Below are 144,179 nucleotides of genomic sequence, written 5' to 3'. Positions count from 1 at the left end.
ATTAGTCATCTCTTTATTTTTTTCATCTCATTATAACAGCCACAAATCTTGTTTTATACTCCATATATGCAAGTTATGTCAACTCCCTTTTGTACAGAAGTTCACTGGCCCTCAGCTCATTCAACCACCCATCTTCACACAAGTATTCTCGCACTTGACAAAAAAGACCGGCCAAGATTCTGCCATCGATTTGTCTGCACCTAATTGCTGGAGTTTTGCCACACATTTGCTGCTTCACAGATTCACCAAGATTCACCTGTCAAGAAGGACTTCATTTTTGCAGGTTCCTAAGCAAAGATCTGCAGAGCATGAATGTATAATATGCTGGGTGCCAATAGCAGACGGATCACTAAATACTAACCTGTATTAAATACTCACAAAGCAAATAGTGAGTGCACGGCACATATTCTGTTCATAATGAACTCATTCCCATTACATTTCCTCATAGGTGCTTATCGCTAATTGATTGTAATAGCTCTCTCTATCTCTCTGAGTCCAGGGATGTATTAGTATAACTAAGTTATTATAATCAGTGATCCCCACACGCTAAGGCCCAGACTCCTCTCATCTAGTCCCACACAATTTGTATTTCATTAATGTTCTTCTAAAGAGAGGAAGGTATCGTAGCTCTTGAGCGTGATCTCTTTCATCTCTTCCACTGGGCAAGCTAAGTTTCCCAAAATGATGAATGCATGCAGAGGGATGGGACAATTGTACAGCTTAGTAAATGCAGCGTTAGGTTTCAGTTGCATTGTTCTTATAATTAAGACAAAACATACTGCTGGAGTATGGTAGTCAGCACGACTCTGGTAAAATCTTATCTAATGTTGTGCACGTTCTCCAACGGCCACTTCCCATCGGCCTTTCCAGGACAAGATATTTAGAACAGCACCATAATTTTTTTCTCTTTTGATTCAGCAATTAGGGCATTACATCAACGTTTCAGGCCATACGGCCCTTTATCAAGGTACACTGCTGGGTCATATATTTTGCATCTTTTAGTCTACATTTTTTATGCTCCCCTGACACCCCCTGGAAATAGAAGCTTAGCTCAATTTTTATCTGCTCCCCAGCTTGCGTTAGCCTCAACTTATAATATTGTGGCTCGCCTCCCTCATAAGCCTGGAAGGGGAAGCCTGCAATAACTGAGTTTTGGAGCAGTTTCCCTTTAGGAATCTTGCCTATTGTTTCGTTTTATTCAGTGTTTTGAGTAAACTGAATTGAAAGTAAAGAAAGCTATTTCCAGATCTGATAAACGTGTACAATAACAGAGGATGGTTATAAAACCACATTTCACATAAGGCTAAATTGTATTTTAGCATGTAAGTTGCTTTTATATCTTGTTCAGGCAGATGCCATCTGGCAGAAGCTGGGTAACAGGACTAACTGAATGAGAGTATTTCTTGCTTTCTTTTATGGCACATAGGAATGATTTTATTATGAAAAATATACCCTACCAATAATCCGGGTCAAACATTTGCTTTATATTTCATCTCTGATCTACAAATACTCTCCTTCACGCAACCTTCGCTCTGCTTCTGATCTTCGCCTCGCTTCTCCTCTCATCACTTCTGTTCATTCTAATCTAATCTACAAGACTTCTCTCGGGCTTCTGCTTTTCTCTGGAACTTTCTGCCTCAAGCTGTCAGACTTCTCCTTCTTTCCAAACTTTTCAAACGCTCCTTAAAGACCCACCTGTTTAAAGAAGCTTATTCAATGTACCTTTATTAATCAATCATTGCTGTATCAAAAATCACAAAATTTTTCTAAAATCCTAATGTCTCAATTGTACCCTAACCTTTAGTTTGTAAACTCTTAATTTGTAGGGCCCTCTAATCCTATTGTACTCTGTAAACTATTGTTTGTTATCCACCATGTAGTCCTTGTTGTTATAACCAATAAATGATTATGATGATGATTTTCCAAATAGGGGAGGGACTCAATGGCTACTTTCCTACATCTCTACCAGAGAGATATAAAAATAGCAGATTAATCAGACCATCTCAAATACAAAATGCCTTTACGTTTTTTGCGAATGCTTCCTTACAGGGAAGAAAAGGAAACGTTCAGCACATATTTAAAGTCAAGCCTATACTTAAAAGTACTCTCTGTTCTTTAGCAAAAGCATGTGGGGTTCTTTTAAATGATTTGCCCAATAAAGCTACAATTATAGTACAAATGTATTCAGTTTCTCAGGCAAGCTAATATGTATAATGAAGCCTGCTTAAATAGTTCCTCAGAAATAGTTTACTTAAAATAGCTTCTGTTCTAAGCAGTATTTTGGCATCTGTTAAAGTCACTGCTGCGAAATTTTATGAATCATACAACTTAGATTCTCAGAAACAACACAAGTGAAATGGCCTTGAATGGGATGACCTGAACACTATTATTGCTAAACTTTGCAACATGTTAGAAATCTTTACAGGGCAGAGCACAGCTGAAACCACACATTGAGCCAGTGGCACCTTCACAGAACCTGGATAGGTTAAGCTAATGGCTTTTATAAAGGACTTTTATTAAATACCATATCCCTGTCTGCTTTAAACCCAGCAACACACTGAGGCAGTAACTGGTTCATCCAAAAAATATGCCTATGACTAAGAGATTTAATCCTGAGATGCGTAAGGCATAAGATCCCTGCAGGAGTATGCAATAAACCTGCTTTCCATTTGATCGGAGTGACATTCAATTCTTTGGTATTTGATGTGGATTCGAGCAGTGGGGACGCTGCGGAAAGAGCACCCGACAGGGAACAGCCTTAGGGAAGGTGAGCTTTGAGCGATCCTTTGGTTTTGAATGAGGCAACTGGTTCATCCAAAGGATCGAACCCCAAAGCACAATAAGAGTAACATTGTGTATGCAGTGAGGAATGCTCTGATTTGTATGTGGGGGAAACCAAACAACAGTTACACCAGCGTATGGCGCAGCACAGAAGAGCCAGCTCCTCTGGTCAGGACTCAACCATGTACCTACATCTAAAAGAAAAAGGACACACGTTTGAAGATAGCCAAGTCCAGATTCTAGACCAGGAGAACGACTGGTTCAAAATGTGTGTTAAAGAAGCTAACAAAGTTTGAATAGAGGCGAGGGGTGCAACATCTATTGTCTTCCACATACAATGCTGTTTATAGCACCTCTCCCTGGAAGCTTTAATAACACCTCAAAGCACAAATCATGTTAATACAATCAACACCTAACTTTATGACATTAATTATGATAAACAGATTATGCTGATTGGAGCAACATCCCAGGGTATTTATTTCAGAAAGATCTTATTTACAAGTCATTCTGAATTGAGAAAGCCATGATGACTGGTGAAATGCCTTCAAGGAAAAAACATAGCAAGTCCAGTTGATTTGACTTATTTCTACAGATATATACCATGACCTGGATGAATGAGAATCTTGACAGACATACTATACAGAGTCAGCAATGTGTCCCAGTTTAAATGGAAGGTAGCAGAGAGTCTATGTTTAATGGAAAGCAAACCTTCAATAAACTTTAGATAGTAAGAGGCAGTGGAGATGTGTGATAAACTGAAGGAGCCTGACGAGCAACCTCAGATACAATAAATGATGCAAAAAAAAAAAAAAACTTGGCTCCTGCAAATGCTTTCCCCCTTCAACTAAGGTCATTGTCACATTATAATGTTTGCTGGTATGAGAAGGTTGCTGATGTGTCCGTTCCAACATTAATATAACTCTGTATATCTCCCTTCTCAATTAAAGAACCATGACTTGCTGTAGGCTAATTTGCAGGCCAGTCAGACACTAGGGGGCAGATTTACTAAGGGTCGAATATCGAGGGTTAATTAACCCTCGATATTCGACTAGGAACTAAAATCGTTCGACTTTGAATATCGAAGTCGAACGATTTAGCGCAAATCCTGCGATCGAATCGAACGATTAAATCCTTCGAATCGAACGATTCGAAGGATTTTAATACAACGATCGAAGGAATATCCTTCGATCAAAAAATCACAGGCAAGCCTATGGGGACCTTCCCCATAGGCTAACATTGACTTCGGTAGCTTTTAGCTGCCGAAGTAGGGGGTCGAAGTTTTTCTTAAAGAGACAGTACTTCGACTATCGAATGGTCGAATAGTCGAACGATTTTTAGTTCGAATCGTTCGATTCGAAGTCGAAGTAGTAGTCGAAGGTCGAAGTAGCCCATTCGATGGTCGAAGTAGCCCAAAAAACACTTCGAAATTCGAAGTTTTTTTAATTCGAATCCTTCACTCGAGCTTTGTAAATGTGCCCCTAGATGTCTATTCTGGAGTTTACTCTTGACATGACCTTGATGGACCAATATCTGGTCATGTTAGGAAATTACCCAGTGTTCCACTGTAGTCCTCTGTATTGTTCACTTGTGTAGTTGAGGGTGCACAATGTTTTATCATGGGTACAAACCTCATTAGATGATTACATTTTGTTGGCATGTATGGCAGCACAATTCAGTTGTAATATTTGTAATACAGCCTTTAATGTATTGCATTGTGTCATTTAGTACATGAGTGACAAGTTAAAGTGCCCAATTCAGTCTTAAGTGATATGGTGCATAAACACTGTATGCATGCCACAATTGGGTATAGGTAATATATAATCCAGCACTTTAAAGAGATGCTTCATATCAGCCCTGCTTTGTTGGAATTTACAATCTGAATCCTCTATCACTATCACTATGACCATCTTAATCAGGAAGCAATGAACAAGCCTGTGTGTAGGGGAAACCTAACAGATATTTGGTGAACATATGTGACCAGATATGTCCAGGTCACAATCAAATTCAGGAACTTATTGCTGCAAAGAAAAGGTGGTAATTGGGATGAGTGAATCTGTCCCGTTTTGCTTCAGGCAAAAACTTGCAAAATACCTTGAAGTCAATGGGTAGGGGTTTTTTTGGCGTGCATTTTTTGTTTTTGTTTTTTTTCTGCACAAAAACGAAGTGAATGGACATTTGTTGATGCATTTTTTTCAAGCAAAGTCAATGGTATACATGCACATATACTGCACCTCTATTGAGTTTAGCATGTGGAAACATTAAGGGGCAGATTTACTAAAGTTGGAATGGTAAATTCAAATTTTAGTTTTTTTATTTTGGGTTAAAACTCACAAATTCTAATTTAAAACCACCAACTCTACTCTGAGAAACAGTTCTAATTCTACTATTCTCCACCTAAAACTGCCGAGTTCATGTAGAAGTCAATGGCAGAGGACCCTTTAAATATTTGAAGATGTTAATAGTAGCGATGAGCCAAAGTTTCGGTTCGAAAATGATGCCCCATAGACTCCAATGGGAGAAAAAAAATGTTGTGCGTCAAAAGAAATTTTACACGCAAAAGTCAAGTCTTTTTTTTCAGAGGAAAACTTAGTTTGAATTTGGATCGAGTTTTGGTTCGGGACTATTCAATTGAATTTTGGACAGTTTAATTTTTTCTTAAATAACATACCATTTGAACTGTGCATAAAATCAAATCTATTAAAGTTTAAAAACATTACTGTAAAATTCGACCTTTGATAAATAACCCCCTAAATGTGATGATATTTTAAAATGTTATCTATTGAGACAATGACTGGGAAAACATTGAAGGTGGAGGTTGAAGAGGGGTGGGATGCCCTCCAGTTTCTTTTCTTTTTTAGGCAAATACCATCCCAACAGATGAGGTTGCCCTGTTTCATATGTGAGCTTTAACAATTATTTTCAAGGCAGCACAGAGCCACTGTCATTCTTGTAACAACATCACTTGTATCCTGTTTAGTGCACTGTGTTATTTCTTGCATGTTGTTATGAAACACTGGATCTGTATCTGTGAATACTGGGGTTACCTGTATGATAAATTGATGGGCCAGTCAAATATCGGTGAAGTAACTGTGTCACAAATTGCTTGGCCTAGTGTCTCCCAAAATGCTGGGTCTCTATGTCTGAGATTGCAGGGCTATCATATATTGGTGGGACAACTGTGTCTTCAAATTCTGGGGTCACTGTGCCTTAGAATGCTTTGTCATGAAAATGGGACCACTGTTCCTCTCTCTCAGGTTGGATTTGTAATAAAGTCTCAGAGATAGAGAGAGTAAGAATTTTGATTGGAAGGACGTAATTCTGGAAATAGTCCAATTATGCATAATAAAAAAAGCAACATTTTTTTGCTTTTAAGTTAGGTGTGATAATGGGCATGTTTGAAGGCATATCAGTGGGAAGGGTTTTATGGCAACGTGGGCAGGGATTGCAAGTTGCTATCCAGTTTTCTAGTTTTCAGTTTACTCATCCTTGATATTGATACAGCAAAGAGTATTGGTTTCTAATTTTGAATTATTTACAAATCTTTTCAGGCTACAAGTATGTTAAATTAACACAAAGCACTTCCAAGATTGTGGCTCTGTTATGCCCATGCAAAGTACTTCTGTACACACAGAAACATACTCCAAATGGCCTATTACTCATGCTGTTTTTAAGTCAGAAAATTGTGTAAAATAAATGTAATATTTATTAAGGTGCATATTTTCTTTTAGGGTGCCTGATCACCATATTCAAAACCATTATTTATAATATTCAGATAGTAATTAAATTCTGGAGGTAAGAAAGGCATAAAAAGGATCACTGATCCAGTAATCATTGTATAAGTGGCTATGAAAGCACCACTCTCAATTGCAATACCAATGGAGCAGAGTTTATTCAGTCTTCTAGCAATCTCAGAAATTATCTGTACGATAATGGAAGGCCTTAGGGGAAAATTGGAGGAATAATTCTTTTTTTTTTTAAATTAAATGTAAATTGTTTTATTCAACATCAGTTGAAGTTTGTAATCAAAACAACTGAAGAATACGAAGCTGCCCATTTAATGGCTGCCTCCAGGTGGTCAATTAACCAATAAAATCTATAACATTGTCACTTTCCTAAATGTCCACAGGTCCACCAGTTCACAGAAACTGACTATATGAACACCACTATATTTTATATATATATATTTCAATTTCATTATTCTAATTTTTATTTAAGTTTGTAATTAGTGGTGCTTGCGAAGCAAAGCATCACTACTGTTATCTTGCAAACTTATTTTTATTCTTCTTCCGTATGAAAGTTTGGCGCGTAACTAGTCCCGCACCGTTTGTCCTAGACCCATGAATGAGGTGTCAAATCGTGCGGCTTAATCGGGAATGGGGTGGTATGACTTTTCTAAGGGGTGGGTGGTTAATTGCCCCTTGCGGGGGCAATTAACCACCCCGAAAAGTCCCATAGATTAACATTGAGGCCAACTTTTGACGGATTCTAGCGCAGAGAGGGAATCTTGTAGAAACGTTAAATTTACCACATTTGAAGAGGTTTGCGACCTGTGTCAGATGATACCCCACACGAGGGTATAAGTTTTACCCCCGGGGCAGGAGAGGTCCCCAAATTTGCCCCATTGACTTATAATGGGGAATTTATCGAATAATTAGTTTGTCGCAGACCCATGAATGAGGTGTCAAACCGTTCAGCTTATTCGGGAATGGGGTGTTGTGACTTTTCTGTCCTATTTTGGGGACCCAAAAAAGTGAGCGGAGCCGCAAACAACCAATCAGATTTTCCCTATTGACTTCAATGAGAAAATGTAAACAGCTGTAATTCTCACAGTAATAAAGCCAGAGCTCCCAAACTTGGCACCGTGGGTCACTGGGTGACTGCAGCCAAAATTTACAAAAAGTGGGCGGAGTCTACAACAGCCAATCAAATTTCAGCCATTCAATTAAATAGGAAAATTTTAAACTGCTGCCGCTCTTAGACGGTTAATGGCAGGGTCCTCAAACTTGGCACAGTTGGTCACTGGGGGACTGGGATTAAAATTAAGAAAAGTGGGTGGAGCCAAAACCAACCAATCAGATTTCTTTGATTGGTTTTAATGGGAAAAATTAAGAAGGCTGCCATTCTCTCAGTATTGATGTCAGGGACCTTGAATATCACAAATGTGGTCGCTGGGGGTTTCCACTTCAAGTTTAGAAAAAGTGGGCGGAGCCACCAACAACCAATCAAATTTCATTCATTGATTTTCAATAGAAAAAAATAGAAATGCTGCCATTTTTACACATTAAATGACAGCATTCCCAAACTTTGGTATGTTAGTCACTGAGTGACTGTGGTTCACAATTAGGAAAAAAAGGGGCGGGGCAACAACAGCCAATCAGATTTGGGCCTGAGTTTTGCCACGGCAAGCACCACTCACATTTTCTTCAGGAAATGTACCTCTCTAGTTATCTCTACAATCAAACAAAAGCACAGAAAAGTTACAGGATACAATCCCATGTAAATCATTTTCTTTTTAGTGAATGGTCCATATGAAAAATAAAATGTTCTTAAACCAGCATTGTGAGGCTACAAAGAAGTTATTTTTGAAGTACAGGTATGGCATCCCTTATCCAGAAAACCGTTACCCTAGAAATCTTTTGATTATAGGAAGGCATCTCCCATAGATTCCATTATGATCAAATAAGGTTCATTTTTTAAAAACAATTTTCTTTTTCTTTGTAATAATTAATCAGTACCTTGAACTTGATACCTACCTAACTTGATAACTAGTATATAAGTAATCCTTACCGGAGATGTGGGTTTGTTCACTGTTTAATGATTTTTAGCAGAATTTAGGTATGCTGATCCAAATTACAGAAAGATACTTTATCCAGCTTTCAAGCATTACCGATAATAGATCCTATACCTGTATAATAATAATTAAAATGAATGTTGTTTAGTATAGAGTATGTATGCAATAAAATTCATTGATTTGAATGAATTAGAGGATCTAGTGATTTAAGCTTTATATGAATAAAGATATTTCTCTTTTACTCATTCTCAAGTTGTAGTGTAGCTATTATGCTTAGCATATGATAGCCTGATCCCTGCCCCTTTAAAATGAAATATTCTCTGCTTACCAGGTGTCTATGGACCAATTCTTAAACTCTGGCTATAAAGCTATTAAACTTTAGTTGTCTTATCCATCCATGGCACAAATTAAGTACTGTTGATATGATGGGAGTCATGGATCTACAAGTGTAGGAGAGCAAAGGGACAAATCTATTCATGTGGCCCACAGCCTTTTTGTTCCTATAGAATAGCATGCACAGCCACAGGTCAGTATTCAGAGTCTTCCCATATGAGCTGCAAGATAAAATCAGAAGTAATGTAAGAAAAATTATTGGGAGAATTTGTCTGTAAAGATCAGAAGTCAGAAGCAAGTCTTGTGTTTTAGCAAGGTCAGTTTGATCGTTAAATGTATGACATAAATCCTTAATAATAGCCTAAAATCCGTTACAATATGTTCTTTTGTGATTTTATGCAAATGTGATCGTCAGGTTCACAGTCAAAGTTATACTCAAGGGAAATATTGTATAATTAAAGAAATGTGGGACATAGAAGCTTGTGGGTGGCAAGGTCAAAAGATTGTATTATGTTATGCGCAGGAGTTCTGCCACAAACGATAAAATGAGACAATTTCAGCTTCAGGAACTTCAGCCAAGAGCACAAACTAATTTGTATTTGAGTTTTAGGACAAAACAGTACACACGGAAAGTTTGATGATGATGAGAAATGTATTGGATTATTACATTATGCGGCAAGCAAGCATATGAATAATAATTGGATCTTTGGTTAAAAGGTTCCCAGGATAAAGATAAATCTAACAGACTGTATACAACTTTATCTGTAATGCTGATTTTAAGTCCCTTTTATGGATGTGAAGAACATTCCAAAGAGACACAAAAATTGCCTCCTACAATCCACTGCAGTATGCAAAGTGCCATATTTATGCAAAAATGTTTTCAGATTTTTTGTTTGTTTAGGAAATAAGCTTATTTCCAGGTCTTCTCAAGAATTTTTGCTATACGTAAACATTATCAGCTTGCTGTAATTAAAAAGCAGGGGTCAGAAAGGAAAAGAGTGTATCCTATGGTTACAGCCATACATACAGACACTGCTTTAGCTTACTCTTTAATAAGGCAAGCTACATCACACTCAGTTAAAGGGATACTGTCATGGGGGAAAAAAAAATTCAAAATGAATCAGTTAATAGTGCTGCTCCAGCAGAATTCTGCACTGAAATCCATTTCTCAAAAGAGCAAACAGGTTTTTTATATTCAATTTTAAGATCTGACATGGAGCTAGACATTTTGTTAATTTCCCAGCTGCCCCCAGTCATGTGACTTGTGCCTGCACTTTAGGAGAGAAATGCTTTCTGGCAGGCTGCTGTTTTTCCTTCTCAATGTAACTGAATGTGTCTCAGTGGGACATGGGTTTTTACTATTGAGTGTTGTTCTTAGATCTACCAGGCAGCTGTTATCTTGTGTTAGGGAGCTGTTATCTGGTTACCTTCCCATTGTTCTTTTGTTTGGCTGCTGGGGGGGAAAAGGGAGGGGGTGATATCACTCTAACTTGCAGTACAGCATTAAAGAGTGATTGAAGTTTATCAGAGCACAAGTCACATGACTTGGGGCAGCTGGGAAATTGACAATATGTCTAGCCCCATGTCAGATTTCAATTTTGAATATAAGAGCTGTTTGCTCTTTTGAGAAATGGATTTCAGTGCAGATTTCTGCTGGAGCAGCACTATTAACTGATTCATTTTGAAAAAAAAATTTCTCCCATGACAGTATCCCTTTAAAGTAGTGTAACTAATGGGGTGCAGGTACACCCAGGTCCCCCTCTTGGGCCCACCAGAGACACAATGGAACAAGGTCTAATAGGGATCTTAACCCAGCTCTTGTTACGCCACTGCTCAGTTGCCCATCTGGTCATTCATGGCTGGTTTTTAAAAGAAAGTTTATGACTTCTTAAAAGGAAACTAAAATGATCCCTTTGCTTAGAATGTATTTATTAGAGGAAGAACATATTTATCATTGTGTTAAAGTAAAAGATGTGCTATTAATTAGTAGTAAGTGGGAGTAAGAACATACTTTCTTTGCAGATCTGTAGTAATGAATGTTTACTGCTTGTTTTAGCTAAGGCATTCTGTATAGACTATAGAACAGTGTTCTGTATAAATATAAATAAATATTATATAGAGAGATAATGAGAGAGACAAACAGAGTCCAGCGCTCACAAGTGTTAATGTAAAAAAACAAAAAACATTTATTCAATATTCATCAGAACTCCCCTGGACCATCAATCTGCAGATTCTGACTGCGGCTCCTTGGGTCTATCTTGAATCTCAGTCTGGATCTGCCGCTAGGGAAATAGTTTAATTGAAGTTTATGTAGAAACAAGCCATATGGTAGACTTCATTCATTGTATAAATACCTAAGGAATGTTCAGTGAACACACTAGATACATCCTTAAACCATCTAATCAACACGATAAACATTACTCAAACATCTCCATTTAATAGAATAATTTCCCTTTAATTAAACTGCAGTTGGTTATTTCCCACATTCAAGGCTGTCACCTAAAGACATGAGCCAGGGGCATAACAATTGAAGAAGCAGACCCTATGACTCCTACACGGGGCCCAGTGGAGACAGATTGCTGGGCATTATCAATATATGTTTACACAAAGGGGCAGCTTTAAATATGGTCAAATATCGAGGGTGAATTAACCCTCGATATTCGACTGCTAAATGTAAATCCTTCTACCTCGAATATTGAAGTTGAAGGATTTACCTCATTAGATTCAAAGGATTTTAATCCATCGATCGAACGATTTTTCTTCGACCATAAAAATTGCTAGAAAGCCTAGGGGGACCTTCCCCATAGGCTAACATTGTACCTCGGTAGGTTTTAGTAGGGGGTCAAAGTTTTTTTTAAAGAGACAGTACTTCGACTATACAATGGTGGAATATTCGAACGATTTTTAGTTCAAATCGTTCGATTCGAAGTCGAAGTCGTAGTCGAAGGTCGAAGTATCCAATTCGATGGTCGAAGTAGATAAAAAAATCATTTGAAATTCAACGTTTTTTTTATTCTATTCCTTCACTCGAGCAAAGTAAATGGGCCCCAAAATGTTTTTTTTTTGTAATTGGCAAAGTTCATTATAGGAGGGGCCGCAGCAAATTTACTTACACCAATGAGCATGCCTAGTGTTTTTTGTTTCAGGTAAATGTGTGCAGTATTTCATGGCACTATTAATCATCCATAATACGAGCCAATTCCACATGCTTGTGTTGCCACTTCTATAGGCAGGTACAATTGAGGAGATTAAACATAAAGCTTCTAAGGGAGTCTGCTAGTACAAATATTCATCTCAAAACTCAGCTGCTGCAGTGCGCTTTTATTTCTCAGCATCGGGATTATGGCATTTTTCCCCAAAAAAAAACATTATGACAATGGCAGTAAAGTGCATGGCTTGAATAGCAAACTCAGAAGGACACTTAATAATTCCCAGCTGAAACAGCCCTGTATTGATTTCTCTAAAGTCTTTCAATCAAGCCTTTTGTGTGTGTATAAAATGTAGCTCTGAAATGAAACAAGAGCTGAGTTTTATTATAGCAAATAAACACTATACTGTGTGCTCATTTCCCACTGAATGATATGATCACTGCCGTGTGAGTAATCACAGACACATTTGCAGACTAATCATAAGGGGCTTTTTATTTTTTATTTTAATTACCATTCTGTTCCACATAGAAGATTTTATCTAGAAATTTTCGAAATTTCTATTTCTGAACACATCTAGAAGAAACAAACAAAAACCCTTCCCTACAGCCTTATTATACTGTTATAATGCTATTATAATTGTTTGCATGCCAGTAGTCTCCCTATTGGAGGAGAAGAACAGTGTAAAGTGTGAAGACAGTTCCAACGCTCAGGTGTCCAGCGTCGTTCTTGGCGCTCACGCAGCATCATGACAAGTGCAATGCACTTAAATAGACACCGAGGTCTCACTTCTTTGCAATATAATTGTTGCCCACCAGTGTGATACTGAGCCCTTGTCCTTGGCTTAAAGTGGTGCAAACTTTGTGCCGGGGTTATAGCAACTTCCATCTAATCAACATAAAACTTTCATCCGATTATTAAAATATGGTTAATAAAAGCAAATATTAAGTTGGCTGCTTTGGTTTACTGCATTGCTGCAAACTGGACCTATATTTATGAATTTTTCCATATTGTCGATGTCAGACCTACAGTAATTGCTCGTGTGAATGTGAAAACAAACCGTAAAATGCTTAATAAATAACTGACCTGCTTTCCTGAGGAAAGTAACGTGTCCTGTCCTACACATTTTGTTGTCCTTTTAAATCATGTAATTGAATTACCCGACAAAAAGCTTGCAGTTCCATTCAAAAGAAAAACAGTCATTTGAAAAGGTTCAGGAGAATATAAAGAATGTCTCAAGCTGCTATGTGTAGGCGGGTGCTCTATATTCCATTCATAGCTATTATCTGGCCATTATGCTTGTCATACACAATAAGAGCCTACCCCTTGATGCCATTCTATTGGCAATATCCTGCCGCATGAAATATAGGTCAAGCATCATTTTCCAGTTGGTACACTAACCTCCTGAAGGCGGAAGGCAGATTAAAACCTCTACTGACATGTTCCTGTAGTAATTGGTTGCCATGTTATGTAAGTGGAGGTGACTGAGAACATGCAAAATCCAATTTTCTATTTCTTGGCTTAAAGCTACAGTCTGACCTGGATAATATAATATTGTCTGATGATTAGAATGCAGACAGGAACCTCAGTGTAGGTGTTATTGATTCCAAGACAATAAAAAAATCAAACTTTAAACTTGATTAAAGTTCTGGAGTTGTCTCCAAAAATTAATATTCTTGACACTTGGGGGGTTATTTACTAAACTCCGAATGCAAAAATTACAAAATTCGTGATTTTTTTTTAAAAAAAAATTGGACTTTTAAAAAATCTTGAATTTTTCAGAATTTAATAAACCCAGAGGATGGAAAAGCCAGAATCCGAAAAATCGGCATTTCAGACCTGTTGAGGTTGCATATAAATCAATGGGAGAAGTGCCAATGATTTTTTTGATGTGCGCTGGCTTTCATGCAATACAATGACGTTTTTGGAGTTTTCAGGCAAAAAAACTGAGTTTTCGGATGAAAAGTCAGAAAAAATCAGGAAAATCAAATGAAAAATCCGAAAAAAGCGTGAAAATCTGATTTTTTTTTTTCCCGCAAAACAAATTTCGGGAAAATGTAATAATAAATAAGCATAAAAAAAGCCGAGCGGATTTGATTGGAGTTTGTAGCAGAAAATATTGAGATCAGTTCGTACTTTGATAAATAACCCTCATGGTGTAGTGCAATAAAAATATGATTTTCTGGAATGAAATGAATACTGCAAAAGTAGGCTTTAACACATGTTAAGGCCCAAAAATGACTTCAGTCACATAACAGCTACCAGGCATTAATTTACAAATCAAGAGACTCTGGGTTAGGTCTGTTTTCTGTAGATAATAAACATCAAACTCTGGACTTGCTGTCTTTTCACACTATAAGAGTAAGGCCACATGAGGAGATTCGGGGAGATTTTGTCGCCTGGCGACTAATCGCCTCGTCTTTTGAGCGACTATCTCCCCGAACTGCCTCAGCGTTTTTCCCCATAGGCTACAATGAAAAGTCATCTGCGCTAATGCACACGCGGCGATTCGTTTTCTATAGTCGCCCGAAGTTGCCTCACTGACGGAAATTTGGCTCTTCTAGTGCAGAAAGCGCAATTGCGTTCTCTGCACTAGCGACGTGGACCGGAAGGCAGGCTGTCTCAGGCGGCAAAATGCCCAGGATCGCCCCCGGCCAAAATGGAATCCAATATAATTGTTGGATTGTATAATTATGTCCATCAATAACCACCCCGTCACCAAATGAGGGAATAATGAAATTATTAGCTGCAAAATACTAAATACAAAAAGTAATTTGTGGCCTAACCTAACAAGATCTTTATTTTCCAGTTATGTTTACATTTGTCAACTTAAACAAAAATTCATCAAGTATAAAATAAATGAATACAGAATAAAAATAAATAAAATCTTCCTCTCTACTAACCAAGCAAATAAAACATTTGCTATATTAAAGGACAAAATTAACAAATCATCTATTTATCTTTGAACATCAATGGATGAGTGAAAAGAGTCTTCATTAGAATTGTACATAAACTTTTCAATAATAACTTTATCATCAGACTCCAGAATGTCAAAGTAGGGCTAACCTAACAAGATCAATGCACCAGTCAGCCGTCACATGGGATTATGTGGTTATAAAGACCAACATATACCAACAGTACTAGTCATGTGACTACCGCTAGTCTTCTCATGCTTGGTTATTTAGGGCCTAAATCCATTTCTGTTATCCAGAAAACTCAATTACAGGAAGGTCATCTCCATTTTAAGTAAATAATTAACATTTTTAAAAATTCTCATTTATTTCTGTAGTAATTAAACAGTACCTGGTACTTGATCCTAATATATAATTAATCCTCATAGGAGGCCAACCAATTCAATTTGTTTAATATTTAAATTATTTTTTTTGTAGACTTAATGTATGTGGATCCACATTACAGAAATACCCCTTATCCAGAAACGCCATATTACAAGCATTTTGGATAACAGGTCCCATATCTGTACTATGAATTTGCAGAGCATGCATAGGAGAGATGAGCAAACCTATCACTACATCATTTGGATGTTTTATCCCGATTCACAATCACAAATTCACACTGATTCACAATCACAAATTCACTTTGAATTTATGCAATTTCAGTACAATTGTTGCTACTTGAGTGTCAAAGTGAATCATGGCCAGTTCACCTGTCTGTAATTGGGTGACGTACTCTATTCATTACAACAGATTTTTCCACCCATTATAAGTGCTTAGGGATGCGTGAAAAAGGTGTTAAAGACACATGAAGATAATGAAACCTCTCACTATGATGATTAAAATATCTGCTGAAATGCAAAAGTGTTTTTATGATAAAGGCTCCAGCATTCGTCTTAGTTATGTGAAACTTAACGTTACAAATGCTCCCCGCGCCTGATTATCATGCAGTTCTTTCCTTCCTTTAGAGACATTAAGTAAATGGAACGCTGAGGAATTGAATATATTTAATAAAGCAATCCCCATATGTGCAGAGAAATGCAGAACTGGAATAATGAGTTTCTATGAATTTAATTCAAATGGAGAGTTAAACTGTTACCAGATGTGCACTAAGCTATACAGAACCGAAATTAATTAGCCTTAATATATAAGCGTAATGGGAAATTTCAGAGAATCCTTTGGTCCTATGATGTTCCTTGCCATCTGTAAAAAAAAGGTACAAAAGATTAATTGTCAGTCAGGGCAATGTATGTCTTTCCCAACTAATTAGCTTTTTTTTTTATTTGTACTGACAGTGGTGTCATACATCATCCCCACAAGGCCACATGATGGAAATGACCCTTAACCCCCTCCTTATTTTATAGTGGATAATGAGTTGCTGGAGATCTCCCAGGAGAGAAGTGTATACCTGCACACACCAAGAAGGTATAGGAAACGTGCCATTTAGAATTCTACCAACAGCAGTTGTATTAAAGAGCCTTCCATAGAATACAGAGCAACATCTGGAAGAGGAAGCAACAGGGAAGATTGCACAAGAGAGACACTGAGTGATTGGGAATTTGAAACCGCATAGAATAACGTAGAATGTAGGAAGGGTCAAGAAAAGTGCTCCCTATGATAGAGGTAGGGTATGTGCGGACTAAAAGCTTGTTGAGGATTGTGCTTGTGATGTAGTGCTTAGACCCAACCATCTGACAAATAGCCAGTTTATAGACTTACAAATACCTTCCTTCTGTTAAATCAGAGACTCTGGGAGTCTATGGTTGTATTGCCCATGTTTTTTCCTGAATGCTAAAAAATTGCATTGCTGTGCCCGTCTTTCTGGTTTTTTTTGCGAATTCACATTGAGAATACATTTACGTAAATGGCACGCAAATGAGATGGGAGTTTGCATGAGCGCACCCAATGTGCGAGGTTGTTGTGTGCGAAAATAGCGTTGACAGTAACTTAAATTCACACTTTGCGAAACTGTTTTGCGAATATTTTCTCAGCCACCAATGTTGTGTCGTAATTTAGTTGCAGACTAAATATTCGCAATTTGCAATTTTTTACATGTTTAAAAAGCTCTTATTGACATTCACCTTGTGAAAAAAAATTCGCAACTGTGTTTGCACCACACTTATTCAGCTTTATAAATATAACCATGCGCAGGGCAAATATATTCAATTTGCGAAACCAATCTGCCTTGCGTGAAGTTTATAAATGACTCCTTCTGTGTCTTCGTCCGACCCTTTCCCAGAGCTGTACCCTTCCTCTACTTTTTTTTTATATTTTAAGAAAGATGAGTATAAATGTTGTTTCAATAAAGTAATCCTTATTGTAGGTTACAGAACCCTCTGAACTGACAGCACCTATCTACTATAGATATCAATTCCATGATTTCAATAAATGTGGAAGTGATACAGAAATATAGCTGTCCCTGCTGAACGCGCTTCTCCATATTGCTATACTTGCAGACTAGAAGGAACCAGCAGGGGGTTTTATTTCTGCCATAAAATGTTACAATTCTTTGTGCTGTGTCAGCTAATTTGGTGGAAATTGCTCTATCTGCCCTGTTATTTTTTCCTACTGTCAGAAAATGCACTTGGAATTTGTATTTTACTTTTAACAAGTAGCAAACAGTGACAGGTCTCTGCTTGTTGAAGGATACAATCTTCTAAGGTTCTCCTTGTAACATTCATGCACTGTGACTGATCTCTGTGGGTGACAGGTTTACAATAAAAGCTGCTTCTTCTGTCTACTGGAAATATTCATTATGGCATATCATTTAATTTCTCTCAAATGATTTCTTTACATGTTTACAAGTAGATGACCAGGCTCCAGATCAGGGCGTGCCATCTTCTGCACCCTCCTATCCTGCTTTATTTACCCAAACCATCACGGTGCTGAGCAGTGTCCTGTTCGACATAATGACAAAATAAGCTGCTTAATGCATAGAAAATATGTTCCACACAAGGTTAAGGGACCAGTAACACAATAAAGTGAAAATATTGTTTCTACTTTTAAAGCTTTTCTCCAGCATCTGATAATAAACTAAAGTATTTATTGGCTACAAATGTATTTTATAGGAGAAGACTTCTCTTTATAATTAGAAAGAGCCATGAATGGCATTTGATTCCTGTGAAACAACTAAAACAATTGTATTCTACGCAGCTTGTTGCTTGTGTAATAAATGATCCCTGCTTCCCATTCTCTTATATAGTTCATTTATACAAACTGCTACATAATTATATTTAATTCCATATAATAACATAAACTAGCCCATCATGTTCTATGCCTTCACCATGTTTCTTTTGCAGACTAAAGTGCCTTTATTATTGCTTCTATAAGGTATATGACAATATTGTTTCCGTATATTGCTGAATATTTCATCAAGCAGGCGTTGTAACAGCTGGTGGCAATGATGGAACATTGTTTTTTTTTTATTTCTATTTTTTTATTGAGTTCTCTTCAAATTGACAGGGACTGACTAGGTTTAGCTGGCAACTAATGTCTGAAATCAGCCAGACTTGCAACAAGTATTTATATGGAATAATTCTGTTCATGAAATAAAAGGTAACTGCAGCCTATCTCTCCTCCTAACTTTATGTTTGCTGTCAGCAGGGTTGCCAGGTTGGTGGATTTCCAGCCAAATTGGGCTACTAATTTAAAGCCCAGGCAGGTTTTGGAAGTATAAACTAGCCAAGGGACTGATTTGGGTTAGTTGTTGGGCCTTTAGCTGGTTTGTATTTTGGAAACCAGCTAAAGTTTTTTCTAGCCCTAATGTGCCAAGCCTGTATCTCCCAATGCATGTTGGGTAATGTAGATTTTGTTTAAAAATTTGCAGACTGCCAAGTTTAATGTAAGACTAAAATACCCAGCATGCAATGGGACTGACTTGTGTAAAAGTCGTGAGTTACCAGAGTTTGGGCTCAGTACCCCAGTCTCCTATCCCTCTTACACATTCTTGCGTTTTCCGGTGACTTTCCTCAATTTCAGACAATTTTAGGGTAAAAATCAGCTGGCCACCAAAATATCAAGAGGTTGACCTGTTTGACCAATATTTATTGAAATTGTATATGTATTAGGGCCTTACGGGGGCCCCTATACCTCCTGCGTCCCTCTGTATTTATGCCCCTGGTAACGGGTGAATCTGTCCCATTTTGCTTCATGGAAAAATATGCGAAACAGTGAAAATTTGAAAAAGGCGTAGTTTCACATATATTCATTTATTTTTTAGACTTTTTTTCACTGCACATATTGTGCTATTTTTGGGCTACTTTTGAGGTGCCTCTTGGCTAGTTTTGGGCTGGTTTTGTAGCTGACTTTGGCTGGTTTTGAAAATTAGACCTGGCAACCCTGGCTGTCAGCTATTCTAAAGAAATTGTTCGTAGACATACCAGCTGGGTTACATGGGCCTATGCTCATCACATCTTTCCTCAGGCAACAGAAAGGAATACTGGAATATGTGGAACAAACAGGGGACCTACCTTATTTCATACAATATGATCCATAGAGAAGGAATGTTCAAGCCTATGGCTTGCTGCAGGTGATGATATATAAAATGAATTTCCTCCTTTAGGTATAGTTTCCCATTATAAGGAGAATGACCATAAAATACACATAAGTTATATATAAAAAGGCCTGTAAAAAAAATGAACAGATGTTTCCATATATTATCATTGTTTATAGTGCATCGACATTCTCAGCAGAAAGAGGAAAGAGGACAAACAGTGCAACAACAAACAGTAACAAAACGTAATAAGAGGCCAGAAGACCCTGCGCATAAAGCTCACAATGATGAGACACAGATATATAAAACCACATGCATCACTCTATTGTTCTATAGGGAATATTGCATTACACAGCCTCATGCCCCAGTAAAGCACAGACAAGTAGTAACTTTATTATTTGTTTTGCTGTTTTACTGCAGCATAAGCTCTGTACACTGACTCAGCATCCAACACACAAATCATACTATATGGAAACAAATCTCACGTACCCCAAACCACATGCAAACCTGCAGTAGACTGACCAGTAGCATCTCTCAGAAACCATCCAACCAGCCAGTTTCTTGCCATATCTAAATTTGACTGGTTTGGTGATCTGCCAAACTCTGTGCTTGATAGCAACATACTGTATACAGTCTGCCTTCTTGATTACAATCCAAATTCTGCATTAAAATGGGTAAATCTGAGTTTTTTTCATGGTCCTTTATATACAACCCATTCTAATAGTAGGATTGAATCTTATTATCCTTGAAAGAGAAGAACGCCCCCCACAATGCCGTTCAAAGTGTAAACTGCCTTGTACTTTTCACCCTTGTATTTGCACTCATCACTGTCTGGGGCAAACCTGTGTGCCCTGTTCTGGAGAGCCCTAAACATACAGGGCATATAAGCCAGTGAAACTTGCACCCATCATGTGGTCTTTCTATGGATATCGGACGCCTTGGCCTAATTTCCTTGTAAATCCTGGAGCAAAATAAATAAATCTCACTTCCAGTCTAGGACACCCTACAATCAGAGAATATCCCAGATATGCATAATAATATTCTAGATTTACCCCCAAATGTAATAAAAGGCCCAGTAGCAGTAACCCATTGCAGAAATGGCCAGTAAAAGTTACCAGTTAATGACGTAAATTGGAAGCTGTTTGAGTGTCCTCGTTCATTTACCTTGTCTACCCTGTGCGTTCCTCAGCAAGCAACAAATATGTTGAAACTAAATTACTCTCACCCTGAGGAGTAATGTAAAGTCAGCTTGGTTCTGCCTTGTGCAAGTATTTTATTGAAAATCAATGGCTGTCTGCTGTGTGTGAGAATAGGATGCGTCGTAGAATAGATGTGTAATAATACCTCGCATTTGTTTTGTATGGTGTGATGTTACTTTGTAAATGGATATTGCACATACCAATGTGTATGGGCATTTAATATATATAAATTACACACTGATGTTCTAGTATCAGAATATAGGTTTGTTCAGCCATTGTCCTTATAACAAAATCAGTCTGCTTTGCAGTATTTCACTTTACAGTTGCACAGATGCAGATGAATGGTAATTGCTGTAATTGCTGGTAAATGCTGTATTTAATGATTGTTTGTATATGACTCACTCATTCATAAGGCAGCTCTTACCATATCTAGATGTGCAGTCAACTGTCTACAGGAAACCAGACAGACGGGAGATGGATAGATACATAGATATAGTTAAATGCAAATGTTTTGGCCTTCAAAAACTACATATTTGGTTAATTTTGTAAAAAGAAGAAAACAACTACTGTAGGAATCAGTTTCGATAGTGATAAATATATGTTTTTGGAAGGCTCGGGATCCTAATTGCTCTTCAAGGCAACTGGTTGAGGATCTGACAATGATGCAAATGCCTACAAAACAGGGGAAGGCTATAAAAATATTGCAAAACTCTTCCAGCTCAGAATATTCACTGTGCATAGTGCCATCAAGAAATGGCAGGCAAGGCAACCTGTGGATGTTAATATAAGATCTGGAAGAGCAAAAAACATCCAGGGAGACCTGCTCATATACTGGCCAGAAAAGCAAAGGGAAGCCCTCATATGACCTGCAGGAAGGTGTGTCTGACACAGGAGTGGTGTTGTTACAGTGAAGTGTTGCTTGCACAAATATGATCTGCATGGCAAAGTTATCAGAAGGAAGCCTGATCTGCAACCTCATCACAAACGTCAATGATTAAAATATGAAAAACAGCATCTAAACAAGCAAAAGGCCTTTTACAAACAAGTGTGGAGGGACTGATGAAGTAAAAATGTAGCTCTTTCCCCACAATCATCAAATCTTTGGAGAGAAAAAGATACAGCATTTGAGAAAAATGCCTTGCCAACTGTTACACATGGTGTTGGAGTCATTATGATTTGGAGTTGTGTGGCAGCCAGTGGCAAAGGTAGGGGCGTTTTGGCCATGAGGCAAGGTGAGAACCCACAAGTTACCAGGGTCGAAGAAACTTTAAGAGCTCAATTTCTTGTAATTACACTGGAAACTCGGCTTTTAAACTTGCTAAACCCTGCTGGTTATAATTAGGTAAGTACACAAAGAGAAAGAAAGCCAGCGCTCGGGTTTGCCTTTATAAAATAATTACAAAAAAATTAGGTGTTAGTACCACACTTTGGCCATGTCAAGGCCCCTCATTGTACGTGAGTCCCACACTTTGTGAGCATTCTACGTTTTTGTAGTGCATTTAAAATCAAGTAGTAAGACCAATGTGCACTTACTCTTAGCTCAGGAGCTCTAGTAGGAAAGTGGGGAGCTTTTAAGCCACAGCCAACAAACATACACATGGCTAAATGGCAGCCATAGGCAATATTTGGCTATGGCGTCAGCGCTCAGTCTAACTCACGCTGTGGTGTTGAATAGCTGCCGTAGACACCATTATCCCAGTTGCCATTTAGCCTTTAAGACAGGGAATCACTTATAAATGTATATTAATTGGCTGGGGCTAAAAAGCTCCTTGCTTCTTCACTATAGCCCCTGAGTTAAGGGGAAGTGCACCATGGCCTTATTTCTCAGTCACATGTTTACTGGGGGACTTGATTTTAAATGCACTACAAAGTCCAAATGCGAATAGTGGAGGAAGGAAATTATTCACAGGTTTGTTGGCTGGCGCTTGAAAGCTCCCAGCTTTCCCACTAGAGCTCCTGAGCTAAGGTTAAGTGCACAATGGTCTTACTACTCTGTAACACTGGTTGCTAGGGGACTTGATTTTAAGTGCACTACAAATTTATAATACTGACAAATAGTGTAGGATAGTGTAGTTAGTGTGGCACTAACACCTAATTTTTTGTAATTATTTTTTAAAGGCAAACCAAGCGCTGGCAAATTTTCTCTCTCTCTTTGTGTACAAATATTGGCTTTTTATCGTTTACGGCAGCTGTTCAACTCCAGAATGTGTGTTAGACCGAGCGCTGGGACAATGGTGTCTATGGCAGCTGGTCAACACCACAGCGTGAGTTAGACCGAGTGCTGACGATTTTTTTCTATGATTAGGTAAGTGCGGGTGGCGAGGTGGGGGGCCACATCATGAATGCTGCCTCAGGAGACTTTACATATAGGGGAACGAATGGGCTCCAATAAATATCAGCCAATTCTGTCCGCCAATGTGAAATAGTCAGTGAAGAAGCTAAAAAGGGGGAGGCTACCATGAGCTACTTGAAGAAAAGCAACCTGAAGATTTTGGAATGGCTCTCACAGTCTCCTGACTTCATTGAAAATCTTTGGATAGAGCTTAAACATGTAAGTTAGCCCAAGAAGATCTTGGAATGTTAAGTGATTGCCAAGGTAGAGTGGGCAAAAAAGGATAGAAACAAAAGGTATATACAAGAAGTGATTTGTGCCAATGGAACTACATATTGACTTACTAGAATGCCAAATCTTTGCACATGCCACTATTACTTTTATCTTTGTTCTTAAATTTGAGGTGAAATAAAACGAAATTGTGCATTAACATTTGTAAACATGTTGTCTTTAACCATCCAATTTCTGCACTACACCCAATGGACACCAGTAAACCAGTGACATTGCTACACTTTGAGGACCCCCAGGTGCACTTTGGATGCATCAATATTTTCTACTGACTTTCAGAGATAGTTTCATCCTTTCTGCGCTTTTTTCAAGCTTTACCTTTTCTAAATGTTTATTCTTCACTGTTTTCTTTTAGCCACTTCTCTTTACTACAGGATAAAAATAAGGCTATAGTGCCTAATAAAAAAAAAGTAAAAAAATATTTTTTTGGTTATTGGCTTTATTTATGGGTTATTCATGTGTTTCTCTTTTTCTGCAGAAGTTGCATGAACTGAACTCATGTACAACACCACCCAAGGGTTATTCTATTTGACTTGGTTAACTGTTGACAGGATGATGTGTTTCTCAAACTATTGGATAAATGATCATCATCATCACCTTCTATTTTTTTCTCTTTGGTGGTTAGTATAGGTATACTAACTTGATAGGTCATCTAAAGTAGAAAAAAAGCCAAAACCCAGATATTAATAAACATTCTAATAAGACTGATGAGTGGTCTTAGATAACAGGATGTTCCCCGAATTATGTTCAAGCAGTATCCCAGATATTGAATAGACATTGACCCAATCTCTTACCTTATTTGGCCTTCATGCTGTCACCCTCCAATATCCTTGACATCGTAAGGAAATCTGGTCACAATTTGGAACCATAAAAGTTGATAAACCATTATTCACGAAAACACCCAGAACTCAGAGGAATGTTTGCATGCCATATTTTGTGCAACCGTGTCCCATCACAATCTGATTATATGTAACCCATAAAGTACAACATGCCACAAGTGTTCATCTATTAGACTATATGCTAAAAAAGTATTTCTGGATTCTGAATAAGAGGTCCCATACCTGTAAAGGGCATTTATGTCACAAGATGCTTGCTTTTAATTAGGCAAATGCTACCTGCTGACTGGTTGCTATAGTTGACTAGACCTGCACTTGACCCTGGAGTCATTTTTGACCCTGTACTGATTGTTGGGTTTTTCCCCCTGAAGAGTTTGGCTCTCAGTACAGAAAGTGGCATCTGGACTTACAGCCCTGTCCAGCATCAGACTGAGAAGGGTCTGGGCTGCATCAGGGGCCCTACGCCCCCCCAGGGCCCCCCACCTCAAGACAAAGGGAGCAGGTCTGGGCCAGTAGGGCGCACAAGGCCGTGCCCAGTCCAACACTGGCCATGTCCTTATCCCCTTACTGTCCTGATGTGGGCTGTGTATCCTGCCACTCCCTGAATGTAAAAGCCTGTAGCCATTTGCAGACAACTGAACGCAGATTGAAAAGTACAAAACATGGCAGATTGTCAAATGAGAATGCAACACAACCACTCATTTTGGGAATATTCACATCTATATATGCATGAAGAATGCAGATATGGATTGAATGATGTCCTCTAGTTTATTTAATGCTCCAGCAGGCCAGTTGTGTGACTAGATATTGTACTGTGGTCCAATCAACCAGATAGAAGTTGTATAATGACAATTTCCCAGGAAGTGCTACAAGTGAACTGGAAGGTAGAAGAAAATAAACGCTACCAACCTGCAGTAAATTGTATTGCGTTGTGCACTGAGAACAAAACTTTGCAAGAAAATTCCCATAAATATACTACTGACCCTCAGACATATATTGTGACTTTATTTCCTACATATTACACCAGCGGAACTGTGACTGATGCACTGTGTTTGAATAATCCAGAGAGCAGATTGTTCTCATCTCCATTGTCTATATAACAGGTCAGGCAGCTGTACCTAAAATTCACTGCTGCTTGGCGAAAACATCATATTACAGCAGTGACGCCAATTTACTGGTGAAGCGGTGAGTAAGAGCTACACGCCAGCAGACATAGTGCTACTATTGACGTAGAACACTGTAATGTTCCCAGAGAAAGGCTGTAAATCCTCAGGTCCGCCGTTGCCTAAGATGTTTTTATGGCATTGTGCTATGTCCTCTTTATCTGATTGTTTTACAGTACTTGCCTAATGCTGCCGTTCCAATGGCATCCTAATTGTCTTCCTCTATTTTATGTGCTAATGGCACAGACTGTCACTTGATATAACTGAAGTAAAGGGGACATTGTGGCACTGATTATTATTGCACTGCAAGAATTCATCTGAATAACCCTTTGGACTGATATATGGAAATGCATTGTTTTTCGAAAAGCATATGTGGCCCACTTAGGGTGGTGACCACCAGGATATCTGTAATTTCACTGTAGATACTTCCTATGCATTAGTTGCTTGCAATGAAAATAAACTTGATCCTGCCACCCGCACATCTCATAATATTCACCAGGAATAGACCAAGTGCCTCATATCTATTGAAGGTTTTGTAGAGTGGGCCATTGACACCTGAGATTCAGGAGTTTTACATCCCCTGTTTTTAAGTTTTCCCCCAGTTTACATCAATTTTGTGATCCCACCTATATATTATATATAAAACATTTTCCTCATTTGTAATTTACCCAGATTTTACACCATTAAAACCCTCGAAACGTTGCTGTTTCTGCTAATAAATACGCAAGGGCTTGTCCCTGCTTGCATCTGCCTTTCGAGCGCCAGTGATTCCAGTATCCACTTCCAGTAGGAGGATGCCGATCCATTCATCACCCTGCACCAGGCAATCAACACATAGGCCAGGGTTTTGCGAGCAGAGCTTCTTTTTGAATTGCTTACTATAGCCAAGTTTATCATCTACAAGGACCTTTTCTATAATGGATTTGCCTAGTGCCGTCCCATTAAGGATATAAGTTGCTTGGATATTTTTACATCCCAGGTGCATGACTTTACATTTATCAACATTGAATCGCAGTAGCATTAGATGAGACCTAATAAATCTTACACGTAGACAAATCTTCAAATTCTCTCCATTCATCTCCATCCATTTACTAAATGGATGACTTACCCTCCCCACCAGTGGTCAATCAGTCTGTGGAAACAATTAAGTTAATGGATGCTTCATCATGTTTGAAACAAAGTGCATTGACTAGTAGGTAAAATCATTTCACCAGTTTTGTTGATTGACAGCAGTACAAAGATGTTTCGCCTCTAGTCCCCAGTCTAAAACTGCCCACTTAGAATAAGTGGGGTCATCCCCTGCATGGGTGTTAAATAGTGAAATTTAAAAAACAAGTCCAAAAATAGTAATTATTTCAAAAGTGTCAACACATTGTAAAAAGCTGTAAAAATAGATTTAGTTACAGGTCACAAAACAAGGCAAAAATATCACTGCCTATAGGAATAGAAAGGGGGATTCTCTGCAAAGTGCTCAGATTACAGTGCTACGCAATATGTTGGCACTATATAAATACATGTTAATAATCATATCACAGATCAGCATTAGTGTAAGCAGACCTAGCAGATGTCCTGGGGCTGCAATCTAAAATTTAATCCTAAAAAAATGATGTGGTGAATAGAAAATGTTGATAAAAGCTGGACAGTGTAATAAGAATTCAATTTAGTTACACCAACGGTAATAAGAACATGATTAGACAAGAGAAAGGAGAAGAGAAAATAGAATCACTGTAGTGGCATTGCATCTGAATTCATGATGAAACTCCAACTTTCAACTTGATACGCATTGCTTAAAAATACATGTATAAATATACATTATATATTAATGACAGAGACTCAGAGGAAATTTAATTTGCGCACATTCAAGAATATAATGGGTTTAAGGGGTTGTTCACTTTTAATATACTGTAGAGAGGGATATTCTGAGAACTTTTTTTATTTTTGTTTTTTTATTTATTGAGTTATTTGACTATATAATTCAGCAGCTACGACCCAAATTACTGGTTGCTACGACCCAAATTACTCTAGCAACCATGAATTGATTTGAATAATTGATTGAGACTGAATATGAATAGCAAAGGGTCTGAATAGCCTTCAGCCTTACAGAGCATTTTTTTTAGACGGGGTCAGTGACCCCCATTTGAAGGATGGAAAGAGGCAGAAGAAGGAGGCAAATCATTTAAAAATTGTAAAAATAAATAATGACAAACAATTGAAAAGTTATATGTATGTACCGTGTGTACTGTATATATTGCATTGAGGAGCCCATTACTTAGGGGGGTCATGTGACTAAGATTTTAAGCTTTTTAGAAATAAATCCTCTGTTCTACCACCGTAGAAAAAGAGGAAAGCAGTAGAACATGTTCTCTGTTTTAGTAACCCATGCCTTCACATATGTGATATCACAGGCTGCCATACTGTATGTATTGCTTATCATGATTTCTATGAACATTATTCTAGAGGGAACACTGGGATGCAATGCTTTATCCTAAAAACAAAAAGGAAAATCTTTTGTGTGCTTATGGGAAGCAAGAAGTACAGTTCTCAGCAAAGTCACAAGGGGTGGGGCACAAATGAGGGTAGAACCACAGATACGTGACTGTAATGTCTCTACATTAAAGTGCTATTCTGAAAGTCTTGCAACAGACTCTGGAAAATCCATCATTCCTTCTCTCTAAGAATCCAGTTTTACTTTTTCGCTTTTGTTTGTTTTCGGCATACACAGTTACCCAATTACTACGTATTCATTTCTGTTTCCAGCCTCTTAGTTGTCCAAGTGCCAAGCTCAGAGAATGAGGAATGATTTGTTTCAACTTGGTGTTGCTTGATTGTAATGTCTGCAGAGCTAAAAAAAACGATTTTCCTAGAACTGGGTAGTTATGTGGAAATGAGTAGCGCACCACATGAAAATGTTTAATCAAGCAGATATCCCTGTGGTATTAATGCTGCTGTGGCAGGTTTTGTAATGGCGGTCTTATGTTTGTACTTTTGTTGAAATCATAAATCTGGATGTTACCCTCATTAGTTTCATACAGATATACAAAGTTATATGATATCCTGGTTATAGAGCACTAATTAGTTAGTAACAGTGGAGTGGAAGGAGCTTGGGATGTAAGAGGCCTCTAGGTTTTGGCTTTGATTGAAATTGCCATGTTAAAGTATTGAGGGGTTATTTATTTATTTGCTACATTTTATCGAGTTTGTCCCCGATCCAATTAAATTGTGCTTTTTTAATAATAAATAGGGGAGTTTTTACACAATTGTTTTCTTTTAGTACATAAGGGACACACAGGAATGTTTAATGTGCCAAAAGAATCCAGAAGCTGGGCCCGGCGCCATATACAGTATGTTCCTGTATTGGGAATAACAGCGTATAGCATATGCACGGACACTTTTTTTTTTTTTTTTTACAAAAAAAAATATTTGTGTACAAATATTGGCTTTTTATCATTTATAGCAGCTGGTCAACTCCAGATTGTGAGTTAGGCCGAGTGCTGGCACAAGGTTGTTTCTAGCAGTTGATCAAAGCCACAGTGTGGGTTAGACCGAGCACTGACGATATTTTTTCTGTTACATTTTTTTACCAGCATTTTACTGGTTAATGTGAGCACGAGTACCTTATTGTGCCAAATGCATTAGTAGCACCTCTGAAATGGATATTAAACAACAGGTTTGTGTGTAAAAATGTAGTTGTGTGTGTTTTTGTGTGCTTGCGTTTCGAGTAATGATGCTTGTTGGGTTTTATGAAGAGCTGATTTAAAAAACACTGGACTATTATGGTGCAATGATATAACAATCATTTTAAAGCAACTCTTGTATGGTTGTATGATGGGCTACAGTACTGACCTATCTACGGAGGCTAGGGGGGTTATTTATTAGGTAATTACACCTGACGCAAGTGTCAAGTCAATGAGTATTAAGTGGCAGACAGGAACAGTAGTAAATGATCTCTTGCGACTGTTACATTGCAAAAATGAATAGAACTTCTTGAATAATTTAAGTATTGATTCTTATATAAAGAATATAGTAAGAACACAAAGTGCCTTTGCTCAGAAAAGCTGCTGCAGTCCTGGAGCCCTGTGATGCATTTTTAGAACAGTCAGGGAATAGTTCCTTAGCAAAACCATAACTGGCTAAAGGTGGCCAAACACAATAAGATCCACTTGTTTGGTGAGGTCGACAAATATGCCCACCAACAGCAGGGCAATATCAGGTTAATCCCTAGGGCCAAACTATTGGATTATAATGAAGGAAATGGGCGCCGATGGGACGAGGACTGGGACTGTGGTCCTTGATCACAGATAAAAATCAAACCTTTCTGATTGATATCCAGACGACTTTTGGCCTGATATCGATCATGGAGACCGGTCGGAAGCCCCACACACTGGCAAATAATCTGCATAATTGGTCTAAAGGACCGGTATTGGCAGCTTTAATCTGTCCATGTATGACCACCTTAAAGGAGAAACTAACCCTTAATAAAAAAAAACCTCTATCCCCTCCCCCCCAGCCTAACTGCCCCCTGGGCAAATGCCCCTAACTCTTTACTTACCCCTCTGTGCAGATTTTGTCCAGCGGAGTTCACAGGTGCCTTCTTCTTCTCTTCGGTAATCTTCGGGAATAAGACAGGCGCTTCAGCAATTTTTTGTGAGTTTCGGCGCATGCGCAGTTGTTGTGAGACAGAAAATTGCTCCAACTGCGCCTGTGCCGCTACGCCAGTCTTATTCTGAAGATTTCCCAAGAAAAGAAGATGGTGTCCCATGAACTCCGCTGGATAGAATCTGCACGGGGTAAGTAAAGAGCTAGGGGCATTTGCCCTGGGGGGAGGTCTATGTAGGGTAGGGGGTTGGGTTTTTTGAAATTAAGGGTTTGTTTCTCCTTTAAGGCCAAGGGCTTTTCAGGGAGAAGTACACAAAGGAATGCCAAGCTTATAGTACAGTACAGCTGAACCTTGAATCTTTTTATTTCCATTAGTTGGCCTGCTGATACCTTTGCATTTAATAAAACTCTGGGTGTTTTACAACAACTATTGTCTCCATTTGCGCAGGTTACAGTTGGATTGTCAAACACATTGGCCATTGGGTGCAGTTGTACAATAGTATTGCCGTCTATGAAAAGATATAAGCCACGGGCTTTCAAGTAATCAACATTGGTTCCAAAGCTCTTCTCCTCTGGTACCCAATATAACATTGATTGCTGGGAGATTGGCTACAGGGGTTAGTTTAACAGTGCTACACACGTCATTATGGGATAAATATTATTTTCTCAGGGCTCTGGTTATTGTTTAGAAACCATCTCTGACATGTTGTATAACATACAGTCTGCAAATGTGAACAGTAAAACAGCATGGGCAATATACATATCACCAAGCTGTGTATACCAGTGCCATCAGTTTCATGTTAAACCTTTACGACAGTGAATGGATACAGTCATTGTTACAAAGTATCCAAAGTTTGTAAATGAAACTTACAGATGGAATAGGTACTGTATGTTTAGCATCGATATCAGGGGTTCCTATGCGTTTTCTCTGCAGACCCAAAGCCTGGGAGTTTGCTTTATGAACCAAAGAACAGGATTAGAATTAATTATGCATCTTATGTTAATCATAGACAGTGTCGTGCTACAGCAGGCAATAATAATTAAAGGGCATCATTAAAACCAACCCTAACCAGGATGTCAACTGAATTTTGGGTCTCGGTCTCCTGGTTAAAGGGGAACTATTGCGAAAATTGAAATTTAATATAAGCTTCAGCATACTGAAATGATGTTTTCTAAATATAATCAATTTAAAAAAAAGTGCTGTTTCTGCAATATTCAAGTTCATCTTCACTATTCCTCTCTCAGCATCTGTTTCTCTTCATTTTGTCTTCATGCAGGAGTTGGGTGTCAGATATTCATTGGCAGTTAGATCCAATATATCTTATAGGGGGGCTCCTTTATACTAGAAGATGTATTAGAGCTCACTCTATTAAAATCACCAGACATCATGTCTCTCTACATGCAGGATTTGTGCAAAAGGCATTTATTTTGTTAGATTTTGTTAGTACTGGAATCAGTTATTTGAGTGAGCTCTAATACATCTGCTAGGAAAGGAGCCCCCCTATAAGATATATTGGTTCCTCTTTAAGAACCACTAGGAAAGCATTTTAGAATATTTGACGCAAGCTACAGTAACCTTATGTTGGGACTCCATGAGTTATGTAGTATTTAGCCATAGCCGTCCTGCTACAGCCCCCCTACCTTAGGAACCTATTACACTAATATAAGCAGAAGTTGCCTCCTGATATTGGGAACTGTCATTGTGCAGTAAGTAGACATAAGAGGTGCAGTGTTCATTTTTGAGGTCTTATTTGTGCGTGTGCTTCTGCTAAAGTCATTGCTTCAGGAAAGTATTTCCTTTGTCCCAGCACATTTTGCAATACAGTTTTGCTCTTACCAAGTTCTGAAAAATGTTTGTTCTGAGATGAATGTGCAGTAACTCACTGCCAGAACCGCACTTAGTGCCTTGGGCCTGACAAGAACCTTGATGTGAGAAGCACTGAGCAGTCAGAACCAGCAGTGCCTTGAGTACAACACATGCTCGGAATGATGGGAAACACGACAGATTACCTGTGACAAAATGACTTATCACTTCAGTTGGCTTCTGAGGCGCATTTAAATGAATTGCGTTGGATTTTACTCTATTTGTTGCAGAACAGAAAGTAATTACCACTTCATTATATTCATCAGTTTGCTTTATGACAATGCCTTTAATTGCAAAGTACATTTTGCACCAGCAATTCACTATACGTGCCACTGACCAGCATGGCTTTTGTGCAATAACACCTTGTTTTCTGCATTTAAATCTGTTTAACTAACCTGTCAACAAACACTGATTCCAGTTGGGCCCAGTCTGAGAGGGTCTGTTTGCCTACCATCCATGCTTTATAGTAGGGATACAACAAATCCATTAGTTTGGATTCGGCCGAACCCCCGAATCCTTCGCGTAAGATTCGGCCGAATACCGAATCGAATCCTAATTTGCATATGCAAATTAGGGATGGGAAGGGATATATATTTTTTACTTCCTGGTTTTGTGACATAAAGTCACGCGATTTCCCTCCCCGCCCCCAATATGCATATGCAAATTAGTATTCGGTTCGGCCTTGGCAGAAGGATATACAAATCCTGGCCGAATTCCGAACTGAATCCTGGATTCGGTGCATCCCTACTTTATAGCACTGCTGCAACCTGTGTCCTAAAGTAATCTATAGACTCCATGTCTATTTAACCCTTTCTGTGCCAGGGTGGATGGCCCAGAGATGCAAGAACCAATGTGCCAGCAATCTAAATTTTGTGGAGGTTCCCTTTGATCTGTGCGGTGTAACCTCTTGACTGGCTACTTTTATTTTTAAGAGATTTTCTGTATTTAATAGTATTTCACTTCAGGCATCACTTACGGGCATATTTCTCAAGGGTTCAAAAAGACCAACTGAAATTAAGTCGAATAGGTCCGTATTCGGCCGCATTCGAATTGTACGAATCTAAGTAATATCGCATTCGATCAAATTCAAATTGAAGTTTTTCCAAAAAAAACTTTGATTTTTCAAAGTCCACCAATTGACTCCAAGGAACAAATTCACTAACCTCCGAAAATTCGCCAGCAACGGCTTCACTCACAGCACAACACTTCGCCAGGCGTAGATCCGCAAGGAAAACACTAATTCACTAGAATCCAGAGTTAAAGGTACGACGAACGCTGGCAAAGTTACACTAGCGTTACTGCGTCAAGCGAAGCGAAGTTGCGCTAGCGTTGCCTAATTTGCATATGGCAGGAAGTTAAATGGACGTATATGTTACAGCAAATACATTACATTACACAAGCCCAGGAACCTTAATAAAATAGAGTTGTCCTACATATGATCTCAGTGTATAGTTTATGTGCCAAAAAATGTACGCTCTTTTTTAGCCTATCACCCTGAGAAAGTAAAAGTCGCCAGCGTTTTTTGGGACTTAGAAACATTTTCAATTATTTTTTTAGGAAGTCCTATCTACTCTATTGCACTTCGCCTGGTCTGAGGTGGCGAAGGCAAGTCTGGTGCAAGAAGTAACGTTCAGTAAAATCCGCATCTTAGTGAATTTGTGTAGTTACGTCCATTCGCAAGAGCACAAATTCACCAGGCGTTAGGGAGCGATGTACTGCTAGAATCTATCTTCATCGCTAGCGCAGTTACGCCAGTGAGCGTTAGTAAATCGGCGAAGTATTGAAATGACGTCATGCTGGCAAATTTTCTCCCGGGTTAGTCACTTCGCCCTTTAGTAAATTTGCCCCCAATAGGTTCTAGGAGGTCCCCCATAGGCTAAAACAGCAATTTGGCAGGTTTTAGAAGTTGAATTTTTAAAGAGACAGTACATGATAAATTTCGATATTCGAATTTTCAAATTGTTTTCAAATTCAAATCGAATTTTAACTATTCCCTAGTCGAAGTGCACAAAAAATAGCTTGAAATTCAAATTTTTAGTATACAGTAATTGTAGAGTGTCTCAGTCATTTTTATTATAGGCAGTTAAAGGGATGCCTTTGTTTCAATTCAAAACAAATTGATATATATTTAAATATACATATAGACATGCAAATGATGCAATCAGGAGCACTCATTTATAGGTTGAACTCCTGGGTGTTATAAAGTAATCTCTGTGAAATATCAATATGCTTTATTGATCTAATTCAACTTTTCTGTCACTTAAATGCAACCTTCCTCAGGGGCCAATCAGACAAACAATTCCATTTGTCCCTGAGGGAGTACACTTTAAGTGACATAAAAATTGAATAAACTCAATAAACCACATTGTTATTTTAATGTTATTTTTCTAGGAGTACAGTACATATATATATATATATATATATATATATAAATATACATATATATATATATATATATACATATATATATATATATATATATATATATATATATATATATATATATGCACACATAGAATGTTTATTAGAAACAAAGGCATATAGATATAAGGGGATCGGAGTGCCAAATGTATACCTCCCTACATTTGAAAAATAGAAAGAGGCCTGAGACCGGACGCACTGTGCATGGCAGAATTTCTGGTGTCGGCCATTCAATTACCGCAACCTCTAATTACCATGTCTATTTTACAAAATTTGGCAGGTTCTAAAATTTTGAACACATTTCAGGGAGTTTTAGGGCAATGTTTTATATCGTATAACAGCTTTGCTAACAAAGGTGAAATTGCCCTTTAAGCTGTGAGTCTGAGTTCTCCCAAGAGACCTGCTTATCTTAAATAGGTACAGTTGTAACTTTACTGATCTTAAATTGTTAGAAATGTATCAGCTGCAGCGTTTGTTGGGCTTTCAGCCAAAAAGCCTTATTTTAATTACGTTTCAGAAATGTTTTCTGGTGTCAGTGCAGGAGATCACAGAAAAATTTGAGACATTCCAGTAAGAAACCGGGGACTGTGGGTTGAGCTGTCAAAATAGGGACTGTCCTGCAGAAAATCGGACATTTGGGAGGAATAGCCAACTTTAATATGTTTTAGGTTTACTATTTTTTACTTTATACTTGGCGGCAATCCTTTACTTGTGTGGGTTTAAGTTCATGACGGTACTTCACCATTGGTGGACATTTTACCATTAGGCTGCAGAGAAGTTGCCTTTACAATCGGCTCATGTCTATGGCTGAAACGGAATAGTGAAGTAAACCAATCAATCAACATCTGTGATCTGGAAATCTTCTGTAAGTAGCTTTTAATCCACATGGGGCTTGGTGTGCCTCAGAACTTCATTATCTGGGCTATTTATTCGTTTTATAGGCTGGTGGCAAAATAAACTACACTTTAAACGCTTTCTATGGCTACAAAAGTATTGTTACTGCTACTTTTTATTCAGTGGCGGAACTACCGGGGGAGCAGGGGGTGCGAGTGGGCCAGGGCCCGCACCCCCTCAGGGCCCCCCGGCAGCCTGCTTGCCACTGAAATTCGGTGTGTACAGAGGGGGACGGGGGCCCGGCTACATGTCACGCACCAGGGCCCGCCCCCCTCTAGTTACGGTACTGTTTTTATTATTTGTCTTTCTATTCAGCCCCCCCCCATTCATACTCCAGTCAAATCAGTGCATAGTTGCTAGGGTAATTTGGACCCTAGTAACCAGATTGCTGAAATTGAAAACTGCAGAGCTGCTGAATAAAAAGCTAAATAACCCACAAATAATAAAAAAATGAAAACCAATTGCAAGTTGTCTCAGAATATCCCTCTCAATATCATACTAAAAGTTAACTCAAAGGTGCACAACCCCTTATTTATTGTTTTAAATAGGCAATCCATTTTGTTTCATTATTCAAAAATATAAACATACACATTTTTGAGTATGAGGGTTCTGTAGGGACAATAATCTATCTCAAAGGGAAGATAAAATCGAATTATAAACAGTTATATGTCCCCTATTGGCCAACAGGGCTCTTTGATCTTGTCAAGCTACTTTTTGCCATTAAACACGTAGACCAAAGACTAAACCATAAAAAAAAGCTTGACCGCATTGTCTGTAAGGTCCCTATACATTCAATGGCAGGCAAGCAGTCAATGACATTACTAAAAATAAACAAAAAAATATTAAACACGTGGTATATTGTCTAGAAAACAAAAAAAAGGCATCAGAACGGACACAAACAACATTGTTAGTCACTGAACATCACGTGCTGGTGGCCATTAATGTATAAGGTGTGTACTGCTTACAAATGAGCTTTCTATATACAGAGGACAATGACAATTTCTCCGCAAAGTAACTGTCTGGCTATTGGGATCCTAGACTTTTCTAGTTCAAGATATGGCCCACTGGCAACGTGTAGGAAAGACGCGTTCCTTACCGTTAAAAAGGCAGACATATTGTTCAATGTACAAACACATTACAATAGTAGGGCTGCAGACAAAGGGACAAGACAAGGCAATGATGTATAAAGACATTTACTGTTCCTTTTCAGCTCATGTGATTTAGTGGTAACACACAAATCATCATTTGTAATGGTCAAAACTGTTCAGCAGCATATGATTCAGGTAGAAAGGCCTTTCAGTATGTTAGTTGACATGGTTTTCTTTTGTGGTCATAAAAAAAGCCGCCAGATAAGAAAAGAGCTTGAAGGAACCAAGATAGATTAGAAGTGAAAGCCCAGGATGTGGAGGAGATGCAATGCTTTTAGTGACAGTAATTGCTGTCCAGGCTATAAAACTCATCTGGAGCTTCAGTTTTACTCTAACAACCCTTTGAAACATTAATCAGCATAAATCACTTTAAATCAGAACGTGGAAGGTTTGGCATTTATAAGCGTCCCATACTGTCAGCTGAATTTCCAGATAATGTTGATTCTCTGCTTAAAACTGCACCGAGCACTGGGTCAGAGAGTGATGCATCTCCCGGCACAGGAATATAGAGAATTTTTTTTTCAGTATAAGCTCCGTTCCTCTTTTACTATGTTATTATTAAATGAATAAAAAAAAATCTCACTCGGTTGGGTTTATCTAAAGGTGTATAAACTCGATCTGAATTTCGCTAAATGAATATAAATGCATTATTTTATTACACAGACATTCAACCACTCCCCTCACCTTGTTCCAGTAATGGATTCTGTGCACTATTCACTATAGAAAGCAGAGGGACCTTAAGTCCCACAATCAATCACATCACTATGGAACCAATAACACTGTCCTCGTCTCCTTTAAAACTGGGGAATCAGCTGTTGATACTAACTTTTAGTATGTTATTGAATGGCTAATTCTAAACAGCTTTTCAATTGGCCTTCATTGTTTATTTACTATAATTTTTTAATTATTTTCCTTCTTCTTCTGATTCTTTCCAGCTTTCAAATGGGAGTCACTGACCCCCATCTAAAAAAAATGCTCTGTAAGGCTACACATGTATTGTTATTGCTACTTTTTATTCCTCTTTCTATTCAGGCCTCTTCTTTTCATGTTCCAGGCTCTGATACAAATCAATGCATGGTTTTTAGGGTAACTTGGACCCTAGCAACCAGATGAAATTGCACACTGGAGAGCTGCTGAATAAAAAGCTAAATAACTCAAAAACCACAAATAATAAAAAATGAAAACCAATTGCAAATTATCTCAGAATATCACCCTTAGCGTAATGGGATGGATCACCTTTAAGTTAACTTTTAGTATGTGATGAAATGGCCAGTTCTAAGCAATTTTTCAATTGGCCTTCATTATTTCTTTATATAGTTTTTTTTCAATTATTTGACTTTGTCTTCTGACACTTGCCAGCTTTCAAATGAGGGTCACTGACCCCATCTAAAAAACAAAAAAGTTCTGTAATCCTACGAAATGTATCATTGCTACTTTTTATTAATCATTTTTCTATTTAGGCCCTCTACTTATCCATATGTCGGTGTTTTATTTAAATCAATGCATGGTTGCTAGGGTAACTTGAACCATAGCAAATGGATTTCTGAAACTGCAAATTGGAAAGCCACTGAATAAAAAGCTAAATAACTCGAACCCACCCCCCCACAAATAATAAAAACTAATTGTAAATTGTCTCAGAATATAACTCTCTGCATTATATTTGTTTACCTTTGATTTAACTGTCGGCATGATGCGAGAGCGATATTCTGAGACAATTTGCAATTGGTTTTGACTTGTTATTATTTTTGGTTTTGGAGTTATTTATCTTTTTATTCAGCAGCTCTTCAGTTCGTAATTTCAGCAATCTGGTTGCTAGGATCCAAATTACCCTAGCAACAAAGCATTGATTTGAATAAGGGAATGCAATATGAATAGGAGAGGGTCAGAATAGAAAGACGAGTAATAAAAAGTAAGAATAACAATCAATGTGTTGCCTTACAGAGCATTTGTTTTTTTAGATGGGGTCAGTGACCCCCCCATTTTAAAGCTGGAAAGCGTCAGAAGAAAAAGGCAAATAATTCAAAAACTATAAAAAAATAATAAATGAAGGCCAATTGAAAAGTTGCTTAGAATTAGCCATTCTATAACATGCCAGATTTTAACTTAAAGGTGGACCCCTTTAACTCAAACATGAACAACCTCTTTAATTCAATTCATGTATCTGTAGCTATAAGCCTGGTTTTATTTTTGGCATAGTTCAGATTGGAGATGCATAAGATAAGCAGGTGAGCCGAAGCATTAACAACAGTGTCGCAGTACCTACAGATCTTCAGTTAAGTACCTGGAGTCAGCATTTCTATTTCTGCTTAATTAAGATCTCTCAGCTGATAAAGAGTATTTACAGTATGAGCACTGTTCCTCTTTTACTGTTATTTATTGAAAGGTACATAAGTGATATAAGGGTTCAGTCATTATACCACCTTTTTGAACAGGGCTTGTGCTGAGCATTCATTTTGTCTAATGATTTAATGAAGAAATATCTGTGTTATTTGTTATTATGTACTAAACAGGGCAAAAACAGAAATTACAAGTAAGAGTCATTCCAACTCCGTGGTTTGTACAAGATGTATAAAATGTACCAGGCCATTAAAGAGCCTCTGTATAATGAGCTCATTCTTGCTTCAAAGCCAAACAACGGCTGCAACTGGCAGAAGGGAGGAGATTGTTTATACAGTGGACTGCTCAATAAACTGGAAATTTGAATTCGGGCTCTTAAAAATGAGGCATTTTTTAATGTGTTCGACATTTTAGACGCAGGTTTGAGCGCATCTAACACGTGATTCCATAATATTACTTATTTTAAAGTTGCTGTTCAAAGTTGCATTTCATTGGATTCCCATTTTATTGTGTTTTGATTTTTCAAATGTAACTCAGCATTTTCTTGCACTTGACACAGATTCGAAAGACTTTAAGATAAATGGTTACATTTGGAATTCAAAAGAACGCACTAAATTGCGTCAAAAAAGTGTAAAAATGCAATTGTTGACGCATAAAAAAACAACTGTGTGTAAGAGCCCTTAAGCAGCTTGTATGAATCACAAATTTGTCATCAAGCAGGACCACCCCACAGAATCCTCTATGGGTCAAATTTACTAAAGGGCGAAGTGACTAACGCTGGTGAAAATTCGCCAGTGTGATGTCATTTCGGGACTTCGCCGATTTACTAAAGGGCACTGGCGTAAATTCACTAGCGAAGGAGATTGAAAGAGACTGTAGCCCTACTTCGCACTCTAATGGCAGGGGAATTTTCGCTTTGGCGAATGGACCTAACTACGCAAATTCACTATGATGCGGATTTTACTGAACGTTACCTCTTGCACTAGACTTGCCTTCGTCACCTCAGACCAGGCGAAGTGCAATAGAGTAGATAGAATTGAAAATTTTTCTAAGTCCCAAAAAACGCTGGTGACTTTTCAGTTTTTCAGGGTGATAGGCTGCAAAAGAGCATAACATTTTTTTGGGTAACCGGCTTCACCCCTACATTTCCTAACATATGGCACATAAACTATACAGTGGGCACATGTGTAGGGAAATATAACAACTCTATTTTCTTTATTAAGCTTCCCTGGGCTTGTGTAGTGTAATGTATTTGCTGCAACATATACGTCCATTCAACTTTAACTTTAAATTCCCGCCGTATGCAAATTAGCCAACGCAACTTTGCTTGCCGAAGTAACGCTAGCGAAACTTCGCGAAACGGTTAGTAAATTTGCCCCTATGTATCTGCCCCCCACACCACAAATTACAGTCTGCTCCCATATTCTCCCCACCTCCATGGGATAGAGAATTCATTTAACATACACCCTCAAAGATCTTGCAATATTATTATTTCTGTCTGTTTCTTTTAGCCAAATAAAAGAGTAACAAATGTAGCAGGGAACTATATTATGTGTATGATGCAGAGATGTGAGGGTGGGGAGTATTATAACGCCATGTGCTATTATGACTACAGCTGTTGCTGTAAGTAGAAATAAATGACTGAAGACCTGAGGTTTCTAAGATAACAAATTGCAGCTGGAACAGTCTTTCCAAGGTAGTGAAATGACTCACTTAACCCATTCCAATGGACAATTCCAAGCAATAAACAAAGAATCCTGCACAATAGTTCCTTCCAGCAATATATAAATATCAGGTCAAGGGCACAGAAAAAAAAATATTAACTGCGTTATGATTCACTTTAATTAGAATGTGAGAGAACTAGATGCAATGGTTGCTTCTAAATCTGTTTGACTAGGTTATCCAATGTAATCAGGCAGCACAGTGCTGCAGGCTGCAAAGCACCCAGCCACAATTTTTAAGGAAAAAAGCAACAATTTGCAGATGCAAATAAGAAAGATTTCTATCCTGAGGTGTGTGCATGTTTCTCTTCCAATACACTACACGTGGCCCCTACAATAAAGTGTCGCCCAAATTACCTTGGATTTCATAGCAGGTTTTTACGCTGGTAACTCAAACACAATGGCATACGTGATGCCACATTTAAATTAAAGGGATTGTTCACCTTTGAGTTAACTTTTAGTAAGATGTAGAGTGATATTCTGAGATCATTTTCATTTTTGTGGTTCATGGTTTTTGCGTTGTTTCGCTTTTTATTCTGCAACTCTCTGGTTTGCAGTTTCAGCAGTCTGGTTGTCCAAACTACCCTAGCAACCATGCAATAATTTGAATAATGAATAGTAGAGGCCTGTATAGAAAGATGAGTAATAAAAAAGTAGCAATAGCAATACATCTTTACAGAGCATTTGTTTTTAGATGAGGTCAGTAACTCTCTTTTGAAAGCTGGAAAAAGTCAGAAGAAAACTTTAAGGTGAACCACCCCGTTAAACTGTAGATTCTGTGCGTGAGTTTGCAAGCCTTCATTTTGGATGAAATGACCAAAGTAATGTACTGTATTTCTGCCTATCCAATAACCAAAGTAATGTATTTCTTCCTCTCCAATAACCAAAGTAATGTATTTCTTCCTTTTCAATAACCAAAGTAATGTATTTCTTCCTCTCCAATAACCAAAGTAATGTATTTCTTCCTATCCAATAACCAAAGTAATGTATTTCTTCCTATCCAATAACCAAAGTAATGTATTTCTTCCTCTCCAATAACCAAAGTAATGTATTTCTTCCTCTCCAATAACCAAAGTAATGTATTTCTTCCTTTTCAATAACCAAAGCAATGTATTTCTTCCTATCCAATAACCAAAGTAATGTATTTCTTCCTATCCAATAACCAAAGTAATGTATTTCTTCCTATCCAATAACCAAAGTAATGTATTTCTTCCTATCTAATAACCAAAGTAATGTATTTCTTCCTATCCAATAACCAAAGTAATGTATTTCTTCCTCTCCAATAACCAAAGTAATGTATTTCTTCCTTTTCAATAACCAAAGTAATGTATTTCTTCCTATCCAATAACCAAAGTAATGTATTTCTTCCTATCCAATAACCAAAGTAATGTATTTCTTCCTATCCAATAACCAAAGTAATGTATTTCTTCCTATCTAATAACCAAAGTAATGTATTTCTTCCTATCCAATAACCAAAGTAATATATTTCTTCCTATCCAATAACCAAAGTAATGTATTTCTTCCTATCCAATAACCAAAGTAATGTATTTCTTCCTATCCAATAACCAAAGTAATGTATTTCTTCCTATCTAATAACCAAAGTAATGCATTTCTTCCTATCCAATAACCAAAGTAATGTATTTCTTCCTATCCAATAACCAAAGTAATGTATTTCTTCCTATCTAATAACCAAAGTAATGTATTTCTTCCTATCCAATAACCAAAGTAATGCATTTTTTCCTATCCAATAACCAAAGTAATGTATTTCTTCCTCTCCAATAACCAAAGTAATGCATTTCTTCCTATCCAATAACCAAAGTAATGTATTTCTTCCTCTCCAATAACCAAATTAATGAATTTCTTCCTGTCCAATAAACAAAGTAATGTATTTCTTCCTCTCCAATAACCAAAGTAATGCATTTCTTCCTATCCAATAACCAAAGTAATGTATTTCTTCCTATCCAATAACCAAAGTAATGTATTTCTTCCTATCTAATAACCAAAGTAATGTATTTCTTCCTATCCAATAACCAAAGTAATGCATTTTTTCCTATCCAATAACCAAAGTAATGTATTTCTTCCTCTCCAATAACCAAAGTAATGCATTTCTTCCTATCCAATAACCAAAGTAATGTATTTCTTCCTCTCCAATAACCAAATTAATGAATTTCTTCCTGTCCAATAAACAAAGTAATGTATTTCTTCCTCTCCAATAACCAAAGTAATGCATTTCTTTCTATCCAATAACCAAAGTAATGTATTTCTTCCTATCTAATAACCAAAGTAATGTATTTCTTCCTATCCAATAACCAAAGTAATGTATTTCTTCCTATCCAATAACCAAAGTAATATATTTCTTCCTATCCAATAACCAAAGTAATGTATTTCTTCCTTTTCAATAACCAAAGTAATGTATTTCTTCCTATCCAATAACCAAAGTAATGTATTTCTTCCTATCCAATAACCAAAGTAATGTATTTCTTCCTATTTACAGTAGTTACCAAAGTGTTTTTACAATATTTGGTTAAGTGAGTAGCGAATTGTACACTGAAACATCCAGTATTCAGAATGGATTGAAAGAAAACATAAATGTTTACAACAACCAACAGTAACAGTATAAAAACTTCACTACTTCTTTCTACCTTCATACAAGTTTGCCTTTACCCTCTTGTATAACTGAAACAAAATATTAGATGATGAACATAATGTATAAAGTAGTGATGTGCAGGTTGACCCAAAACCCACTGGTTTATGACCTGTTGGTCTGATTTTGTTAAAATGTTGGCAACCATTGTGGGTTAGGGTTTGCTGCAATTACACAGGGAAGAAGCCTCCTCCTCTGCTCCCTGAAGATTCCCTGTCTTGGAACCAGAGGTGCCCACAGAAGTAGCATACAGAGCGAGAAAACATACAGTTGTGTTCAGAATAATAGTAGTGTGAAAAAAACTAATAAAGTTTATAATCCTTCCAAATCATGAAACAAAATGTATCAAATTTTTGTTATTCCTTTACAGAAAGTGAAGAAAAGGGAATATTAGGTTGTTCCAAAAAATAGCAGTGTCTGCATTCTTCTTTCATTCGCTGTATCAACTGAAAAATGTTTTAAGATTTTGCTTTCCTTTGAATCACTGAACTAATATTTAGTTGTAGAATCAGTGTGGCAGGAGTCGATCAACTTCTGGCACCTGTTATATTCCACAATTCTTCTGCATTTCTTGGTTTTGCCTAAGAAACAGTATTTTTGATGCCACCTCACAAGTTTTCTATTGGAATAAGGTCCGGGGACTGGGCTGGCCTCTCCATAATAGCATAACGTTGCCACCAGTACTTAAGTGTCGGCTGCGCTCGGACCATGGGAAAGGGATGGCTTGGCAGAGTCAGCGCAGGGAGCAGTGTCAGCAGCCAGTCACGGGCACACAGCGGGAGCAGCAGCCACAGACACACAGCAGCAGGTGGACGAAAGCGATGCCTGTCAGTGACTAGCCAGGGAGAAGAAATTGATTGTTGCAGGATGGATGGTCGCCTTTTCTGAAGCAGACAGGAAGTGGACATTCTGTAAGTTATTTTTTAATAAAGGCTTTGCTATTTAAAAGTTTCTTTTGTCTTAGTGTTTATTTTTCGTTGTGCACTAACGAATTTTTAAACATTTTTTTTTTATGTTACTGGTCCTTTAAGGACATGTGAGGCCCTTAGGCTACACTTTCCACAGGGCCCCCTTCTAGGGCAGGGCTTTAGAACGTCACGGTAAGCGCCACCCACCGTGTAAATTAACTGCAGAAATGATTTCACTGTCTGCAGGCTACAAAAATTACTTTACTGTCTGTAGAAATTATTTCACTGTGTGCAGAAATTATTTCACTGTGTGCAGAAATTATTTTACTGTGTGCAGAAATTATTTCACTGTCTGCATAAATTATTTAACTGTCTGCATAAATTATTTCACTGTCTGCATAAATTATTTCACTGTCTGCAGGCTACAAAAATTATTTTACTGTCTGCAGGCTACAAAAATTATTTTACGGTCTGCAGAAATTATTTCACGGTCTGCAGGCTACAAAAATTATTGTCTGCATGCTGCAAATTTTCTCTGGCTGCAGTGCAGCTCTACAGCTGTTGCTGGGCCTGGCTGGGTCCCCCCTGCTGCTAGCCGACCACCGCCACGGTAGCTTTTAATTTAAAAATAATTCTCTGCCCGGTGCTCACTGGCACTGACTGTGTACTGCTACCATCACACTGGCTGGCCCCGTGCCCCCCCCCGCGCCTTGCTTTCTAGCTAGGCTAGCTGCCTCCCTGGGACTGAGGCAAGTTGCAGCACAGTGCAGCCAGTAATAGGCAACTTGAACAGCAGCTTGGTAAAGAAATTGGCAATGACAAGACTCAGAGGAGTGGTGATGGTGAGTGGACATGGAGTCACGAAAAAGACAGACAGACTGCGTGTCTGCTCTGCCTGTGGCTGACCGCGTGTGTGCAAGAGCGTGCCGCGCTCAATGCTCTTAAGTAGCCACGGGTTTTCGTTGGAGCACACCAGTGACGTCACTGGTTAGCAACTGCCCTTCCACATGAAGATAGTCAGCGCGGCCGAGTCTAGATATTGGTTGCACTTCACTGTGACGCAGAGAGACACTGTGAGCCTGTGACGCTGCCACACACCTGCATCATGCCTTCAGTGTCTTGTCTCCCACTCCCAGTCAGCAAGCCTGGGGGGGGGCCGAACCCTGGTGAATTTTTTTTAAAAAAAAACATGGGCCCCTAGCCTAGGCATTAATCCGCCCCTGAGCATAAGGCAGCACGACCTCCAAGTATTTTGATGTATTGAAACTGATCCATGATCCCTGGTATGTGATAAATATACCCAACACCATAGTACGAGAAACATCCCCATATCAGGATGCTTGGACCACCATCCCTTACTGTCTTCATTGTGTACTGTGGCTTGAATTCAGTGTTTGGCGGGTCGTCTAACAAACTGTCTGCTGCCCCAAGCAATCTTGCTTTCATTAGTCCACAAAATGTTGCGCCATTCAATGTGTTCATTGGCAAATTGTAAGCTCTTCAGCACATCTTTTTATCAACAATGGAACTTTGTGGGGGCTTCTTGCTGATAGCTTGACTTCACATAGGCGTCTTCTAATTGTAACAGGTAACCTAACACCTTCTTTGATCTTCCTGAAGCTGATCATTGGCCAAGCCATTTTGGCTATTCTTCTATCTATCTGAATGGTAGTTTTCCATTTTCTTCCACACCTTTCAGGTTTTGGTTGCTATTTTGAAGCATTTGAGATCATTTTAGCTGAGCAGCCTATCATTTTCTGCACTTCTTTATATGGTTTCCCTTCTCCAACCAACATTTAATCAAAGTACTATGTTCTATTGAATAATATGGTGAACGACCCATTCAGATTTTCAGAGAGAAATGCACTATAACCAGCATGCACAACATTTGCTGCCTTCCTTCCTTAAATAAGGGCCATAATGGACACCTGTTTTTTACAGCATGAATGAACTCACTAATTGAACTCAACTATTGCTATTATTTTGAACAAGCCTCAATTAATGATTCAATTACACAAAACCAGCAATTTCGACCAAAAACAGTGATTGATCAAGTTAATGATGTCGGACTGCTATTTTTTCTGTGGGTATGAGTTGGGCGCTGGTCCTACCGTGGCAACATTCAAGTTAGGGTCAGATGCGGGTTAGGGTTGGGTACAGGTTAAGTGTATTGCACATAGAAAAATATTCTACAGAAAATTGTATCTGTCACATTGGATCTTTAATAGTGTTGCAGGAAATGATATTGACACTGCTCCGTAACTTAGCGTCTTAGCTTCCTTACACATACTGTAGTTATATGCCCCTGCCTAAAAATGCAATTCTGTTCTTAGAAGGAGAGAATATTCTGCTTGAGGTGTCATAGGGAAAACATAACATTTAATCACAAAATAGAAGTACAATTAAAACAGAAGGTGCTGTCCCTTAAAAGATACTGCACAATTTGTTGATGTTTTTTTATAATTTCTAGTCTATTGTAGAATGTACCACTTTAAGCACAAGAGGTAACTAGCAATCGCGTGAAGTGTGGGTCCCCTTCTTGCTGTGTGTGGCAAAGAACTCAATTGTTCTAATAACCTCAATATGCGGTCAGTGTTATTCATCTGGAATTGGAGTATTGCAGTTGCCATGAAGAATCTTGATGTGGCCTTCACACCTGTAGTAGTCATCAAAAACATCCATGTAGCCATGATCCTTCCACCAAGTGCAGAGTTGCCTGTTCCAGCCACAGTCCAGGACATAGAACAGCTCTGGGTGCTCCATCCCAATCATGGAGAAAAAGTCTTGATCACCCAAGTGACCTTTAAAGTGGTATTTTTCTGCAAGTTGCTGAACAGCATTAGGTTCCAGGAGCTCGTTGTAAAGTTTTGACAGTCGCATTGCCTCTAGATTCAGCAACATCACTCCGCTGTTGAACCCAGGCATTCCGTCTGGTGGAGGGTCACCAACCTTGGTTAATGGGTTCTCTCTGCGGTACTGCCAAAATGTATGCCTAGCAGAAGAAACAGAAAAAAAGGAGAAGGAAGTACTGTAAAACTATTTTACAATTTGTGTGATGTTTATGGCACAGAATTGAGATAGCTCACATAGTGCATTTGTTTACACTTAGGTCAGTGGTCCAAAGTGTGTACATTCTAGAGCAATGATCACCAACCAGTAGCTCGTGAGCAACATGTTGCTCCCCAACCCCATGGATATTGCTCCCAGTGGCCTTAAAGCAGGAGCTTATTTTTGAATTCCAGGCTTGGAGGCAAGTTTTGGTTGCATAATAACCAGATGTAGTGCCAAACAGAGACTCATGCAAGCTGCCAGTCCACATAGGGGCTACCAATAGCCAATCACAGCCCTTCTTTGGCAGTGCACCCCCAGGAACTTATGCTTGTGTTGCTCCCCAACTATTTTTACATCTGAATGTTGCTCACGGGTGAAAAAGGTTGGGGACCCCTGATCTAGATATATACTTGGGTATAATGCTTATTTTCTGTTTTAGATACGAATGGATCCCCATGTTGTTTAAAGTAAGTCTCTTTGATTCCCTTTTATAATGCATCGTTGGCAATGGTGGTTACTGTTCAGTAAGAAATGTTGAATTGTTTTCCATGGCTGAACAATTTATAGACTGTTTTACTTTATGGCAATGTTATGCTTTCGGTATCAGAGCCAGTCTCGTATATGGCAAAGCAGGAACAATCAGCTACTAGCTGAAAGGCTCAAACATGACAATGAAAGGGATAAGGAAGCTTAGCGGAGGCAATGCAAACAAAATGCAAATCTACTTATCAGTGATATACTGTACACAAAATCTGAACAGCTAATGTAACAAAAATGATAACGGTTAGGTATGAAAAACAAGTAGTAGTATTACAAAATGGGATTGTTTTGTGATCACAAAATCACTGTCAGCAAACTCTCTCTGCTCTAATCCCAAACAACTTTATATTTTATTTGTATATTAGAAAGTAATAGAAATTAATTCAGTTCAAACCCGAATAATTTAGTCCCATACGAGAAATTAAAGGGCTTCACTTTAGTTTTAGCTAATTTGCAATTGGTTTTCATTTTTTTTTTATTATTTGTGGTGTTTGAGTTATTTAGCTTATTATTCAGCAGCTCTCCAGTTTGCAAATCCAGCAATTTGGTTGCTAGGGTCCAAATTACCCTAGTAACAATGCACGGATTTGAATATGAATAGGAGAGGCCTGAATAGAAAGATGAGAAATAAACGTAGCAAAGCCAAACCATGTGTAGCCTTACAGAGCATTTGTTTTTCAGATGGGTCATTTGAAAGCTGCAAAGAGTATGAAGAAAATGGAAAATTATTCAAAAACTATAAAAGATGAAGACCAATTGAAAAGTTGATTAGAATGGCCCATTCTATAACATACTAAAAGTTAACTTCAAGATGAAGCACCCCTTTAACGTGACCCTTTTTTCCTCAGGCTTCTATTTGCTCTTTAAATAACAAAGGAGGCCGATAGGTTATGCACTCCCAGTGAATCCAATCTCTAATTTTTTCCCTGGGCCCACCCTCCGTTTAAGAAAAAGAAATGGACCAAGCAAGTGAAAAAGTAACAGCACATTTGCAATAGTGATGGATAATTTTACTCCACTACACAAACACAAGCCCAGTCCAGGCTGATTGGATCAATTGGGCCCCATGTTAATCGTTGGATCACAGGAGACCATATGCATATACCATATTAACACACTCTTTGAATCACAACACAGGCCTACACTTTAACAAAAAAGGAGGGGGGATACAAAATTCCCTTTCTAAAGCAAGACATTGAAAGTCTCGTGACAGCAGAGAAGCTAAATCTGGTTTGTTTACATGAGAAAAATTATTTCACTGAATCAAGATCTTTTTTCCCCTAATCCCCTAAACTGCAGTTTGTTTGTGTTGTGTTATGTCTTCGCTTTGGGAATGTGATACAGCGGTCAGCTTCAGGTTTGCAGTTGATTCATTATTTATTTTTACACTGTTTTTGGTTACTAGACACCACCAAGGGGAATTGGAGTAAAAATATACAAAAAACTAGGGCTGAAGGGACACTGAGTGCAATTTTCAATGTTCATGTTCTGTAGAAAGAAAACAGAGTCAGTTTGCACTTATTTTTCATCTTTGTTTTTCTTATTTTTAGAGTTGTATTTTTGAATCAGTATTTGTAATCATTCCTAGAACAATTAGAACAAATGACTGTTACATAAGTCAATTCTTTTATACCATCAAGAGTTGAGCATTAGATCCCAGGTGCCATATTTACATGTGAATAAAGCATTTCCATATGTGAACCCAGAAACTAAACATCTTGGTTTCACCTTGGTTTGTGACAACTACAGTTCCAGTGTCATCCACCTCCACATACATGTCGCTTATAGCAACCAAGCCTAGAACAAATAAAAATATTTAGCCATTGTTAGTAAAACTGGCCTTTGGCCATGAAAAAATAATTTTTGGTTAATTCCAACATGTCTATGGTTTACATGTTGCAATTATATTGTCCAATTTACTGTTTCTACTTTATTCATAGAATAGCCACACAATAAAACCATATGCATTGCAAAGCCAGGAATCTAATACTGTAAGACTTTCACTGGCCAAGAAGTATATACTTATGTTACTTGTGTGTTAACGTTTAGAGAAAATTATGCTTTGTTAAACCCTTGTGCTAAGTAATTGACTTTGCTGGACGACTAGGGAAATAACTTTATAGTCAGATAATTACTGTCAGCCAATAGGAACATTAAAATTGTGTGTGGATCACTGTAAGGTGCTGTTACCGAAGGAGCATTCTTTAGGGCAGAGACAGATGAGAAGGTCCAGGAGATTAGTCACCTGGCGACAAATCGCCTCTTCTTCTGGCGACTAATCTCCCCAAACTGCCTCCCCGCTGGCTAGAATATAAGTTGCCGGCGGGATGGCACTCGGAGCGATTCGTTTTCCGAAGTTTCCTCGTGAGGCAACTTCGGAAAATGAAGAGGCGACTTGTTGCTGGGTGACTAAATTTCCCCGAATCTTCTCATCTGTCTCTGCCCTTATAAATAGCTACAAAGTATGAAATATTGCCCTATGCTCCTTTGAAATGTTTCCATTTTCATACAAAACCTATGGTGGCCATATACCAGTGGAGAATTTACCCTCCGGCTGAATGGATGGAGAGTGTATACGGGGCTATACGGTGTATTGGTTGTCTGCAGAGCACATGAACAATCTGAACAGCAGTAAGTGATGAGGAGCTGCAGCTTCCCTTCACTTCTTCATCTGCTGATGCTCCATGAACTGACTGACATTGTGCATTGGCTGAAGAAATCGTCTAACCCAGCCCATTTCTGCAAATCACTAGTATCGGTCAGGCTTGGCCAGGTGCCTTACCTGTAGCAATAATCACACAGAACTTTGCTTTACAGGATAATATTTGTATGTGTATAGTCAGCTAAAGCAAGCCTGAACTTCCAGCACTTGTAATAACTCAGAGTAATAACTCAGAGTAATAACTCAGAGTCAGAGTAATAACTCAGAGTCAGAGTAATAACTCAGAGTCAGACTACAAGAAGCACCCACTGATATCTGAAGACTATCTACAGCAGTGCTGGCCAATTTATTACAGGTAGTAATCCAATTATCTCTCTTATAGCATGTTTGAGGGCCAGGTTAAATTAAAATGACTGTCATACAATTGAGCCTATGAAGCCTTTCTGCAGGCTGAAGGCCACATCCAATCCATGGGCCTCCAGTAGGATAGCCCTGGTCTACAGAATGCTTGGATTTGTAGACCAACAAGAGCTGGCCAGTTTTGGTTTGTTATTCTCATTTTTTGGGACCCAGACATTCCTACAACATCTGATTGCTACTCTCCTATAACTCCCATCCTTTCAAACTGCTTCAGATATGGTTTTCAAAAACATGCTCATTATTTCAACAAAAAACCCATTTAAGATACCAGATGTACTACCTGTACTAGTACTTCAGCCATCACTGTGGTATATGTGTAACATGTTACGTGGCTCTAAGTCAAAACAGTTTTCAGTTCCAGTTTATTAGACCACATAACCACCACATAAATGTGTGCAGTGTAACCAAATATTTATTTTAAAAACCTTTTGTAACCTTTTGTATACATTACAATCTCCACCAATGAATAATTTTCCATCAGTGAATCAGTTGTGTTATCATATAAAGGCATTTTTTATGCAGATACAGGAAAGGTACGGCAAAGTACATTTTTTAAGCCTTTTGTTTTCCGGTTATACCCAATCGTTTGGCAAACACCATATTTTTTGTGACAGGCTATAGAAATACAATGCAAGTAAAATTCAGTCTTTCGCTTTGTGAAGCATTCTAAATATTTAGTGTTTGCTGCTGCTCAGTAGGGTTATTCAAGGTAAAATGTCTAGATCAGTTTAAATCATCGCTTGTAAAGTAGGTTTAGAAAAAAATTCTAATCAGACTTGACTTCCATGAACTAAACTTCAGATTAGTAACAATGAATGAGAGGAAATAACTGGTTGTTTGTACAGTATTGAAAACATTATACAGCACTGATCTCCGCAGGAGGCTAAACGAATTCTCCCAATCCCAGTATTTCTTTTTCCTAGGGGATAAAATATGGCTCAAGCAAAGAGGTACTCTGATAATTGCTAATTAATACCAATCATCATGAGGATATAGATATAAACCTCCCTATATGTCTAAACACTCACTATAAATAAATCTGTTTTATCGTTATGTGCAGCGCTAGGTGGTGCAGACCCTGTGGTGCAGACCCGTATCCGCAACCCGGACCCGCATTCTTACCCGATTGGAACCGCTACCCGACCCTACCCACAAGTACCTTATCCGCAACCCGGACCCGCTGACCATCAAAAATCAGGAAGTGCTGTCATTGTAAACCGGAAGTGACGTCATTGGAAGTAGACATGGGCAGAAAAAAGGCGTAAATATCGCTATTGAGAAGACCCGCGGCCCGACACGCAAACCCGTGTCTTTACACACACCCGGAACTTCTACACGCAACCCGCAGTTTTTGCGGATAACCCGTGGGTAACCTACCTGCTGCAGGACTCTACTTTTTAGGCCATAACCCGTCATTTCTAGCTACACTACCAGTTCTAAGTCATTCTGTTTAAAGGAGAAGGAAAGGTTAGAAGTAAGAAAGCTTTATTAGAAAGGTCTAAATGAATACACTAGTAAACCCACAAAGTAATGCTGCTCAGAGTCCTCTGTTAAATTAAACACTACATTTCTTTCCTTCTATTGTGTACACATGGGCTTCTGTTTCAGACTTCCTGTATTCAGTTTAAACCTCCAGGGCTTGGGCTTGAGCATGCTCAGTTTGCTCCTCTCCTCCTCCCCTCCCTGCTGTAATCTGAGCTCAGAGCTATGAGTGAACAGGGAGAGACTCAGGCAGGAAGTGATGTCACACCAAGCTAATATGGCAGCTGCTATCCTAAACAAACAGAAACAGTGTCTGGAAAAGCATTCTAAAGAAAAAAAATGGAGTTCTAGCTTGCACTATTGTGGCTACTCTATTGGCAATAAACTGCCTTGATAGCTTTCCTTCTCCTTTAAGAAAAAACTTTTTAACCTCGAAGGAGAGTCGTAGAGATACGGTTCTATATAGCTTCAGTTGTTACAAAAAGGCTTATCACACTTGGTTCTGCATGCAACATTTACTCAGGTGAGATTCAAAATAGGCCCCTACATTGCACAGTAAACAGAGGCAATGCCAATAGGGCATCTTACAGCAGCCACTCATTTGCCAGAATCTGCAGATTGCCAGTCAGGTTCTGGATGGGGCATTGCAGGGAGAAGAGACCTGTAAGATACTATTTCCCTAACTCCAAGTTCCCTCAGGTATAAGCAGCAGGGAGGCCCAGGTATCCCAAATTTCTCCCCTGCATGTGCATGTAAATTCTGTATGTATATGCTCTGGTATGCCTAGTTACAAGAGTGGATATGACAAAAATATTATAGAAGTTGCCACCAAATCTTAAAGGAACAGTTACACCAAAAAATGTAAGTGTTTTAAAGGAATGACATTATATTGTAGTGTGGCCCTTTACTGGTAAAATTGTCTACTCAGAAACACAACTATAGTTTATATAATCAAGCTGCTGTGTAGTGAAGGGTGCAGCCGTTCAAGCACAGGATACACAGTCGATAACATAAGTTCTGAAGAATCCCATTGTATACTACAAAGCTTATTGGTTATCTACTGTGTATCCTGTGCCTTTTCTACTTTAATGGCTGCCCCCATGGTTACACAGCAGATTTATAATATAAACTACAGTACAGTTTCTGAAACAATCACAACAAATTTACCAGCACAGGGCAACAGGACAGTAACAGGACTTTAACACCACAATGGACCCTGCAAAGACATTTGAAGTGGAAGTCACATGTACAAACAAGAGAAACCTGAACTGTAAATAAAATTGCATCAGCTGCAAATGTTTACATTTTGGGAAATGTGATGTTTTCTCTGGTAGTTTTCTGTACTTTCATGGCATTCCAAGCATTGTTACACTTCTTTTAGAAAGAAGATCCATGAGGATATTCCTATTCAGCTGTGCAAAGGAAAACATGTGGCAGCTCCCATACATCTATAGATGCATATATGTAGATAAACAAGACAATGCAGAAAAACATCACCTGTTTTACTTTATACGTGGGGATACAAATGAAAGTAATTCTTACTTATAAACTGGTTGGGAACTTTTCCTTTATTTAAAGTTTTATATTGCTGAAGATTTTCTCAAACAGATGGCTCCACTGAAAGGATTGTGAATTCTAGATGCCTGGCAAGAAACATTTTTATGTGATGCCATATTTAATGTAACATTTGTTTCAGCGAGCTGCAGTGTTCTGTCTTATTGAACTATGCCAGTAGGAAGAACCCATAACACTTTCTTCCTGTGTTTGGTAGGGTAAGATGTTATTTTAAGAAAGATATGCCAGTCTGTTTCTGCAGAAAGGATATGCTGTGGTCTCTGCAGCAAGGACAAATAACTGTGGTTTATTGTAAAATGGAGGGACAAGTAACCCTGTCTGGGTCAGCTTTTGTGAAGCAAGGTTACAATATGTTTCAGAGGAAGAATGGCCTGGGCAGCAGCAGGGATTAAATCATCATTTTATTTGAACGCAATCCCTCATTTAACATATTTCCCTGTATGTATAAATCAATTGTGAAAGTCCTCTGGAGCTGGAATTTCATTCTTAGGCATGCATGTTGTATTGTGTAATAACCACTGGCAGGTTTCGAAAAGTTCATTGTCCAAATTCAGTCATAAATATAGGTCCCAGCCCATATTAGAAACATAAGCTGTTGTGGAGTAGTTCATGGTGCCATTCTGATGCTTCTAAGTACCTGCTGCCTGGTTGCTCAATTATGTTCCTTTTGGTTCCCAGCCAGTGTTTGATGGTCAGCCAAGCAGGAATCATTTTAATTGCCTATATTATTTTATAGTGATACTAATTGCCCCATGATGTACACAGTTATTCAGACACAAGCCCGTCAAGCAGAACTGAAATTGGTGCCTAATCCCACAAGCAGGCAAGCTGAAGGCATTAATTAATCATGTGGAACAAAGCAAGGACACATGGGAATCAGCAAAGGGGGTGCCAAAGGGTGGTAGATCACAGGGAGGCATATTTATCAAAGGTTGAATTTTGAATTTATGTGAGTTTTTGAAACTCTTTTAAATTCTAATATACTCAAAATCCGAATATTTAAAACTTGCACAAATTTTACAGACACTAATTTTACCAATTCAAATCGAATTTGACTAAACTCGATTCGAGTTTTTTCTCCGGAAGGACTCGAATGTCAAGAAGGCTAGTAACATGTCCAAATTGGTCCCACCTCTCCTATTGACTTATACATGAACTTGGCAGGTTTTAGGTGGATAATAGTTGAATTTGAATTACTAAAGGGCCAGAGTTTGATAAATTTCTAAATTCAAATACAAATGCGAACCAAGTTTGGATAATTCACAATTCGAGTTTTAGAGACCATAAAAAAATTCGGAAGTTAGAGTTTTCAATTCAAACCTTAATGAATCTACCCCTTAGTGTAAAAGTGCAAAAAACCCGTACAAAAGAGACTGCCAAGATGAGGTCGTATTCAGGGCTGTTTGGGACACATGGGAAATATGTAATGCTAAGGAATGTGGGTGTGCCCCTAGGAAAAGATTTTGCCCCACATGAGACTTGATTCTGGTGCAGAGGATCTGGGCCACAAAATATCTCACCTATACTTACTACATAAAACACCTTTCTTTTCTCTGTCAGTATAGGTGCTCCTTTTCTGCCTGGGTTCATCTAGCAACACTAACAAGGAAGATGTAATGGCTGTATGATTATGTTTATTGACAGGCTGCCGGGGTCAGGGCATAGTGTAAGGAAGGGTTTTGCCCCCCAAATATTTTTCATAAACAGGTGTGTGGCATTTAAATCTTATCAGCCTTGCACTTATATATATATTACCCAGACTCCTATTATTTAGGAAGCTTTGAAATATGGCAATGCCATTATCCAGAATAACAACTATTGAACAATTTATTCTTTCCTCCATAAAAAATAGACAATACCTTGTACTTGATAACAACTAAGCTAGCATAGTTCCATGTTGATAATAAATTTTTTTTTTCTAAATTTTTAAATGTTTCTAGCAACCTTAAGACATGGTGCTCCATATAACATAAACATCACTTATTCCTAAAGCAGGTCCCAGGCAATCCAGGTAACAGATTCCATGCCTTGCAAAAGCTCCATCTCTGTGAGGTTCAAACAACATCTGCTAATATTTCTACTTTCTTTTATGCCTTTCTAACTTCTGTTTCTGCCCCTGATGTACAGGAGTAAACAGACAAACAACATATTCCTGCACTTCAAAATAGTTTTTTAGTAAATGATGTAGCTGTGAATAAAGCTAACCTTGTTGATGTATTTTGTAATGCACAATTATTTTCTTTGTATGCTTAAGGCTTTGTTATCATTGGTAAATCTTCATGCACTCACTAGCATCATTCTCACAATGAAAGGCACATCCTCCACTTAATATTTACAAAAAGGTAGCGCTGCCTTAACAACTAGTTCAGACTGCAAGCCATAGCATACTAGGTCTCAGCAGTACTATTTTCTCTGTCGGATGCATTTTTTAGGTGAGGTATCCAGGGACACTGGATAGTAAGTCTGAAAGAAAATCAAGGTCATGCTGTGTCTCCACCAATCTAAGTCATTTGCTGAGACTGGAATCTCTCTTTAAGTTGTACACACACAAAAGAAGGGAAAATATTTTATAATTATTATTTCTATGCTGACCTTGACAATACATTCATTTATTACCCAACGCATCTCTCCAGAGGAACACTACAGCTTAAAAGGGTTCTTTGTAAACACAGTGTGTCAGGCCTGAGGAAACATCTGGAGGATTGCACTTCCAAGCATTGAAACACAGAGTCAGGCAGGACATTCCACAAGGACTTCCCCTGCTGTCTCAGCATTCACTTACATCTTTCTGTAACTTTGTGTTTTCTAATATGTTGTTTCACTGGGCAGCTGCATACAGCCTGCGGCAATATCTCCAACCCCATTGCTTTGTCCCTGTGCAAACAAACATGCCGCATAGTATAACGATGATGAGTATAGCTGCAATCAGGGCACAGGAGAGGAAGAATCCTTGAGACGTGATGCCGATTTTGATGTGGGTTATATAGGCAAATAGGTGCACCAAGTAGGTTAATGCATCAGCAGAAATGACTGATTTATATTCTGCAGCATAAGAGGTAGTTGGATGGAAGGACAGACGTGTTCTCACAACACAACAGTTTCAAAACAAACTTGTAACTCAGTTGCAGTTGTTGTTGCAGGGTGCTATAAGCCTGTCACAGCCCAATCCACTGTACAAAAGTCCACATGCAATAGAATAGATGCAAGGACACCAACATTTCTACGGGAAATTACATCCCTTCCATTTAAAGGGGTACTATCTCTAAAATGAAGTTTTAAAATAAGCTTCAGCATACTAAAATACAAAACTTTCTAAATACAATCAATTCAAAATTCTGTACTGTTTCTGAAACAATCAAGTTCATCTTCACTATTCCTCTCTCAACATCTGTTTCTCTTCAATGGTCTGCACAGCAACAATCCATGTTACACCTGTCCCTTTATTGAGCTTGATAAAGCGCCAGGTAAAGCCTGAAACATTGTTTTTTAAGCCACTATAATTGAGGTTTCCTGAAAGGAGGCCAACGGGAAGGTGCACTTTTAAAAACTTAAAGTGGTTGTGTTGATTGCTGTATTATATTCAACAGCAAACAGTCACAGGCTGCGCTGTATGAATGCAAATAATATCTAAAAGATTTTACACAATATTATCTATAAATGCCATGTGTCACTTCTTAGATTTAAGGAGAGAATGAAACCTAAAACCACTAGTTATTAGGGGCCTCACCAGTAATTCTAACTCTTCATTTCTGTGGTGAAGAAGAAGCTCCTATAATGTTCAATGCAACCAAAGATCAATAAAACAATTTAATTATAACAGTTGAGCTAATTTGTCAGTCTTTTCATTGAGAATATGAAATTGTATTATGTTAAAGCAGTAATGAATGCATTTAGGTAATACTAAGGGGTTCACAGACAGGCAGACAGGAGGGTTCGACAAAGATTCATTCTTTAAAGGGGACCCGTCACACAAAAAAATTATTCCAAATCCTATTTTATCATGTTAGTCAAGCAAAATGAACTTTAATTGCACTGTATAAATTATTTGAATCTGGTTTCAATCAGTCTGGGAATTCATGATATCAAGCAGGCAGGAGCCATTTTGTGGACACTGTTATTAAGGCAAACCTGGCATCATCTCAGAATCTTGTTTGTGCACCAGAATGGGGGACCTGATGTCCATCCCCATGCACTGGCTACACAATTAAATGGTTAAGAGAAAGGTATGGGGAATGTGGGTAGAGCAGTGACATCTAGGAAATGTTGAATGGAAAGTGAAAGTAATTGCTTGCCCGCCTCTATGCTTAAGGCATAGAGGAGGGACAGGCAATATTTGATTGACAGCTGAGATTTTTAAATGAGTTTACAACAGCTATGAACGCTTTAGTAAAAAAAAGAATTTGGATTTCATGTTTAATTTGAAAATTACTTTTATTATACAGCTTTTTATGTCTGGGTAACAGGCCCACTTTAAGCACAAGGCTTGATCCAACAAAAAGCACATAACTGTAGCAATGGAATCATTTCAACTATTTACCCTGGGATACAGTTAATTATACCGAGTGGAATTTCCTTTTTTCTTTTTTCAAATCATTCCTAAAGAACAGAAACGTGAGTTAACAAAGAAGGATCGCTAAACAAATCTATAAACTTATGAAATAATGTAGGAATATGGTGGAAGCAATTCACACAACACACCCAATAAGAGCTTTTTGTTTCCTTTGTGAATGGCTGCTGTCCACAAATATCATCTTAAAATCATAGAGCAAATCCTACAATATAACGGCAGTAAAACAAAGTGTTCCTCCTCTCCAGTGACCCTTACATATATACTGCCTCTTTTTAACCAATCTTCACTTTCTACAAAACTGTAAAATACTAAGTGGCACTGTCACATAGGGAGCAATGCAGTTCACAAATGCCTCACATCTGTTTGTGCAAACCCTTTCTGGTACAGGTTCATTTAGGTTTGTGCACATCTACTGTATGTTAATAACTGTATATGACATTGCTCTTTGTAATGAAGCTCTCAAAGCTATGTGAACTAAAAATAAAAATACCTTTCTGTGAGAAAGAAAAGATTAAGCCTAGTTTCCATATTCAGCTCCTTCTTGTTTATGCTATTAAAGTATTTGCTGAATTTTAAGTGACTTCTATATCCAGATTATCCTGTGCTCAGTTCAAACCAGCTAAAACTGCCAAACCAATTACATTATTTCACTCTTATGTTTAAAACACTCTTTTATGTTCACTCACAACAAATTAGCAGGTTGGCAGAAGAACAGTGGAACATACACAAACCTCTGACACAACCATGTTCCTATACACTGAATTATTTGAATTTCAGATACATTCGCATGGTGCATTTATCACATATAATTTAGGTGGACATTCAGAAGAGGATTTGGGCGTTACTTTGTCTAAGCTTTCTATGTCTTTAAAACCATTACAAAATGTTTGTTTTCCAACTGAAACTAAGGAGGGGAATAAGATCATCTACAAGTAACTGATTGTGAACAAAACCTGCAGGCTTCCTTTCAGGTCTTGGTTGAAAAAAAAGTCAAAGACTTCATTAACAACAATTTACAATGTATTATTCATGGTATCAATTTGTGACCATGGACAAGTCTATTTTATTGAATGTCTTGGAAATGAGGCTCAGTCGTTTTAAAAGGGGATAAAGAGATTCAGGGGATTAATGCAAATCGCATTGGAACTTCCTTTTCGCAAACTAGTGCAAGGGATGCACAGGACACTAATTTGCTAAAAGTAATTGTAATGGAAAATGAAAGCATATTCTCTTAAATTCTCTTAATCTTATTTGATTAGATCCATATTTGACCTTGGCAGGACTGATACAGCCTGAAAACACCACTGACTTGAGTCCAGTACAATCTACCATTTGCTATTTCATTTGGGGGATTCCAGGGATTAGAAAAACATTAAAAGCAGCAGGGGATATTTAAAAGCTGAACTTAACCTTCTTAAGCAATCATATACACAGCAAGGTCCCATCACATGCTCTGTGCCCTCGTGCCTGTGCCATCTCAGCGAAGATTCCCACAATTCCAGCTGCAGGTCTCAGGTTTTTTGTGGCTGGTAATGTCTGAACAATGAAAAGCATCTGTAATTCATAGCAGTGAAAAAAAGCAATGTGGGATTGAGCTTCATGAGACACAGCTACACTTGTCAGCTACACAAGAACAGCATCACAGGAGTCACACTAGTATTTACAAAAGGATTGATTTGGAAATACAGAGCATCACTGATCACAAAAAGAGAATATAGCTTTTCAAGAGAGTACAACAGAGATGCAGTTTACCCAATAGTTCAATATCAGTTCAATAGGACTCAACGCATGTTGAACAAGAGGGTATACTGACCCTTTAACAATTCAGTTTTTTCGACCTGTTTTAGCTAAAAACATGATCTGTTCCACGCTTTTAGATAATCATCTAAGGTTTCTTTGCCCGACAAATAACCATACGAAACTTTACACTCTCATACCCAAACTCGTAAAGTCAATGAGCAGGTACCAAGTATGGTGCAGTCAATAGTAGTATGGCAAAAGAGGAAAGAAAGGTCCAGAAGTCCAATTTGGAGAAGGATTTCCTTATTTTCAATGAGCTGCTGTTCCCCAAAGTTGATATACTAGATTGTTACTGTTCATCATTAATGGTTGGAAGACTTTGGTTCCCCTTTAAGATAGGTTGAGTCCTTTCATAGAGATTTTTGACATTAGTTAATGAATTTTGCTTTATACAGGTTATACTAGAATTGTCTTTGAATTACTGCTCATTACATATCTGCACAGAGAATATGTTTACACATAAAATAAAGCTTGTACAGCAGGGGAAAAAATTCTCTAGGTTACAGCGACAGAAGGCTACATCTTTGCTGAATGTAACTTGGCTGGAGAAGTGTGTTAATTAGATGTGGAAATGGAACATTTGCTTTATTCGATCTGTTTGAGATATATCAAAGCAGAATTGTGTTTTTGTTACAACCATCTATGTGGGTCAGAAGGAAAAAACTGAACAAAAGCCGAGACCATGAAGGTTTGAAGGCACCATGTTAACAAAAGGAAAACAATTCAGACAGATATCAAGCAATTTATACATTGAAAAGGGACAAAGCTCCACTTAAAGGAGAAGGAAAGGTTAAAACCAAGTAAGCTTCATCAGAAAGGTCTATATGAATACACTAGTAAAACCTCAAAGTAATGCTGCTCTGAGTCCTCTGTCAAAAGATACACTAAATTTCTTTCATTTTATTGTGCACACATGGGCTTCTGTATCATACTTTCTCAGTGGCAGAACTACAGGGGGAGCAGGGGGTGCGAGTGGGCCAGGGCCCACACCCACTCAGGGCCCCCCGGCAGTCCGTTCGCCGCTGTGAATGCTGGCATATGCGGCCGTACAGAGGGGGGCGGGGCCCGGCTTCGCATCACGCACCAGGGCCCGCCCCCCTCTAGGATCGCCACTGTACTTTCTGTTTTCAGTTTAAAAATCCAGGGATTGGCCTTGAGCATGCTTAGTTTGCTCCTCCCCTTCCTGCTGTAATCTGAGCTCAAAGCTATGAGTGAGCATGGAGAGACTCAGGCAGGAAGTGATTTCACACCTGGGTACAGGTTTTTGCACCCGGGATCTTAGTCCCCTAGTTTTGCCACTGAATGGATGTTACAATCTAAAGTCCCAATCACATTCACACACAATACATCAATTTTATCAAGAGCCAATTAACCAGCCTGTATATTTTTGGCTATTGATAGGAAACCCATGTTATCACACACATGATACAGACAAATTCCTTACCAATGGAATTAAACCTAGGGCTCCAGTGCAAACATTTGAGCCACAGTGCTAACTGGTGTCATTGGATGAGATACAGCTATGTCTATGGGAAGTGCAAGCCCATGTGTTACTAACTGCGTTAAGAACTTGTCCTGGATCTAGGGCACTGTTTCTCTTACTGTAGGGCAAGGCCAAGCAGTGGAGGAGAAGCAAATCACATGCATTGGAGCAGCACTCCCGTGGATGGTGGATGGTGATGAAGAGCTATATTTCTATGCTTTTCCACTGCTGCTTAATCATGCCTGTACAGTTACTAATTATATCAATTCAGCATAAATACAGCCACTCTTGCACTGAGCTGGATGAGGAACAGATATGTGGTAGGAGACTCAAGGTTGACCATCCCGTAAGCATTTCCAATCTTTGTGTGGCTCAGTGCAGGGATATTAAGTGTCCCAATGATAGCATTGTATGCATCTAAGATTATTAGTAGGTATGCAGGCACATTCTGTCATTCTGCATGACAGGGATCTGCTTAGGATATTTGGCAATAAAGATCATAAATTAGAGGAAGATGACTTAAAAAAGGAACAATTAGAGGTGGGGAGGTGACAGGCAAGAAAAAGAAAAACATTCAGATGTTTGTAAGTACAACAAAAAGGGTAAGATGCATTTGAAACCATGTGCAAGAAATAAATATGAGAAGAGGGCCTCCAAATTGTAAGTGATTACTCACACATAGAGGAAGAGGCCCAGGTGCACCGCCTTGAGACCTCATTACGGGGAGTGGACAAACCAAAAATTCTTTGGAGCAGGCACTCAATAAAGGCAATCTTCCATCAGGCAATTAATTCAAAGTGAAAAAGCTCTTTACAGAACCATGGCTCAAGTATTTAAACAAAAGTACACCAATCAGAACAATACATCAATTAACAAAACAACCAATTATAAATATATGGTTTAATTACCCAAATGCACCAATTACTATTCACAGTTTTGAATTTAAAGTGACACAGTGCCATATTTGTACACCCAAAGTGCAAATGTGTACAATATATATGTATAAAATCAATATATGAAATTAGTAAGAAATATATTTATATAAAAACACTCGTATATTAGATATAAATGTAGAGTGCTAGTAAAAAAACAATATGGAATGTTTAAACTGGAAGGGTACAACTTGTGCTCCTAAGATATAGGCTAGAATATAACTCTAAGTAGTACAATCATACTTAGGAACTTCTAGAGCTCTGCAGTTAGACATACAAGGGATTAGTATAATATAAAAAAAATTGCGGAGACCCTTCCAGTTTAAACACACCATATTGTTTTTTACTAGCACTTTACATCTAATATACAAGTGTTTTTATATAAATATATTTCTTACGAATTTTAAATATAGATTTTCTACATGCACTTTTGTTTAGATACTTAAGGCATGGCTCTGTAAAGATAGCCTATGATTAAGTGTATGTAACATGAAATGCGTAAGGCTGTGGACACAATAAACTGCTTTTTCACTTTAAATTAATTGCCTGATGGAAAATTGCCTTTATTGAGTGCCTGCTCAAAAGAATTTTCGGTATGTGTAAGAAATGTCTTCTATTTTGCTATGATGGTTTAAGGAGACTTTGAGCAGATATCCAGTGAAATCAGCACACTTAAATAAGCGGAGGTGTCACGGTTATACTATGGGACATTAATATGACTTAGGACACAGTTGCAAAGAAAACACTGGAGGGAGAAATGAAATGTTCCTTTGCTGCAAAGACTACCATATGAAAAAGGGTAATACGTATTCACAAGGAGACAAAGCTATTTATAGAGACACTGATCCTGTGGAGCAAGCCTTTGCTGTGTTAAAATGGGATGTACAATGCTAAGATCTGCACATGTAAAACTTCCCGCAGCCATCAATTAGAACCAAATTAAAAAACTATATAGTTGTATTTGTTCCATTTACACAGCAAACATCTGACAGCCCATGCTTTATTTGGGCTTATAGGTAGCAAAGCAAGTCCATACGCTCCCTACCCTGGCTTTATGATGTTATGATTGCTCTACCAATAGATGAAGATGAAAAGTATTACTGATTAAGATTCATCATCGCCGTAGGCCCTGCAACACACAGATATGGTCTGGCAGGGAGGTTGTATCAGAAGTGTTAACACTGCATAAAATATGTCTTCTGAAATTGCTCATTGAATGCACTTAATTTAATTTTACAGAGCACTTGCTTGTGGAAGTAGGACTCTGAGTTAGGAGACAGATAACAGACAAGACAGAATTATACATACTACATTTTACAAGCTGCTTTGTAACTTAACTGTATATTTTCAAAATGCATGAAGGTGATGGAAATAAAGCATTCAACCCCAAGAGGCTTGTGAATCATTTCCATTTGCGTATATAGCACTAACTTGGTAACTAAAGTCTAGCAGGTGTTGTGTATGTCCAAGATGTTTTTTTTCTTAATAGTTTCCATAATAATCTGGTCTGTAGGGGCACTGTTTAATTGGAGCTGTGCATATATATAGTGCATACACATGGGTGACTGTTTTTTTTTTGTATTCATTGCCATAAATACATTGTTCATTTCTGACCAATACCCTGGTGACTTTAGACTTCATAGCCCCTGGCTACAAGGACATATATACAGTAGATCATATATGTTACACAAATGTAAGCTAATAAAATCAAGGTAAAGATTCAACAGCTAGACCTTTACAGAAGCAAAAGGAAAGCCCTATATGAGATCTAATCATTCACTCCTCTTAAAATGTTAAATAAAAATGCATAACATTACAAAGGGGGAGGGGGGACATGCCTTTAATCCTAGTATGGGAATTTACGCTTTCAATGTCAATAGTGTTTAAATAAATGTAAATTGGGCTAACAATTCTGGGTCCACCGACAAACACACCACTGTTTAGAAATGTATGCAGAGAGACCTTATATAGCTGCCATAGAAGCAAACATTCCTTTATGCTAACAACAGAGAGTCCAAAGGCAGTTTTCAGTTTGGAAAAGTGCCATAGCTACACTTAAACTATGTGATGTTTTAACATAGGTATGGCATTTATAATCCAAAATGTTTGGGATCTGGGGTTTTTCAGATAAGGGATCTTTCTGTAATTTGGATTTCCATACCTTAAGGCTTGAAAACATTTCAATACATTTTAATTAATATTTGCCATCAATATGGATCGATGCAGCTTAGTCACAATCAAGTGCTGTTTTAATATTACAAAGAAAAAGTAAATAATTTAAAAACATTTTCATTACTTGCTTAAAATAAAGTCTATGGGACACGGCCTTCCCGAAATTCAGAGTGTTCTGTATATTGGGTTTCCAGGGAAGACACACATACCTGTACAACTTGAGCAACTTGAACTTGAGCAGTAATAAAAGTTAACATGGTACTTATTTGTGCCGTAGTTCAGCATTACCCTTGTGTTACTCTCAAACAGTTTTGGCAGAACACAAACAAAAGAACTGCTTGAAATACAGAAGAGGAAGCAACAGCTTGAGTTCAATTACTAAACCAACAGGACCTGGAAGGCGCATTTGGCTGATGCGGCCGCAATCATTTTACAAGTGCATAAATCTCAGAGATAACAGAATCTTTCAAAGGCAATCTCACTAAATGGGTCAATTTTGACACTGCACATCATAAACATACATGGAGGGGTCCTGGCATGGGTATTTATTGGAAAAGATTCACGCTGTCCAAAAACACTCAATTTTGACTTGCGTTAAGCCAAATTAAAATTCTGCTCAATGGAGCAGCCTTTATTTCCCCCAGGAAATTTAGGCAAAGAGGTTAAAGTCTGTTTACCACTTATATAAGTGATTATATCACTGCTACAAATATTCCTGATGTAACATTACAGAAATTCAAAAGGCTTGGAATATGTAACAGGTGCTGTGTTGTGAAGATTGCTGCTACGTCAAGAAGCAGTAAAATTAGATGTCCATTGTTCTGCGTACTATTTCTACTCTAGCAACAGTAGGCTAAGATTAGAAAGAGGGTCATTAAGGGAAACAATCACAGGGAAATAAGGCTTTCTCAAACTGCTTATACATAGTAACAAGAGAGACACTCCCAGAGGTCATGATACAGGATGAAACCCTGCCACATCTGAGCAATGGACTTGAATTTAAGTGGTCAACTTCTTGCTACAGTGTATGGTTAAAAGCCCTGATGTTTACCAAGGGTTGTTAAATTAGCCTCTAAATTTACTATAATTTCAAGCTGTGGCCAGAAGGAAGACAATTGTTTCCTAAAGTGCCCACAGAATGCTCAGTGGCTGCAGAAAAGTAACATATACTGTTGGCGCAGAATAAACACAGAGTTCTGTAATTCTTCTGGTTTATCCATAAGTATTAAAGGGATTCTGTCATGATTTTTATGATGTAGTTTTTATTTCTAAATTACACTGTTTACACTGCAAATAATTCACTCAACAATATACAATTTAATTCCTCAACCAGCAAGTGTATTTTTTTAAGTTGTAATATTGGTGTGTAGGCAGCCATTTTAGGTAATTTAATCTGGTCATGTGCTTTCAGAAAGAGTAAGCACTTTAGGATGGAACTGCTTTCTGGCAGGCTGTTGTTTCTCCTACACAATGTAAGTGAATGTGTTGCAGTGGGACCTGGATTTTAGAGAGCTGCAATCTGGCTACCTTCCTTCCCACTGTTCTGTTGTTAGGCTGCTGGGGGGGAAATGGAGGAAGTGAAACCACTCCAAGTTGCAGTACAGCAGTAAAGAGTGACTGAAGTTTATCAGAGCACAAGTCACATGACTGGGAGCAGTTGGGAAACTGACAATATGTCTAGCCACATGTCAAATTAAATATAAAAAAAAAACTGTTTGCTCTTTTGAGAAATGGATTTCAGTGCAAAATTCTGCTGGAGCAGCACTATTAACTGATTTGCGTTTTGAATAAAAAAATTTCCCCATGACAGTATCCCTTTAACAATAACTAGAGGTTTAAGTGCTTGAAAGTCTTAGATATTGCCAACATTCTCTGACACAAAGAGTTAAATATACTGTTAGTACATGAAAAATCTTTTATAAGGTAAGTAGGTTACAAAATTATTTTGTGCTTCTTCATACAGACAGAACCATGGCAACAAGGAGGAAGCTTATTAATGATGGGAAACATGTTTAAAGCCCGGGTGCAGAAAAACTGTTACAAGAACTAGCAAGCTGGTTGAGCCAACTTCTTTTCAAGGTTCCCATGACCTCAGCAACAAAACATTAAAAAGCTAATTGATAGACTGTGATGGACTACATGCTTGTAAGTTAAATCACAGCGCATAAGGGAAAAAGCACAGGCAGCAAGGCAGGGGATGGTAGAAGTAAACTAAAAAAGGAAAGGGGTTGTTCACCTTCCACTTTTTTCTGTTGTGTTGTTTTCAGATTCTACACCAGAAATAAAGATATTTTTGAGCGAAAGATGAATTAAGCGAAAGATGAATTGATCGAATGATGAATTGAGCGAATGATGAATTGAGCGAATGATGAATTGAGCGAATGATGAATTGAGCGAATGATAAATTACGCAGAGGCAAAGTACAGAAATTCTACATTGAGAAGGGAAAATGTGGAATGAATAAAAGGTAAACTGGCATCTAATTGTAGTTCTTCAGCAGGTGATGAGTAATTCTGGAGCACATCATCATTTATAAGCAAACTTCTATACTGTCTGCTCAATATGCAAACTTCTCAATTTCTTGAGAAATAGTTGTAGCCTGTTTAAAAACAGCAATATGCATTTTATGTAAATGTAAAGTCTTGTCCCATAAACACTTGGTGCAATATTCTGACCTCTCGAAAAACAGCTGGAAAGCCATGGGTGACCTATCCCTTTAGTAAAACATTTATGTCACATAGGAAATCCACTGCTAATAATAATGTTCTGTGCTACAGGCTGCCTTCTGAACAGCTCAGTTTGCAAAACACTAAAGAGGTTATTTGCAAATAGGAGAACATTACAGATTTAAGGTAAACAATTACCTTGCCTTGAAAGGGAGAAGAAACAATTCTGCCATATTCTCTTTTTAAAAAAAGCATGTGGCCTTCACAATGGAACATTACATATGTATATATAAATTTGAAGCCTAGAAGAACAGTGGTGTTTTACTGCGCTTGTTTATCTGGATAGAACTTTTTTACAGCTCAGGTACATTGTGGATTTAAGCATTGCATATTAAACAGATCCGGATGAAGCATACTGTATGTGTGCTACATTGTAAATAACAGAAACAGAAAAGAGAAAGCATAATTTAAGAAGAGTTTTTTTCAATCCATATTTTTTCTTATATTTTCCTTAGGCATCTTTTCAGCAATGTAATTGCCTGGGGTTCATGGCAAAGTATGCTTGAGCAACACACACCTACAGACAATGGCTATAAAATAAGCTTTTCCCTGGCTCCAGCTACAGACACCTGCCCATATTTTTTTTTACAATGCTCACTAGGCTAGAATGTGTAGATATCAAAATCCTTACTACTCTATAGAAGAAGGCTTTGACTAGCAGTAGAAACCTAAATCTCACATTGTGCCAGCACAAGGCTCATTACTCTCTCTCACAATGTTACCCTCACACTAACAGGATAGCTCCTATACGTGACATGATAAGCAGAGACTTGGTAGTCAATGATGGTCTTGCAGAGCTGATCACTTCCGTACCACCTCTATACCCAATCTCTGCAGTACCAACTCTCTGTTGCTGCTCTACCTCTCAACCCAACCCCTGCAATACCAACTCTATGTTGCTGCTCTACCTCTCTACCCAACTCCTGCAGTACCAAATCTCTGTTGCTGCTCTACCTATCCACTCGATGCCTGCAGTACCAACTCTCTGTTGTTGCTCTACCTCTCCACCCAACCAGTGCAGTACCAACTCTCTGTTGCCGCTCTACCTCTCCACCCAACCCCTGCAGTACCACATCTCTGTTGCTGCTCTACCTATCCACTCGACCCCTGCAGTACCAACTCTCTGTCGCCGCTCTACCTGTCCAGTAGAACCCTGCCATACCAGCTCTTTGTTGCAGCTCTTCCAATCCGCTCAATCCCTGCTGTACCAACTCTCTGTTGTTGTGCTAACTTTCTTTTCCTGATAGAACATCAGGATTATGGGTACTCATTCATTATGTGTTCATAGAGGAATGGAAAAAGCGATTCACAATTGTTATTATGGGCACTGCTTCACTACACTCCTTGGGTATATTTTTACTCCTAAAAAATAGGTCAAATATGTACTCTGAGTTTATTTTAAATAACACATAAGGAAATATAAAAGGAAAGTAAAGCCTAAATGAAAAGAGTGCATATACAGCATAGATAAGTGCTATTTTTTCATGAAAAGAAGGTCTCTCTTACCAGGGGCCAGGTGCAGATTAACAGAAGGGTACATTTTTAGTTTAAGGTACAATTTTAGTTATGGGGGAAAAAACGAACATGTGGTACGTTAAGTAGATTTTTAGCAAAGCATTACATCAGCAGGCACACACACATAACAAAACAGAGCAATTAACAGCAGTGAATGTAAAAGCAGACTGTACGGATATGTTCTGACAGGCAACAGCTTGTATGCAGCAAGCAGCTGCTCAGATGTTCCTTTCTATGGATCCCCCTTTGGAAAATTATAGTCATTTTGAACATATCCTTCATTGTACCATTCAGTGTTTCCATTAACATACCGCAGAAACACTGCACCAAGCTGCAATGAGTGCTTCACTTGTATGGCCCTGATTAGCACTGGTGTTATGGAGAATTGCCTGCATAGCGATAATACTGCCAACAATTACTGCTAGAATATAACACAATGAGGCATATAGGATGACATTGAACTAAAAAAAAACACTAAGAAATAAAATTTGTGTTTTTTAAATTATGTTGTAGGGCCTTTCATAGATTTTAGGTTCTGGTTGAAGATAATCAGCACTAAAACCATTGATATTAATGAATATGCCATGTTTATTATAACCCTGGTGATATTTATATAGTAATTAGAGCATGTAGAAGGCTCCTGCTTCAAATACTGGTGTCTGAAAAAGCAAATACACTTATAGAGGCTTTAACCTACACCTTTGTTATGAATCCTGTAGCTATCCATCTGTCACTGATCTACAGCTTGCAGCATCCTACAACAGCCACTTGAGGTCTTCAACAGTTGGAGGACCAAAAGGATGGCTGCACATCTCTAATCAATAAATAGATGTGGTTATAGGTCAAGCAACACACAATCTAAATCTGTTGAAATTAAACTGCCGCCATAAAGTGAAAGAAGCACAACACAACATGCAATTACTGTGGAACACAGAATGTACAGACATTTACAAAAGCATTTCACGTGTTTGACCTCGGCTATGTCACCGAATATATCAATCGTTCTTGGTATAAAGATGCTTCTGTGTAGACATCAGAGGCCCATACTCTAAAGTGCTTTAGGGACTGTGTTAAAACTGACTTTTCTTCATTTAAGACTTCATAATATAATACGATATTTGCTTCTAAAGGATAAGGCACTGTTGTGCCCTTATCCTTGTCATCATTTCACATAGACATATATGGGAATCATACACACGTGGCAACAGACATGAATTGGTTTTAATAGAGCCATGATCTGCTTGGCAGTGTTTACGGACATTTGTTTAATCCATATTCATAAATTATTGTATTTATAGGGAGCACAATAGTGATTAAAGGCAACATGTTATTGTTGGTCATATTGATCCATCTAATATAGGATTTATTTATATGTTTCATTATGTACTGTATGTATCTCTGATCTAATCAGATAAATATGAATTAATATGTTTCCCAAACCCGTGGCGGTTTGTATATTGAGTTCAGATAAACAGGAGCACTTTTTCCATTTTGTATATATTTATTTATTATATATATTTATTATGTCATTTGATTAGGCATGAGATATGTTATAGGGAAAAACCCGTTATCCAGAAAGCTCCAAATTACAGAAAGGCTGTCTCCCATAGACTCTCTTTTATCCAAATAATCCATATTTTAGAAAAGGTGTTTTGTTTTTCTCTGTAATAATTAAACAGTACCTTGTACTAGATTCAGCAAAACCAGCCTAAGGCTAAGGCCACACTAGGCGATAGCGCCGCGATTTGACTCGCGGCGACTTTTAAGCCGCAATCGCTGGGGAAACTTTTGCACTGGCGTCTATGGGGAATCGCGAAAAATCGCCAGCGTAAAAACACACGCGGCGATCTTTTTTCTATTGTCGCTCGAAATCGCCTAGCGAGGCAATTTCGAGCGACAGTAGAGAAAAGATCGCCGCGTGTGTTTTTACGCTGGCGATTTTTCGCGATTCCCCATAGACGCCAGCGCAAAAGTTTCCCCAGCGATTGCGGCTTAAAAGTCGCGGCGAAAAGTCGCCGCGAGTCAAATCGCTGCGCTATCGCCTAGTGTGGCCTTAGCCTTATTGGGTTTATTTAATTATTACATGATTTTCTAGTAGACTTAAGGTATGATGATCCAGATTACAGAAAGATCAGTTATCTGGAAAATCCCAGGTCCCAAAGCATTCTGGATAACATGTCCCATAATTGTACTGTATGTTGACAACAGCTCAGAGTATTATTATAGGCTGTACTTACTGTATTTAATCATTTTGCTCAAGTTTAGTCTTCCCTTCACATTAGGCAGTACAGGTCTGGGATCAGTTTTCTGGAAACAATATATATTGGGCATGCACACTTGCCAAAGATAAGAATAAGGGGTATTCACATATTTGGCAAGTGTACCTGTTTCTTGAGGTGGTTTCCTTTTTTGCCTTGAAATATATTGCTAGGTGGTATGTATATCTCTGCTTATACTGATGTATATGTCTTACACTGAATGGCCATATATGTTTGATGTATGTTTTATTACTTGAAATATAAAGAAATATTTTTTCATACCATCTTTTGTTCGCAAAATTCTTTTTGAGTGTGCATGCCCAATATACATTGACTGTGGGTGTACCCCTGGGTTGTTTGTACCTCGCATACATATTGTATAGGAGAATCTATATAAAAATACCTATTGGTTGCGGAGTTTGGAGTGCCCTCTACTAATTTGTATTTTTATCTGAGAAAGCCATTATCTGGAAAGATTCGAATTACAGAAATAACATCTCCCACAGATGCCATTTTATCAAATAATCAAAATCGTTGCAAATTATTCCCTTTTTCTCGTTAATAATAAAACAATACCTTGTACATGAGAATTAATCCTTATTGGAGGCAAAAACCAGCCTATTGGCTTTATTTAATGTATACATGATCTTCTAGTGGACAAAGTATGAAGAACAAAATTTTGGAAAGATAGATTATCCAGGAACCCCCAGGTCCCAAGCATTCTGGATAACAAGTCCCATACCTGGCCCCGGCAGCAATGTGAAGTAGGTTACCAGATACCGGAGTTGAAATTCCAGGAATGCGTCTTTATTAGGTCATAAAGCACAATTGCCACCATCCTCCCCCCATCAAAGTGCAGAATGGTATGCATGCGGTGTGTGGGGGCAACACTGGGCATTCTGCCTTAGGTCAGTGAGGGGTGCGTCCTAGGTAGGGATACACCGAATCCACTATTTTGGATTCAGCCGAATCCCGAATCCTTTTGAATATGCATATTAGGAGTTGGAAGGGGAAAACATTTTTTACTTCCTTGTTTTGTGACAAAGGAAGGGATTTCAATCCCCGTATGCAAATTAGGATTTGGTTCAGCCGGGCAGAAGGTTTCGACCGAATCCGAATCCTGCTGAAAGAGACCGAATCCAGAAACTGAATCCTGGATTTGGCACATCCCTAGTCCTAAAGGATTAAAGAAATTAAGTACAGACACAGGTACGAACAAATGAGGGGAAAAAAATGAGAGGAAAAACTCAGATGCCATGGCACCCCTGTAACACTGCGAAATCATTTTTTTCTAGTTTATGATTATTTTTTTTAGTAAAAGAATGCTGCAATTTGTTTTTGTAATACTCTATGCACTGGTGTGCCAAGAACCAAATGAAAACGGATTGCAGGGCTCTTAAAATGAACATATTGTACTGCACTAGCCACCCACATACCTAAAAATAATCCAATGTAGAATGGCATAGTTTCTGCTTTAACAGATTAATGCCACATCACATTGCCTGGCTTCCTAGCAAATTCTCTGTACACAGTCTATTAATAGATAGAACATATTAGTTCAAGTGTGACTTCATTTAATAGATTAGTGCAACCAAATCAGAAATACTTTCTGAAGTCTTTTTTTAATGTCATTAGGAATGCAGTTCATAACATTACTGGGCATGTAAGGTTTTAAACAGGGCTAAGTTAACAGATCATTCAAAACAGCCAAGATAAATTGGATCAGGAAGATGGTGAACATTTATAATTTAAAAGGCTCAACTGAAGGACAAGAAAAACAAAAAAATACAAACATTTTGGTTTCAGAGGAGAAATAAAAAAAAACGAAAAGAAAACAAAACAGCACGTTATGAAGGCCAGACTAGGGTGTAAGGGAGGGGGGAAGTGAAGACTGTTTCTAAGGTCTAACACATTTCTGATCAGTAATAAAATTACAATCATTAGGGTTAAATATCATTATTCATTTTTTTAATACATTGAAATTGCCTTCAATGAGAATCTTTGTCCCTACCGCTGGAGTTGGAAACATTAAAGGAGATGTAAAGGCAAAAACAAAATCCAATACGAATCTCTACACAATCGCCGACTGCTCTACAGGTAAACAAACAAAGCTGCTTGAGTTCTGCACGGCTGGGAAGTAAGGTGGGAGGGTTCCACCTGCTGTTCCAAAGTATGATCGTTTCCCTGCAGAGCAGCTAGGGACCATTTATCCACAGCAGTCAGAGCAAGTAAAACAAAGGGGGAATTTCACTGCATACAGTCAGATATTTTTATAAAAACAGTACACATTTTTTAATTTAAGTATATTGGACATAGATTTATTTTTCATTAAAGAAAGTAAAAATGGGATTTAATTTTTTTGCCTTTACATCTCCTTTAAGGATCTAGCAGCACAGCACTTATTTCGGAATGAAATTCCCTCACTTATAATGAACCAGAAAAAGATGATCACAATGGGTATGGACTTAAGGTTGTCATAGAAGCATTAATATTATCATTGTTACGTTAGATATTCAGTGCATCTATAGCAGAAGACTTGGATATCAGTCAGCTCGCCGTTCGTACTGGCCAGAAAATTTTGATAGGGCGTCTTTAAAAGCGCCCGTACATTGGCCACGGTCAGTACTGAATCGTCAGATAAAGGAAGAATATTATTGTTTCTAACTGTATATCTGATAATTCAGCTCTAACAGTATTAAAAACAAACATTCATTGTAACATCTATTGCCACTTTAACTGATGGAGTTTAACTACAGACGTGTTGAAGAATGCTAATAATTCAGTGACTGAGAAACAGAGCAAAGTATTTTTAATATACAGACATAGCCTAGATACAAGGTGGCTGATGTGACAGTGTGGGAAAGTAGAGGGACAGGACGACGACCTGGCATGAAAAGGAATAAGGCTGCTCAAGTGCAGTGCCAAAATTTATGTTGACAAACTGTCCTGGAAGTCAGCTAGTTGAATATCATCCATGGTTGTGAGCTATGTGCCTTATGGTACTGTGCTATATGTACCGCATCTGTGCAATTCACAATCAGTTATCAAACAGCCATTACATCCATTTTATTTCCATGATTGCTGCAATACATCCATTCTCTATTTGCTTCCTATAGTTACTTGTAAGCTTCATCACCCAGGGCCCTGCAAACAAATGGGCTCAAGCACCTACCAGTGAAGTAGTATGGGGCTGTGTAAACATGGCTTTTAAAACTTGTCCAGACTATACCCTCCCTTGCTAACGTTTACTAGTACACTTGTTTAGTCTTGTTAAAGGAACAAGAGCAACGCGGCTCTTAAATGTCCATATATTTTTTTTAATTATTTTTCATTACCTAAGTAATTCTCACCAAAACTAACCTCTGTTCTGAGACTTTATGAGTTACCAGTGGTCTGCAATTCATAAACCACTGGAGAAATTTTTTTTTCTTTAAAACCAATGTTTTTAGTTTGAAACAATAACCGTAAAAAAGTCAAAGCTCCTTCTATTGCATGATTCTTAATCGCCTTATTATAATACTACTCTCTTGCCCCTATTAGGGAAACACATTGCATTGCAGAACACATAAGCAGAAACTAAAAGGTACCTTCCCTACTTGTAAGGCTATACACAGTAAGAAAATAAACAACTTATTGTGCAATTGTATTGTACCAGCAGAAATGTGCAAGCAAATAACACAAAGATGAGCTAACATTGTACTGAATAGGAAATTATGTTTTTGTCCTGAGGCTAGCTGTGTGTAAGCAAAGCAACGGTATGTTTAGCTCTTGTGTAACAAGCTAAGAACAATGCTGAACAATTCTCCTTGTACCTTCTGAACCAGGCAGGATATTTGCTGATAAAAGGGGACAATGAGAATGTTCACATTATATATCCTTGTCTTAAAAAGGGCTGTTCAACTTATGGTAAGGACACAATGGGAGATTCAGGGAGATTTAGTCGCCTGACGACTAATCGCCTCTTCTTCTGGGCGACAATCTGCCCAAACTGCCTTCCTCTACCTTCCCGCCAGCTATGATGAGAAATCGCCAGTGGGATGGCCGACGCGGCGCTTCATTTTCCAAAGTTGCCCGAAGTTTCCTCATGAGGCAACTTCAGAAAAAGAATCGATTTTTCATTATAGCCAGCGGGAAGGTAGGGGAAAGCAGTTCGGGGAGATTGTCACCCCAGAGAAGAGGCAATTTGATGCTGCGGTGACTAATCTCCCAGTGTCCCCTTACCCTTAAAATTAATTTTTACTATGTTAACAGTAGACATTTACATACCGTGCAGCTGTCTGGCTGGGGATTTCTACTGCTATGTAGTTACCTAGGGCTTAATTACCTAAAAACCAGGCAGCGGTTTGAAAGTCAGAACTGAAGATGGATAGTGAAGATTGTGAATAGATAGGAATGAAAAGCATCACATCCCAATAAATCTCTTGTTTTTTGGCTGCTGGGGTCAGTGCTTAAAGGGGACCCGTCACCTGAAAAAAATATTCCAAATCCAATTTTATCAAGTTGGTCAAGCAAAATAAGCTTGAATTACACTATATAAATTATTTGAATCTTGTTTCCTTCAGTCTGGGAACTCATAATTATAGCAAGCAGACTGGAGCCATTTTGTGGACACTGTTATAAAGGCAAGCCTTGCATCATATCAAAAATCTTGTTTGTGCACCAGAATGGGGGGCCTAATGGCCATCCCCATGTACTGGCTACACAATGAAATGGTTAAGAGAATGGGGGAATGTGGGGAGAGCAGTGACATCTACTAAGTGCTGAATGGAAAGTGAAAGTAATTGCCGCCCCACCTTTATGCCTAAGGTATAGAGGAGGGGCAGGCAATATTTGATTGTCAGCTGCGATTCAAAGAGATTCAATGAGTTCACAACAGCTATGAATGGTTTGATAAAAAAAAAATTTTGGATTTCATATTTAATTGAAAAGGACATTTATTATACACATTTTTACATCTGGGTTAAAGGCCCACTTTAAGCAACCACATACAAATTTCCAAAGATTTCATTTTGCACAGGGGCAGAAACCCACAGCAACCAATAAAATGTTTGCTTTTAAAGAGATGACTGGTAAACACTACCTGTTGATTGGTTGCTATGAGTTGCTATGAGTAGACCTCAATGCGCAAACCACTATCACTGTGTTACACAATTCTAATGCAGATGTGCCAAAGCCAGTTAGATCAAATTAAACTAAAGTGGGTAAGGAACATCCCCGAATTGGAGGACGAAATGGAAACTAAATGGAATGAAGCATTACAACTGGTGCCTGACTTAATTTTTTCCTTAAGAGACTGGTTTATATTTATTTTACTCCATGCAGTCTAGCAAAGCTGTACTCCATTATGTCAGATGCCCCGAATGCAGAACTGTAAGGTCCCTGCTGTGTCAGCGTTGCGCCCTGGTCGGTGTGGTCGCAGGTGCAGTAATCAGGCAACTGATGTGCGCCTGCGCGCCGCATCGAATGCGGGCGACGGACGCCGGCGCGGAGGCGCGGGCGACGGTCGCTGGCGCTGGGGCGTGCGCGACGCAACGGACGCGCGCGACGTAGCGGACGCGCGCGACGTAACGGACGCGCGCGACGGACGCACGTAACGGACGCGGTCTGATGACGTCAGTTGGCGCCAAACTAGCGCTATTTAAACCTGCTCCAGTCTCTGCTCTGTGCCTGGTTATTAGGTTTATAACTGAAACCCTAGCGTTGATACCTTCCTGTCGATATTGTGTTTGACCCCTGCCTGTTCCTGGACTCTGATTCTTGCTTGTTGCCTAAACCTTCTGCCTGTTTACCGTTGACGATTCTCGCTGCCTGCCTTGACCCGGATATCCTGACTACGCCTTGCCTGATCCTTCTGTACCTCGTTTAGTCTCACTGGCTACTCTCCACACCCCTGCTCCCCGTTTCCAACCTCGGGTGAGTTAGCGGGTGTGTGAGGCGCTTGTGGTTCATTGTCTTCTGTTCCTACTCCTTCTACGTCTGGATCATACTGGTAAGCCTGACACTATAACCAGGCCATGGATCCAGCTGAAGGGGCTTCACCGCTTACCGTACTCATCCAACAGATGTCGGAATTGACACAAGCAGTGAGGGAGCTTCAGAGCGGATATACCCAGATGCAATCCCAGCTGAGGGCCCAACCATCCACCGCAAGCCAATCCACTGTAGCTGCTACCACTTCTGTTGGTCCCACTGAGGTACAAGTTCTCACCTCCGAAATCTCGGAACCTAAAGTTGCTTTTCCCGAAAAATTCTCTGGGGATCGGAAAGCCTTCCGTAATTTCAGGAGCAGCTGCAAACTCCTTTTTTCTCTGAAACCTCACACATACCCCGATGAGAACACACGAGTAGGGGTTATTATTACTTTTCTGTCCGGAGAACCCCAGACCTGGGCCTTTCGTTTAATGGATCGACGGAGCCCTGTATTAGCTTCTGTGGACACTTTTTTTGATGCCATGGCGATTCTCTATGACGACCCTCATAGAGTCTCCACCGCTGAAGCCGCCCTTCATGCTCTCAAACAGGGAACTCGTCCTGCGGAGGACTATACGCTTGAGTTCCGGCAATGGTCCGAAGATACGGATTGGAATCCTGCGGCCCTTAAGCACCAATATCGTTTGGGTCTTTCCCCTGAACTGAAAAACGAGCTCGCTCGTACAGGAATTCCAGACACGCTGGAGGGTCTCATCACTCTTGCCATTCAGCTCGACCAGAGACTCAGAGAGCGTAGAGAAGAGGAGAAAGCCGAAAAGGCTGGCCTGATACCTCATACCTGGGTTGTACCTACCGCCCCTCCTCCAGTCCAAGTACCTTTTCCCTTGCCTTCCTCTGCTTCAGATTCGTCCTCGGAACCGATGCAAATTGGAGCCATCAGGTCTGCCCTCACTGCGGAAGAACGCCTTCGTCGCCGCAGATTAAACCTTTGCCTCTACTGTGGCCAGGCCGGTCACTTACTAAGGAGCTGCCCAACCCGTCCTACGGGTAAAGACTTTTTTAGTAAAGACTTAAAATGTTGTAACAAACCAGTACCTTTACTGACAGTCTCTCTCTTTCTGCAGTGGGGAAGTCAAACAGCAAAACTCCAAGCCATCCTTGATTCCGGAGCAAGTGGCTGTTTCATGGACAGTACGATCGTTTCCCAACTCCAGATTCCTCTCCAACCTAAGAAGAATCCCATTTCCCTTCGGGTGGCTGATGGTTCCTTAATTACTTCGGGCCCAGTGGTGCAAGAAACCATTCCTCTTTTTGTTTCCCTCAATAAAAAGCATTCGGAAATGATGAATTTAGATGTGGTCACGTCTCCTCTTTTTCCTGTCATTTTGGGGTTGCCATGGTTACAAAAACATAATCCATCCATCAATTGGGCCACAGGGGAAATAACCTTTCTTTCGCAATTTTGTCAATCTAAATGTAGATTCGAAAGTTATCCTTCTTCTAGTCAAGTTTGTTCGTTATCCTCCTCATCCGAAGTTCTTCAAATTCTTCCTCAAAGCTATCGGGAGTTCGCAGATGTGTTCAACAAGAAAGGTGCCGATTCTCTACCCCCTCATCGCATCTATGATTGCCCAATTAATCTTTTGCCCGGTTCCCAAGTACCCTTTGGTCGTATTTACCCGTTGTCCGAACCAGAACTAGCTGAACTTCGCTCATATCTTGATGAAAATTTGGCCAAAGGTTTTATTCGTCAATCTTCTTCTCCAGCCGGGGCAGGGATATTTTTTGTCGAAAAGAAAGATCACTCATTAAGACCCTGTATTGATTATAGAGACTTGAACAAAATAACGATCAAAAACCGATATCCTCTTCCTTTAATTCCAGAGTTATTCCAACGCTTAACGGAGGCCAAGATTTTTTCTAAGTTGGATCTGAGGGGAGCATATAACCTGGTCAGGATACGTGAGGGAGACGAGTGGAAGACGGCGTTTCGTACTCGCTACGGCCACTTCGAATATCTGGTGATGCCGTTCGGCCTTTGCAACGCTCCCGCAACATTCCAGCATTTTGTCAATGACATTTTTCGGGACTTTCTTGACATTTTTGTTATAATTTATCTGGATGACATTTTAATTTTTTCTAGTTCCTTAGATGAACACAGGATCCATATGAGGAGGGTTCTTGCTCGCCTTCGCACTCACCAACTCTATGCCAAAATTGAAAAGTGCATTTTTGAGCAGTCCTCTGTTGAATTTCTAGGATTCTTTATTTCTCCTCTAGGCATCCAGATGGATTCAAAGAAGATCTCGGCAATCCTCGACTGGCCAGCTCCCACATCCAGGAAGGCAGTTCAACGCTTTATTGGTTTCGCAAACTTCTACAGGAAGTTTATTAGAGGTTTCTCTCAGACTATTCTACCAATAACAGAGCTGACTCGCATGAATAAGAAATTTTTTTGGTCCTCTCAAGCCCAAGTATCTTTCGAAAACTTAAAGAAACTTTTCACATCAGCTCCTATCCTTTGTCATCCTGATTTATCCTTACCATTTGTTCTGGAAGTCGATGCCTCTGAAGTTGCGGTGGGCGCTGTTTTGTCCCAAAGATCTGGGATCCAAGAGGAGCTCCATCCAGTAGCTTTTTTTTCCCGTAAAATGGCAAAATGTGAATGCAATTACGATGTGGCCGATCGGGAACTACTCGCTATTAAACTGGCACTGGAGGAGTGGCGGTATCTTTTGGAAGGTTCCAAGCACCCTATTCTTATCTTCACCGACCACAGAAACTTGGAGTACCTTCGTTCCGCCAAGAGACTGAGACCAAGACAAGCGAGGTGGGCTCTTTTCTTCATGAGGTTTAATTTCCACCTTACCTATCGGCCTGGATCTAAGAATACTAAAGCCGACGCCTTATCCCGTATGTTTACCCTCGATGACGAAATACCTTCTTCTCCTGAAACCATCCTGAAATCCAACAATTTCCTTTTACTACAGCCGACCCTTCTTAAACAGATCCAGAACGCTTCCAAGTCCATCATGGAACCAGCCCTCGTTCCTAAGGGAGGATTTCTTCTTCTAAAAGACAAGATTTTTGTTCCTGAGGAGATGCGGTTGGAGGTTCTTAAAAGTATACACGACTCCAAATTGGCCGGACATCCAGGGGTCAAGAAGACTATTATCGCAGCTAAAAGATCGTTCTCTTGGCCAGGATTAGCCAAAGATTGCTTCCAATTCGTTTCTTCATGTGAAATTTGTGCCAGATCTAAAGACTCTCATTCTAAACCCTTTGGCCTTCTTCAACCCCTTCCTGTCCCTTCCCGTCCCTGGAGCTCTGTTTCGTTGGACTTTATCTCGGAATTACCACAGTCTGATGGATGTTCTACCATAGTGGTATTTATTGACCGTTTGACCAAGATGGCTCATTTCAAGTCCTTGCCCAAGCTCCCTTCCGCTTCCGAAACTGCAGACGTTTTTATCAAGGAAGTTGTTAGGCTCCATGGTCTTCCGCAGGAGGTGATATCAGATCGAGGCCCACAATTCACATCTCAGTTCTGGAAAACCTTGTGTGGCGCCCTTCAAATTTCTGTTTCCCTTTCTTCAGCCTTTCATCCTCAATCCAACGGCCAGACGGAACGAACCAACCAGACTTTAGAACAATATCTGAGGTGCTACTCTTCTCATCTTCAAGACAACTGGGCAAACCTTCTACCTCTTGCTGAATTCGCTTACAATAATGCTCACCATTCATCCATTAACCAGTCTCCTTTCTTTGCTAATTATGGTCTCCACCCTTTAACCTTTCCTTCTTCTATAGTGGCTGATATTCTGGTTCCCGCAGTTCAAGACCGCCTCAACTTCCTAACAGACAATTTTCGGAAACTGCAAGAGAACATGTCCAAGGCCCAGAAGAATTTCAAGTTATACGCTGATCGGAGACGGAATAAAGACCCAGAGTTCAAGGTGGGTGATCGAGTCTGGTTGTCTACTATTAATCTTAAGTTATCTTCTCCCAGCAGGAAGCTCGGCCAACGTTTCCTGGGTCCTTTTTCTATTGTTCGTCAAATAAATCCTGTGGCCTTTCAGTTAAAGCTTCCTGCTTCTTGGCGTATTCATCCGGTGTTCCATTCGGCTCTCCTGAAATCTGCTTCCACCTTCCAGTTTCCAGGTCGTACGACTCCTCCTCCTCTCCCAGTTCTAGTGGATAATCAAGAGGAATTCGAGGTCGAAAAAATTCTGGACTCTCGTATTAGAGGCAGGCAAGTACAATACTTGGTGGGATGGAAGGGCTATGGCCCTGAAGAGAATTCCTGGGAGCCAGTCAAGAACATTCACGCTCCAGATCTGTTGAAAAAATTTCACGAAGAGCATCCTAACAAGACCGCTGGTTGTCGTGTCCTGAGGCCACTCCTTGATGGGGGGCAATGTAAGGTCCCTGCTGTGTCAGCGTTGCGCCCTGGTCGGTGTGGTCGCAGGTGCAGTAATCAGGCAACTGATGTGCGCCTGCGCGCCGCATCGAATGCGGGCGACGGACGCCGGCGCGGAGGCGCGGGCGACGGTCGCTGGCGCTGGGGCGTGCGCGACGCAACGGACGCGCGCGACGTAGCGGACGCGCGCGACGTAACGGACGCGCGCGACGGACGCACGTAACGGACGCGGTCTGATGACGTCAGTTGGCGCCAAACTAGCGCTATTTAAACCTGCTCCAGTCTCTGCTCTGTGCCTGGTTATTAGGTTTATAACTGAAACCCTAGCGTTGATACCTTCCTGTCGATATTGTGTTTGACCCCTGCCTGTTCCTGGACTCTGATTCTTGCTTGTTGCCTAAACCTTCTGCCTGTTTACCGTTGACGATTCTCGCTGCCTGCCTTGACCCGGATATCCTGACTACGCCTTGCCTGATCCTTCTGTACCTCGTTTAGTCTCACTGGCTACTCTCCACACCCCTGCTCCCCGTTTCCAACCTCGGGTGAGTTAGCGGGTGTGTGAGGCGCTTGTGGTTCATTGTCTTCTGTTCCTACTCCTTCTACGTCTGGATCATACTGGTAAGCCTGACACAGAACTATTGTAGAGACCTTCTTCAATGTGTTCTGGGAGTATCTTGAAATTCAAAAATTCTGGGGAGAGGTGTTACAACATAAAGTTCCCTTGCATACATTCCCTTCTTCTCTGTCTACTTGGCATAATGACGTCACAATTGGCGTCACACTAGACTCTTACACTAAACAAAGTTACCAGTAAATGTTGTACTATGCTAAGAAAGCAATATTATTACTTTGGAAATCTAATGCTGCCCATTCCATAACATTTTGGAAAACATTGGTCAGAAGTTAATATATAGCTAGAGGCTGTCCCAAAAAGTTTCATGCAGTTTGGGGTACTCGGGTGGCAGCACAAAGATAATTATGTAATCAATATATGTGCATATTTGTAGAGACATTTATCATTTGACCCTTATTCTTCTGGCGCTTGAGAGTTCCTTTCCTCTTACTACTACTTTCAACTTTTTGTTTTGTATGATTATGTTTATAAAAAAACCCAACCATAAAAATAAAATCTTTTGTAGAGTAATAAACTGTAAACCTCCTTTATTATGCAAATATATAGTGAATAAAGTACCCCCTCTTGTAAAATATAAGGATATTATAAGTTACCGAGGAGTTTCATGGCCATATAAAAACACGAGGCCAAAGGCCGAGTGTTTTTATACAGGTCATGGAACTCCGAGGTAACTTCTAATATCCTCATATTTTGCAACTGGGGGTACTTTATTTATTATAATACACAAATTTCAATGAGTCATGTGACAGAAATGACATCAGAACTCACCGTTTATAACTGATGACATCAGAACTCACCGTTTATAAGGATATCATTTACATGATATTCATGGCTCTTGTGTATTATATATATATATATATATATATATATATATATATATATATATATATATATATATATATATATATATATATATATATATATATATATATATATATATATATATATATATATATATATATATATATATATATGGTGTTCCCTCTTTAAACAGACTATACGGTATGAATACAGAGCTTTATCTGGTTTAATCATCCATCAAATTAATGCCAGTTCTTGGAAGGCCATTTACTACCTGTTGTAAACTGGTAGCTGTAGTTTCCACAGTGCAGAACCACTGATTGTTACTATTCAATGTAATCAAATATGAGTAATACTGAGAAATGAGAAAGACAGCATGTAGTTTCAACCAATGTTTACATTTACTGTAACAAAAAAAGGAGTTGGTACAGTACATTTTGGACAAAACAAACGTTGCATCAGTAGACTACTACTTCTGCATCCCTTTGAGTCAGCATGCTGTTATAATTAAAAAATGTGTTTTCATTCTATAAACTGGGAGAAATCTGTAATTGTTAATAAAAAAGGGCAAGCAAGAAGACCAGACATATGCCAGTTAAGGACTAGCTTAGTTAACGCATTTAGTTTATTACCTGTACACGGGCTGCATTTCTGGTGCTATTCCAATCACTGATGTATGCATAAAGTTGTCAAACTCCTCAAACAATTCCCGGATGTTGGTCTTAAACTTCAGATCCAGATCCAGCTGAACAATCCGATATATTTCTGCATGGATAAGAAGTGTATTAAGGGAAAAGCTGTTTGAGACCAAATGTTACATTATCTCAGTGTTACATATATATGTTACATGTTACATTATATATCTCACCAATCTTAGGGCTCTTACTCACTGGCGTTTTGACCTGCGCTCCCCTGCGTTCCGTTTTTTGGCGTTCAGCCGCAGGGGAGCGCAGGAATAGACGCAAGTCATTATTTCAAATGGGGCTGTACTCACTCAGGCGCGTGTAGGCGCCGAACGCAGGAAAAATGCAGCATGTGGCGTCTGAACCTGCGTTCGGCGCCTACACGCGCCTGAGTGAGTACAGCCCCATTTGAAATAATGACTTGCGTCTATTCCTGCGCTCCCCTGCGGCTGAACGCCAAAAAACGGAACGCAGAGGAGCGCAGGTCAAAACGCCAGTGAGTAAGAGCCCTAAAGAACACAGAAGGACCAGCTGGCTCATTATCCCTGCCATTTGCTAAAGGCTGTGATCTGATTGCAGACTTTTGTCCCGAATGCCCATTGCTGGGCAGCACAGTGGCTCAGTTCCTATGATTAAGGGCAGTAGTCTAATGCTGCTAATGATGCTATAATAAAGATTACAGTCTTAAAGGAGAATTCAATCTGTCCTGAAAAAAACCTGTATCCCCCACCCCAGGAAGACCCCCTCCCTCCTCTCCCCAGGCTAACTTACCCCCCGGGGAGATGCCCCATACTCAGGGCCGGACTGGGAGTAAAAAGCAGCCCGGGCAAAAAAAATCAAAGCAGCCTACATGTAAACACACAATGCTCTTGTACTCAGCCACACTTATATATTGGGTTAAAACTTACATATTGGTGTGCACCTCGTAGGTCTATTCACCCTCTTGTGTATGCAGATAAAAATGATTCTCAAAATAACTGTGATATACTGCCATAGATGCTATAATTCATCAGCGCAGTTGCCTATATAAATAAATCAACGGCTTGAGGTGGGCGATTTTGGGTTGATCCAATTGTGGGCCCTAAGTACCCCCCAACCACCCCCCCACCCCTTATAATTACACCACTGACAGGGGATAGGCAGAACTGAAATTGCTAACTGGAGAGTTGCTGAATAAAAAGCTAAATAACTCAAACTACAAATAACAAAAAAATAAAAACCAATTGCAAATTGTATCAGAATATCACTAGCATCTATACACTATCCCACAGGCCCAAAAGCTATACACACAGATAGCATATGATTTTTAGTAGACTTAAGGTATGAAAATCCAAATTACGTAATGATGGGTTATCCGGAAAACCCCAGGTTACAAGCATTCTGGATAACAGGTCCTGTACCTGTTTTGGAAGCTGCGTGCTGTAGTCTGTCGTAGTTCTGGTGAGACCGACTACAGTTTAATTACACAAAAACAGAAGCAGCCCATTTCAGTAGTAAATGGAGTAGCCCTTTGGGCATTTGCCCCGATCAGACAGATTGCCAGTCTGGCCGTGAGTGTGAGGTTTTATGGATTTCACTTTAAAATAAATTAGGAGATAAGCACTAATTTGCAGGCACTACTTATATATGCAGTATTGTGCAGCAATGCAGAATAACAGATGATGCACATATTTGTGCTGAAAATTAGATTTATAGGACAAATGTAATATAACGTTTTAATTAACATAGTGAAAGCCAGAGTGTGCTGGTCATATGCAGTACCTGCAGGCACCAACCAGAAGGCAAGGTTTAGAGTGAGGGGGGACCAACTCAAAGATACTTTTCCTTATGGTCTTTATCCTGCACAATCAACCTTCTTGATGAGGTAAAGGGTTTCTAAACTAATCCTGCTGTTTGGTAGCAACTACATTAAAAATATATTTCAGGTTGGGCGTGGCTTGGTGCGGCATGTGAACAGACGTGTATTGGCGCAGCTCCGTTGATCGGTCACATTATCCCTGATTATATCCTGATTGAACGGCAGAATCACGGCGGCAGAGGCAGCCCCGATAGCAGGACTACCCCAGAGAACACTGATGGGGCAAAACCGGGCAGCAAGGAGAGCCTCGGAGGCTGCATCGAAGCTTGAAAAATATGCGCGGGAGAACCCCTCTGATCAAAATGGCGCTGGAGAGCAGTCTCCTGGGCAGGATCCAAGGGAGGGCCAGAGCCAAGATGAGGGAAACCCGCATGAACTGACCCTAGCTGACTTACTGGCTGAAATCAGAGCAGCAAAGGAATCCAGCAACAGCCTTATCTGCTCTAAGACGGAGGAAATCAAGGTTGACCTTTCTATTATTAAGCTTGATCTGCAAAAAGTGCGGGAGCGGACGGCGGCCTTGGAGCAAAGGGTGAGCTCCGTGGAGGACTTATGTCATCCCCTGCCTGATCGTATTCAGCACCTACATCAAGCGATGGTCGCATGCACCTCCAAGTCGGATGACTTGGAGAACAGATTGAGGCGTAACAACCTTCGCTTTATTGGCTTTCCTGAAAAGGCAGAAGGTAACTCCCCAGAGACCTTTCTAGAAGCCTGGCTTACAGATCAATTTGGGCGGAACAACTTCTCCACGATGTTTGCCATCGAGAGGGCCCACAGGATCCCCACCAGAGCTCCGATACCGGGGGCCCCACCACGCCCTTTGATCGCGCGCCTCCTCAACGCCAGGGATCGTGACGGTGTGCTGTCGATGGCAAGGAAGCGGGACGCCCTCAACTTTCAAGATGCTCGGATTTCGGTCTTTGGCGACTTCTCTGCGGAGGTCCAGCGTCAAAGAGCTAAGTTTATGGATGGGAAGCGGAGGCTACGTGACCTAAATCTGCAATATGCGATGTTGTATCCCGCCAGGCTACGAGTCATCGCGGAAGGTCAGACCCGTTTCTTCACCTCGCCTACAGAGCTGAGTGCCTGGCTAGATACCCAGCAGCCCCGAGCTTGAAAACGCACAGGCCTGGTAGGAACAGGCTCCATCTCCATCCTCCCGACATGACCCGGCACCTGGTTTGTGCCCCGTGAGTACTGTTATGCTGTGGTTGGGGGAGTTCTCCCTTCCACTTACGTTGTTTTTGTTTCCCTGGTTGTCTCACGGGCCTACATTTTATTATTTTTTATTAAAATGTCCTACGTCCTTCAGGGTCTATCGGGCCTGTGCCTTGCCACCTTGAGCTCCGGTGACGCCGGCTGGCCCGTTCCATCCTCACATTTTTACGATCTTGACTACCACAAGCATGGACATTGATGGGGACGGTAAGATTTTTTTTTTTTTTTGCCCTAGGTGTTGCCTCCGAACACATATTTTGCAACACTGGTGCGGTTCGCCTTTAGAGACCGTGACGGTGTGGCGCTAACTTTGGATCGAAAGTGTTTTTCACCAATATTTGGGTGAAGTGTATTTGCCAGTTCACGGCCTAGTCTGGCCTAGCGTGAGTTCACGCTCCTAAGCAACTATGCTTGTTTGGGTTAAATTCTGCCACAAGTTGGGGGTAGGGGCAGAAGGGGAGGGGAGGGTGGTTTGGAAATGGGGTATGTTGTGTAGCTTCGGCTATGTTCCCAGCATAAGGTTCAGGTATGTCATTATATTTGCTCAATGTGTGCTATCTCTGTTGTATACTATGGTAACTCGTACAAATGTCTTTGATGTGCATTAGTTGGAATGTGCGGGGTCTGAACGAGTGTATTAAGCGCAGGCTGGTTCTGGATTACCTTAAAAGGTCAGGCGCCAAGGTTATATTTCTGCAAGAAACTCACCTGGTAGGTGTAAAGTCATTGGCCCTTAAGCGCCCCTGGGTTGGTTGGATGTACCATGCCCCTTACTCTACCCATTCCTCGGGGGTGGCGCTCCTAATCCACAAGTCGGTGCCATTTCGATTTGAAACAATAAAAACTGACAAATTAGGCAGATTTTTGTTTGTGCACGGTTTTCTCCAAGCTCAGGAAGTCGTGTTTGCTTCTATATATGTCCCTCCCCCATATTCTGATGAATGTGTGGTACAACTAATACAGTTTGTAGCTCAATTTCCGCATGCTGCGGTTGTGGCGATGGGGGATTATAATGCTGTCTTAGACCCCTCGTTGGACAGGCTAAGGAGGGATGGAAAGCCCAACACGTCACCATATCATAACTTATTAGCCATAACGGGGGGGGCGGGCTTAGAGGAGGCATGGAGGCACTATCACCCAGGGGTAAGGCACTATTCCTGTTTCTCCACCTCTCACTTGGCCCTCTCTCGGATTGACCACGCCTTTGTAAACAGTAGGGCTCTCCCCTTGGTGAAAAGCATTAGATATCTCCCGAGAGGCATCTCCGATCATGCCCCCTTGGAATTAGTGCTTAGAATTGAATCCCATCAGAATACTCCCAGGTGGTCACTCAATCCGGTCTGGTTAAATATCCTCCAGACCCATGATAGAGTTGAGGAAATAATTACAGACCTAACTGAGGCATTGGATGTCCCCATAGACCAGCTTGTAGCCTGGGAGACTCTAAAAGACCACCTAAGAAAATTTTTCAACTCGGAAATTAATGCCTATAAGACCCAGTTCGCGTTTAGACAGCGACAGCTGGAAGGGGAAGTCTCTAGATTGGAACTTCATGTAACCAGGGCTCCGGATACGCAAGGGTTCAGGGACTTGCAGTTGGCTCAGGATGCACTTGCTACATATCTTACGGAGAAAGCCAAACACCAACACCTGTTCTCAAAACTTAACATCCTGGAGCATGGGGAAAGGGCTGGCAGACTGTTAGCACACCTATCTAGGGAACACTCCACCCCCCCTGCCATCACGCTCCTAAAAGATGCCACTGGTACGCCAACCTCGGATCCTTTAGAAATACAATGTATTCTTAGGGATTTTTACTCAAGGCTATACACCTCCACTTTAACCCCAGCGGATTTCCCAGAAGTGGATTCTTTTCTTGGCTCGCTCCGACTGCCCTGCCTTGACCCCCAGTATAGCGAATATCTAGATTCCAAATTGACTTTAATTGAGGTCCAAGAAGCAATCGACTCTTTCCCTACTGGAAAAGCTGCGGGGGCCGACGGCCTACCAGTCGAACTCTATAAATGCCATTCCAAAACGCTAGCACCTTTTCTACTTAGGGTGTATGAAAAAGCCTTAGAGGAGAAAGCACTGCCTCCGTCTATGTATGAAGCCGCGGTAATTCTATTAGCTAAGCCGGGTAAAGATCCAACCCTACCGGAATCCTATAGGCCAATCTCCCTCCTGACAGCTGACGCAAAAATACTAGCTAAAATCATAGCGAATAGGTTGAAAAAAGTAATTCACCTCTTGATACCGGATGATCAATTGGGGTTTATGCCAGGCAAGACAACGGCCATGAACATCCGCAGATTATTGGTTAACCTCACTATGGAGCACCCCAACAGTGGTGGTCGGGCAGTGGCGGCATTAGATGTCGCCAAGGCCTTTGATACTGTGGAGTGGGGGTATTTGTGGAACGTGCTGAAACTTCTGGGATTTGGGGACCGCTACATAAATCTTGTTCGACTGTTATATGCTAAACCAATAACTGCATTGCGGGTGGGCGCGGCGTTGACTACTCCTTTTGCATTGACTAGAGGCACCAGACAGGGCTGTCCGCTGTCCCCGCTCCTGTTTGCTATAGCTATTGAACCATTTGCTGCGGCGGTCAGACAAAATGCAAGTATGACAGGTTGGGTCTCAGGGGCCGGTGAAGATAAGATTCAGCTATATGCGGATGACACCTTGGTGTACCTCGGGGACAGAGGACAGTCCTTAGCAGAGCTTATTAAACTGACTGAGAGATTTGGGAGAGTCTCAGGGTTGAAAGTAAATCCCTCAAAATCCACACTATTCTTGGTGGACCCCCCATCAGCTGGTGAGGATTTCACCAACTGTCCCCTTCAGATATCGGATAGGTTTACGTACTTAGGGGTGGAAATTGCACTACCGTTATCAAGCTACTGTGAACTGAATGTCATCCCTCTTTTAGCCTGGGTGGATGGGAAGCTGAATGCATGGGAGGCCCTACCTATAGGCCCAGTTGGCAGAATTCGCCTGATCAAAATGTTTATTCAACCCAAGCTAATGTATGCGCTGTGGCATGCCCCACTGCCTCTCCCCCTTAGTATCTTCACCAAACTAGACACGAAAATGAGAAAATTCATTTGGGGGAATGGCAGGAGTCGGCTTAGTATGAGAACGCTGCAGAGGCCGGTTCAAGCGGGAGGGATGGCTCTGCCTGATTTTCAGACCCTATACCTTGCTTTACAGATCTCACATCTGTCAGCTCTCAAACCAACTGGCCCTTGTTCGGCCTTGAGTAAGGTATGGCATGCTCTAATCCCCCTAGGGGTATCCCCCGTGCGAGCCCTTTTAGTGGCCCCCACAGGTCCGAACAGTGCGAAGATCAACCCGGTTCTGGGGACTGTCAAGTGGGTGTTTGCCAGAATCAACCAAATTACGGGGTTTACTCAAATTGACCCTTCTACTCCTCTCTGGCACAACTCTAAACTGGGTGGAGTGGCGGATCTCGTACCCCCCAGATTATGGATAGATATAGGGATTGGCACCTTAACTGATGTTTGGGGTTGTAGGGGCCCTCTTACCTTTCTGGAGCTAAGAAATAAGTGGAACGTCCCGTCCTCACACTGGCTGTTCTACATGAGACTTAGGGGTAAACTGATGGAGTGGCTTAAAGGTAGACCGACTGCTCTCAATGCACATCCGCTCATTTCGTTGCTAGACACGGACAAACCACAGGGTATGATTTCCAAAGTGTATAGACTCATGGTGGATTGCAGATCTAAGAGCACCCAGTTAAGGTGCAGGGATCGTTGGGAAAGTGACCTCGGTGCTCTTACTGACACCCAGTGGGAAGAAGCCCTTAGTGCCCCCAGGAGGGTCTCATTTATTCCTAGGCACCAATTGCTGCAGTTATACTTGTTACATAGGGCCTACTTCACAAGAAGCAGATTAAGCAAAATCTACCCCAACACTTCATCTCAGTGCCTTAGGTGTGCCCAAGGGGTTGGGGACTTAATGCATACTCTCTGGAGCTGCCCGGCTCTGCGTACATACTGGGACAAGGCCCTGGAGATTCTAGGAGAACTGGCAGGGTGTGACACTCTGAAGGATCCAATGATATGCCTACTAAATATCCAGGTAGGGATGGGGGTTGATTCCCACATGTCAGAATTCCTTTCCAAAGCTCTTTTCCAATTGCGAAGGTTGATCACCCTGAACTGGAAACAGGCGTTACCCCCAGGGGTGGACCAATGGGTGGCGGCAATGGCTAGCCTGGCTAACACTGAATATCTCTTAGCTACGCGTAAGGGCCGCCAGGACAAGTTTCATAAAATTTGGGACCCCTGGCTAGAAAAATTCCCCCCTCGCCAAGGTTGTTGGTTTGAAAATGGCTGAGGAAGTCTCCTCGGGGTATAGCTGTGCTCTAGCGAGGCGGGATGCAGGAGGTCGCTAATGCTTTTGAATTACCTAAGTGTGTAGTTTTTATGTATCCCTCTTCTCTGTACTAACAGTCTGACTTGATTTCTTGTGAACAATATGTATATGCATTCCAAGTTGATGATCACAATGTTGTTTGACTTTGAAAATTTTCAATAAACTTACCTGAACAAAAAAAAAAAAATATATTTCAGAGGTTCTTTTTTGATTCTGTCATAAAATGAAACCCCTGTGAAGCATGTGGAATGGATTAGTGCTGCCCTTTGTACTGCTGCCTTTGCACAACCCCTCAACAGCAAGAGCAGGTTACATGTTTATATATATATATATATATATATATATATATATATATATATATATATATATATATATATATACATATGTAGGGGCCCCTATGGGTTAATCTGCCCTGCAGCTTTAAGGCCCCCACCTTTTTCTTAGAGTGATCTGCCAGGAGAGAATGACACTCCCCTGCTACACTGCTATATAGTGTGTGCAGGGAGTGGCCACTTCCTCTTTGGCCTGTGGATGGTGTTCCAGCTGGGTGTGCTCAGGAGAGCCTGGGTACAGCTAGGCCCAGAAAGGCCCATGTGCTTTGGAAGAAGAAGTCGGGACCAGGAAACCCCGTGAATGAGGAATAGTTACACTAGGGCAGACTTGTCATAGTCTCTCTAGGAGAGAAAGGCAGAGAGGTGAGAGAGAAAGAGCAGCTGAAGCTCCAACAAGGATTTGCAGTAAGGGAGTAGCTTCCCAGAGGCTCTGTGTGTTGCCTCCAGTCAGGGACCTCAGTGAAGAGGGACTGTAGGGTAGAACCTGCTTTCCTGACAACTTCCAGGCGGGAATGTGTGTGAATACTGCAAATGCCTAATGGAGATCTTTCCTCTGTGAGAAATGCCTAATGCCTGCAGCTCTGTGTGAGAAATGTGCTATTGCCTCAGCTCCTGCGTGACTACTAAACCTGTGGTCACTTGCCTTGTGCATAGTTAAATAAACCGTTTTACTGCAAGAACCTCCTGGCGCCCATCTTTTGTTGTATGCACAGTAGCCTGGGGGATGTAGTTGCACTACACCATAGAGGGAACACTTCCACATGGCGAAGACCCTGACCCTGTTGTGTGAGTCGCAGTGTAACCCATGCTTCTACTGCTAGCTGGACAGTTTAACTATTTGTGTGCTATGCAGCCCAAATAGGTGTTACACACACACATATATATACACACATATACACACACATATATACACACATATATATATATATACACATATATATACACACATATATATATATATATATATATACACATACACACATATATATATATATATATATACACACGCATATACATATATATACACACACACACATATATATATATATATATATATATACACACACACATATATATATATATATATATATATACACACACACATATATATATATATATAGACAAATACAAGATTCCTCTGCACTCAACCCATCATCAATATATTTAAGACAGCGACATTTTGTGCATACTGCTACTGAAAAATGCCTTACCCTTTAAACAAAACAGGGATTGTTTGTCCATATTTTGCAATATATTTAAGCTGGCCAACTACGTCAAATATATATATATATATATATACACACACACACATATATATATATATATATATATATATACATACACACACACACACACATATATATATATATATATATATATACACACACACACACACATATATATATATATATATATATATATATATATATATATTAGCCAATATTTATAGTGTAAAGAAAGAAATATACACTGTAAAATGTTGTTTTTTTACATTATCAACGGATTTATTCATACACAAATCAATCAATTGAAAAAGTTCAGTGAAGATTTCTGCTGGTACTTTCAGCAACTAATTGGATATCATCTGCCTACCTTCCCAGCTGCTTCATACTGACCAGGAAGGAGCCTGCCATGCCATTCATTACTCTCTGTCTCTCCACCTCCTCCCCCCAGCTTCTCGTTTCACAGAAACAGGGCGGAAACTCCCCAACCAGTCAGCTGGCCAATGAGAGGGGCGTGATCTTCCCCTTTCCCTGACTAATGGCCAATCATAGGAGGTGGGAGGAACACAAGGCTGCTCTATATGTTTGAGCGCGTGTGAAGGGAGAAACAAAGGAGAGGCAATAATTGCCGTGCATGCTGTAGTCTGTTGCATTAAACAATAGAAGCGGCCCATTTCAGCAGCAATTGGAGCGTCCCTTCGGGCATTTGCCCGAACAGTGACATTGCCAGTCCGGGCCTGCCCATACTCCATACTTACCCTCACCGCAGATTCTTCCAGCGAAGTTCCACTTGTCCATCTTCTGCGTCCTCTGTAAGCTGACTGCGAGATCGGTATTTCTACGCATGCGCAGTTGGAGCAGATTGCCGAACTGCACATGCGCGGAATTACGCGGAAATTGCCGATCTCACAGTCAGTTTACCGAGGACGCAGAAGAGGGACACGTGGAATTTCAGTGGAAGAATCTACGGCGAGGGGTAAGTATGGAGTATCTCCCCAGGGGGGGGTAGTTAGCCTGGGGGGAGGAGTGAGGGGGGTCTACCTGGGGTGGGAGGTACGGGGTTTTTTTCAGGACAGGTTGATTTCTCCTTTAAACCGACGTTTAGAGCTGTGGTCATCTTCCCTTATCTTTACCACTTCTGCCTTGAAGTGCTAGGAGTCCTGAGCTCACAGGGAAAGACACGAACAATGTATAATCTCTGTCGACATGTGATGGCACTACATAAATAAATGAGGTGCAAGCTACACTATGGGTGAAACACACAGAGTAGTAGCAGCTACTTGTCACAGCTACAAAAAAGACGATAGTGACAATTAGCTTTGCCAAGACACTACATGTTTTTAGAAGAGGTAATTCCCAGTATGGTCTATGGCAGGGCATTTTGTAGCCACCAAAATTAGCTGCTACTAGTAGTTCTGTATGTCTTCATTCTAAATTGTACTTTAGAAAGCAAGGAAAAGATATTAGGTATAGAAGCAGGCAGAACATTTATTTTGCTTGCACATCAGTCTAGAAAATAGAAAATGCTTACTTGCTGTGCAGCTGGTCACTTTTGACAAGGCATACATCTCAACACACGGAGTGCAAAACTTTCTAGGCCACAGCTTTTAGCTCCCCAGACCCCAAATAGTTATGCCTAGCTACACCACCCTCAACTAGTACAAAACTGTTCACATTTTACTAATATTGCCAACTTAAAGGTGTAAACATTAAAAATAAAGACAGCTCAAAGATATGCTACAGAGTTGCCAGAAAAATCCCAGCAACACTAGGTGTGCCCACTGGATTTACACCTGAAACCATTTTTTGGTATCTAATAGGGTTGATTAACAGCCACAAATAACATAAAACTTAATATGGATCATATTTTTTACAACGTTATGTCTGTGAATTCTACAAGCATCTTCATATCCTTTCAAATTAGCAGTGAGAGTTTGGAAAATATAACTTTTTCTGTTGTCCTTACTACAATAGTCTTAGAAAATATATTTTAGTATAATTCAATGGACTTCAGCTTAGGTTCAATGATTGGAAAACATGGTTGTGCCTTAAAAAAAAGACTAACCTGTTAATCTTTTTACTGGTAGGAAGGGTGCGGTCATATCAGCTGGTCACATGCTCTCTTCTTCCTGTTCCTATACAGACTATGAAGAAGCCTAAGCCGCTATTTTCCCATATTCCAGTAAGTTTGCTGCAAAGTCTGTGTAAGGTGCCTGAGCTGATTTAAGGAGGGAAAGACATAGGAGTTTATCTATCAAAGAGTGAAGTTAGGCATTGCCACAGTCCTCTAGAGTCAAATTCCACCACTCTCCATTCATTTCAATGGGATTTTAGCGGACTGTGGCTCACTCTTTGATAAATATACCCCATGGTGTCAGAATTTCGAGGGCTACCAGAAATCTCAAGCAAATCCCCACAGAACTGTATTAGTTCAAGAGCAATATAGTTTTTATTATAAGAGATTTTAATACATGAGCTGGGCAGTTCCAGATCATTTATATTTTTAGCAAACTCTTTGAAAACTGGATGAGGTGAGAAAAAAAAAATGACTGCTGCATCAGACTGCGAAGGGTGCTTGCAAATATCCAGCTGGACAGAAAATAGCCATTGTGTTACACACATACAGTTAGGTTGTATATATGTCGGCAGCGCACACTACTATTTAAAATTATAGAAGCTTACAAAGCCATGTACGGCGGTGCGTAAGATAGATATAATTAATTGCAACAACAAAAAAAAATTATTAATTTTGATTAATATATTAAATGAAGTAATCTACAGTGTGCTGTTTTATTAATTTTGATTAATATATAACATGAAGTAATCTACAGTGTGCGGAAAATAAGATCTTTAAAAAAATTTTGTTGTTACACATACAGTTAGGCCCATAAATCTATGGACAGAGACAACTTTTTTCCTAATTTTAGTTCTGTACATTACCACAATTAATTTTAAATAAAACAACTCAAATGTAGTTGAACTGCAGACTTTCAGCTTTAATTCAGTGGGTTGAACAAAAAGATTGCATAAAAATGTAGGGAACTAAAGCCTTTTTTTAACACAATCACTTCATTTTCAATTGAAAATTAATAGAGAAGGTAATAGACACTCGGGCAGATTTATCAAGGGTCGAACTGAAAATTTTAATTCAAATTTAGAATTCTAATTTTCAAGTTTCTTTTAGTGAAATAGTTAAAATTCGATTCCAATTTTTTTTATAAAAAAATCAAATTCCAATTTCTAAATTTATCATGTACTGTCCCTTTAAGAATTGAAATTAGACTATTCGCCACCTTAAACCTGCCAAATAAAGTTTTTGAAGACTTGGTTGCTTTCCAGGAACAAAAAAACACATTTACATGGACACTACATTGTCATCCATGGTTGCAGGATAGTATCATGAACAAATTGAAGCAAATGCTCTCAGAACTTTCAGACAGACAGGAGTTGTGAGCCCTGTACCTACAAACTGTACAAATAGATGTAATCACTATAAATTAAAATAAAACCCTAAAGGGCAGATTTATCAAGGGTAGAATTGAAAATTAGAATTCTAGAATTCTTTTATGGTCAAAACTGTCAAATTAGACTAGGGAGTTATTCAAATTTGATTTGAGTTTTTAAAAAAAATTCAAATTAGATTTTCGAGATTTATCATACACTGGCCCTTTAAGAACTCAAATTTGACACCTAAAACCTGTCGAATTGCTGTTTAAGTAATGGGAGACGTCCAGGGGTCTATTTGGAGTTGTTTGCAGCCTTCCTGCCATTCAAGTTTTTCAGAGAAAAAAACTGGAATCGTGTTTTTGAAGTTTGAATCGAATTTGATTCGATTTGAGTTTTTGGGACAATCCTATGCACTCGAGTTTAAAAAAATAGTTTTATAAATTTCGATTGGTCAAATTTCGAGTTCATGTTTTAAAAAACTCACATGAATTCGAAATTCAACCCTTGATAAATGTGCCTCTAAGAGTTTGTATGGAATTTTAAATGCTAAAAATCGGCAGAATTTCTAAATTCCTACACCTAGCAATGTTGATGTAAACTAAGCAGAAAGCAATTCTTTACTATCCTGGATGTGAAGGACTGCTGCTGGCAGGTCGCTTTAGATGAGCAATCATCACTCTTATGTACTGTTAACATACCATGGAGGTGCTACAAATTACATCGGGTACCATTTGGAATAAAGGCTGCTAGTCCGGTGTTCCAACAGAAAAATGCAGAAGCTGTTGGAGGCACTGTAGGCATCTACATAAAAGTATATACTGTATGAGTATAGTAGAATGAGCATGATGACATTCTGAATGAAGTTATAGAGAGAGCCCAAAAACTAAATAGGTTCAACAAGGATTAAATCCAATACTTTGTGAAAAAGTTAATTACATGGGCAAAATTGGCCGCATGGGCTGCATCCAAATGTGAGCACTGGAGACTGGCATTTTGAAAATCTCCTGTGTGTATCCAAAGCAGAAAGCAGTTCTACGTGTGGATGTGCGTACTCGCAGGAAGTGGACGGGACAGGTAGGAGACGTAGAAGGGAAGGGGAGGGGACAGGAAGGAGAGGGGATGGGGAGGAGAAGCAGACGGTGGGGCATTAACAGGTAAAAATATGGAACTCTGTTACAGACTCAGCTCTTTGGAGTAGGTTGCTAATTACAAAGCGTAATGACCCTAGAGCTCAGTAAAGTACCAGTCCTAGGACAGAAGTCCTGTGAGTTCTGTAGTAAAGCCTGTTCTCGAACGTTCTGTTATTACTGGTGATGATTTTGCTTAAAGAATATAAGGAGAGCTAAATGGGCTCTCAAAGTCCTCCTCTCTGCGTCATTCTGTCTTAGAACAGTCACGTTAACCTCACAGCTAATGACTTCCCAGTAGCTTCTAACAGACGAAAACTGATAAAGAGTCGGCATCACAACACCTTGCAGGGATTAAGACAAAAAAATTGCAGTGGCAAACTTGTGATGTACTTGACATACTTGCCTGTTAGACCGAGTTGATGCTTGACATGCTATGATGAGCATTTGTTTTTTCAGTGTACAGGGGAGGAAGGGGTTGGAAATGCAACTGCTCCATAAGGTATCTTAGTGTTCAGCCTATGGTTATGTTACCAAATTGTGACACATTTGTATGGTAAGCAAATATACAAAAATATTTTTTTTCTAGCAAGTACAAAAATACAGTGCTTGACCTCAATGCCCAAAAGTGAATTTCATTATTTGTTGTTTGTTGCCTCAAATACTAGGGAAATGGGAAAAGCTGTCTAGATATACAGTCATATGAAAAAGTTTGGGAACCCCTCTCAGCCTACATAATAATTTACTCCACTTTCAACAAAAAAGATAACAGTGTTATGTCTTTCATTTCCCAGGAACATCTGCGTACTGGGGTGTTTTCTGAACAAAGATTTTTAGTGAAGCAGTATTCAGTTGTATGAAATTAAATCAAATGTGAAAAACGGACTGCAAAAATCTGGGTACCAATGTAATTTTGCTAATTTGAATGCATGTAATTGCTCAATACTGATTACTGGCAACACCAAATTGGTTGGATTAGTTTGTTAAGCCTTGAACTTCATAGGCAGATGTGTCCAATCATGAGAATTGCAAGTTGTGCTTCTGTTTGACTCTCCTCTGAAGAGTGACAGCATGGGATGCTCAAAGCAACTCTCAAAAGATCTGAAAACAAAGATTGTTCAGTATCATAGTTTAGGGGAAGACTACAAAAAGCTATCTCAGAGGTTTAAACGGTCAGTTTCAACCATAAAGATTGTAATCAGGAAATGGAGGGCCACAGGTACAGTTGCTGTAAGACTCAGGTCTGGCAGGTCAAGAAAAATACAGGAGAGGCATATGCGGATGATTGTGAGAATGGTTACAGACAACCCAAAGATCACCTCCAAAGCCCTGCAAGAACATCCTGCTGCAGATGGTGTATCTGTACATCGTTCTACAATTCAGCACAATTTGCACAAAGAACATCTGTATGGCAGGGTGATGAGAAAGAAGTCCTTTCTGCACTCACACCACAAACAGAGTCGCTTGTTGTATGCAAAAGCTCATTTAGACAAGCTACAGTAATTTTGGAACAAAGTGCGTTGGACTGATGAGACAGAAATTTAGCAATTTGGCCATAACAAAAACTGCTTTGCATGGCGAAAGAAGAACACCACATTCCAAGAAAAACACCTGCTACTTACTATAGAATTTGGTGGAGGTTCCATCATGCTGTGGGGCTGTGTGGCTAGTTCAGGGACTGGGGCCCTTGTTAAAGTTGAAAGTTACGCAGGGGTTGGATATTCCAACAATACAATGACCCTAAACACACTTCGAAATCTACAAAGGCATTTATGCAGAAGGAAAAGTACAATATTCGGAATGTCCATCATAGTCCCCAGACTTGAATATCATCGAAAATCTATGGGATCATTTGAAGCAGGCCGTCCATGCTCAGCAGCCATCAAATTTAACTGAACTGGAGAGATTTTGTATGGACGAATGGTCAAAAATACCACCATCCAGAATCCAGACACTCCTCAAAGGTTATAGGAGGTGTCTAGAGGCTGTTACATTTGCAAAAGGAGGCAGAAGTATTGATGTAATATCTCAAATTTATGCACCTGTCTCATTTAGTTATGATGCATATTGCATATTTTCTGTTAATCCAATAAACTTTATGTCACTGCTGAAAAACTACTGTTTCCACAAGGCATGCTATATATTAAAAGGAAATTGCTACTTTGAAAGCTCAGCCAATGATAAACAAAACGTCAAAGAATTAAGAGGGGTTCCCAAAATTTTTCATATGACTGTAAATTTAAAAAATAATTTTACTTTATTCTGGTTTTTACATTAGAAGTTTTAGACAGTTTTATACTATGGCAGGCTTCAGCTCAACAACACTCTTTGAACAGTCTACACACTTTCTATATTCAGGTAACCTTAGTGTTGCCAATTTCCGAGTCAAGAGCTTAGTATTAGCAGTCTGTCACTTCTCAGAAACTAAAAATAAAAAATAAATGTAATTTGCAAAAGCACTTACATCCATTCATTTTGTGGGTTTTTAACTGATCACATTAGCTGCTGTGTTGATCATGATAAAAAACAGAATTGAAAAGATCTTTGAATGCGACTCTTAAATAAGCACATCATGTGTGTTTTATAATCCTTTTAGCATTAGAGGAAATTTTTTTTACCCGGTTTATCTGAAATATATGTAATATGTAATGCTGATAATGCTTTAAATGGGCACAAAAGGAGATTAAGGATCTGATATGAGTTAATTAAGCTTTGTTACCATTCCTGTACATCTGTGTCTGATCCACAGTGATCCTTTGCAAGTGCACATGCCTGCCAAGGGATGACAGATTTGGAGCGCTACATAATCAATGGCACATAGGAAAAGCATATTACATAAGTAATTGGGTCTGACATTATCCCCCCCTAGGTAGAACTGGTCACGTTGTGCTGAAATCAATATCAAGCATGGGAATTCAGTACACAAAGACAGCAGGCATTGTATGTGCTATGATGGACTAGACATGTCACTTGTTATAGGAACAAGTTTAGCTTTTATGATGGCATATCTGCACAACAAGCCAGAATTAGAAAATAGGAGCTTTCCAATTCCCATTATAGTTTGAATTTACATTTTAGATGGGAAGAATGACAGACTCTAGGGAGGTGTTGTCAGACTAACGGTTGTCAAGGACAACTTTCAGCAACCTCACCAGTGGCTGGCTGAGCAGAGATCTGCAATACACAAAAGCAGATGGGTTACTTGACATCAGCACTAGGGAATATTAATCTGCATTGAAGTGCAGCACAACTGTGTTCTAAAATAGTTTATAATTACACTGCCCAATGTATAACCATTTATTTCATGCCTTTACAAAAAGATTGTGGGTATGTATATGTTTTTTTTAACCTGCTGAAAAAACAGAAATTTTCTTTTACAACAGAGGATCAGCGCAATCAACTTGCCTATAATATTATCTTGCAACTACTGGAGCTCACCATCCAAATAGGTTCTTGTATCCACCAACAATTTTTGAAGTTGGCTGCTCTGCTCTGAATTCTTGAGTGGTAACTCAGAAAAGACAAACACTAAAGCCTCAACAGTGTGTTTGACCTCTTGCTGCAACTTGCATTTATTATCCAATCACAACTGATATAATAAATATAGTGTAACTACTACTAAAACTTCTTCTGTCTGGGAGATGTGCTTGCAGATTTTAGCATTAAGGTGACACTTGTGACTAAAGCTTATGTCTAAGGGACAAAAACTAATGAAGCAACTGTACTGGATTGTAAAAAAAAATGTTCCTGCTGTCCCTCCGTAAGTATCCTAGAATGTGCCTATAGTTCCAGCAAAACACTCAGCAGAAATAAAAGATCTTTACACTTCAATTGTAAGCTCTATGGTTTAGGGACCTTATTTCTGTTTAAAACATCATAAATATATCGGATGAGTTATCTGGAAACCCATTATCCAGAATGCTCTGAATTACAGAAAGGCCATCTCCCATTGACTCCATTTTATCCAAATAATACATTTCTTTTAAAAATGGTTTCTTCTTTATCTGTAATAATATCTGTGCAATCTCTGTACATTGTACTTGATCCCAACTATGATATCATTAATCCTTATTGAAAGCAAAACCAGCCTATTGGGTTTATTTATTTTTTACATGATTTTCTAAGGTATGACGATCCAAATTATGGAAAGATCAGTTATCTGGAAAACCCCAGGTCCTGAGCATTTTGGATAACAGGTTCCACACCTGTACTTTATATTGAAACATAGAACAGATAGTAATGAACAATACAAAATCTGTTTGTTAACATCTGTTCTAATATTTTTTAATATATTTTTTAATATACAGCAGAACTGCATACCCAAGTAGCGCTACATAAGTAAAAATATATATACTTTTTAATATACACATTAGGGTGCATTTTTTGGGTCAACAGAAACACTTTTCATACAAGTACAATGATAGACCTTTAATGTTTCATTGATGCTTTCCTGCTGGATTCAAATTAAGTTTGTAATTTATTTTATTTTTAATATTTGTGTTTGCTGTCAAAAAAACTCAAACTTTGACTAAATGACAAAACAATAATATTTTGCTATGGGACCTGTTATCCAGAATGCTCAGGACCTGGGGTTTTCCGGATAACAGATCTTTCATTCATTTAAACATTAAATAAACCCAATAGGCTGGTTTTGCTTCCAATAAGGATTAATTATATCTTAGTTGGGATCAAGTACAAGCTACTGTTTTATTATTACAGAGAAAAAAGGGAATCATTTTTAAAAATTTGGATTATTTGGATAAAATGGAGTCTATGGGAGACAGCCATTCCGTAATTCGGAGCTTTCTGGATATCGGGTCCCGGATAAGGGATCCTATACCTGTATCAGATTAATTTTCAATTGGGGGGCTGTCTGAAGGCTTAATTTTTAAGTGGGGCTTGAACTTAAAAACACAAGATAAATACTTTTTGGTTTAAAGCTCGGTTAAAGTTTCACATGTGCATTATTATACAGTGTATTTTATATATTTGAACTTGTGATTTAGATATGGAAACCCACTATACAGAATGCTCCGAATTAAGTAAAGGTTGTCTCCCATAGTCTCCATTTTATCCAAATAATCAACATTTTAAAAAGTGATTTCCTTTTTCTCTATAATAATGAAACAGTACCTTGTAGAAGTACTACTGTATATTTTCTACCTTATTCTCCCACACTAATACAGTTGTGACAGTTCTGTCTAGGATTAATTAATAGAGTGGTTGAGATAAGAACTTGTGCAGATCATCCTAAAACATGATGGTACTGAAAAAAAATGTCATATATAATATGCCATTTTCATTTAACTATGCAGTGGTTTGTGTGTGTGTGTAAAGATGTTATTGCTTCTAGCCTGCAAGGCTGAATGTGAATGTATCCTTTTTTTAAAAAAAAAAAAAAAAAAAACCTGAACTTCTATGAAACCATAACTGTAAGTGCAATTAAGGAATACTTTACTTTTTATTATATGTGAATGCATTAAATATCCTCTTGTTTAATATATTATCCACGTTTAAAGGTTTCTGCAAGCTAAAGGGCTGGCGGTGGCCTCCCCTGTCCTACTAATGCACAAAGATGGAAGCCATGACAATCTCCTGTGGTCACTTGATGTCAGTATCATGGGACCAATACAAGTGACATCTATCTAAAGAAGTGATCCCCAACCGGTGGCTCTTGAGCAACATGTCGCTGACCGACCCCTTGGATGTTGCTCCCGGTGGCCTCAAAGCAGGTGCTTATTTTTTAATTTCAGGCAAGTTTTGGTTGTAAAGAACCCAAATGTTCTGTCAAATAAAGCCTCCAGCAGCCAGGGTCGGACTTGGGGGCTCTGCGCCGAGTACGCGCACAGTTTTTTTGCCGCGACCGCTCAACAAGGTAGGTCGCGGCATTAAGAAGCGGATCTGGATGGGCTCAGTCCGACCCGGCCTGCAGCCTACCAGACCACATAGGTCCTATAAAATGGAAAATAACAGTCCTCATTTTTCACAACCCAGGAACAACTATTTATATATCTGAATGTTGCTCACGGCTGAAAAATATTGGGGACACCTGATCTGGAGCTTTAAGGGGAATTATTGCGGAAATGAAAATGTAATGTAAGCTTTATCATATTGAAATAAGTACATTTATTAATAAAAATCAGTTTCTGAAATAATCGAGTTACTCTTCACTCTCCCCCTCACAGCATCTGTTTCTCTTCATTCTCCCTTCATGCAGGAGTTGGGAGTCGGATTCTGAATGACAGTTAAATCCAAAATATCTGTAAGCGGGCTCCTTTAGCCTAGATGTTTTCTCTACTGTTTCTCTACATGCAGAATTTGTGTCAAAATAAGTCATTTTGTTTGGGTTGTACAGGTATAGGATCCGTTATCCGGAAACCCGTTATCCAGAAAGTTCCGAATTACGGAAAGGCCGTCTCCCATAGACTCCATTGTAATCAAATAATACAAATTTTTTAAAAATGATTTCCTTTTTCGCTGTAATAATAAAACAGTACTTTGTACTTGATCCCAGCTAAGATATAATTAATCCTTATTAGAAGCAAAACCAGTCTATTTGGTTTATTTAATGTTTACATGATTTTCTAGTAGACTTAAGGTGTGAAGATCTAAATTATGGTTAAGACCCGTTATCTGGAAAGCCCCAGGTCCCGAGCGTTCTGGATAATAGATCCCATACCTGTAGTTGGTTATTTGAATGAGCTCTAAAACATCTGCTAGGAAAGGAAAATCTGACAGCCAACTCCTTCATGAAGACAGAATCAAGAGGAACATATGCTGAGAGAGGGACATGGAAGATAAACTTGATTATTTCAGATATGGTATAGAATTTTTAATTAGCAATATTTAGAAAGTTTACTTTTTCAGTATGATGAAGTTTATATTCAATTTTAAATTTTGTGAAAGTTCCCTTTTAGACTGGACAGAACACATGCCATTTCTAAACTACAATTATTAATTATAGATAAATTTTCAGTCAGTAGGACTCACTAAACAAGTCTTTAGTTTAAGTGATTATTATAAATGGCAGGTGAAGATACAGCAGAGAAATGCTGGGTACCTCAAGCCCATAATAGAAAATTCCCAATTACTGCAATTCCACATATCCTTTAAACAATATCTATATTTTGCTTTCTGAAAGGGCCCAGGCAATTGGAAATGTGTGTAATCAAGCCAAAACCCCTGGAAGAAAAGGATGACAGTGAAGATGGATTGCCATTGCACATTTCTCTCTTTATGTTCCCCTATGCTCGTCGGGTTTTGCGGTTACATATACTGATTCCATTTGGCTGCCAGTGATTTATCATGGGAATGCCACTAACCAGATTTTAATCCACCATGATAAAATGCAATGTGTTTAAAATATATGTGACAAGTGTGTATTTCTTATATGTTTGTTTTTTTGGCAGCTCTGCTTTCTATTGCCAAATCCTATTTTTTCTGTAGTTCTCCACCTGATCACTGAAGCCCCTTTATTGATGGAAACTGGTACTTTGGTCACATAACAATGTATTAACAATTTAATGACGTCTGTTGTGTACTGACGGACCAGAGACTGGGCCAGGGTGCAACTAACCAGAACTGTCACAGTAGATAGAAAGTCAGGCAGGGATAAAAATATCCCATTGGATAAGAACCACACTGGTCCATTGATGAAGTCCTTGTTCAATGGGTCTCTATGCAGGACCCAATGTATGAGCCAAGTATTGATCTCAGGCCAAATTGGGCCCAGAGCAACCTCAGCAAGTGAGTGCAATTGAAAAAGTATGACCATCTGTAGAGTGCTTGATGAAATAATAACATTGCTGATTAAACTACAGTTTATTGAGCATTTCCAGTTTTCTACCCAGAAAAAATATTTGCCAGGCGGGAAAAAATTAATTGGGCCAGGTGTGGAAAAATAGAATTAATAAAATTTTGCCTCTAACTCCTTCTACAGTAAATAACAGTTTTTTTATACACATGGATAGGACTGTGTGCTTCAGCAAACACAGTGTACAGTCCTACTGGCTTCAATACAGAAACTACAACTATTCACACAATGGGGGGTGAGCAGCAAAGACAGAGAGAAACCAGGTAACGGGGGGAAAGATTAGCCAGACAGTCTGGGGAGAACACTGCATTCAAATGTTTACTCATATGAAAACAGATTAACCATGGAAAGACAAATGAAAACCCATTTATTAATTATGTTTGTTACACTGATCCTCTTGGTATAAACTCAAGGTAACAATTTCCCCACTTTCTGCTGAAACTTCTTTTTACAAATAATCTGTTTGTGGCTAGTACTTAATTCGCTATGCCTGCCTTGTTTTCCTTAGAAGCTTTACGACCATGTCATTTTTTGCATGTCCCTCTCATACTAGTAAACCATCTCAACTGCTTTTTCTGCTAGGTGTTTTAACTGTCATTATCATATTAAGACAGGCTGCCGTTATCTCTCAAACTCTGAACTGTATTTGTTCAGTTGAAAGTATTTAATGTATAGACTGCATTGCATTGCAGGAATTATCCAGTCAGTAAACTTGCTGCTTGATTACATCATAATGGATTGCTTTATGATATCATAATGGATTGCTTTATGACATCATAATAGATTGCACCATGTCACATGACATCCATTGTAATCAAGGTGTAGTCATCTGAGTTATTCAGTTGTTTACTGATCTGCAAACAGATCAGCCATGAACACAAAAATGAAAACTCATTTAATGATTTTGTTGATATTCATGTTACCAATCTATTTATATGCAATTCAAGGTAACTGGCTTTATGTTTACTTTACTAGCAATACAAAACTACCATGCATGGGTTCCTATCTTGTGTAACCAATTAATTGTCTTTTTCTCTATACAGATACAAAAAATCAGTTTTTAGAATATGATGAAATTGAGGATACTACTGATACTGAGGATACTACTGATACTATGGCTAACACTGTGCCTGGTAAGATTTAAAATTTACAGATTTACTTATATATTTGTTTTTTTCTGCATTCATCTAATGCACAGTCGCTAAAACATTCTAAATTTATATTTTCCCCCTTTTTTTAAATTTCTTAGAAATCTCCATTACCACTTTATCACCTCCAATCATAACCCAATATGAAGGTAAGCCTATTTTTTAAATATTTTTTCCCTATGGTCATATGCACCTCAAATCCCTGCTAGCCATGCACTACCCAAATATGCTTCAATGTATGTTGTCTTTTATTAACTACAGAAACAAATGGCATTACAAAAATGGAAGGTGAGAAAGAAAAGGAGGAAGATGTACCAGTAAATTATGCTGAAGATGAAGAAGAGAACTATGATAATGAAGAGGATGAATATGGAAACAGTAGAAGCTTGACTTGTAAGATTCAAACTGTACCTATTTTTGTGAAAATTTAATTAAACTTAAATTTTAATTAAAAAAAAGACGTTATTGTTATATTTCGCTAATAAATTAATTTTGTTCCTTAATTTCCACAGCATCTGATGCAACCCCCACCACTCCAGTAATGCTTACAGACAGCGGTAAGCCAAATTTTATATTATCTTACAAACATAGTAACCCACAAACATCTCTTTTATTTCTCAAGGTAATTACTGTGATGATGCTTTGTTTTATGAAGGACTTGTTTAACACTTTCTCATCTTATATGTCTTCAGAAAAAAAAATGAACTTGATCATCTCCGGTTCACTTTTGGGCTTTGTATGCCTGTCCCTGATTCTTGGACCATGCTGCTGTGTTTTCTGCTGCGCCCGTTTTAATGCGTATGTATTTCATTCATCTATGTATTGTTAGCACTCTTCTTGAGTTCTTACTATTAATTTTTTTCTCAATTTTTTTTAGTAAAAAAGATGAAATGGTCCAAGCTGAAGAAGGTAAATATCTAATAAAATGATATAGTATTTGGGGTTCTTATATGTAGGAATTTATTATAAGCTCTGTTTGCAGGGCTTTCATTACCTCATGTATTGGGTATCGGTTGTATTATTAAATGTACTCTGTTTGTTATATACACTCTTATTTTACAGTCCTATTATTAAATGTACTCTGTTTGTTAAATACACTCTTATTTTACAGTCCTGTATGTGAATATGTTAATACTTTATAAATACGTGTTAATAATAACAACTCTAATGGAGTCTTTTGTTATTCAGGAATAATAGGTGATACGGGGGACAAAGAAGAACCAGAGAAGGAATGCTCATAGAAGATTTTCAAATAAGCAAGATAAATAGAAAATAAACATATTCTACAATGTAAGTTACACTATTACTTTCTACTAGTCCTCATGATGCCTCCTGAAACACTATAAAGATTTACATGACAGTGTTTAGATAAAACAGTGCCAGTATTAATATTGCTCCTTCGTTGCCCCTGAACAATGTGGGTTTCTATTAAAAAATATTAAATAAAACAGCTCATATGTAAATCTCTGCTTCATTAATTCCATCCAGGATTCAACATCCTTGCAACAGGATCTTGAAAAGCTAGCAATCTGGGCAGCTAAGTGGCAGATGAAATTCAAAGTTGATAAATGTCATGTACCTGGGATGTAAAAAATACCCAAGCCATTTATAACCTTAATGGGACTGAACTAGGCAAATCCATAATGGAAAAGGACAATGGAGCCCTTGTAGATAATAAACTTGGCTGTAGCAAGCAATGCCACTCAGCATCAAGGGCAAATAAGGTCTTGAGCTGTATTAAAAGGAGCATAGAGTCACGGGAGGAGGGGGTCATTCTTCCACTGTACAGAGCACTGGTAAGGCCCCATCTAGAATATGCTGTACAGTTTTGGTCTCCAGTTCTCAAACAAGACATTATTAAATTAGAGAGGGTTCAGAAATGGGCAACTAAGATGGTAAAAGGTAAGGAAAATCTTAGCTATGAGGAAAGACTGGCCAAGTTGGGGATGGTCATGCTGGAGAAGAGGCATTTAAGGAGTGATTTGATAACTATGTATAAATATATAATGGGATCATATAATAATCTCTCTAATGCTTTATTTACCAGTAGGTCTTTCCAGCCGAGACAAGGTCACCCATTCAGATAAGAAGAAAAGAGGTTCCGCCTAAATATTCGGAAGGGATTTTTTTTACAACGAGAGCTGTGAAGATGTGGAATTCTCTCCCTGGAGCAGTCATACAGACTGATACTTTAGAAGGGGTTGGATGGCCTTTTGGCAAAGGCAGGAATACAGGGTAATGGAACATAGAACATAGTACAAGTTGATCCAGGGACTAGTCCGATTGCCATCTTGGAGTCAGGAAGGAATTTTTTTCCCCTTCTGAGGTAAATTGGAGAGGCTTGAAATGGGGTTTTTCGCCTTCCTCTGGATCAACTGGCAGTTAGGCAGGTTATATAGAGACTAAAAAAGGTTGAACTTGATGATCTTGATGTGTTTTCAACCTAAATTACTATGTTACTATGTTATGTAAATAAACTATTTCCATAATAATATGTGTTTCTAGTAGTATGTGCCATCAGCAACCCAAAATAGAAAACTGCCATATTATGAATTAAGGGCCACCCCCTGGGATCCTAGGATTCTCGGTGCACACAAACAAAACAAACCAACCATACATGTTAGGTCACAGGACCCAACTACTGGACAAAGTTCTGCCTTTTGCTCACAAACTTCTTCTTGTTACAGTTAGAGCTGCAATATTTCTGGTCAGGTGATCTCTGAGGCAGCACAGAGAATATCATAAAATGGGGGCTCAAGGGTAAAAAAACTCTAAAAGGGCAATATTTAGCGAAATATATATTCCAGTTTGGCAAGATTCTTTAATACGCCACTCAATATGATATAAACTATACGTTGCTTAAGTATTTATTTTGGATCACAGTTTTCCTTTAAAAAGCTCTGTAATTACTCCATAAAAATAAATCTTTGCTCTAAATTTAGAAGGAATGAAATTAAAAATAGTGTTGAGCAAATGTAACTATTAAGAGTCTGTGAAGGGCCACATCTGTTCCTCAAATACCCCAAGGATTTACATATGTTGTAAATAGAAAAATGGTTAGCGGATCTGGCTGGGCCCAGTCCGACCCGGCCTGCAGCCTACCAGCCCACATAGGTCCTATAAAATGGAAAATAACAGTCCTCATTTTTCACTACCCAAGAACAACTATTTGATTATCTGAATGTTGCTCACGGCTGAAAAATATTGGGGACACCTGATCTGGAGCTTTAAAGGAAACCTGTCACTTTTTTGCTAACAGTAGGACTGTAATTAAAGAGTTATCAGTACTCACATACCACCATCTTTTTTTTGAATAAATGAAACTAATGCAGTGCTTTCAAAGTGTGCACGAGACTCTACCAGTCCGACTTTCTGAAAGTCGGCACGCAAAGCCTCAAGGGTAAAACTATAAATCTCGTGAGATTTTACCTCCCACCCGTTTGAATCCTTGGAAGAAGGAGAACAAAAGAAGGAGGAGATCAAAAGACCAGAGAAGCAATCTGACCAGCAGTAGCTAAGAATGTCAGTTTTACTCTGCCTCCGTGATAGATTTACTGCCACTGCTAGCACTGCTCTATTCTGCTTTAATCTCTGTTCAGTGTCCCTGTATCTCTTCATTTGCCTTCTGATAGCAGTTTTTAAAATATACAGTATATATGGGTTTAATTACCTGCCTGCATACCCCTCACTGTCCCTTCCATATGAATGTGTATGCTTTCCCCTTGCGTTCCCCTCCCTGTGCCTTCCAAAGGAGTTACTATATCTGAAGTTCAAGGCTCTGTGTTGCTTCCTGCATAACTCTTTCTGACCCTTGCGAACAGAGTTGCAATCTCTCCTTTCTCATCCCTGTCGTTTCCGAACAGAGTATTAGTGAGAAAAGTTTAAAGCTCCGGTACTCCCCTGCATATTATATTAAATAATGTGGAAGGCAGTGGGGGGGGGGGGGAAGCATGGAGAAAGGAGATTCTGGATGTGCTTGGAGATAGATTGACATTGTGGAGGGAGAGGCTTGGAAGGTAAAGGAGCATTGAGTGGTCATGGAAAGCAGTGTTTTGCATAGTAGGACATAAATAATTGTACTTTGAAGGAGGGGGGGCATTGTAACATTGTATTTCACGCTGTTAGCCTTTTGCATTGCTGCATTTCTTACTGAGGTCCTACTCCCCTCTCCATTTTTGACAATGTTTTTTACCCCCGGCAGCACACAATCTACCTTAGATCAGCACATAATGCTGTAACACTGCTGAGGGAACACCTATCCTTTTATATGATAAGAACTAAAGATACGATGCCCCAATATAATGGCCCTGCCAGAAAAGGAGATTAGGCACCCTGCAATTTCTTTCCTCTTTGCCTTTAAGGGTTGGTTCACCTTTAAGTTAATTTTGAGTATGTTATAGAATGGCTAATTCTAAGCAACTTTTCAATTGGCCTTCATTATTTTTTATAGTTTTGAATTATTTGCTTTCTGAATCTTTCCACCTTTCACTGATGCCATCTAAAAAAACAAATTCTTTATAAGGCTACACATTTATTGTTGTTGCTACTTTTTATTACTCATTTTTCTATTCAGACATCTCCTTTTCATATTCCAGTCTCTTATTCAAATTAGTGCATGGTTGCTATGATCGTTTGGACCCTAGCAACCAGATTGCTGAAATTGCAAACTGGAGAGCTGCTGAATAAAAAGCTAAATAACTCAAAAACTCAAATAATGAAAACATATTGTAAATTGTCTCAGAATATCAATATCTACTTCATACAAATAGTTAATTTAAAAGTGAACAACCCTTTAAAGGGAATGTCAACCCAAAAAAAATGTTTTGCCTTATTAAGTAAAATAAAATGTAATTCTAACTTTGAAATATACATTCATTACAATTTTTCTATGGTTTTCAAGTTATTTGTATATGTACTGGCTGCCTCTCTCTATTCTCTGCCCTGATGGCTCAGACTGTTGATACAACGTAAGACAAGGCAGCTGATTAAGAGATCAGACTTTGCTGCTGGGGAACTAAGACTTTTGCAACATTGTTTAAAAAGTACCAACCAGGAGTAAAGCAAATACTATAACTTTAAAAGCACTGAACATCTACAATAAATATATATTAGAAAGTTGCTTAGAATTATGTTTTCTTTTATTAGTGACATTTTTATTTTGGGGTTGACTTTAAGCTAAAGGGTGCTAATTTCTAAAAACTGGGCAAATTTGCACCTGGGCAGTAACCCATTTCAACCAATCAGTAACTGGCTTTTTAGAGGCAGCTGCAGGTTGAACGGTGAAATCAAACGTTTCATTGGATATTGCCCAGGTACAGATTTGCCCAGTGTTTATAAATGAATCCAAGGACAGCACATTCTTAGTAGGTTTTAGCATTTTGGTAATTTCATAGTTTGAGATTTTTAGTAGTAGCCCACACAATGTGCTAATATAGAAGGTGTTTTAAACAATCCTAATAGAATATCAAGTCCTGGTGTGGCATGAGTGGTGCAGAGCATGTCTATCACAGAGTATACTCTCTATGACTAAGCACACATGAGATTTGCCAGTTTGACACAGCCCACACAGAGAAAACAAAGGGGTCCTGTTTCAAGATGGCAGCACCTATGAAACACTTTTTACATGTAGGATATTTTCTAATCCGTTTCAGATATAGACAGAAACAGATGACTAAAGGGTTTAAGTACAGATGGAAAGCTATATATTGCATATATATATATATATCTAGGTGACAGGTCCTCTTTAAGGGGAATTATTGCAGAAATGAAAATGTAATGTAAGCTTCATTATATTGAAATAAGTACATTTCTTAATTAAAAATTCTGAACAGTTTCTGAAATAATCGAGTTATTCTTCACTCTCCCCCTCTCGGCATCTGTTTCTCTTCATTCTTTCTTCATGCAGGAGTTGGGAGTCTCATTCTGAATGACAGTTAAATCCAAAATATCTGTAAGCGGGCTCCTTTAGCCTAGATGTTTTCTCTACTGTTTCTCTACATGCAGGATTTGTGCCAAAATAAGGTATTTTGTGTGGGTTGTAGTTGGTTATTTGAATGAGCTCTAAAACATCTGCTAGGAAAGGAAGCCCCTAAATAAGATATATTGGAACTATTGGTCAATGAAAATCTGACACCCAACTCCTTCATGAAGACAGAATCAAGAGGAACATATGCTGAGAGAGGGATATGGAAGATAAACTTGATTATTCCAGATATGGTACAGAATTTTTATTTTAACAATATTTAGAAAGTTTACTTTTTCAGTATGATGAAGTTTATAGTAAATTTTAAATTTTGTGAAAGTTCCCTTTTAGACTGGACAGAACACATGCCATTTCTAAACTACAATTATTAATTATAGATACATTTTCAGTCAGAAGAACTCACTAAACAAGTCTTTAGTTTAAGTGATTCCTATAAATGGCAGGTGAAGATACAGCAGAGAACTGCTAGTGAAAGGGCCCAGGCAATTGGAAATGTGTGTAATCAAGCCAAAACCCCTGGAAGAAAAGATGACAGTGAAGATGGATTGCCATTGCACATTTCTCTCTTTATGTTCCCCTATGCTCGTCGGGTTTTGCGGTTACATATACTGATTCCGTGTGGCTGCCAGTGATTTATCATGGGAATGCCACTAACCAGATTTTAATCCACCGTGATAAAATGCAATGTGTTTAAAATATATGTTACAAGTGTGTATTTCTTATAGGTTTGTTTTTTGGCAGCTCTGCTTTCTATTGCCAAATCCTATTTTTTCTGTAGTTCTCCACCTGATCACTGGAGCCCCTTTATTGATGGAAACTGGTCCTTTGGTCATTATAACAATGTATTAACAATTTAATGACGTCTGTTGTGTACTGACGAACCAGAGACTGGGCCAGGGTGCAACTAACCAGAACTGTCACAGTAGATAGAAAGTCAGGCAGGTATAAAAAAAATCCCATTGGATAAGAACCACACTGGTCCATTGATGAAGTCCTTGTTCAATGGGTTTCTATGCAGGACCCAATGTATGAGCCAACTATTGATCTCAGGCCAAATTGGGCCCAGAGCAACCTCAGCAAGTGAGTGCAATTGAAAACGTATGACCATCTGTAGAGTGCTTGATGAAATAATAACATTGCTGATTAAACTACAGTTTATTAAGCATTTCCAGTTTTCTACCCAGAAAAAATATTTCCCAGACGGGAAAAAATTAATTGGGCCAGGTGTGGAAAAATAAAATTAATAAAATGTTGCCTCTAACTCCTTCTACAGTAAATAACAGTTTTTTTATACACGTGGATAGGACTGTGTGCTTCAGCAAACACAGCGTACATTCCTATTGGCTTCAATACAGAAACTACAACTATTCACACAATGGGGGGGTGAGCAGCAAAGACAGAGAGAAACCAGGTAACGGGGGGAAAGATTAGCCAGACAGTCTGGGGAGAACACTGCATTCAAATGTTTACTCATATGAAAACAGATTAACCATGGAAAGACAAATGAAAACCCATTTATTAATTATGTTTGTTACACTGATCCTTTTGGTATAAACTCAAGGTAACAATTTCCCCACTTTCTGCTGAAACTTCTTTTTGCAAATAATCTGTTTGTGGCTAGTACTTAATTCGCTATGCCTGCCTTGTTTTCCTTAGAAGTTTTACGACCATGTCATTTTTTGCATGTCCCTCTCATACTAGTAAACCATCTCAACTGCTTTTTCTGCTAGGTGTTTTAACTGTCATTGTCATATTAAGACAGGCTGCCGTTATCTCTCAAACTCTGAACTGTATTTGTTCAGTTGATAGTATTTAATGTAAAGACTGCATTGCATTGCAGGAATTATCCAGTCAGTAAACTTGCTGCTTGATTACATCATAATGGATTGCTTTATAGCATAATGGATTGCTTTATGACATCATAATAGATTGCACTCTAACCATGTCACATGACATCCATTGTAATCAAGGTGTAGTCATCTGAGTTATTCAGTTGTTTACTGATCAGCAAACAGATCAGCCATGAACACAAAAATGAAAACTCATTTAATGATTTTCTTGATATTCATGTTACCAATCTATTTATATGCAATTCAAGGTAACTGGCTTTATGTTTACTTTACTAGCAATACAAAACTACCATGCATGGGTTCCTATCTTGTGTAACCAATTAATTGTCTTTTTCTCTATACAGTTACAAAAAATCAATTTTTAGAATATGATGAAATTGAGGATACTACTGATACTGAGGATACTACTGATACTATGGCTAACACTGTGCCTGGTAAGATTTAAAATTTACAGATTTACTTATATATTTGTTTTTTTCTGCATTCATCTAATGCACAGTCGCTAAAATATTCTAAATTTATATTTTCCCCCTTTTTCTTTAATTCCTTAGAAATCTCCATTACCACTTTATCACCTCCAATCATAACGCAATATGAAGGTAAGCCTATTTTTTTAAATATTTTTTCCCTATGGTCATATACACCTCAAATCCCTGCTAGCCATGCACTACCCAAATATGCTTCAATGTATGTTGTCTTTTATTAACTACAGAAACAAATGGCATTACAAAAATGGAAGGTGAGAAAGAAAAGGAGGAAGATGTACCAGTAAATTATGCTGAAGATGAAGAAGAGAACTATGACAATGAAGAGGATGAATATGGAAACAGTAGAAGCTTGACTTGTAAGATTCAAACTGTACCTATTTTTGTGAATTAATTAAAAAGTAATTAAAAAAAAACGTTATTGTTATATTTCGGTAATAAATAAATTTTCCTCCTTAATTTCCACAGCATCTGATGCAACCCCCACCACTCCAGTAATGCTTACAGACAGCGGTAAGCCAAATTTTATATTATCTTACAAACATAGTAACCCACAAACATCTCTTTTATTTCTCAAGGTAATTACTGTGATGATGCTTTGTTTTATGAAGGATTTGTTTAACACTTTCTTATCTTATATGTCTTCAGAAAAAAAAATGAACTTGATCATCTCCGGTTCACTTTTGGGCTTTGTATGCCTGTCCCTGATTCTTGGACCATGCTGCTGTGTTTTCTGCTGCGCCCGTTTTAATGCGTATGTATTTCACTCATCTATGTAGTGTTAGCACTCTTCTCGAGTTCTTACTATTAATTTTTTTCTCCATTTTTTTTAGTAAAAAAGATGAAATGGTCCAAGCTGAAGAAGGTAAATATCTAATAAAATGATATAGTATTTGGGGTTCTTACATGTAGGAATTTATTATATGCTCTGTTTGCAGGGCTTTCATTAGCTCATGTATTGGGTATCAGTTGTATTATTAAATGTACTCTGTTTGTTGAGTGTATACACTCTTATTTTACAGTCCTGTATGTGAATATGTTAATACTTTATAAATAAGTGTTAATAATAACAACTCTAATGGAGTCTTTTGTTATTCAGGAATAATAGGTGATACGGGGGACAAACAAGAACCAGAGAAGGAATGCTCATAGAAGATTTTCAAATAAACAAGATAAATAGAAAATAAACATATTCTACAATGTAAGTTACACTATTACTTTTTTACTAGTCCTCATGATGCCTCCTAAAACACTATAATGATTTACATGACAGTGTTTAGATAAAACAGTGCCAGTACTAATATTGCTCCTTCGTTGCCCCTGAACAATGTGGGTTTCTATTAAAAAATATTGCATAAAACAGCTCATATGTAAATCTCTGCTTCATTGATTCCATCCAGGATTCAACATCCTTGCAACAGTATCTTGAAAAGCTAGCAATCTGGGCAGCTAAGTGGCAGATGAAATTCAAAGTTGATAAATGTCATGTACCTGGGATGTAAAAATATCCAAGCCACTTATAACCTTAATGGGGCTGAACTAGGCAAATCCATAATGGAAAAGGACAATGGAGTCCTTGTAGATGATAAACTTGGCTGTAGCAAGCACTGCCACTCAGCATCATCAAGGGCAAATAAGGTCTTGAGCTGTATTAAAAGGAGCATAGAGTCACGGGAGGAGGGGGTCATTCTTCCACTGTACAGAGCACTGGTAAGGCCCCATCTAGAATATGCCGTACAGTTTTGGTCTCCAGTTCTCAAACAAGACATTATTAAATTAGAGAGGGTTCAGAAATGGGCAACTAAGCTGGTAAAAGGTAAGGGAAATCTTAGCTATGAGGAAAGACTGGCCAAGTTGGGGATGTTCACGCTGGAGAAGAGGCATTTAAGGAGTGCAGTAGGTCTTTCCAGCCGAGACAAGGTCACCCATTCCGATAAGAAGAAAAGAGGTTCCGCCTAAATATTCGGAAGGGTTTTTTTTTACAATGAAAGCTGTGAAGATGTGGAATTCTCTCCCTGGAGCAGTCATACAGACTGATACTTTAGAAGGGGTTGGACGGCCTTTTGGCAAAGGCAGGAATACAGGATAATGGAACATAGTACAAGTTGATCCAGGGACTAGTCCGATTGCCATCTTGGAGTCAGGAAGGAATTTTTTTCCCCTTCTGAGGTAAATTGCAGAGGCTTCAAATGGGGTTTTTCGCCTTCCTCTGGATCAACTAGCAGTTAGGCAGGTTATATAGAGACTAAAAAAGGTTGAACTTGATGATCTTGATGTGTTTTCAACCTAAATTACTATGTTATGTAAATAAACTATTTCCATAATAATATGCGTTTCTAGTAGTATGTGCCATTGGCAACCCTAAATAGAAAACTGCCATATTACGAATTAAGGGCCACCCCCTGGGATCCTAGGATTCACGGTGCACACAAACAAAACAAACCAACCATACATGTTATGTCACAGGACCCAATTACTGGACAAAGTTCTGCCTTTTGCTCACACACTTCTTCCTGTTACAGTTAGAGCTGCAATTTTTCTGGTCAGGTGATCTCTGAGACAGCACAGAGAATATCATAAAATGGGGGCTCAAGGGAAAAAAAATCTAAAAGGGCAATATTTAGCGAAATATATATTCCAGTTTGGCAAGATTCTTTAATATGCCACTCAATATGATATAAACTATTGCGTAAGTATTCATTTTGGAGCACAGTTTTCCTTTAAAAAGCTCTGTAATTACTCTATAAAAATAAATCTTTGCTCTAAATTTAGAAGGAAGGAAATGAAAAATAGTGTTGAGCAAATGTAACTATTAAGAGTTTGTGAAGGGCCACATCTGTTCCTCAAACACACCAAGGATTTACATATGTTGTTAATAGAAAAATGGTTAGCTAAAAGCACACAGGAGCCAAAATAATGTTCATGCCTGCAATAATTGAAGACACAGATTCATTAGACAAGATTATCATTAGACTATTTCTTTCTAAATCTGAAGAGCCAACTAAATGTCCAGGCATGTTCTGTTTTTTGCCTCAGCACAAAGACCTTTGTTCCTACACAGTCTATGGAGATAATCTGCTCAAAGGGGAAAAAATTGTTTTTATGGGCAAATTAAATTAGGGATGCACCGAATCCAGGATTTGGGTGAATCGAATCTGAATTTGCATATGCAATTTAGGGGTGGGAGGGAAATCACATGACTTTTTGGTCACAAAACAAGGAGGTAAAAAAATGTTTCCCCTTCCCACCCCTAATTTGCATTTGCATATGCAAATTAGGATTTGGTATGGTATTCGGATTAATCTCTCTTGAAGGATTCCGTTGAATCTAAAAAAGTGGATTCGGTGCATCCCTAAATTAAATATTCAAAGCGACCTGACCAGCAAACGCATCTCAGGATCCAAGTGACTGCCGTTTAGGAAAGTGGAAGTTAGCAATGGAAGGGGAGCTGAACCCACCATGTATTCACTTGAAAAAGTTCCAGGTGCTTGAACTGGATGAACTTTACCTTGCATAGGGGTCAGTATGAGCAAAAATCCAGTAACAGAAAAAATATTGCCTGTATCTGTACGCACTAGGCTAAATAAACACTTTCACAATTTATCTTTGTGCTACTGGAATTTTGTTAATGTATTCAGGAAAGTAGAAGGACAATTTCCAGCATTTTGCCCATCTTCAAAAATTCCAGGTGGCAAAACACTCTGCACGGCCTTATTTGCAAGTGCCTTTATGGAAATTACAGTGTCACAAGTCATAGTTCTAAAAGCTTTATGGAGAAAATCGTCCCACAATCTCAATATGATTGCAGAGGTCAAGTAACTTTACAGGGGGAAATTTCTCCCAGCAGAAGAACTAGTTCATAACCCCTTTGCTTCTTGTCCCCTATCTTGCGGAGATCAGCCTGTATACTTTTACATAGTGCGGAATCACACAGCAGTTATGTATTATATTTACAGCATCCTATTTCTGAAGTACATCAAATCTTCAGGGCTGTGTTATATAGCAATTTGGATCATATTTACCTTTAGGCATTATCTGGTGAAGTGCCACAGACAGGAAGAAGATTGAGTCACTGTAATAGGTCCCAGAGCCAGAGCTGAAGTGTTTCTGCATGGCTTCCACTATAGGAAAGAGTTTTTCCGTCAGTGTGGTGACATCATGGAATATAACCTGCGGTATAAAAACATGTACATGAGGCACTGAGAGGTCAGATACACACGGTAATGCCTGAAAAGTCTAAAAGAATGAAAGGATGACAAATGCAAATATTACAGAGTACATACATTAGGTTTAAAGGCTAAATTCAACATAAAATGAACCTTGTACAATGTAAACTACTTGCTGGGTGGTTACTGACCCTGGCAACCTGACAGCATCTTAAACTTTAGGCTAGTCAAAGACAGCTGAATTTACCAAGGAATATTGGTGTCTACAAATCACACAGTCATATACTTAAATTTTATACTTTAAGTTAATTTTAAGGTGAAAGGCCCCCTTTAAGTGCTTTACATTGAAGAACATACAGTATGTCTCAACAAAGCCAGTATATATATGTGTATACATGTATGTACAATATAAAGTACTAGACATTAAGCCCGTTAAATTAACGGGCGCTAGAACATATGTAGTCAAACATTCGCCAGATACGGTCCGTGGGGCACATGCGCAGTAGCGCAATCCCACGGACACAGGGACTGGACGCAGAGACACCAACTTTATTATATAGGATTGTATATTCTGGGTACCTGTTTATTCAGTGGATGCAGTAACTAAAAGGGTTTAACAAATTACAAGGCATCAGTTAGTTTAGGAATTAAAACAAAGAAAAGCCACAGCTGAATGACCAATTGCCAGGTAGTAGTCAGTAGCTAGAAAATCACTAGATAAGCCTCCCTCTGAATTACAAGTGTCAGCACAGTACAGAAAAGTCCTACAGGACAAGAAAAGTAATTTTAAAAGAATTTGTTTGGCACATTTAGCCTGACATTTCCAGGAAGTGCCTTTGACAAAGCCTCTTTCTGAGCCAAACTACCCAACCTTCACAGCAACCAATAAGATTTTTAGTTTCAAACAGGTGACCAGGAAATGCTGATTGGTTGCTATAGGCAATAAGAAACATAACAAACATTGCTCCTCATATGATAAAACCCCAGTGCCACTTGCTGTAAAATCTATGGTGTTGGCATAAAAGCCAATACATTAAGTCTACAGTTTTATGTGCTGCCCCTTGCCTTTTATTTGTAATTGATCTAGTGATACTGTACAGTGCTGTCCAGATTAGGGCCAAATTATTTAGGTACCCCAAGAATACTGAGTGTATTTCAGCTAGGGATGCATCAAATCCACTATTTTGGACTCAGCCGAACCCCGAATCCTTCGCAAATGATTTGGTTGAATACTGAACCGAATCCTAATTTGCATATGCAAATTAGGGGTGGGAAGGGAAAATATTTTTTACTTCCTTGTTTTGGGACAAAAAGTCACGCGATCTCCCTCCCCACCCCTAATTTGCATATGCAAATTAGTATTAGATTCAGCCGGGCAGAAGGATTCGGCTGAATCCCTAACCAAATCCTGGATTCGGTGCATCCTTAATTTCAGCAAATATGGAAAGTAAAGGCTAATGGAAATGCCAAAATCTACCCAACATGATTTGCTATAAATCCTCAAACCTGGAGGGATAAAGCAATTTCTGCCACCAGAATACACTTTTACTTTACTTTCCTTACAGTAGTGATGACCTTTATTTCTAAAATGTTTATCTTGGCTTACTGCACAATCATAAATGTGATGACCATTAACTTTATTTCTCGCCTTTGCTAAGGAACAGGATATGGACACAATAGGAACGCACAAATATATCCAACAAAAAACAATAAAGCAAATGGCTTGTCACTAAGGAAGCTTAGAGAATGTGCCCAGGGCCTCCCTGGACCATTAAAATAAGCATGCTGTCTATCACATCAGAAAGGTCATTTAAGAACATGAAGATCATGCAGTTTTCAGTTAATGTAAAACATGGAGTATCCCTCACAAAACTTGAGAACTAGAAATGATTGCACATGAACAAGTGTTCCATATAATGCCACTCGAAATGTAATTATAACAAATCGTTAAAGTTTTCTCATGGGACTGCCAGGATCTTCTGCCCAGTTTGTTAGCTGCCATTTTTTTAGCCAATGTTACAAAAGTACTTGGAGAGCATCTTGTAGAGTAATTTCCTTTGTGCAAATTTAATATAGCTTTTGCGTACCGAGAAACTGTTTAGCGACCACTTCCGGTAGTGGAAGAAGGTTTGCGAATGTTATAGTCTGCGTCAGTGCGCAGTGAATGTAATAAAATTTCTTACTGGAAAAGTTATGTTTGCTCCAAAATATTATGACACCTTCAAGCACTTCTTTAAAGTGCGCAATTAAAATTTGCAATGCAATAACAGCTTAAGGAAGAATATTACATTGCAAAATGCAAATTTTTATTCTTATATGTGCAAAATGTTTTTCTCTTTGCAACTTTTATTACATTCCCCCACAAGCAGGGCGCTGCTGCCATGAGGCGAATTGAGAAGCTTGCCTCAAGTGGCAGCAGCCCCCAAGTTGCCAGGGGAGGCAAAAATAACTTTAAGAGCTGAATTTCCGGTTGCACTGGCTATGTGCCCCGGACCAGTTCCTGCAAAAGAAGGGTAAGCGCTGGGGAGCGAAGGGGACAGCAGGGAAGTAGCTGCAGGAAGGCGGCAATGGGCACAGAATTGCCCTGTCCACAAGACTTTACTCAGCTTCAAAATATTGCCTAAAAAGACATGGAATTTGGTTGTCTTCCCATCTCAAACATTATATAGTTGATGTCACCATCTTGCTTTAAAGGAGAATTAAACCCTAAAATGAATATGGCTAAACTTTATTGCACCAGCTAAGCTTAGGGGTTTTTGCAAATTATCAAGCAGAAAATGAGGTTTGTCTGTAATATAAACTGATGTGGCAGGGCTGATTATTAAATTCTGATGCTAACTGCACTGGTGTCGGAGATGCCATGTAGTAATCATCTGTATTAAGTACTAATCAGCCTTATATTACAACATTTGTATTTTATGTGTACTGTATATTTTGAGTTGGTCCCTAAGCTCAGTAAGTGAAAGCAGCACAGAGCATGTGCAGTGAATCAGCAGAAAAGAAGATGGGGAGCTACTGGGGCATCTTTGGAGACACAGATCTTTACTGCTAAAGGGCTGTGGTTGCCTTGGGCTGGTACAGAAGCCCAAAACATAATGAACACATTTCTAGCCTACTCCTTTAGTTAAGCTTTAGTTCTCCTTTAAAAAAAATGCAAGACTTGGTAAGCATGCATATTCGTAATGTGCGGGCCGACCCGATACCCGCGGGACCGACGGGTTCGGGTCGACCTTGCACTGCTCCTGCTCTCCCTGCCCGCCACCTTCAAATGCCGGCTTCCGGATTTATAGTCTCGCGTCTGCTCAACCTGCCCCTTTTGTGACGTCATAGTGACGGCATTGATGGTGGGGCGGGTCTATAAAAGGACCCTGAAAGCGCGGGTGCGGGAAGGCGCGGGTTGGAGCAGAGCGGGTTAGGGTCGGGTGCTGGTCAGGAAAACCGACCCGCACATCACTAATGCATATCTCCTAAGTAAATGCTGTGTTCCACTGAGAACACACAAACCCACAGAAAAATCTGTGCATGCTCCACGCTGAGAGTCCAGGAGTAGAATGATTGGATTGATAATGAAGCTTATTAGTCCAGTGATGTTGCTTCAAAATATAAGTGAAGACTAATTTCAGATAACCATCTTCTGTAGCTAACTTTCAAAACAGGGCCTTTGTGCTGGCCAGTGCTTGATTTTCTTTACTACAGGTAGCACACTATAGGTTAAAGGGGTTGTTCACCTTTAAATTAACTTTTAGTATGATGTAGAGAGTGATATTCTGAGACAATTTACAACTGGTTTTCATTTTTTATTATTTGTGGTTTTTGAGTTATTTAGCTTTTTCAGCTATCCAATATAAGCAATCCATTTGCTCATCCAGTCATTTCAGCAATCTGGTTGCTAGGCTCTCTATTACCCTAGCAACCATGCACTGATTTGAAAAAGAGACTGGAATATGAATATGAGGGGCCTAAAAAGCAAGATGGGCAATCAAAATACATTTATATGAAGATGGGGTCAGTAATTAAAAAATTTTTTTTTAAAGCAAATTGAAAAGTTGATTAGAATTAGCCATTCTATAACATACGAAAAGGAGCTACCCCTTTAAAAGGTCTTTTACCCAAAATCAGATAATATATTATGCACCTATATTGCAAATTATAAAGATTTGAAATCACTGAGGGGGTATTTTATTTAATATAATACACAATTATGACGTCTGAACATGCCTTTATAGGAATACACAAGAGCCATAAATATCCTGTAAATTACATCCTTATAAGGGTAGAAGTACACAAGCGCTTTTAGCTGCGAAAGCTTCTGTTCCGACGCATTGAGATGAATCGCAGGCGTCACGTCGGATGCACCGAATCTAAACTAAGAAATAGGAATTTCAGCCGTTGTCGCTGCGTGCATCCGACACGACACAGCTGTTTGATGAAGACGCAACATGCAGCGTTCGCATCCAACAGTTGTGTCGTGTTGGATGCAGCGACAACGTCCGACATTCCTATTACTTACCTTAGATTCGGTGCATCCGTCGTGACGCCTGCGATTCATCTCAGTGTGTCGTAATGGATGCAGGCCCGGATTTGCGGCAAGGCCGCGTAGGTCCGGGCCTAGGGCGGCAAAAAATTGGGGGTGGCATGCCGCCCAGCCGCATTATGGGGACGTGTGCGTCCCCATTCAGTTACAGCAGCTGCGCCGGCGTTTTTTCGCCGGCACGCTGGGAAGGGGAGGTGTAGGTGGGCGCTAGGACCGCGCGGCCGCCTGGTCGGACCGCGCGGCCGCCTGGTCGACCGTGCGGCCGCCTGGTCGGACCGCGCGGCCTAGAGGCGGCCGGCAATGAAATTCGGCGCTGAATGGATGCTATCGCAGGTAAAAGCGCTTGTGTAGTTCTACCCTAAACGGACTTATGGATGTCATCAGTTATAATATATGCCCTGTTGTAAATCAGGAGGATATTAGAAGCCACTAAAGATTTCCATGACCTGTATATAGCTTCTCAAACTGTGGCCTTATGTTTTTGTATGATCGTGAAACTCCTTAGTAACTAGTAATATTCATATATTTTTCAACAAGGGATACATTAGTCCCTACATAATTTACAGTTGTGGCCTATATAGGAAAATATTAGCCATTATTTCTCTCAGATGTTTTTTTTCTCATATAGATTTGTTGCCTGCTGTCACAGCACGTCTCTATGGGCAAGCATGAGTTTTCCTGTGCGTTCCACTTCATTACATGCAACATGTTTCAACTGAACTGGAACAATTAAGAAAACCCAAGCATGGTGCCTGGTGGCGAACATGTCAGACACATGCTGTAAATATTTCCCAGACACATGTACTTTATCAGCCAGTTGCTTTCAGTAAGATAAGCGGAAGGGCTATACTCGTGGCCATGAAGGGATTTACACAAAAGGAGATGGGAAAGCACTTAAAGATCTAGAGCAGTGGTCCCCAACCTTTTTTACCCGTGAGCCACATTCAAATGTAAAAAGAGTTGGGGAGCAACACAAGCATGAAAAAGTCCCTTGGGGTGCCAAATAATGGCTGTGATTGGCTATTTGGTAGCCCCTATGTGGATTGGCAGCCTACAGGAGGCTCTACTTGGCACTATACTTAGTTTTTATGCAATTAAAACTTTCTTCCAATCTTGGAATGTAAAAATAAGCACCTGCTTTGAGGACAATGTGAGCAACATCCAAGAGTTTGGAGAGCAACATGTTGCTCACGAGCTACTGGTTGGAGATCACTGATCTAGAGGCACTTTCTAACTCAAGGTTTATTATTAAAGATCAAATATGGGTCAGCAAATCACAATGCAAAGGATGATGATGATGATGAAAAACATTACCTAACTTTGATAAAGAGTATGGCCCCTTTGCTCCAGTTTTTTATTTTTATTTTTTTTGAATTTTAATGTTAATTTTTATAGTATTTTATAGTGACGGATAATTTCCTCTATTGCTTGAAAATTAAATTAATACACAAGAGCCATTAATCACTTGTAAACTACATACTTATAAACAGTGCTTTGTCATTTTTTTATTTGATTTGAATTAAAATTGATGCTTAGTGATGTTATTTGTGTAACATCATTAAAGCCACAAATGGCCCCAGGATGCCACATGGTTTCCTACACTCATATAAAGGTGGCCATACATGGGATAACAAGGTAGAACATCCAACCAATAAGCCAACATATAGACAATAGCATAAGAAGGACCATAGATGGTACAATCAACCTTTCTATTGTTCAGATGGTTCACACAGGCAAGACAACTATTATAGACAGCAGGAAGTGTCTGTATATTAGACTGGCAGATAAGAGTTTGATACAGGCATGAAAAATGTTCCTGGGGTGCCAAATAAGGGCTGCGATTGGAAATTTGATAGCTCCAATGTGGACTGGCAGCCTACACGAGGCTCTGTTTGGTTTTTATGCAACCAAAACTTGTGCCTTGAATTCTAAACAAGCACCTGTTTTGTGGCCACTGGGAAAGCATTAGGTTTCCACAGGTATCCACACAATGGGGCAAATTCACTAAAGCGCGAAATGCTAGCACAAATTCGTCATTTCGTAACTTCGCCGACTTTGCTGGCATAAATTCGCTAACGAAGTGGACCTACTCTAGCGCTACTTCGCACCCTTACGCCAGACGAAGTGACGACGTAACTACGCTAATTCACTAACTTGCGCTTTTTACTGAACGTTACCTCTTGCACCAGACTTGCCTTTGCCACCTCAGACCAGGCGAAGTGCAAAAGAGTAGATAGGGATTGCTTCAAAAAAAAGTCTAAATTTTTTTCTAAGTCCCAAAAAACGCTGGCGTCTTTCCTTTTTTAAGGGTGATAGGCTAAAAAAGATCGTAAATTTTTTTGGGGGCACCCTCCTTCCCGCCTACATTTACTAACATATGGCACCTAAACTATACAGTGGGCACATGTATAGGGCAAAATATCAACTCTATTTTATTTAATTAAGCTTTCCCAGCCTTGTGTAGTGTAATGTATTTGCTGCTACATATACGTCCACTCAACTTTAACTTGGCGCCGTATGCAAATTAGGCATCGCTAGGGTAACTTCGCTTTGCTTGACGAATTAACACTAGCGCAACTTCGCTACCGTTCACCTCCCTGAGCACAACTTCAGATTTTGGTGAATTAGCGGCGCCCTGGCGAAACTTCGCCTGACGAAGTGCGGCAAAGGCGTCACTAGCGCATTTTCGCTGCTTAGTGAATTTTCCCCCATGTCTTTATACACAAACATTAAGCCCTTGTTTTAAATTACATCAAGCATCTACCTTCATTTTCTTAGCTAGGAAACGCCAGGTAAGATATAGTGGCTAAGAATTAAGAATTTTTAATTTAGCCTTATTTAACGGACACACGTTTTAAGCAGCTTCTGCATAAAGAATACAGTTCAAATAAGTCATATATAAAATTGTTTTTTTTTAAATATTCAGCATGTTTCCTCTATAGGATTTACACCCTCATGACTGTGCACTGTTCTTCTATTTAAAGGAAAACTAGGCCCCCAAAATGAATACTTAAGCAACAGATAATTAGATATAAACTAAGTGGCATATTACCAAACTGGTATATATATATATATTTAAGTAGCACCATGGAAAGCCAGCACTCTCGAATAAGAAGTTCATATGCCTGGGTGCAGTATCAAAACTATTATCCACAGAAATCCAAAGGATCCGCACTCACAGGTCTTATGCGTAAAAAAAGATTTTATTACAAAGCTTACAGCCTAACGTTTTGGCCTCCTCCGAGGCCTTTCTCAAAGTGTATTGGTCACATACAGGAAAGCAAAATATACATAAATTGGCGGGAAACTGCAATGATGTCATGTCATGATTAGCATAACGAGATAATTAATATTCATATGTGAAATCCCACTATATACAAATTAAACCAATAATGTATTAATATATTATCATTATCACTTCTGTAATTCATTTAGCCCAACAACTCATGAGTAAAGTTAAAAACAGGTTAAAAACAAAACACAATGTAACCCATATCTAAATCCCAAGTTAAAATTACTTTTTATACTCTGTTACAACGGTTTTAAGGGTTACTATGTTGCAGAATCTTTGAGGATGTAACTATTATCCATGGTCACATTTCACTTGTAACAAGCTCGATAGAAAGCCTAATGTACTAGATTTGCCTTCTCTTCAGTCGGTCTATAAGAAGCGGTACTATAATCCCAGGGGGTTACTCTACTCGCTCCCTAATTTTGGACAGTGTTATCTACCCACAATGATGTAATATTTATTATCAATATAATCCACTATTCCCCTAGGGACCTCCCATAGCCACCCGTGTCCCGATCGCTGTCCGTGTCATGCATACTTATATTTATCAAGGATGTATCTACAAGATAAGGTTCCTTGTTTCTTAGGCTTCAACCCACCGCAGTATTAACCCTTATGTTAATACCCAGTATTATAGTAGGACAAAATTCCCATACATAAATCCCACTGATGCGGTGATATCATAGTTTTAAATGATTAATAATTAAATATTAATACATTATTGGTTTAATTTGTATATAGTGGGATTTCACATATGAATATTAATTATCTCGTTATGCTAATCATGACATGACATCATTGCAGTTTCCCGCCAATTTATGTATATATTGCTTTCCTGTATATGACCAATACACTTTGAGAAAGGCCTCGGAGGAGGCCGAAACGTTAGGCTGTAAGCTTTGTAATAAAATCTTTTTTTACGCATAAGACCTGTGAGTGCGGATCCTTTGGATTTCTGTATATATTTAAGTAAATATTGCCCTCTTACATCTCTTGCCTTGAAACACCATTTCGTGATGGTCTCTGTGCTGTCTCAGAGATCACGTGACCAGAACAGAAAGACTGTATTTAACTATAACAGAAAGAAGTGCGGAAGCAAAAGACTGAACTTTGTCTGTTAATTGGCTCATGTGACCTAACATGTTTGGTTTGTTTGTGTGCACCGTACATCCTAGGGGGCAGCCTTTATTTTTTAAAATGGCAATTTTCTATTTACTAGTAAAAAAGTACAGTATATTATTATTATGAAATTGGTTTATTGACATAAAGCAAGATTTACATGTGAGCTGTTTCATGCAATATATTTTTATAAAGACCTACATTGTTTTGGGGGGTATACTTTTCCATTAAAGGAGAAGGAAAGCTATAGAGGCATTTTATTGCCAATAGATTAGCTGCAATAGTGCAAACTAGAATGCTATATTTATTCTGTAGAATGTTTTACCATACCTGAGTAAAAAGCTCTAGAAACTCTCTGTTTGTTTAGGAAAGGAGCTGCAGTATTAATGTGGTGTGACATCACTTCCTGCCTGAGTCTCTCCCTGCTCTGGGCTCAGATTACAGTAGAGAAGGGAGGGGGGGAGGAAGAGGAGCAAACTGAGCATGCTCTTGCCCAGGGCAATGAGGTTTAAGCTGAAGGCAGGAAGTCTGACACAGAAGCCCATGTGTACACAATAGAAGGAAAGAAATGCAGTGTTTCTTTTGACAGGGGACTCAGACCAGCACTACTTTGGGGGTTTACAGGTATATTTAGATGGACCTTTCTGATAAGGCTTACTTAGTTTTAACCTTTCCTTCTCCTTTAATAAGCTAATTATCATAAGTACAATAAATAATATATGGATTTATTTTCAACATTCAAATGAGAAGTTTCAATGATTTATGAAGAGAGTTTTATTGTTGTTTGGTATGGTATCAGCAAGTCACTACACGCACAGGGCAAAAAGTGTTTGTGGGGAGGGGGGATACACTCTTCAGCCTTCCCTACTACACATACACATTTTTAAAATATCATTATTGGTGTTAAAATGCAGTCATTTACAAAATGAGAAACTGTTAGGAGCATTATGAAATGGACTGTATGCATTGCACCCTGAAACGCCTGGCAACCTGAGGATATTTAATGTCTGCTCAATCAATCATGGGATAGATTACTTCAGAAAATAGGGCATCACCATAGTGACTAGGCAATGACATACAAGTTAAGGAGAGGAAAAAGCATGCAAGTGAAAAGAGAGAACCTAGCTCAGTAACATGACAGCAAAGTGCAAATGCAGGCACCATGCATGTCTGTATGTGGAGCATTAGAGACACCTATTGGTGGTACAAGGTTTAAGGTGTCAACAGCAGATTTACAAGTCAGCATGTACAACCGGCGCAATGAAATGGACGCTGGCGCGCCAGAATTGGACGCCAACCCCTCCTTGCAAAAAAATTAGGCTCTTCTTAGGTCCCTGGGCCAAAAAAGGTTGGGGACCCCTGGTATAAAAACTTTGATTTTTTTTTCTGGATACGTGCTGTTCAGGCTTATCTAGAAATCGTGACTCTTTTCTGTTTAAAACCCGATATGTACCATTATTGCTTTCAGTAACTCTGTATTTTCTCACTAACAAAGTTAGGCAACTTTTTCTCTCACAAATGTAACCTTCTTGCACGTTAGATGAAACATACTTTTTTCAGTCTTTGTGAAAGCTGGACGGTCTATGTGGGTATAAAACATCAGAGGGATTATGATATGGTCTCCTTGTATAGTGATCAATACACAGACCCAGTGACCATTTGTATTCCCAATTATAACAGTCACAGTTTTATCCGGTAAAGCGAATGATTAGAGGTCTTGTGGCCGAAACGATCTCAAGGTATTCTCAAACTTTAAATGGGCAAGAAGCCCTGCTCGCTGGCTTGGAGCCGGGCATTGAATGCGAGCACGCCTAGTGGGCCACTTTTGGTAAGCAGAACTGGTGCTGCAGGATGAATCGAACACCAGGTTAAGGTGACCGATGCCGACGCTCATCAGACCCCAGAAAAGGTGTTGGTTGATATAGACAGCAGGACGGTGGCCATGGAAGTTGGAATCCGCTAAGAAGTGTGTAACAACTCACCTGCCGAATCAACTAGCCGTGAAAATGGATGGCGCTGGAGCATCAGGCCCATACCCAGGCGTCGCCAGGTCAGTCCGCGGGGGCTAGGTAGCGACGAGTAGGAGGACCGCTGCTGTGGCCGCGGAAGCCTGGGCGAGAGCCCGGGTGGAGCCGCCGCGGGTGCAGATCTTGGTGGTAGTAGCAAATATTCAAACGAGAACTTTGAAGGCCGAAGTGGAGAAGGGTTCCATGTGAAAAGCAGTTGAACATGGGTCAGTCGGTCCTAAGAGATGGGCGAGCGCCGTTCAGAAGGGACGGATGATAGCCTCCGTCGCCCTCAGCCGATCGAAAGCGAGTTGGGTTCAGATCCCCGAACCTGGAGTGGTGGCGACGGGTGCCGGCGGTTACTCAGTTTGCACAGTTACTCTCTTCTGGGCCCCTTAAAATGCAGGAAGATACATTGTTGGTCCATGCTGAAGCTGCTGCTGAATGGCATTGCTTGCTCCAGTTTATTTCACACAAGTCTATATGGGTAATAGTAATGTACACTACAAACACAAACTACATGAAAGCGAAACTTGTGAATTCAGAAAAAAACCATGAAGACTTCAGAGTGTTCTTCAGAGAAGTTCTTGTAAGTAGAGCCCTTTTTAATCCCACGGTTTTATTCTGCAAACCTTGTTGTTTGGCGCAGCACAACTTGCTGACACACAACTCTATCAATAATGTTATGGCTATATACAGGGGAATTCAGAAAAAGCCTATGTAAAAGGGAAACGAAGGACTCCGGTCCATTGCATGCATTGAAGTGCAGAGGAATGCATAAATGTTATTTTTCACCAATGTATTTCTGATTCTTGCTGTCACACACAGTTAACATGAAAAGGCTGGTCAGTGCACAGAGATAAAGGATGTGGCAGGTACCTAGCGCTCTCTCAGCAATACAGCCAGACAAACAATCAGTGCATTATACTGTGGCACAGCTCCAGTGTTTGCACTATTGTTCTTAAGGATTAACCAGAGATAATACAGCAGATATGCTTGGTTTAACTGGCTTCCTATCATCACATCCTGCACCTCCCAGCATTCATTAGGCTTTCTATAACACAATATGAAAGATTTCACTCGGCTGTCATAGGACACCTGTGTGTGTGACAATTTGCTGCTCATACAGAATTCACTCGTGGGCAGGATATAAAGGAAGGATATAATAAAGTTTGGAAATATACTACTGCCAACACATTCAATAGGAGGACTTTATACCTAAGAAAAAAACAATGGTGGTAGATAAATTTGGGGCTGCTTTACTGTGTATATAAGCTTTGCAGAAAGGCTAGAACATAGCAAGGATATAAAAAATGGAATGAAGGCACTGGCTGAGTATTGGGTTACAGTGACATTAGCAGCTGAAAGGAGCACTTTTGTTTTTATGTGATCACTGCTCTAATCACTGCTCTACAGAACTACCGGGGGGAGCAGGGGGTGCCAGGGCCCGCACCCCTCAGGGCCCCCCGGCAGCCCGCGAGCCACTGAAATCCGGTGTGTACAGAGGGGGGCGGGGGCCCGGCTGCGCGTCACGCACCAGGGCCCGCCCCCTCTAGTTACGGTACTGCTGCTCTAACTTTTAGTATGTTATAGACCGACCAAGACAACTTTTCAAATGGTTGTCATATTTTTTACAGTTTTTAAATGATTTGCCTTCTTCGGATTCTTTCCAACTTTCATATCTAAAAAACAAATGCTCTGTAAGGGTACACATGTATAGTTATTGCTACTTTTTTATCACTCATCTTTCTATTCAGACCTCTCCTATTCATATACAATGTTTCTAACTTAATTGTCTTTTGGCAGAGAGCCCAGAACAGCCACCAGGTGCACTTAGATACTTTTGTAACAATTAAAGTTAAGCAAAGAAACAATTGTAACCATTTAAGATAAGCAGGTCTCTTGGGGAAAATGTGACTTGCAGCATAAAGGGCAGTTCACCTTCATTAGCAAACTGTAATAACACATAAAAACCACAGAAATGTGTTCAAACTCTCATAACCTGCCATTTTTTTTAAAAATGAGCATGGTAATTAGGGGGGGTGTCCACAAAAATGGGCGTGGTCAAAAATGTCACAGAGGTATGCACAAATCCTTTTGTCCCTCTTTCTACAGTGGAACCTCAATTTTACATCCCCTGATTTTAAGTTTCCCTCATTTTACATTGTTGTTTTGTTGTCCTATCTATATATTATATATAATACATTTCCCTGATTTTATATTTTCCTGGATTTTACACCATTTTTTTTCTGGTCTCCTGAAAAACGTACAATGAGGGTTCTACTTTATTTCAAAAATGTTGGGAGGTATGGGTAAACTATCCCTGTATGGGATACGAAACAGAGAAATCACTGTTCATGCAAGTCGATGGGATTGATTGCTTGATAAGTTTTCTCCTGTGCATTGGTAACAAGTAAAAACTTTTTATACCCAAGGAAGTTGGCAGAATCCAAAAAGGTTTCAGAAACAACATCCACAATAAATCTTGAAAAATGATTGGTGATAGCAAATAGTGGGATGTTCCAGGGGCTGCAAAATGGGGCAACATCAGGGGAATAAGGGCCACTGCCTCTTTGGGCCCAAGTATAACTAGGTTGATGGTGCAGGTTCCAAAGTTCTTGATCCCCTCATGATATCTCTGGGGAATAGTCACTACCTTTACACGTTCGTTGATCCAATACAGAATCCAAAATTAGAAACAGTTTGTGTATTTTGTTATGTATTTGCTTGTCTGTTTGTGATGGTGAGATGTTTGCATTCAGATTGTGGTGTTTTAAACAAAAGAAGACAAGACACAAGTAAACAGATACACCCAGTCGGGCTGGAACATCTGAGGAATGCAACTAAACCAGAATATACTACTTGCAACACAAGGCAGAAGCTTCTATGAAAACACAGATGAGCAGTTTTAAAATAATATGGACATGTGCTGCCCCTAATATATAGGAAAAGATTTCTAAAAGTAACCAAGAAGGTGGCGGGAGCTCAGCAAGGAAATGTGACATAACAGAGACATCTTGTGGCATTTTCATGCAATTACATTGTATATAATGGTACCAAATGTATGAAAATAGTATTAATCATAAAAATATAATTTCATATTATATACAGCACTAAGTGAAAGCTTTGCTATAGATACTCTCAAGCTGCCATTCTTAATAATCAATCCAATTTTTTAAGTGTTTTCTCTTCATTCACCTATAAACTATATCTAAAGATCCTTTTTAATATTGTAAACTGTTGTAGAGGGGCATTAATGGCAGTAGACCCGTTTATAGTAAGAATGACAAATCACTGTTTTCTACAGAGCTTATGTTACCTGCTATGTAAACACATGTCCTACAGACCAATGTCAGCTTAAAGGAACAGTTCAGTGTAAAAATAAAAACTGGGTAAATAGATAGGCTATGCAAAATAAACAATGTTTCTAATATAGTTAGTTAGCCAAAAATGTAATTTATAAAGGCTGGAGTGACTGGATGTCTAACATAACAGAACAGAACACTACTTCCTGCTCTGCAGCTCTCTAACTCTGATTTAGTCAGCAACTTTAAGGGGGGGCCACATGGAACATAACTGTTCACTGATTGCTGCCTGCTTTCTCTGCATTAGCGATGGAGACGGCTCCTGCCTTAGAATCGCCCTGACTGCATCTTTTTTTATAGAAACTATAATAGTGCTTTTTATCCGGAAACCCATTACCCAGAAAGCTCAGAATTACAGAAAGCCTGTCTCCCATAAAATAATCCAAAAATGTTTAAATAATTTCTCTGTAATAATAAAACAGTACCCGGTACTTCAAACTAAGATATAATGAATCCTTATTGGAAGCAAAACCAGCCTATTGGGTTTATTTAATATTTACATGATATTCTAGTAGACAAGTTATGAAGGTATGAAATTACAGAAAGATCTGTTATCTGGAAAAACCCCAGTTCCCTGAGCATTCTGGATAACAGCTCCCATACCTGTACTCATTTTTTAGTAGCACACACTAACCAGGGCCGGAACTAGGGGTAGGCAGAAGAGGCACATGCCTAGGCCTCAGGAGGGGGGGGCACCAGGAACGTGCCTCTTCCATCACTTACCCCTAGTCCTGACCCTTGTCCTCTCATTGGCTGCTCTTCTTGTTGCACCCTGTCTCGCCACTCTCCCATACATGCAATTCATTGTGCATGCGTGCTGCCGTGCATGGGTGGGGTGTGGGCGACCTGGCCACCCGGGTTGCCTAGGACGCCCAGCCAGCTTGGCCCAGCCCTGACGCTAACACTACAGAATATTTCAATACATACAAAACCCTTTGATTTTTTGCTGTCACTGGTCCTTTAAAGTGCCCATGATCAGACAACTTGCTGTAATTCAAGGTTTTACAATGAAGACTTTTCATATTTACAAACAAACATGGCAGCTGCAGGGAACATACAGTGGTATAGCAATCTAATTAAAGCAAAGACTTAACTTCCAAATTCCTGTTACGGTATATAGATTTTTCAATAAAAAAGGAGAACTGCACATACAGCAAAATCATGTCCATCATCCCTAACCCTTCCCCCTCAGTCTTTTGCGCTCCATTATGGCTTTCAATCTATGTTTCAGTCTGCACTTCTTAAAGGACCAGTAACATCAAAATTAATTTTTTTAAAAATTCGGTCGCCGTATCGCCGTTTCTGTAGAGGACAGGAAGCAGAGTTTCTGTAAGTTACTTATTAATAAAGACTTTGGGATTTTAAAGTATAATTTGTCTTTGTTGTTTTTTTCCTGTGTACTAATGATTTTTTTACATTTTTTTTTGATGTTACTGGTCCTTTAAAGGACAAGGAAAACCATAATAGAAATGTTCACCAGAAAAAGCACATAAACCAATCTGTACAGAAATTCCTTAGTAGCGAAGTACTAAGCCATGCATTTTTTAACTGTTGGCACTGCCAGTCCCTTCCCCCCATGCACACCTTTTGCCACTATAGGGGGAGGGCAGAGATCAGGCAGAGATTAATCGTAGAGGACAGGTGGGAATCCGATCTGGGTCAGCCCACTTGGTTCTTGCTGGTGTTCTGCTGGCCCAGTCCGACTATGCAGCAGCTCCACTCCTGACAGTCACTGTGAAGCCATTGGCCTAGTCAGTTATTAAGTACACCATACATGCACTGAATACGTTCTCATTTGATCAGCTTAGGTGCAACTGCAGAAGAGGCTACTCTGTTAAACTAATCTGCCCCCTACTCCACTGCATGCTTGCCCATGTGCCCAGGTAGGTGGACTAAAGTTGCCACCTCACCCCTTTAAAACCGAACACATATGGACTCCACAGCTTGCCTGGCTAATTAGCAATTCATCTAGATGCATGATGCATGGCTGCACATAAATCAGTTCAGTCTGCAGGATGCATCTAAATTAGCTAGGCAGGCTGTGGATTCCATATGTGTTCGGTTTTAAAGGGGTGAGGTGGCAACCCTAAGGTGGACCCGGGTTTTCTCGCTGAAGGACAGTTCTAAACAAACAAAAATTTTTAATGGGGTTCACACATAAACAGATCATTAGAATACCATAAAGCAAACTACACAGAAAAGCTGGGCATTAGTGACCAGCACTAGTACCCAAGAACAGCACCAAAAAAAGAAAGTAAGCACACTAAAAGTAGGGATGTACTGAACCCTGCTTTTTAGGGTTTGTGAAATCCCAGAATGCCAGGGTTATGGATTCTGCCAAATACAGAACCAAATCTGAACCCTTCGTTAGCCCATCATACAGGGGCTGTAGTGGAAATACCCAGTGTGCATGTGCCAATTTTTTTTCAGTTAGAAAGGGTTCGGATTTGCTTCAGCCAGGTTCTTGGATTTGGGCAAATCCGAAACTTGCTAATAATAGCTTCGATTCGGACGGGTCCTGAACTAAAACCAGGATTAGGTGCATCCCTAATAACAAGCTATAACTTCAGAAACTTCGAAATTCATATATATCATTCTTGATTCATTCTTAGGCTTCCACTGAATGTCCTACATAGACAAAGATAAAATATGAGTAGGAAGAGCAGTTGCAGGCTGTGGGAAAAGAGAGACAAAAGTTGCTAAAAGAGAATAGATTCCCTACCCTGATCAATGCCATTTGCTACTCCCAATACACCTAAAATTAGGTCACTAATATTTATTACATAAGGAGCCAGCCATAACAGTTGTGTCAAGGGAGCCCCCACAATCAAAAGTGAAGATCCCTTACATGACATGTATGGGGCACAGCAGCAAAATCCGGTAGATGGGAGGAATTCACTTTGGCCCTTGACTTTGCTATCAGGAGACAGCAGACACTGGCAAGTTTGAAACGGGGGTTTACAGAGCTTTCTCCTTCCTTTTGTCAGAAAGTAAGAATTGGGTATGAGGTGGGACAAGGGACAGATGCAGGGAGGTTTGCTGGGGGCAATCGAGCGTAAAAAAAAAAAAATCGCCCTTGGCTAGGTTAAGTCACCCTTGGTTAGACTATTTATTAATCTGCCCCTGTTGGAATGACAGATTACATTATAAATGTTTCAGGGTGGGGGACTTCCTACTGTGTCTTTTCCCACAATGCACTTTATCTCTGCATACTTATAATGTTTGTCTTCCCTGTGTTCAAATTCATGACAAATCTATAGTGGTGCATAAATCCCGTTGGCACTGCCCAGTCATGCTGCCCCCCCATACCTTATATTTGAAGCTGGCCCCTTGCAGCAGGTCCCTTAGCAGGGCTTTGCCTATCTCTTTGCTTGGCTCATCAGATACAAAGTGAAGGCAGAGCACTTCGTTACTCTCAAACTTGCCGTACTTGACGAGGGAACTGAGTGCCACCTGGAACTTGTCCTGCAGGCCTGGGTTCCTGTGCACCTTGGTGAACATCATCAGCAGGTGATAGTCCAGTGGCCCATGGCTCTCCAGGATCTTGCCCTTCTCGCTGAGCTTCAGTTCTGAGGAGGAGGCAAGGTCTACTTCAGTGCTGGTGCTCTGGGCTGCCCAGTTCTCTTTAATCCGCTTGGTGGTACTGGAGAAATTCTCCCTTCCTGAGCCAAGGTAATAAAAAGCAAAGACTGCCAGGGCTGCGGCCAACAATAACACCCCATGCAGGGCCCTCATGCTGGTGATCCTCCAAGCCATATCTTTAGCAGCCTTCTCCCCCACAGGACTATTTCTCATACAGCCAAACTCACATTCTGTAGCAGCCTGCTGGAAGCCATGTTGGATGACCTAAGAGCGTCACATGACACTACCTCTTCCAGCCAATCACAATGCACAATTGCTCCCACCGGCTGCTCTAATACAGATATATATAACTGATTGTAGAAGCAAGTTCTCCAGCATGTAGTGTGCCCGGTGCTGTTAGACTAGTTGGGAATCGTGCGCAAGCAGCACACAGCTACCGTTTGTCATTTCTCTACTGCACGTTTCATTATCCTCTGCCCCCTCCTCTGTCAGAAATCAGTCCTCCTCCAATCAGACTCCATCTTTCCCTTCCCATGCTAGTTTATTTCACATCCGTTTTCCCTCAGCCGGTGTTACTCACCAGTTCCTCCTGACTCCCCCTACATTCATCCTGCAATTGTTCGTTCCGCCTCTACCTGCGTGTCAGCCAATCGGTAACAAGGGCGGGTTTCTATAGCTAAGCAAAGCCTAACATAGGAGGGACTGGCTCATGTTTATTTACAATATGGGCAGCACAAACTTGTACAAAGATATTTGCTGCGAGCAAAATACACGCATTGCTGCCTAAATCTTCAAAGCTCCTGTTTGCTGTTCTCATGTGGTGGATGGTTTTACAGGAATTTACAAGATTAACAAATATGATACTGTACATGGAATGGCGACAGCCGACAGTGCCATCCTGCTATTAGTTCTGGGGAAATTATACATTCTATTGCCACTCTGTTCCTTTATAGTTTTATAATACACAAAAGCCATGAATATCTTGTAAATGATATAGTGAATAAAGTACCCCTTCTTGTAAAATATAAGGATATTAAAAGTTACCGAGGAGTTTCATGACCATATAAAAACATGAGGTCGAAGGTCATGGAACTCCGAGGTAACTTCTAATATCCTCCTATTTTACAACTGGGGGTACTTTATTTATTATAATACACAAGATTCAGTGAGTCATGTGACAGAAATGACATCAGAACTCACCGTTTTAACTGATGACATCACAGTTTATAAGAAAATAATTTCCTAGATATTCATGGCTTTTGTGTATGATAATAATATATTCCCTGATGGTGGGGCTCGTGCCAGGCACACACCTTGCCTTCTCTGACTTCCTAATCTTCTCTCAGCAGGTACCAACCTAACCCAAGCTCAGCAGTGCAGATAAAAATCGACTAAAGAAATAACTTTGCTAGATCATGGACCCTTGTGTCTCCAGGGGCATCCACGACCCTGATTAATTGTTGCATATTTCTATACTTTTGGGAGTGGAAGTAGCTTAGAAGGGGGCCCTCCACAAAGTGTAGCCCAGGATCTCATTTAAGGAAAACTATACCCCCAGAACAATGTAGGTTTCTAGTAGATATTGCCTAAAACAGCTCATATGTAAAACCCTGCTACATGTAAATAAACCATTTTCATAATATACTTTGTAAGTAGTATGTGCCATTGGGTAATCATAAACATTTAAAAAAAAATAAGGGCCGTCCCCTGGGATCCTTGGATTCACGGTGCACACAAACAAACCATACATGTTAGGTAACATGACAGAGTTCTGTCTTTTGCTTCCACACTTCTTCCTGTTACAGTAAAAGCTGTAGTATTTCTGGTCAGGTGATCTCTAAGGCAGCACACAGACCATCACAAAACACAGGTTAGTTGGTTCTTATGAATGCTATACGTACCTGATTGATTGTAAAGCTCCACTGGTGCTTGGTACTTAGTATGTGTGCAGAGTGCTACGGACGATGTTTGCTATATAAACTATGGGTATGGTATAACTGTGCCACTATAGTGTAAGGGTACATTTACTCACTCCCTAGCATATCAACACAATGAGTTTACCATCAGCGCAGGATTAAAGGAAAACTATACCCCCAAAATGAATACTTAAGCAACAATTTATATCACATTAAGTGGCATATTAAAGAATCTTGCCAAACTAGAATACATATTTAAGTAACTATTGCTCCTTTACATCTCTTGTCTTGAACCACTATTTTTGGGGTGAGGGAGGAAACCCACACAAGCATAGGGACAGTGGAGTAACTTTGGGGGAAAAACCTGTGGGGCACCCTCCACGTCAATGATTTCACAGGCCACAACAGCCTGGGTCTGGTCTGCTTCCTCTGTAGTTATGGCACTATATAGGAAGAACATATAACCTACTTGCAGAGGGTGCCCTGACTGGAAACAAACATGGGATCTCCCTGCTGCACACACAAGGGCCTCCCGACCCTAGCATTGCCACCCACCCTGTGAACCATATAAATATGAGGGTGGAAGAGGAGTAAGTTGAATTAGGGAGTACCAGGCCACCTTTCTTTATGGAAACCTCTTGTCCAAGGTCTGCCTCCCCCCCCCTTGCTATGCCACTGCATCACTCTACTGACAATGTGGAGCTCTCTACATGGGTACAAAGGGATTTAGAGCTAGCCTCATTGCTGACCACTGCAAAAAAGTCCAGTATTTTTTAACCATTAGCAGCAAATCAAGCACAAAACATCAGCATGTTTGACTACAGGGATGGTGTTCTTTTATTTGAAAACATTTTTTTTTCTTGTGTAAGCAGAAATGTTGTGGTTTACAGTTTCATTTCAGCTAATTTGTCCACAGTAATGTGGGTTATTTAGGTGTGTTCTGGCAAACTCGTCTGACTTTCTTATGTTTCTGTCAGCAGTGGTGTCTTTTACCACAAAGCTACCTTTCACTGAGTTCACCGAGTAGCGAAACATCTTGATAACATTGTGTACGGTAGACACAGAAACACGGAGGTCTCTGGAGATGGACGCCCACAAACTGGTTGAATTTTTTTTAATATTGCAGGCATTTGCAACTATTCACAGGTGACTTTTCTTGCAAACTTCTAACACATTGATCCCCAGCCAGTAGTTCATGAGCAACATGTTGTCCACCATCAAACATGCAGTAGCTTCAATTTCTCTGTGAATAAATAACTAAAGTATTGGGTTTTGCATGATTAAAACAAGAGGTAAACATCATGTTCAGTCCTATTCATTGCACTCATATTGAAAAACTGCTCCTCTGAGGGTTTCAAACCACAACAATCCCATCACATCAGCCAATGTGGTGTGTGTGTGTGTATAAACTTGAACTGTGATGATAAATCAGGCAGATGATGATTAAAAAGCATCAAGATATTTGAATATTTGTTTAATTGAAATTGCATATTTTACACTTTGCAGTGTACAAATTCTGAAATCAAGTATATACAATTCTTACATAATGTACATTATCATTAAACATACATATGCTCTTTTCCAATACATTCAAGTTTTAGATACACGGTAACAATGGATATGTTTGACATTTCTTATTGGATAGAGGAAAAAATGTACAGTAATGCAGAGTTATTACAGTATTTAAGACAGAATTGACCAGCATATACTGCCATGTGAAGAAGCACATCTACAAATGCTGTGTTCTATAGACCAGTCAGATAATACTGAATGCACTTTAGGTTGAAAGAAAACAATTGCACTTTAAGCAAAGTATTTTACAATCTTTGATATGATTACATGTATTGCCACACATTGGTCCCCTCAGCCTTACAGATAACAGTCAGCTGAAGTCTCAAGTGCTATTTCTTTCATTAAATTGTTCTGCTTTGTGCAGAGGAGAACATTTGCATTTAATCCTTTCTTTGGAATACGGTAATAGACATTTCATTCTATTTGTGGTGGCAATAAAACCACCACTACCTCCCCCATACAATTTCCCATAAGCGTCAGTGATATTTGCAGTGGATCAGTCAGCACCCCATTAGTACTGGAAAATGCACTAGTGTTTAGTGTGGGTTCTGCTCAACCTGCAGAGCTTGTCATTTATAAAAAGTAAAAAAAAAAGGTATAGGTAGTGAAAGTTTTGTTCCAATTAAAATCTACAAGGGTATTTTGATACCATATTTTGTGCACAGAAAAAACAAAGCAGAAAATTGCCCAAAATCACTGTGCCGTAAGCCTAATAGTGCCCCACCTTCTTTATACCCTGTTTAACAATTTCCTCTGTATCTATTCTACCTTATAAAAGCAAGAATAAAAATGTGAGGCTGAATCATCTCTACCTGAAATGATTAGTAAGCCATATGATAATAAAGCGAATACTGAAAAAAAAGAAGCGGAGTGTCTTCAATCTGTTCTACCAAATCTATAAGTGTGTTGCTGGGCACAAAAACACCAGGAAGGCCAGCACTACTACTCCAAGCAAGGACCAAAAGTCTGTTGTAAGTATCCTTACATTAACCCGGCTACACTGTAGGAGGATCAGGGGTTAGATAATGTGAGCTACACAGCCTACTGCTGCAAACAAACAAGAGGGAAGTTGGCAGAGAATGAAGCTACATTAGGGGCAAGTTCAGGATAGTGGGAGTGTGAAACTTTATTTCAATGCAAGCATCATTTACATCCCTCATGTAGAGAGAAACCTGAATCAACAGAAAAGAAATCACAAGTTATGGGAATAATTCCACTTCAGTTTCATTGTTTAATCATCTTGAGAAAATTGCTGGAAGACAAGGCACTATCCTATCTGCCAACTTCAGTTCAGGCTCATACAACTGCCTTCACACAACTGGCATATTGGAGAGATGGGATAGCATTTGCCATAAAAGCTTCACTTTTTAAAAATTTTGTGAGTATATAGGAATTTTCTGTTGCCTTTTTAATAATTATGCTCCTAAATCCCCTATACCAAAAAGCAGTGGTTCTCACACATTTTTCAAGCTCCTGTGGAGCTTTGATAGGGGCCCCTTTAACCACATGAAAAGTTAGATATATAGAAAAAATGTTTGCGTATCATTCAACCATAGTTCTACTAAGACAGCAAAATGTTTTTTTTACTCCAAATATCATCTTAATTTCCTTCAAGATGGACTTTCAGGCTTATCTAGTAGAGAAAATATTCATTCTCCTAAATCTAAACAAATGACATTCAGACAGAGCCACTGCTCCAAGCCAAGGGGCCCAGCCCCACAGTTTGGGAACCACTCACTGAGTCATGTATTAGTGTTGCGAAGCAGACCTCCACAGCTTGATGTACCTGCACCCACATACATTACCTTGGCCCAGGCACTGGACTTAATAAGTTTCTCCACAGGCCAAGGTCAGCTTCATCTGGCGCTGGTCTAAGGGTGCCCATAGACGCACTGATAATATTGTACAAAACAAATGTTCGTACAGTATTCAGTGCGTATGGTAGGAGATGAGCCAACCAATATCGGCAGAAGACTTGGATATCGGCTTGTCAATCGGGCCAGCCAGAAAATTTTGAACGGGCACCTTTGAAGGTACCCGAACATCGCCATTGTTAGTGCAGTTGTCAGATCCAGGTAGAATTCTATTGTTCCTACCTGTTTATCTGACAATTCAGCTCTACACGTGTGTTCTGAAACAAATTATCTTTCCTGGAATGATTGCAATTGTCACATCTATGGCCACCTTAAGTCCTAGTAGCCAGCACACTGCTGCATAGTCAGTCTGATCACATATCAATTTAGTGCACTTCTACCTGAAGCAAGCAAAAACAAGGCCACATCAGGAGACCAAAGTTGCCTGACTATAAAGCACTGGCTGAAATGTCAAAGAAATGAAATATCACTTGCACAGCACAGACCTAGTCAGGAAAAATGTGTAATGCTCAAACAACATATTTTGAAAATTGTCACAATGCTGATAGAGCAGAAGCTTGAGGTTGGACTAAAAACTTTTAACCACATAAAAAAAATCATACAGGCAGGGATGGGCGAATTTGACCCGTTTCGCTTCGCCAAAAATTCGCCGCCGGCGAAATGTCGCAGACGCCCATTAAAGTCTATGGGCGTCGAAAACATTTTGTCGCGCGGCGAAACTGTTTTGACACGCGTCTTTTTTTTTTGACGCACGCTGCCATACGAGTCTATGGGCGTAATTTTTTCGGCGAAACGAGGCGAAAAAATTCGCCCATCCCTACAGGCTACCTTTAAGCTGATCTCATCTTGGGATCAATGAAACCAATCTTGACCGCTCCAAATGGATTTCTGCTAATTTTGTGGTGTCTTATTGTCTTATAGTTCCATCATAAAATTACATTAAAACTATATTTACAATACATGCTTGACATTGTATAAATCCTTACAGATTTTTATTTCAATTAAATATAAAGTAATAACACACAACTGTGAGGCTTTCAGGAGTCAGTTTTTACACTAGTCTATTAAACAGCATATTTGCATAAGAACAAGGCAAAATGTATTAGTTATATGCATTTTATTTTTATGTTATTGCTTCAGTGGATTTTTGTACTACTAAAAATGTTAATGTAGTCACTGCTGTCAATAACACATTTGCAACTTTTAGCCTATTTTTGTGGTTGCTGATAAAACACACATGCAGATACAAAACTGAATAGAACAATTACAGAATTGCCAGTATGGTTGCTGGCAACCATAATACTTGTGCCATTTTATCACTTACACTACTGCATCCCACAAGGGATACTTATAATAATACCATCATTATTTGGTACCTAATTTGGGTACATTCAATATACTGTACATGCTTAAGCTAGCTAACATACAGAACAATATAAAATGTGATACACCATGTAATTGTCCAAAACACTGCATATGCTAAGGTGCCAGACTGAATGCAGAAGTGGTAAGATTCTGCTATATACTGCATGCTAAAACCTAATGTGTTTTCAATAAGCGTAATATTAAAGCATGTTCATGAAGCACTAAATAAAAACAAAGGGCTTTATAGTTTATCACTAATACAGATAAAAAATGCAGACGGAATTCTGTACACTGGACTAAAATTGTAAAAACACTTTCAACGTGGAAATTAAACAAATGTGGGAATGATTAAATTGCAATGTTTGAGTATATGTGTTGGGGAAAATACAGTTGCTGCATGTGCCTAGTCAACAAAACACTTGGATTGTCTGTTAGAACTGCAACAATCAACATTATCTATGGTGCTTTGCACACAATCATAACTTAAGAGGAGGAAACAGTCATTTAAAATAAGGCAGATTGTTGCCAACCAGCTTTCTACAGAATTAATGTGAGATTTGATAAAGATCTCATTATGCTGGTCTCTTTGCAGTAAATATGTGTGGTTAAAAATAGGCGAATCGGTTTATTGTAGAAATGACACAGTGATAAAAATACTTTAGGTCAAATTGCTGTGAGGCATCAATAAAATCCATGCTACTTCAATTACCCAAAATAATGTTACATATTAAATAAAGATTGTGTTGTTACAGTCGTGTAGTGTATATATGTAACCATGGTGCAATGAAAATATTATTGGTTAAAAAAAAATGTATTCCGCTTGCCACAATTATTATTCCTCAATAATTAAACCTAGTAAGGAATTTGTTTGTTTAATGTGCAGTTTCTCAGTATTCACAGCGATTTTCATACAGTGCTCATAGTGTTTCTGGACAATGCTGAAAAAAAAAAAAGTTCTGAGCCTACCTTCTCCGGAAATATGTCTGCAATAAATAAA

The 144,179-nt window shown here is 39.3% G+C and overlaps 1 protein-coding gene and 1 long non-coding RNA gene across 2 annotated transcripts; one reads left to right on the top strand and one right to left on the bottom strand.

Moving 5' to 3' along the window:
• Window positions 1-46,055: 46,055 nt before the first annotated feature.
• On the bottom strand, window positions 46,056-136,960 carry xxylt1.S (xyloside xylosyltransferase 1 S homeolog). The gene is given in 4 exon segments (NM_001093082.1): window positions 46,056-46,837; window positions 83,450-83,582; window positions 118,414-118,561; window positions 136,183-136,960. Coding segments are annotated over 4 exon segments (1,164 nt in total). The 5' UTR covers window positions 136,669-136,960; the 3' UTR covers window positions 46,056-46,440.
• Window positions 114,510-114,904, top strand: LOC121394270. The gene is made up of 2 exons (XR_005961605.1): window positions 114,510-114,750; window positions 114,860-114,904. It is a non-coding gene; the product is annotated as an uncharacterized LOC121394270 (long non-coding RNA).
• Window positions 136,961-144,179: the final 7,219 nt, after the last annotated feature.

This window comes from Xenopus laevis, chromosome 5S, assembly GCF_017654675.1.
Source record: "Xenopus laevis strain J_2021 chromosome 5S, Xenopus_laevis_v10.1, whole genome shotgun sequence".
In the NCBI taxonomy this organism is placed as follows: Eukaryota; Metazoa; Chordata; class Amphibia; order Anura; family Pipidae; genus Xenopus; species Xenopus laevis.
The sequence above is the reverse complement of the archived record's forward strand: the minus strand, read 5'-3'. Positions and strand labels throughout refer to the sequence as shown.